The sequence below is a fragment of the Quercus lobata genome, chromosome 11 (assembly GCF_001633185.2).
Source record: "Quercus lobata isolate SW786 chromosome 11, ValleyOak3.0 Primary Assembly, whole genome shotgun sequence".
NCBI lineage: Eukaryota > Viridiplantae > Streptophyta > Magnoliopsida > Fagales > Fagaceae > Quercus > Quercus lobata.
The window spans coordinates 23,021,326-23,165,504 of record NC_044914.1 but is presented as its reverse complement, the minus strand read 5'-3'; the positions used below and the strand labels follow the sequence as shown (position 1 = coordinate 23,165,504).

The following is a 144,179-nucleotide window of genomic DNA, read 5'->3' as shown; positions in this document are numbered from 1 at the left end:
ATGTCTTTTGTTTATTGGATTTTGATACGAATGACATGGTATCGTTTGATATAAAATACATTTTCCTAATATAGAGAAAGATAAGGAAATATGAGAGAGCTGGGAAAGGACAAATAAAAAGACTAGGGTTCTAGGCCCATTTACAAAAATTAGTCCAACTCTATATATATTCTTATTGTCTAACAACCCACCAATTTTTTTTTTTTTAGGAAACAGCCCACTAAATTAATTCATGATTCTCAACCAAAAAAAAAAAAAAAAATCAAAAAAGGATTTATTTTTTTTTTTGAAAAAAATAGGAATTATTTATTCTATATATATATTTTTTTTGCATAATTTCAAAATTACTCTTGAAAAAATAAATAGTTTTAGATAATAATTAATTAATTATTGAACCATCTTTATAGGGGAGGTTGAAGTGTATCCTAAGGGTAGGGCATTTAATCAACCATCTCCAAGGGGGTTGAAGTGTGTCCTAGGGGCTAGGGGTAGGGCATTTATTCAACTATTTTGAGGGAGGTTGAAGTGTGTCCTTCCTTTTTATTCAACTGTTTTCAAGAAGGTTGAAATATGTCTTAAGGATATGTTGAAGAGTATTTTGGAATTATTAACCAACTTTAGGAAATTCGAATGAAAATTTTGAAAATTTTAATTTCTAGAGGATAAAAAGTTTCCAAAATCAAATCTTGAGCACAAGCTTAAAAATCCTGATAAAATCTTTTTAACTTTCTTAGTTGAAAGAAGGGTAATTTGGAATTCTTATGTTTCCGAACATAATTTTAGAAAAATCTAGATTTTTTGATGAACGATTGACTCCTTTGAAAAGAAATTTTTTGTTAATTTTTTGAGACTTAATCCCAAATTGAAATCTACTTTCTTAAAAAATAATAATAATAATTAAGTGGTTTTTAAGTCCAAAGTTTTGTTTACAAATGTTGACGATTCTTTTTGATGGACATTTGGGATTTTGGATGACTTACGGGTTCTAGGGCCATGGGCCTTTTAAATTTTGAAAGTTCTTCCTTAAGCCAATATGTTTTATAAAAATCTTTATGGGTCAATGGGCCTTAAACTTTTAAGTCAAATTCTTGAAAAACTTTGTGGTCCTTTAGGATTTAAACCCTTAAGCTAGGGATTCTTTTGAAAAGTTTTGAGAGTTTTTCCGAGGCTCTGAACCCTTAAAACAAAAATATTGGATCCAAATAAATTGGGCCCATTTTAAAAAAATTTCTCATCTGCAAACCTGGAATTAGCACCATTCAACTTTGATGGCCTTGCCTTTTGTCACAACTCACAAGGCGCCTTATCACTGGCGGCTTCCAATGCAAGTCAGGGTGGTAAAAAAAAAAATAATATATATATATATATATATATATACTTACTTAAAATATATTACATACTAAATTAACTTATTGTGATCATCTTAATAAAAATTTGAACATTCAACATTTTCACAATAATTTCACAACAAATCTAATGTGATAAGTTGTTACTGGTTCTAATTTAGGCCCAATACTGATATTATTTTTTCATCCATCAATAATAACTTTTTGCATAAGATTTATTATAGAAATGTTATGAATGTAGTAATATTCCAAAATTAGTTATGTCTCTCAAACATAATCCTTAATCACTTTTATAAAATTAAAAAAAAAAAAAAAAACTTAAATAACAACCATAAATATTAGCCTAAATAATAACAAACATAAACCAAACAAAAACAAGATAAGATCAAATAACAAGAAGTGAACATATTATTCAACAAAAAGATAAAAATAGTTAACTATTCAAATTTGTAGCTCATATAACCTATTCAATAAAAATAATCCCTAATTTCATTTTTCTTTAAAAAATAGTACCAAGAAAAATATTGTGGTTATGAGTTCTTCTTGATGGTGAAGATAGTTATACTGTTTATTTTTGGCTTTACAATTATAATAATTTTACTTTCCTTGACAACTTAATTCAAAATTATATCAAATATTCAAATTATCTTTTTATTAAATTTTGTATAATTTAAATTTATAAATCAACACCTTAAAAAAGCAAATTCCTAAAATCGTCAGTGTGTATGGAGAACGGTCAAGCAAGTGAAATGACTTTTGACCACCTGCAAAAGACAACAAACAAAACTTCCTTTCCTTTCAATTTTCTATTGGGTAAATGCCCCTCTGATATAGGACAAGTGAAATGACTTTTGACAACCTGCAAAAGACAACAAACAAAACTTCCTTTCCTTTGAATTATCTATTGGGTAACTGCCCCTCTGATACACCTTTTGTGAACCTATGGGCCGATGCCCCTAGTTTAAGAATTTCATTATAACATATTCTCCGCATACAAAATTTTGCATGCATAAAAAATTGGCGAAAAAGTGCCTTTTTAGCCTATATATTTTCAGGTAATTTTTATTTTAGCCCTTACATTTTATTTTTACTGTTTTTAATCATTATCTTGAAAAATGCTTTTCGTTTTGGTCTTTGTCATTACATCAGAAACAAAAAAAAAACTGACGTGGCAAACGGCATGAATAAATAATACTAAATTGATGTCCACGTGGCTCAAATTAATAATAAAAAATGTTTTTTGGTATTAAAAAATGCCATGTTAGCATCTAAATTTAAAAAAAAAAAAATTACTAATTTTAACTAAATAAAAAAAAATTAAAAACTAAAAATCATATGAATTGAGATCTAAATATGTCTTGAACAAGAACAATAAGAACACAAACTCAGATCTAAGAACACAAACCCAGAAATTTAAAAAAAAAAAAAAAAAAAAAAAACAGCATTAACAAAATGTAAACTTCACATCTCAGACCCAACTTCTCTTTCTCACCGAAGCTATCCCTTTCCATTTCTCTACCTCTTAGTTCTCAAACCCAAAACCCAAGCCTTCACTCTGAAACCCCATGGCCGAAGCCACTCAAACTCTTCTCTTCGATCATCACCAAAAACTCTCTAAATTTATTTCTCACTCTTGGAACCAGCACCCGATCGGACCTCAATGGTCCTCACCACTCAATGCTAGCCATCACCATCCTGGTGATAGCCTCACCTTCTCTTCTCCATCCTCGATCTCAACCTCTCTTTCTCGGCCTAAACCCGAAAACCCAAGACCCGTCTCTGAAAATGAATCCCTCTCAAACCTCTAACTTCAATCTGGTTCCTAGGAGGTCCTAAGCGGCGTGTGAACAACGGATCGACGGTGTGGAGGCTAAGTAAATCACGGATCGACCATGAACTAAGTGAAAATGCAAACATCACAGAGATTGAAGATAGAAAAATGGAAGATAGGTTTAAAGTTTACCCAGTGGATGTCCTCTTTATTCTTATTTTTGTTCTTATCCTCCATGTTTGATGGTTGCTAGCTGTTGTTGTTGATTTGATGGCTCCCCTTTGATCTTGATTCACGGTCTTTCTACCTTGATTTGTTGGCACCAATTGTTCTTTCATATCTCAGACCCAACTAGATTTTTTTTTTTTTTAATAAAAATTTCTGGGTTTGTGTTCTTGTTCAAGACACACTTAGATCTCAATTCATATGATTTTTAGTTTTTAATTATGTTTTTAATTTTAATTTTTTAGTTTAGATGTTGACGTGTCATTTTTTATTATTAATTTAAGCCACGTAGACATTAATTTAGTATTATTTATTCCTGTTATTTGCCACATCAGCTTTTTCCATTTCTGATGTAATGGCAGAGACCAAAAGGGAAGCATTTTTCAGGATATGGACTAAAAGCGGTAAAAATAAAATGTAGGAACTAAAATGGGAATCGCTTGAAAATGTAGGGACTAAAAGGTGCTTTTCGCCTAAAAAATTTGCACATACAAAATTCTGTATGTTCAAAAAGAAAAAAATGTGCTCATTTAAATAAATTCCTATATGTTTGTATGCAATTTTTTTTTTTTTTGGCAAGACTAAATAAAATTTTGTATGTTGTAAATATTACAAGTTAGGAGTTCCCTTTTGACAAGAAAATTCATCATGATCAAGATTCTCATCTAACAAAAAACTACAAGAAAGCTTTAAAGTCTACAATTTTGCTCAAGGCACAATGGCCATCATTTAAGAAACTTAAATTTAAAAAAGTTTGAATTGCAAGAATTTTAGAAAGCTACCCTTTCACAGCTTGAAAAACATTTATAGCGGGTAGGATGTTAGAGCAAACCTTGATCAACCCAGGGGCGAAGCCACTTGGCTCCCTTGGGGGGGCCATGCCCCCCCCCCCCCCAACCCCCAAAATTTTGAAATTTCCATTAGAGTAGGTAAAAAATTGACATGGCCCCCCCAAACTATTTCAAACCCCCCCCCCCCAAAACTATTTCAACCATTCTTCTAGTTCTAGTCCAATACAACTTAAAATTAAAGAAAAAGCTTGGCCCACATCCATCCCCACCAGCTAGCCCCAAATCCCTAATAAAACAAATTTTTTCTCCTTTAAACTAAACATACTTCCAGCCCAGCCCAATCCCAAATCTAAAATGCCTGATCAAACAAAACAAAGGCATCTTAAAATTCAATCCTCACCGTTAGAAAAAGGAGAAAACAATCTGATTGTCACGCTGCCTTTTTTTTCCCTTCTGTTCTCAATTCACGCCTCCATGGTGTCACACTGTCACGACTCTCCTTAGAAACAATCTCCTCAGTCCTCGCCTGCTTGCCTTGTCGCCGTAAATTCCACTAGCCCGCTGACCTGTTCAGTTGTTTTGTTCTTCACCTCAACCTCAAGCCCTCATCTCAATCTCAATTCCTCAAGGTATCTCATTCTCATCTCACTTCTAACTTCTCTCTTTTTTTTTTCTCTACAACTGAAGTTACTGAACTAAATATAAAATATGTGTATGTGAGTATGTGAAATTGTGAATATGTGATACCCTTTGCCAGCAAAGCAATTTATGCTTATTTGACTTTGTCTTTTTGTGTTTATTGTTTTTGTATTCTATATTCTTGAGTCTTTACCCACTGGCTGCTCTATGACTTTTGGCTTTTGTGTTGTTTCTTGTTTGTCTCTTTAGTGGGGGTAGGGTGGGGGCCGTGGGGCTTGCATTGTATAGTTGGTTAGTAATTAGTAAAGTAAGTAAAATATATGGAAGGCAATTGGGATGAGGGCTGTGACCCACTGACCTGGGAGTTAGTGTATTTTGTTTATGTTCTTTGTTACTTTGTTTATACTTTTGAGTGATTTGTTTATTTAATTTTTTTATCCTAAAAGGTCCTTACTTTGAAATTAGGTACCAAATAATGAGCAAATTGAATTGCAGGGAATTACAAGGAATATGATAGTATGATAGTTTATATAGAGAAGGAAATTGCAGGGAATTTCATTGTAAATGATAATGGATGAATTTTATTCCATGAAAAATCGTCGTCAGACATGATTTGATGTGAATGTTCTTTTTTGTATGTCTACATTGAACTAGACAGCTTTTTTATGTTCATTAACGTACAAGAATATGATGATATATGAAAGTTGATAATTTTGTATTCAATAGACTTAGGAATTATATTTAGTATATCTCTATTACAACCCGGCCCCCCCAAGTAATTATTCCTGCCTACGCCCCTGCTTGATCCTTAATCATGTGGAGAGTAACATACCTTATGAAGTATTGTTTGCAAATGGAGTGAGAGGAATTCATGGGAAATTGATTCAAAGAAGAAGGAAAAAAAAGTGCAAGAAATTAAGAAGGAAAAACTCAAACTTTCAAAAGAACTAAAAGAGAAAAGAAGAAAAGATGCACAAAGAGGACTACATTATGTCCTCAAAATTTCGACCACCTTGAAATTCTAGAGGGAGAGTTCAACTTTAATTCTTCCCTTTTGACCGAAACATGCTAAGGAATATAAACTTTCATTGCCTTCCAAGATTCTTCAAAAGAAAATTGTTAAAAAAGATTCAAAGACAATTGAGCTCAAATCACACAGATAAGTTTGTTAGATTTTCTCTATCACTATGAAGAGACTTAATATTACCTACATAGAATTTATTTGAATCATTTAATTATTATAAATTTGGATTTATGTTATTTTATTGATAGAGAAAAGTTAATGAAAACCCTAAAGACATTGGTTTAAGAAATATTTTTAACTACCGCACACCCTTGGTGTAGTGATCACTCCACAAGTATAAATGCTTGTAGAGTGTGAGGGACAAGAGCCGGGGTTCAAGTCTCTAGGAGGGAGCTTCACACACATATACACTTAGATTAGGTTAGGGTAGAAATTCTATCTTGTATTAAAAAATATATATATATATATATTTTAGAAATTTTTTATGGGAAATTATATTTCTTATGAAAGTGGTATTAAAACTTTCCTAAAATGATCTATTAACAAATGCTTTAAGGGCAATCGTTAACTAAACTTATTGATAATAAGAGTGACATATAAAAACTCATCCTATTAGGATTTAGGAGTCTTTGTGAATAAACACTTATAATATTATTTTGTAAAGTGAACAAACCTTAAAATTAAGAGGGTCCCTAATCTAGCCTTTGTATAAAAAGAAAAAGAAAAAATAAAGACGTGTTTTCCATCAAATAGTTTTCTAGGAGAAGGCTATAGACTAGAATAATTCATTCAGTTTAGTTGTAGTAATTTCTTCTTTGTAATTTTTCATTTTACTGTATGTTTTCTCTACAAAACACTTAAAAACATATGGTAAGAATTAGATGGTCTTCCAGTGTTGTAGATTTTTTGGTAGGTATTTCATGCATGGGTTAGTCTCATAAGATCATCCTCTTACAACATGAGAAACTTACACATATAGAATCTACAAGTATCATGAGAGAGAAGCCTCATAAGATCATCTTATAAGATTATTATTAGTTTTAAATTTTAAATTTTGTTCTTGTCTTCTGCTTTCTCTCTCTAATCATGAACATGATTGTACTAACTAGAATGGTAGGGAGGGAGTTTTCAAATGTCCAAAATGATCTATAAGTTTGAATTTTGACTTTAAATTTATAATTTTTTTTTGGCAATGTGATCCTTACATCCATCATCTATACTACTTGTAGGGAGTGGGTTTGAGTGCTCCTTCTATTAGACGAAAGGTCTCAAGCCCAACTGAACCAATACAATGAATTTTTAGAGAATGAGCTTAAGAACTAGGTCTTAGTCTGAACCACAATCACTAGACACGGTTAGGTGTGGACTGACCAATAAGGAAATGGGTTCAAGCATGGAATGTTGTCCCTGGGCATTTCGTCCGAGGAACTTAGTATTCTTCTTCTTCTACTTTCAGTACTAGGTTACAATGGTTTTCAAGACCATGCATACTACTACAGTTTTCTCCTTTTTCTCTCTTCCTGCTCTTTTTCTGCGATCCCTCATTTTAGAAGGGTCTCTCACATTATATACTTTTTTTCAGTCGATCTTGACCCTCCACCTGTTGATTGGGCAGGTCATTACTCGAGTGCTCGTCCCATTAGCCACCTTCTCAAACCCTCTGTGAGTTGCGGCAACCAAGGCCACACTGTTCAGGGGTCATTTCCTCATTAATGCGGCAAGAACGTTAGTTGGGCGCATTTAATGTGGAGGTGACAACTTTTCCTTGAACTGCTCCTATACCGTACCCCCGTGTGTGTCCTACTACTGTACTCGTCATTTCTTCGGAGAGCGCTCTGGGAGGCTGCCTTTGATGGCGTGCCGTTCTTTCCTTCTGGACTCTGGAATGCCGAGGACAGAATCATCCTCGACAACATCTCTAGGCCATTTGGACTTTCATCGTACGTCCTCGGACATTTTCCTCCCCTTGGCGCGGGCCTTAGGCCCAATACAAAGTGGGCTGAGGTCACTAAATTCTTTGGCCCCACACTACTATTTAAGGGATTTCTCCTATTTGAGATCCTCAATTTTGATGCCCAAAATATCCTCAAATTTACCAGTTTATGAAGTATAAATAATAGGGTTATATATGTAAAATTGCTAATTTAAAAACTCTTAAATTTTAGCTTTTTTTAAAAAAAATTTTTTTTCCCCCACCTCCACATTTCTCTCTCATGTTAGTTATCAAGTGCTAATACAACTTCTTCTTTAAAAAAAAAATAAAAAAATAAAACTATTTTATTTTTTCCCCACAATCGTACCATTTTTTTATTATAACTAAACTTTTTTTTTCCACCTCCACATTTCTTTCTCACATTAGTAGTCAACTTTAAAATATAAGGACTAAACTAACATAGTATGATAGTAACACATATAAGTACAGTTTGACTATCTAACCTTGTCACTTAAATGATTGACTTCTCTTAATACTTTCTACTCAAAGACATCTAGAATTCAAATTCTCTCTCTTTCTATTGTAATTATTAAAAAAAAAAAAAAGAGAGTATAATTTGACCTCACATTAAAAATAAATAAATAAATAAAAGAGAGTATAATTTGACCATTTAATTCTTTTGTTTTGCATTCAGACAATTGTGGCCCAATACTTGTTATGATTATAGTTCTTCTGGGCCGGGCTATCTTCAAGCTAAATTCCATTTCCTTAACTTAAAAGCCCAAACTAGCCCACTTATCAATTAAATTGACTAGGCAAATCAGCTCAGCTGACAGATGAGTCGACTCAATTTTGAAGCCTACTAAGAATCACTTCACACTTGGCGGCTCCAAAATGATTAATTATTTAAAAAAAAAAAAAGAAAAAAGAAAAAAAAATCTGAAATTGTGAAATGATAATGAATGACTTTTTTTTTTTTTTAAAGAAAATAAATAGTAAGTAATTTTTTTAACATAATCCTTTTTCTTCCTTTTTAGGATGAAGTCTTAAAGCTTAACTCATAATCACAAGAGCGAAATGTATCTTGAGGATTGTTTTATAATTTGTGAAATAAGAGCTATTAAAAAAAAAAAAAACTAAAATTGAAATATTTTGCTATGAGGTCAAGTAACCAAATTGCCAAGGTCTTCTTATGTGGCAATTGGCATTTAAAACACTTTTTTACAATTGATGAATTTTCTGTATGTAATTTGGCTAGCTACTTGACCATACCCACTTACATATAAAACAAGCATTTAAAATATTTAGTCTAACAAAGTAACCGTCCATGAGCTTACCATTAATTAAAAAAGAATTAATCATACAAACACATAGGAAATAAAATATTAGGTGATTTGCTTCTATATAGTATAGGATAGGAAAAGGCATGGCATACTCTAGCAGAGAAAGAAAGTATCCAGAAACTTACCATTAAATCAAGAAAATTGTCAATCAAACAAAAAAGATTATAAAAAATAAGAAGGTTTTATGTGGTGTTGGTTTGGTCCTTCAAAATGATCTTTACGTGATTTGCAACTATAGTGTAGGAAGACACTGCAATATCCGGGCTAAAGGGGACCATCTCTCTATTATCTATATATATTATTTATTAAAATTTAAATTTTAGGAGTTTGACTCCCTTAAAAATAAATAAAATATTACAATGATATTATATAAATTTTATAAAAACCTCACTCAAATTTATCATTTTTATGAAACTTAATAATACATGACAACTCTTTGGTGGTCCTTATGCAATTATATATAAGGCATGCGACTAAAAAAAATTCATTGTCAAATTCAAAATAAATTACATATTTGGTATGAGTAATAAAATGTAGTTTAAACTGTAAAGAGTTTTTGGTTTAGTTGTAAGCGTTTGATATGCTTGTTTTTTGTAATTATTTTTGAGCACTCAAATACTTCTTTTCTTCAATTTATACTTTTTGTCTTCTTTTTTCTACTATTTGGATTACACTTTTTCATTTGTTCTTACACGTGCTCCTATTGTCAAAAAACCCCTTTAATAGAAACTATTATTTTTTGAGAAGCTAATAGAAACTATTAAGTAGTGCAATATGGATAAAAGTTACATAATATATAACTTTGTCCCAAACAATTTGGATTTTGTTTATATGAAAGAACTTTTAATTATTTACAGAAATATGTTCATGCATTAAATCCATCATTACTCTTATTGTAACTATCAAATTATTAAAAAAATAATAGTAATAAAAGACCATATTCAGAAAAATGATTTAGAAGAAATGATTTTCATAGCTATTTTTAGGTGTTTGCAAAAAACTGTAATATTACAATATCTAATAAAAACTTATGTAAGCAGTAAAAAGGTCCTAAAAATAATGTTTTTCATTTGATATATTTTTAGACCAATCCTGACATGTTTAATGTTCAATTATTGGCTATCGCTGTATTACAACTGGAAATGAAGAATAATTAATCAAACTATGTAGTTTTTCAAATATTTATTCACACCACTTTTTTTTTTTTTTTGAAATAGTTTTATTCTATTGCGTCCGCTCGTTGGCAAGGGTTAAATCTTAGATCTCTTATTCAACCATCAGAGACTTTACCAGTTGAGCTAACTAGAACCCACTTGGTTGAGAATCGCATTAGTATATGTGTATAAGTGTATTACTATATGTGTATAAGCGTATAGTTTTGTTTGAATTTTTCCAAAGAAATATTCAACTGTTAGCAATTCACCTTCTTTACTCCATGTTTCATAAAATAATAAGTGAGTGAAAATTGAAAGCTACAATAATACCATACATGTTTAATTAATGACGCTTATCGTTGTATTACAACCGGAAATGAAGAATAATTAATCAAACTACGTAGTTTTTCAAATATTTATTCACCACTCGGTTGAGAATTACATTACTGTATGTGTATAAGCTTATTGTTTTGTTTGAATTTTTTCCAAAAAAATATTCAATTATTAGCAAGTCACCTTCATTACTCTATGTCTCACAAAAACCATGAGGTGCAAGTTGAGCTATAAACTAATGGCGATTGGGGGTATAATAAACTTATATTTTCTTGTAAAAAAAAACTTTAGGGTTAATTATATATTGGTTCTCAACCTTTATCTCATATTTCAAAATGATCCTCAGGGCTTGTTTGATAGATTATAATAGATATTGTAATGTAATAACTATTCATATAATTTTGGCTATTTTGTAGTTTGATTACGTTTTTATTACAAAAAATAATAATTTATTATTATTATTTTTTGAAAGCAATCATTTATTATTAAAATGAGGAAGAACTATTCATATTTAAAATAGTTGTAATAATTATTCCTTAGTAGGTGTAATAATTTTTAATATTAATAATATTTCTAAATAAACAAACTTTCCATATGCAACATAACAATTATGAAAAAAAAAATAATAAAAAAGTAACTTATCTCTCTCTCAAATTAAAAAAAAAAAAATTCTAGAAAATATAATTGTATGAGTAATATATTTTCTAAAATAGATCTTAAGTTTATATATATATATTAAAAAAGATATTAAATTTTATTATAATGTTTTAACTCAAGACCAAACTTATAAATAAGTTTTTTTTTTTTTTTTTTTTGGAGAAGAATAAATAAGTTTAGTTATTCCATTATAATATGTTTTATTGCAAGTAATAAATATTACCATCTCTGTCATAAACCACATTCACCGTATCAAACATATCCTTATTCTGTCAAAATGTTTAATTTTAATCTTAATACTTTAAAGTTTGTGTCAAAAAAGTCTTTACTGTTAACAGTTGCTTTTATTTATTTTATTTATTTTTTCTATCTCAAATCAAACATAATAGAAGCAAACAAAACATTTAAATAATCTTCTCTTGTTTGTTGCTATCAAAATCTTTGAGATTTCTTTGAACAATCTTATCTTAAAACCAAAGCAAGAATTAATGGTAGGGTTTAAAGTAAAAGAAAAGTGTTATGTCCACAACTTTTTCACAATATCTGCACAACAAAGCATAAGTGATAGATTATTGTTGGTTGTTATGAATGGGCAAAATAGTAAATTAAGTTATATATTAAAATAAGAACCAACAACAACTTATCACCTATACTTTTATTATGAAACATTTGAAAGGATATTAATCATTTCAAAACAATGGACAAAAGTTTTTTCTTTTTTGGTTTCCCACAGTGTTCATGGGCAACTTTACATTAAGGCCAGGGGGTTCAAATGAACCCCCTAACCTAGCTCAAACAAAATTTTTATATATAAAATTTTTAAAATTTTTTCATTTGACCTCTTAAAATAAAAATTTGAACACCCTTATCCTAAATTTTGTTTGAACCCAATTGAAATAAGCTTGAAGCTTGAATATGATCATCTTAATTTTAATTTCACAATATTTTTACAATAATATGAGGCAAGTTGTAACTGCTTTTTATCTGGACCCACAATTAACAATTTTTTTTTATCTACCTTTAACAATTGGCCACCTAGATTTTGTTGTGGAATTTTTTTGAAATTATTGTGTCAATCCCAAAAATTTTGCTCATTAATTAAAAAAATATGAATATTCTTTCCAGGATTCTAACTTACTTTGCAATTGACAACAAAATGGAGTTGTTTTTCCTTATACTTTTCTTCTTCATTAACAAAAAAATACATCACTGCTACAATCAACACAGTTGTACAAATTTGTATCTATATATGTAATTTTTTCCTCATTCTCTCTTTCTCACTTTCTCCCTTCTATTTTTTTCTTAGTTTTTCTTTTTATCTCCAATTCTAAGAGAGTGACTATGTCTATGTGTATGATTAAGAAGTCATCCACTTCAAACATAAAAAGAACTTATATCAGTTACTATTTTATTTTCTTAGTTTCACATTTACTCCTAGTTCTACTCCTAAGTGTGTTACTAGTCTTCTCCTTCTTTATCATATATTTTTATATAATTGATATTACATATAAATATTGTAAGGACGCGATTCGTGGCGGACCGTAACAGTATCGGGTTCGCACGTAAAAAGGCCCCTAACAATATCATTTGTAGAGCGTGGGTTTGGAAGGTTAGGCCTTGATTGACAGGCGGCGGGTTTTCGCGTTGTTCGTACGAGTTTAAGTTTTCCTTCACCCCTGGAAACTTTCTCCTGGAGGTGGGCTGGGAGGCTCTGGTTTTTGGCCATTTTTCCCACCCCCCTCTATAGATTACTTACTTTTCCTTTTATACTAGCTCGCGTCCACTGTCCTTCGTCCACGCGTAGGGTTAAACTTTCCAAGATTGATACTTGTCCCATCAGTCCATACTCAAAGTCGTTAGGGATGGTTGTAAAAGCCAAAGAATGCGGCTCTGTCAGGTTCAGAGCATTAAATGGCAGTAACAGCAGCTTTCCCTGGATATTTTAGATCTTTCTTCCAAGTTTCAGTCCTATACCGTCTTTACCTCTCTTTCAGGGGGGGAACTTTGGGTCTGCCGAGGACTGAGCTGTCCTCGGCGGTATCCATAGGCTATTTTGTCGAGCTTGGGCCATAACCCTCCTCGGCTTGGGCCTTCGGATTCTCCCCGGGTAGATAGGCCTGGCCCATAAATCATTTGGGCCCCACAATAGCCCCTCAAAACCCGGCTGTCCAACCTCTTGGTTGGAAAGGGGGGTTTTGGTGATGCCGAACCTCTTCCTACGGCCCAATCAATTTGGCCCATTAATAATGCTGGCGGCTCTTCATCTGTCCAAGAAATGCGCCGGTCTATGAGACAGTTTTTGACTTCGCGCTTGATGCGCTCTTATCGTTTGGGTTTCCCAAAACGTGCTTTTAATGACCACTATTTACGAGACCACTTTAATTCAGCGGTTTGTTTTGGTGGGGTGGAGAAACGGAACCGGCATGTTGGTGTTGGCAGATTCCTTTGGAGATCTGAACCTATTAAATGTCTCCCGTTCCACCCTCTGTATAAGAAGGAAAGGAGGAGGTTATTGTTTTCGTAAAGAATTCCTTCTCATCCTTCTGAGATTTGAAATACTTGGCCTCCCCTAGGGTTCATTTTACCCACTGGTTCACAAACTAAATCGTGGTATTCTTTATCATAACAACGAGTGATGCGGAAGCCAGACCCCTCCCATAAACGCCATGTTCCAGTAAAGCTCATTATGGCTCGATCGGGACAGGGATGGCGAAGACTCAAAATCAACCTCATCCTTCTTTCAATCAAAATCCGAAGCAGGGACTCGTCACGTCAAACTTTTGGCGTGACCGAGTCAAGGACACCCATCATCAGTACCAACCGCTCTCCTATGAGCATACCTAGTATGGCTCCAGTGTGTTGGGAGTCAGGATCGAGGCAGGGACTAAGTGTCTCTACTTCTTCCTCTCTTCCTTCACTGGTGCTATCCTCTGTCTCCCTTTCTTAGTCTTCCCAGCACCAGATCCATCCTGGTGCTTTCACTTCTCCCTCTTTTGCTCCTTTTTCTTTCTTTTCATCTCTTCTCTCTTCTTCTCCTCCTTCTTTACTCATGTCCTCCATCTTCTTCATTCATCTCCTCCATCTTCTTCATTGATTTCTTCCTTACTATTTCCTTCTCCGCCATTTTTTCTTCTTCTTCTTCTTTTTTAAAGCATGTTCTTATCGTAATATGAGCAGTATTGAGACAGAGATTGGAGGGATTTTGAAGACGAGTTTAAAAGACGCCTGACAGTTTACTTATATGTACTACGGATGTAATTGTTGCTTAGGCAGTTCTCATTTTGTATAGGCTCGTTTGAGCCCCTCTTTGTACGTTGTAATAATTTTTCGTATTAATAAAAATTGTTGTTATTTTATCTCGCATGTTTTGTCTCTATGCCTTTTCTTTTTTTTTTAAATTTACAAACGCTGCTCGGCACAATAATATAGCATCTAAATCAATGACGACTAAGACCAAAATACTTGATAATAAAAAGATATCGCCATAACTTTAATAGAAATGCTTGGCACAATAAGGCCGACCAGTGAAAAGTAATACTTACCCCATGCTAGCCGAGGAGTAAAACGAATGTTTGATGCCGTGTGAGGAATAACCCTTTGAAGATATATCACCCACCAAATGAACAGCCTTCTTATACGACTAAATGCTGGGGCGTTCCACCACCTTCCTTACAACTTTGTTAGTCTTAACCTTTTATGGTGTTTAAGCCGTGGATGAAATGACCTGACATTTTTATCAAGTAACTCATCTTACGAAATTCAAACCCTTTCTTATCCAAGTATTTGGTTTCCCCATTGGCTTGGGTCCGAGGACCATACAAGGCCTTGGTTCTGTCTAAAACTTGTAATAATTATAATTTTTGTACTTGGTTTCCCCATAGGCTTGAGTCCGAGGACCATGCAAGGCCTTGGTTCTGTCCAAAACTTGTGATTTTTTCTTTTTTGTACTTGGTTTCCCCATAGGCTTGAGTCCGAGGACCATGCAAGGCCTTGGTTCTGTCCAAAACTTGTAATTTTTTCTTTTTTGTACTTGGTTTCCCCATAGGCTTGAGTCCGAGGACCATGCAAGGCCTTGGTTCTGTCCCTGGGCCCATATGCTGAACGGGCCTGGGCTGCGAATTTACTGGGCCCACGAATTGAGAGGTATTTCCATAGTCTTAGATCACGCGGTACTTTTTGGCGTCCCAGTGTTCGAGGTGCGCCTTCTCGAGACTCTTTTAACCTCAGGGTTGCAGACGACGTGGGAAATCGAGTCAGAGACGTTTTGTCTGTAGCGTTCCTTGGGACGCTGCGTGAATTAAATGCCACCGGTTTACTTCTGGGTATAAATGGGATAGAGGATCACTTCCCTTGCACATGACCTCTCCTGTTCCCTTCAGAACCATATTTCTTCCATATCCGCGATCTCTCTTTCTAGTGCCACTGCCTCAAAGCAAGATGTTTGAGGCGCGGATGAGGATGAAAGGTCTCCGCACGCTCCAAAGGCACCGAATCCTCAAGGTGATATGGTACGGACAAGGATGGCACAGATTCAAGCCAGTCCTCCGTCTTGACAGGAGGAAGATGGTATTCCTCTTTCTTTTAGTCAAAATCCGAAGTAGGTTTTGGTCACGCCAGATTTTTGGTAGGTCAGAAAAAGGAATTTCCGCGATCAGCGCCGTCTGCCCTGTGGCAGGCAAATTTTTGTGGGGGCTCCCCAACTTTCGGCTCCCTGCACCCTTTCTGTAGATGGTGTTAGCCTGAGGTCAGGTTCCCTGCACCTTTTCTCCACCGGTGCAGGCCCCGAGTTGGGTTCTTTTGCTGCCTGAGTTATGGGCGTGCAAAGGCATTGAGGAGGAATAAGGTCTCGAGGCAGTAGCCAACTTCTCCTCTGTGCTACCTCCTCGGCTTTATCTTCACTCTCTTGTATTTTTCGTTACATACGTAGTTAGCTTTAGTGTAGACTTTGTTTCAGCTTTTCATTGTACACTGTACTGTTCCTTTGTCTTAATAAAATATGTGTCTATTTCTCTATACATATCTTTCTTCTTCGTAACAACTACTTTATGCATGAATATTAAATATAAGCTTGCCCTTAATGATACTCCGAGCAGAAAAATGCTTTAACACAGATTCCTATTGGTTTAAACTCACAAGTATTATCAAGTATAACAATGGTAATCCTCAGTAAATTAAACTCTTAGAACTAACCGGGATAACTGCTGAGTGCTGCGCGATGCACGCTAGACCAATGTCTAAAACTTAGCTTTCCTCCTCCAAGTAGTTGGTTTCCCCATAGGCTTGAGTCCGTGGACCATACAATGCCCTGGTTCTGTCCAAAACCTAGTTTTCCATCATCCAGGTAGTTGGTTTCCCCATAGGCTTGAGTCCGAGGACTTTACAATGCCCTGGTTCTGTCCTAAACCTAGTTTTCCATCATCCAGGTAGTTGGTTTCCCCATAGGCTTGAGTCTGAGGACTTTACAATGCCCTGGTTCTGTCCAAAACCTAGTTTTCCATCATCCAGGTAGTTGGTTTCCCCATAGGCTTGAGTCCGTGGACCATACAATGCCCTGGTTCTGTCCAAAACCTAGTTTTCCATCATCCAGGTAATTGGTTTCCCCATAGGCTTGAGTCCGTGGACCATACAATGCCCTGGTTCTGTCCAAAACCTAGTTTTCTCATCGTGTGGGATCTTGGCTTTAGGGGAGTTAGCTCCTCAACCAAGCCCCTAGAGTTTATCCATACGATTAACGCTATCAAGTGCCTAGTTTGCTTTTTACGGGAGACCTTGGCTTTAAGGGAGTTAGCTCCTCAGCCAAGCCCCTAGTAAAGAAACGTAGCCCCTAGCAGAACTTTATACTAGAACTCTATAACCAACGGTTAGAAATAACGAAGAAACTCTATCGACCCACATCCTATACCAACACACAAGCCTTCCCCACAGACGGCGCCAATTGTAAGGACGCGATTCGTGGCAGACCGTAACAGTGTCGGGTTCGCATGTAAAAAGGCCCCTAACAATATCATTTGTAGAGCGTGGGTTTGGAAGGCTAGGCCTTGATTGACAGGCGGCGGGTTTTCGCGTTGTTCGTACGAGTTTAAGTTTTCCTTCAACCCTGGAGACTTTCTCCTGGAGGTGGGCTGGGAGGCTCTGGTTTTTGGCCATTTTTCCCACCCCCCTCTATAGATTACTTACTTTTCCTTTTATACTAGCTCGCGTCCACTGTCCTTCGTCCACGCGTAGGGTTAAACTTTCCAAGATTGATACTTGTCCCATCAGTCCATACTCAAAGTCGTTAGGGATGGTTGTAAAAGCCAAAGAATGCGGCTCTGTCAGGTTCAGAGCATTAAATGGCAGTAACAGCAGCTTTCCCTGGATATTTTAGATCTTTCTTCCAAGTTTCAGTCCTATACCGTCTTTACCTCTCTTTCAGGGGGGGAACTTTGGGTCTGCCGAGGACTGAGCTGTCCTCGGCGGTATCCATAGGCTATTTTGTCGAGCTTGGGCCATAACCCTCCTCGGCTTGGGCCTTCGGATTCTCCCCGGGTAGATAGGCCTGGCCCATAAATCATTTGGGCCCCACAAATATAATAAGTTATTATTAATTTGACAAAAATGTATGATTAGTAATTTAATTATATTAGTTTATGCATTTAATAGTTGTTGTTTGTATAATATAGTTGTATTGTATACTAAATTGTATTTAGAATATTATTTTAGATTATTGTATATAATATGGAAGTTTATCTATAGAAAAAAAAGATTAATTATTTAATTTTTTACTCGCCCCTCATGACAAATGACAAATTCCTAGTTTTGCCATTGTTGACCCCCTAGAAAAAAATTCTGGAGTCGCCACTGACAGTGTTTCCTCAAAACTTTCAATCAAAGACTAATTATTATTCGCGACGAGTGGGCCTATAGAGGGGTAAATCGCTGGCTCAGAGAGTTTTTTTCAAAGCACTGGTGCCCAGACTTACACTAGAGAGCACTTAGTCAAATTTGAGATAGCCACTTTGAGACTAAATGCCCAACCACTCAGCCAACCAGATTACAATGGACAAAAGTTGAGGACAAAAATTTATCTAGGTTACAATGGATAAATATAATAAGTTATTATTGATTTGACAAAAATGTATGATTAGTAATTTAATTATATGAGTTTATGCATTTAATAGTTGTTGTCTTATCTATTTTAGACTATTGTATAATATAGTTGTATATTATATACTAAATTGTATTTATAATATTATTTTAGATTATTGTATATAATATGGAAGTTTACCTATAGAAAAAAAAGAGTAATCATTTAATTTTTTATTCGCCCCTCGTGACAAATGACAATTCCTAATTTTGCCATTGCTGACCCCTAAAAAAAATCTTGGAACCGTCACTGACAGTCTTTTCTCAAAAATTTCAATTAGAGACTAATCATTATTCACGACGGGTTGGCTTATAGCAAGGCAAATCGTTGGCTTAGAGAGGTTTTTTCAAAGTTATAGTGCCCAGACTTGAATTGGAGAACACTTAATCAAATTTGAGATAGCCACTTTCAGACTAAATGCGCAACCCCTCGTCCAACACTTTAAAACTAAATGCGCAATCACTCGTCCAAACCCCACTAGGTTACAATGGACAAAAGGTGAGGAGTAATATACTAACGTGTAATCATCCAAAATTCTATTCTTTCTTTTTACTCTACTCGCAAAACTCTTCTACTATAGTACAATGTGTCCAATACACATGAGCCGTTTAAGAGCTTGGGAGAAACAAAAGAGAAAAAGACAAAAAAGCTTTTGGTTAAGAAGCAAACAGACGTCAACTTCAAGAAGTACTACTATTTTCCACAAATTTCCCCCTCACAAACCAAACTCCCAAAACCTTTTTTTTTTTTTTTTTTTTCTTTTTACCTTTTGGAACTTTGGAAGGTCCGTTCTCACTTCACACACTTTGGTATCAACAACAAAAACAGAACAAACTCAAAGAACCCAATCTCTGTACTCTCCATCTCCAAACTCTTTCTTCACTTCCAAAACTCTCAACAAAAAATGGAGAGTTTTGCTCTTTCTTCTCTCTCCACTTCCTTCTCTCTCCCCACTCGCTCTTCTTTCCTTCATCATCGTTTCCACCACCACCACCACCCCATCTCCACTCCTCACTCCATCCCCACCCTCCGATCCTCTTCTCTCTTCTATCCAATCAAGCCCACCCCAAACTCCTCCCTCTTCAAACCCCGTTTCCTCCCTCCAATCCACTCCTCCTCCTCCTCCACAAATTCCCCAAACCGCCCTCCCCCTTCTCCACAAATTACACAATCAGCCAAACCAATACCACTAATACTCTCAGTCTCAATTGGCTTAATCGTCCGATTCCTCATTCCCAAGCCCCCCGAAGTGACCCCACAAGCCTGGCAGCTCCTCTCCATCTTCGTCTCCACCATCGCCGGCCTCGTCCTCAGCCCATTACCCGTCGGCGCGTGGGCTTTCTTGGGCCTCACAGTCACCGTCCTCACCAAAACTCTCTCCTTCGCCACCGCCTTCTCCGCCTTCACCAACGAAGTCATCTGGCTCATAGTCATATCATTCTTCTTCGCCCGCGGCTTCGTCAAGACCGGGTTAGGCAACAGGATCGCCACTTATTTCGTCAAGTGGTTGGGCCGCAGCACCTTAGGACTGTCCTACGGATTGACCATAAGCGAAGCCCTCATCGCACCGGCTATGCCCAGCACCACCGCGAGGGCCGGCGGCGTGTTTTTGCCCATAATTCAGTCGCTGTCGCTCTCTGCCGGGAGCAAACCCGGCGACCCATCTGCCAAAAAGCTCGGTTCTTATCTTGTTCAGTCTCAATTTCAGGTCTGGTTATGTTGCACATTAGATTTCATTTGGTTTTGAGTTTTAATTATGATAATTTCGAAACATTGATATTCGCTTTTGTGTGTTTCTCATTATTAAATGAGATCGTGTATGTATGATATGAGGGTCGTTGAAGTTATAACTTTTTTTTTTATTATCTAGTTGATGCTCGGCTTTTTTTTTTTTTTTTAAATTTTTTTATTGTTTATATTTTAAAATTTTGATTAAGTTTAGTGATGCTATTGGGATTTTTATATAGTTGATGTAGACCCTTTTTTTAATATTAAATCTGCCTTATCTATGTGTATCAAAAAAAAAAAAATCTGGTTATCTATGGTGTTAGTCCAATTGCACATTTGAGAATGTTTACCAGCTATTATTTTATTTAATTTGTCAATGAAAACTTACTAGATATAGGAGAACTTTTGGATATCCATTGGGTTATGTCGTGCAATGGCTTGTTAGATTCCGTTGTATATAGTTATTTATTTATTGATAAAGAATACCGTCATTTTTTTTACCTCTTTTCCGATTTGCGTTGCGGTTGCGTGACTGCCTTTTGAGTTTCTGTTCAATGCAGTTTTTCCATTGGCCATTTTGTAGTCTAAATTGGTCAACTCTATAACAAAAGCTATGGTCTTCCGGCTTCCTCATCTCTTTCTTTAGTGTACTAGGAACATGTCTAATGGTTGATGTGTTGGACACATATCCCTCATCAATACCTGGATCATCTTTTATGATTTTGTTACTTAAAACATTTTGAAATGTCCCCTTCACATGGGTATGAAGAAATCATCTGCTCCACATGTTTTGTTTTGGTTCAATTGATCAAGAAGAGTGGGAGTAATTAGGATAAAAAATGGTCATTTTCTGATGATCTTTTAAGACAGTCAGAGTATTAAAATATATGGGTTTAAAGAGGAAAATGCAGTAGTAATTGAATTGCTTGTTTTTAAGTTATTTTACAGAGCCTAGTAGAAATGATTCTAGGTAATAGTGCTTGGACAATAAAAGGAAGGTGTGTTCATTTTCATGAAAGAAAACTGCAGATAGAGTTTGCTTCTTGGGTTGATTTTAGTTCAGGGGATTGATAATGAGTTTTTTTAGTTATTTTTTGATTTATCTCATGTTGATAACTACCCCCAAGTTTTGGTACTAATGCTTTGTTGTTGCTGTACCTCAGGTTGATAAGTAGATATACTTTTCCATTTTTTTCCCAGGACAAATAGATGTGTTAGCTACATTAGATGGTATCTACAATTCCTTTTTCAGCATCTATGCATATCGTACTCTGTCCTTGTTAAATTTATGACTCTATGTTATTCCATGATTGATGTTGTTAATTTTGTCATCATGTGATACCTAGGCAACTGATGCATTGCTCATTTGTGATGTGCTGACAGTCTTCTAGTAACTCTAGTGCTCTTTTCCTAACTGCGGCAGCTCAAAACCTGCTCTGCCTCAAATTGGCTGAGGAGCTTGGGGTGATAGTTTCAAGCCCTTGGGTTAGTTGGTTCAAAGCTGCTAGTTTACCAGCAATTGCCTGTCTTTTAGCTACTCCTCTAGTCTTATACAAGTTATATCCTCCTGAAACCAAAGACACACCAGATGCCCCTGCCATGGCTGCAAAGAAATTGGAGCATATGGGTCCTGTTACAAGAAATGAGTGGGTGATGGTCGGTACAATGCTCCTTGCAGTCTCTTTGTGGGTCTTTGGGTATGTAGTATGCCTTACTTTGTGATAGTTGTTATTAAATTGCCATCTCATATATATATAAACACACATATATCACCAAATTGTTCCTTTTTTTTCCCTGCTGATAATTAGTAGCACAAAAGTCAATTGTTTAAAAAAAAAAAAAAAAAAAAAACTACTGGGAGAGTTGAATTCTCCATTTATTTTTTTGTATCCCTTGATTTGTTAACACTTTTTTGGCAATCGAACAAGACTCAAAACATAAAATAATACTCTTGGGTGTCTAGAACAACTCACTACAGCATATTCCAGGAATTAAAAAATTACCAAACTACCCCTATTTTTTGCAAAACTTTATTAAAACTGAACCAACAACTTTCTAAAGTAAAGAAACTAAATACTTAGATTCAATAATAACTAAAGTAGCCTTTAAAAGGTGCCAAAAAGCCCCCCACATCAAAATTAGTCCATAATTCTAGGATCATTTAGTATTTAATCTTGTTTCTCCTTGAACACTTTACTTTTTGCATCATTAAGCCTAATGTATAAGTTATCATTTTAGGACCTTATAAAACCCCAAAAAGAGTAAACAAAATTGGTGAAATAATTTCAAAAATTGTAAATGGATGTTTAAAAAGTCTTCCCATGGTAAAGATTGAGCCCTATATCTTTCAAAAGCTACATGAAAATTTTTGTCCTTCCCCATAAAAGTCGGACCCACTGCATAAAGCCCTCACCTTTTGTCCTTACCCCCAATTTTTATTTGGAAAGCTTGATTCCCGGACTCAAAACTGCAATCTGCACTACCTCTATAAGCATCAATCAAATTGCCAAGATTTACCCAACAATTTCTATGCCTACTACATTGCAACCCATCACATCTCTATATGTTCTTCTAATAGAAATAGGCACATCACAGATTTCACTTACCTCTAATTCTAGATCTTCACCTTCCTGGCTCAACCATTTTTATATGGTGTAGAATGCTCCTCATACTTCTTCGTAACAAAATTCTCACTACTACCACCATCCATAATTATGTCACAAACCTTCTTTCTGATAGTGCCCTGTGATTAAAACCTATTATGGTGTTGCATTGGCTCTTGCAAGCTGCACCATAAAATTTATGTGCTCAAGACCATGTTCAACAAATGCTTGGCCCTCAAAAAGCCTGATTTTCTCCAACCCTAGGTTTTGATGACTAGGGTTTTGGTTTGTCAGTGACAAACCAAAACCAATTGTCAGTAGCATTTAAAAAGCGGTTAGGATTTCTTGCACCATTCATTGGTTATCTTCCTTGAACAGATCAAATTTGACCTTTGGAATAGGCTTTTTACCATGGTCCTCTGGTGTAGGATTGTCTGTATTTCTTCTGCCAGTTGCCATTATGCCAGAGTATTCCCTCTTCTGAGACCAACCAATTAATGCAGCAGAAGTGATAAAGTCCTGAGTCCACAGGGTTTTGAAATCCACCAAAAATAAACTCTATAGATTTTATTGATTGAAAACTGAATTAATTATCTTGGTTTACTACTTGTAGGCCAATTTATAGGCTCTACAATTCTTTTTCTCTAAATAATAATCTTATTAAACTAATCCTAACCTATATGGTATGTAATTGAAGACTCTATTTTGACTAATATAACCCCTAAAATAAAGAGCTAAAAATCAAAATTAAACAAATAGAGATTGATACCTATATCTTGTTCTAGTTTACCAGTGTTGCATGAAAATATGTCCTAGATTTTATCCGTGTGTGTTTATATTTTTTCCTGGAATAGAGCTTTCGTTTGAATGTAAATATATTTCTAAAAGCAATCGTTATATTCTTTTAGTAATGCCTGCAGCTCAATATATTTGATGTTCTCATCATTGTTAGCTGAAAGTTGCAAACTCATCATATCTTCAGTATGTGGTTTCTATTCCAATGTGTTTTTGTCCTATTAGGTTTTTGAATAACTAATATTTCTTTGTCCACTTGCAGTGATGCTCTTGGTATAGCAAGTGTTGTAGCTGCAATGACAGGCTTATCCATTCTCCTTTTGTTGGGAGTCCTTGATTGGGATGACTGCTTAAGTGAAAAATCTGCATGGGATACCTTGGCTTGGTTTGCCGTTCTAGTGGGTATGGCAGGCCAATTGACGAACCTTGGTATTGTGACCTGGATGTCTGATTGTGTCGCCAAATCGCTTCAATCTTTCTCTTTGAGTTGGCCAGCTGCATTTGGTGTTCTTCAGGCTTCTTACTTCCTCATCCACTACCTCTTTGCAAGTCAAACAGGTCATGTTGGAGCTTTGTACTCTGCATTCCTTGCTATGCAGTTGGCTGCTGGGGTTCCTGGCGTGTTAGCAGCTCTGGCTTTAGCATACAATACAAATCTTTTTGGTGCCATAACACATTATAGCAGTGGTCAGGCTGCTGTATACTTTGGAGGTGTGACTCTTACACATATCATGCATAACTTTCTGTTGATTCATGTTTTTGTCCTTGTTTTTAGATGACAAGTGATTTAGCTCTAGTTATTCTTCTGATCTATTGTTTCTGTTTCTTATGACTTCTATTTTTTGGACGGTTTTAATTTTCAGCAGTTCATTGATATTGATGTAAAAGAAAATATTTTGTCTTGAATTTTAACATGGGCATTTACCATAGAAGAAATTCAAGATGTCTATTTCCGTCCGTTCTTCTTGATTTTAAGGACTAACAATGAAGTATCTCTTTATGGAAAGCCTTCAGAAGTTAATATTATGATTTTACCCCTTTTAAGATCTGTTGCTGGATGGTGTCTAATTTTGTTGTTGTTGTTGTTGTTGTTGTTCTTACTCAACAGCTGGTTATGTAGACCTTCCCGATGTATTCAAAATGGGATTCATAATGGCTGTTATCAATACTAGCATCTGGGGAGTAGTTGGAGCTTTTTGGTGGAAATTTTTGGGCCTCTATTGATTTTCAATTTCAATGTAAGTAAATGGCCTTCCCTGTTCTACCTTTTCCTCTTTGAGGACATTGTTGAGCTCATAATTTTATCTCAGCAAATTTTCATTTTTAGCTGTTATCTTTAATAGCTTTAGCTCTGTTTTACCATTGCATTAGTGAAACAAATCTCATTGAAATATGATTCTTTTTAGGGTGGAAATCAAAATTAACGATTTGTGTCAATCCTGTTCTCTTCCTTGTTCAATTTTGCATGGAACCTTAGGTCATGCAGTTTTTTTGGTTATTGATTTTCTGTTTTGTACTCTACCATGAAGAAAAGAATTTTTTTCATTTTTGCTGCGCCAAGCATGCTTCACTTAGGATTCGTTTGGTTAGAGGGGTGAAAAAGTGGGAGGATATAAAATAGTAGGAGGAAGGAAAAGTGGGAAGATAGAAAATATTTTAATTTCTCTCTTTTTTGTTTAGTTGGGAGTGGAAAAGAGGAGAGATAGAAACAGTTAGTTTGTAAAAATTTACTAATATACCCTTTGTTAAAAAATGATTCCCAATTAAAACAAAAAAAAAAGTGCCAAACAACCAAAAAAAAAAAAAAAAAGCAATCACCCAAATTTTTTTTTTTAAATCACGTCTAGTTAAACAAAATAAAAAATAAAAAGAAGAAAGACAAAACAACTATCACACCCAAGCCCTAGGAAAAAATAAAATAAAAGAAGAAGAGGAAGCAATGTCCAGAAAAGGCAAAAGAAAAAAAGAAAAGAAGAAAAAAAAAGGATGAAGCCCATGTGCAAGTACACATGGGCATTTTTGTCAATCAAGAAAAAATGCATCTCCATCCAGTTTTCTCCTTATTTTGGAGAGAAAACATTTAGGTGGAGCCAGGAGAAAACACCTAGGCTTCACCAAAAATGTTTTACTGAACAACTTTGTGCTTAATGTTTTTCAGTGAACAACTTTGGGATTATAATGTCTTTGTAGTGAACTATGATTATTTTTTTTTTTTGTTGGGTGTGGAATTTTTTAGAACCCTACTTTAATATGATAATTGAAATGAAGAATAAATATAATTGAGAAGCCTGGGAAAAAGAAAAGAAAAACCTTCTGCTCATGTATTTGCAACATTTCAAGTGAATACCATTAGATGGCATGAATGTATAATTGGTAAATGATGTTTTGGTTAGTAGGTTCCTAAGAGCAACCGCATTCGTCCTTTGCAAGAAAAAAATATACTTTTTATTTTATTTTATACATCTATTTTTACAAAACACTTGCATCAATTTATTTTTTCTATCATCTATATTATGTAAATAATAATATATTTTTTTAATTTTTTATTATATCAAACAAACCACTATCCACATGGCCTCACTTACCTTTTTCTTTCTTTGTTGTGAGAAGAAGACAGATGAGAGAGCTACATGACGGGGAGAGAGAAAAAAGAATAAAAAAATCATTTGCATATGAACAGATGTATGTTACTTTAGCAGTTTTGTATATTTGCACATTTTTACAAGTACTAACGTAAGTATTTTTTAGATTAAAATGTGCAAAATTGAATACCTTCTATATTTTACAAAATTTTGCAACCACATCAATCATAATGTCAAATATGTAAAGCACTGATTGTCTTATCACTCTTACGCCACAGGTGTATGCAACAAACGCTTCACATGTACTTGGGATCTGCACATGTGGACCTCACATGTATATGAGAGATGTTGCATGCATCCGTTGACATAACATATCACATCGTGCTGGGCAACTATCCTAGGTAATGGATTCTGTTTGGATTTTTATTTTATTTTATTTTATCGGTAAATAAAAACTTCATTGAAAATAAGAAAGACAAAAAAAGAAGAAGAAAATTTTACCTGGAATTCTATCCACTATTTCTTAATGCATTCACATGAAGAGCTAAATACTTCTAAATAGATCATTGGAGTTCAAAATTTGTATAGATTTGCATATTGGAATTCCTATTGGAGCAGCGTTGACAAATTATTAGCAGTTTGAAATAAACTTTGATGTACGTAATTTCTGTGTCGAGCTAGATCAAATCAATACACCTTGACCCTTCCCTAAAGTCATGAATGGTAGGCAGGTATGGAACTTCGTAAATTGGCTGAGCTCTTCAAGAATCAGCCTTACTTGATTGGCGTCAAAAGTATATGCTGTTGAAACGAGGGAACTATAAAACAATTAACCGAAGCAAAATTAAGTTACCCATCTAGATTAAAAATTCTAATATTGCCAAAACATAGTCAAATGGTTCACAACACAGTAAGTAAATACAGTTCTTAGGGATAACAACTTGCTTCCTCGGCTTGTAATGGTAAAATTAATGGTACAAGCAAAAGCCGAAAGCGACTATTCTGGATGGAGGACATCCTAATTTTTCTATTCCCACTTTGTTGCAATTTTTTTTTTTTTTTTTCAATTACATATAAGGAAGTGGTGTCTTTTGGTTAGATTATTCCACTCCTTATTCATGAGATACCCCGAAAATCTCATGGACTGATAGTATGCTGGATGGAACTTGAGCCTTTGGGTTTCCGGCACGTCCTTCAAACCTATTGAGTCTAGTAGTCCACTACTTGATTGTTTCAAAAGGGACTGTTACGCTTCTTTTCTCCTCATGTAGTGATTTTTGGTAAATGTTGATACTAGCAAATTCTTGGTATACTAATCCGTCAGTTCATGGACTAATTCAATTGCACAGAAGAATGGTTTTTTCTATGCACTATAATCCCTTCAAACTCGTTAGACTTGCATGAGTGGAAGGATTGTGTTCCGTGGAAAAAAAAAATGTATATTCTTATTAAAACAAAAGACTACAAAATATATTACGCTTCCTCAGTTTGAGAAATTCTTGGAGGAAATAGACACAATAAACGCCCACAACACGCGCATTTAGCCCCCTATTTATCCACACAAAGGAGCTGGAGATGAGATCTTTACCTAGCAATAGTAATCTGTAATCCTACAGTTTCATTTGCTCCTCCCATGGGAATATTTGGTTATAGCATACTATTGCATCTTCCAGTTTAATTTTATGGAAAATTCTTTTTCCCCATAACCTTTCATCCGAATTACAATGTTCCTCCTACAATTTCTGATTGGTCAATTAACCCCCTAATTTGAATGAATTGCCACAATGTCCATCTTGCCATCTATATTGGAGTTATCTTGGACGAAAAAGTTAATCATATACAAAACACATGACAACTAAAATACTTGTCATTTGGTTTTAAAAAGAATGGATGTTATGTGTGTGTATATGTGATAAAAGGAAGCAAACATATCCTAAGATGACATGTGAGTATGTAGATATGTGCAAAATGCATTTTTATGTCATTTTTTTCTAGAAAGCAAGATAAAAAAGACATGGCCAAGCACTTGCTCACATGGCATTGACAAGGAAGGTAAATTGCAAAAGGAATAAGTAAAGCTCACTTCACTCCACAGCATAGCCTAAGTGCCTAACAAATGCAATCTTGCAATTCTTTTTGGCAAAGTATTTTATCTCATGCAAACGGACATATAGAAATAACAAGAACACAAATGTTAAATTCCTATAAAGTTGATAACAAAATCTTTTAATAATTTTACTATTTCCAAATGAAAAATAATTTTATTTTGGCACAAAAAGAGATTGAAAAGGGATATTTCATTTTTGTGACCTCAAGGGCATTTGTGCAATTTTTGAAATTTAGGGGTCATTTAATGATTTCATGAAAATTTTGGGGTAAAAAAATGTTATTTAAAAAGTTTGGGGGTCAAACATGAAAATTTATTAAAATTTGAGGGATCAAAGTTTAATTTTTTGAAAAAATTAGGGGTCGAAATGTAAACTGTGAACAGATTTAATGTTGAAAATGTAATTTTGTGAAAGTTTGAAGTTGAAAATATAATTTTGAAAAGTTCAATGGCATTTTTGTGGTTTCAGCTAGGCTGATGGTTGATGGGTTTTGTTTTTAAACTGGGAAGCGGCCTGATTGGTTTTATTTGTTGGGTTTGGGTTGATTTTGAAGTGGGCCGAAGGTTTAGTTTAAGAGGATTGGAGGATTTGAGAGTTGGGTTTGAATTATGGATTGGGTTTGGTTTGGGTTTTGAATTACAATAAATCCCTCTTCTCTGCTCTGTTCTCTCAATTCTACTAGCCGTTGGTTAGTTTTAGTGTTTGGGTTTTGAATTATAGATCTTTCGCTCTCAGACTCAAAGACTCACTCTCTGTTTTGTTCTCTCCGAACTCTCAATCAAGGGACTGAATTAAATCCAACGCAATCCCAGAGATAGAAACACAATGATGGAGAAGAGAATGAGTGAGTCTTTGTGTTTCTATCTCTGAAACTCACAGAGAAGAGAATCATTTGATTTTGCAATGATGGAGACTTGTTCCGACTCTCATTCATCTCCTAAGAGATTACTTTTTGATGTTGGGTCATTCGATTTGGATATGTACTGCTTAATGATTTCATGCCAGAGAGGGGAAAAGATGCAATGGACTTGCCCAGTCAAAGGGTTTTGATGAAACTCATTCTATTTCAGTGCCTCGTCAACACATCAGATCAAACACCTTTGCCACTGCCACTGCCACTGGTCACAGAGAACGATGACACTCCTTTGGAAGAGAAGAAGCTCCAATATCGTTTCAGACTCACCTGGGGCGCCCACCACAAAAGATCGAATCTTGGTTCTTCGAAACCTCATTCCAATTCCCAATTTCCAGAATTGAACATCAAAAGGAAGAGGTTTTCTCCATCCACTGCCACTGCAGGTCCGGAATTGAAAGCTTCTCTACTACAAGAAGAACCAGAACCAGAACCAGAGGCTTCTGCTGCACTCAAGATAGTCCCGCGGCTGAAAATCATTCCACTAAAGAAACCCCATCATTTGGGAAGCTCTTCTGCTACACCCATTGCCATTCCTAACTACTCTGCAACAGTGCTATCTAAAAAAAAGTCTCCCATACCCAAACCTAAGAGGCAGAGGATCAACCCCACACCCACATCTAGAGTCATTCAGCAAGCGGGTCCTGACTCACCACACGTCTTGTCCATCCAAGTCAAACACAAAATCAATAAACTCAAAGGTCAGGATTTGAAGCTTGTTATACAGAAGCAGTTGTCCCTAGCCGGCATGGATTCTTCCTCTGCTCGGCTTTCCATTCCAAAGGGTCAGATGAGGGCTGACTTTCTCACACAGGAGGACCAAGAGCAAAGAGAACCAAATAGCACCAGTTGCAAAGGAATGCAAGTCCCCTTGATCGAGCCCAGCCTTGCAGATTCAACCTTCATATTGAAGAAGTGGAAGTTGGATAGCGGCATCTCCTACATCTTTGGCTCTGGGTGGCAAACAGTGGCGAAGAAGAATTGACTCAAGGCAGACGATATCATACAGCCTTGGTCCTTCAGAGTCAACCAAAGACCCTGCTTGGCCCTTGTTAAGCTTTAGATTTTTTAGTTACAATTTTTTTTCATCTCATTTTTCCACTTATCATGTACTTGACTTGGTACAGTTTTTTATTTATTTTGGTATTCTGCCTTCAAACTTTTTGTATCACCTTCTCTAAACGCCCAACCACGCAACTAACCCCACTAGGTTACAATGGACAAAAGTTGAGGACTAATAAACAACGTGCAAAACTCTTCCACTATAGTTAAGAGCTTGGGAGAAAGTAGAGAGAAAAAGACAAAAAAGCTTTTGGTTAACAAGCAAACAGACGTCAACATAAAGAAGTACTATTTTCCACAATTTTCCCTCCTCACAAACCAAACTCCCAAAACCATTTTTTTTTGTCTTTTCACCTTTTGGAACTTTGGAAGGTCCGTTCTCACTTCACACACTTTGGTATCAACAACAAAAACAGAACAAACTCAAAGAACCCAATCTCTGTACTCTCCATCTCCAAACTCTTTCTTCACTTCCAAAACTCTCAACAAAAAATGGAGAGTTTTGCTCTTTCTTCTCTCTCCACTTCCTTCTCTTTCCCCACTCGCTCTTCTTTCCTTCATCATCGTTTCCACCACCACCACCACCCCATCTCCAAATCCTCACCGTCCATCTCCACTCCTCACTCCATCCCCACCCTGCGATCCTCCTCCTCCTCCTCTCTCTTCTTTCCAATCAAGCCCACCCCAAACTCCTCTCTCTTCAAACCCCGTTTCCTCCCTCCAATCCACTCCTCCTCCACAAAGTCCCCAAACCACCCTTCCCCATCTCCACAAATTACACAATCAGCCAAACCAATCCCACTAATACTCTCAGTCTCAATTGGCTTAATCGTCCGATTCCTCATTCCCAAGCCCCTCGAAGTGACCCCACAAGCCTGGCAGCTCCTCTCCATCTTCGTCTCCACTATCGCCGGCCTCGTCCTCAGCCCATTACCCGTCGGCGCGTGGGCTTTCTTAGGCCTCACAGTCACCGTCCTCACCAAAACTCTCTCCTTCGCCACCGCCTTCTCCGCCTTCACCAACGAAGTCATCTGGCTCATAGTCATATCATTCTTCTTCGCCCGCGGCTTCGTCAAGACCGGGCTAGGCAACAGGATCGCCACCTATTTCGTCAAGTGGCTGGGCCGCAGCACCTTAGGACTGTCCTACGGATTGACCATAAGCGAAGCCCTCATCGCCCCGGCTATGCCCAGCACCACCGCGAGGGCTGGCGGCGTGTTTTTGCCCATAATTCAGTCGCTGTCGCTCTCTGCCGGGAGCAAACCCGGCGACCCATCTGCCAAAAAGCTCGGTTCTTATCTTGTTCAGTCTCAATTTCAGGTTTGGTTATGTTGCCCATTAGATTTCATTTGGTTTTGAGTTTTAATTATGATAATTTCGAAACATTGATATTCGCTTTTGTGTGTTTCTCATTATTAAATGAGATCGTGTATGTATGATATGAGGGTCATTGAAGTTATAACTTTTTTTTTTTTATTATCTAGTTGATGCACGGCTTTTTTTTTAAAACTTTTTTTAACTTTTTTTTTCATTGTTTATATTTTAAAATTTTGATTAAGTTTAGTGATGCTATTGGGATTTTTATATAGTTGATGTAGACCCTTTATTTATTATTAAATCTGCTTATCTAATATCTATGGTGTTAGCCCAATTGCACATCTGTGAATGTTTACTGGCTATTATTTTATTTGATTTGTCAATGAAAACTTACTAGATATAGGAGAACTTTTGGATATCCATTGGGTTATGTCGTGCAATGGCTTGTTAAATTCCATTGTATATAGATATTTATTTATTGATAAAGAATACCGTCATTTTTTACTCCTTTTCTGATTTGCGTTGCGGTTGCGTGACTGCCTTTTGAGTTTCTGTTCAATGCAGTTTTTCCATTGGCCATTTCGTAGTCTAAATTGGTCGACTTTATAACAAAAGCTATGATCTTCTGGCTTCCTCATCTCTTTCTTTAGTGTACTAGGAACATGTCTAATGGTTGTTGTGCTGGACACATATCCCTCATCAATACCTGGACCATCTGTTATGATTTTGTTACTTTACGCATTTTGAAGTGTTTCCTTCACATGGGTACGAAAGAAATCATCCGCCTGTTTGGATCGATGCTCCACATATTTGTTTTGGTTCAATTGAGCTAGAAAAGTGTGAGTAATTAGGCTAAAAAATGGTCATTTTCTAATGATCTTTTAAGACATTCAGGGTATTATAATATATGGGTTTAAAAAGGAAAATGCAGTGCTAATTGAATTGCTTGTTTTGAATTTATTTTACAGAGCCTAGTAGAAATGATTCTAGGTAATAGCGCTTGGACAATAAAAGGAAGGTGTGTTCATTTTCTTGAAAGAAAACTGCAGATAGGGTTGATTTTAGTTCAGGGTATTGATAATGAGTTTTGTTTCTTTATTAGAGACTCTTAATTTTTTTGATTTATCTCATGTTGATAACTAGATATACTTTTCCATTTTTTCCCAGGACAAATAGATGTGTTAGCTACATTAGATGGTATCTACAATTCCTTTTTCAGCATCTATGCATATTGTACTCTGTCCTTGTTTATGACTCTATGTTATTCCATGATCGATGTTGTTAATTTTGTCATCATGTGATACCTAGGCAACTGATGCATTGCTCATTTGTAATGTTTTGACAGTCTGCTGCTAGCTCTAGTGCTCTTTTCCTGACTGCTGCAGCTCAAAACCTGCTCTGCCTCAAATTGGCTGAGGAACTTGGGGTGATAGTTTCAAGCCCTTGGGTTACTTGGTTCAAAGCTGCTAGTTTACCAGCAATTGCCTGTCTTTTAGCTACTCCTCTAGTCTTATACAAGTTATATCCTCCTGAAACCAAAGACACACCAGATGCACCTGCCATGGCTGCAAAGAAATTGGAGCATATGGGTCCTGTTACAAGAAATGAGTGGGTGATGGTCGGTACAATGCTCCTTGCAGTCTCTTTGTGGGTCTTTGGGTATGTAGTATGCCTTACTTTGTGATAGTTATTATTAAATTACCATTTCATATATATCTACACACACACACATATATCACCAAACTGTTCCTTTTTTTTTTCCCTGCTGATAATTAGTAGCAAAAGTCAATTTAAAAAAAAAAAAAAAAAACTACAGGGAGAGTTGAATTCTTTATTTTTATTTTTTTGCATCCCTTGATTTGTTAACAGCTTTTTGGCAATTGAACAAGACTCAAAACATAAAATAATAGTCTTGGGTGTCTAGAACAACTCACTCCAGCATATTCCAGAAAATATAAAAATTACCAAACTACCCCTATTTTTAGTAAAACTTTGTTAAAACTGAACCAACAACTTTCTAAAGTAAAGAAACTAAATACTTAGATTCAATAATAATTAAAGTAGCCTTTAAAAAGTGCCAAAAAGCCCCCCACATCAAAACTAGACCATAATTCTAGAATCATTTAGTATTTAATCTTGTTTCTCCTTGAACGCTTTACTTTTTGCATCATTAAGCCTAATGTATAAGTTATCATTTTAGGGCCTTATAAAACCCCAAAAAGAGGAAACAAAATTGGTAAAATAATTTCAAATAAAAAGTCTTCCCATGGTAAAGATTGAGCCCTATATCTTGTCCTATGTTAGTCCTCTCCACTTGAAAAAAAAAAATCACCAGGGATTTGTTGAATTCAAAATTGAAATTTCCTTGCCATGTAAAGGGATATTTTAAATATATCAAAATCTTGAATCTCTTAACATAGAAAATCCCAAATATGTATAACCCAAATTTCTTTTCGTCATTCTTTAATAGATTGACAATATAGACCAAATTACTATCTGAAATAATATAAAAAGTTTCCCACACTAATAAAATCAACTTGTTGGATTCATTAGAATTGTAATCAACTTACGAGCTTGATCTTTGAATTAATAAGATATCAACTTACGAGCTTGATCTTTGAATTCATAAGATTTGTGATAAGACTTAACGAAGTTCTACTGTTTTAATAAATTTGTGATCACTCTCCACATTAAACTCCGTGACTTCTTTATGATTTTTTTGCCAAAGTTTTTCTTCTACTTCTAATTGTTTAACTTGCAAGGATGTCTGATCTTGTTCTTCAACTTTCTTGTCTAACTTTGGCTTCTCCTCTTTCAAAAGCTACATGAAAATTTTTGTCCTTCCCCATAAAAGTCTGACCCACTGCATAAAGCCCTCACCTTTTGTCCTTACCCCCCCAATTTCTATTTGGAAAGCTTGATTCCCAGACTCAAAACTGCAATCTGCATTACCTCTATATGCATCAATCAAATTGCCAAGATTTACCCAACAATTTCTATGCCTACTACATTGCAAACCATCACATCTCTATATGTTCTTCTAATAGAAATAGGCACATCACAGATTTCACTTACCTCTAATTCTAGATCTTCACCTTTCCTGGCCCAACCATTTTTATATGGTGTAGAATGCTCCTCGAACTTCTTCTTAACAAAATTCTCACTACTACCACTATCCATAATTATGTTATAAACCTTCTTTCTGATAGTGCCCTGTGATTAAAACTTATTATGGCGTTGCATTGGCTCTTGCAAGCTGCACCATAAAATTTATGTGCTCAAGACCATGTTCAACAAATGCTTGGCCCTCAAAAAGCCCGATTTTCTCCAACCCTAGGTTTTGATGACTAGGGTTTTGGTTTGTCAGTGACAAACCAAAACCAATTGTCAGTAACCTTTAAAAAGCGGTTAGGATTTCTTGCACCATTCATTGGTTATCTTGAACAGATCAAATTTGACCTTTGGAATAGGCTTTTTACAATGGTCCTCTGGTATAGGATTGTCTGGATTTCTTCTGCCAGTTGCCATTGCCAGAGTATTCCCTCTTCTGAGACCAACCAATTAATGCAGCGGAAGTGATAAAGTCCCGAGTCCACAGGGTTTTGAAATCCACCAAAAAAAAAACTCTATAGATTTTATTGATTGAAAACTGAATTAATTATCTTGGTTTACAACTTGTAGGCCAATTTATAGACTCTACAATTCTTTTTCTCTAAATAATAATCTTATTAAACTAATCCTAACCTATATGGTATGTACTAGGACTCTATTTTGACTAATATAACCCCTAAAATAAAGAGCTAAAAATCAAAATTAAACAATGTCTAAATTTACAAAAAATAATTATAACTCTTCTGATAATAGAGATTGATCCCTATATCTTGTTCTAGTTCACCAGTGTTGCATGAAAATATGTCCTAGATTTTATCCTTGTGTGTTTATATTTTTTCTGGAATAGAGCTTTCATTTGAATGTAAATATATTTTTAAAAGCAATCGTTATGTTCTTTTAGTAATACCTGCAGCTCAATATATTTGATGTTCTCATCATTGTTAGCTGAAAGTTGCAAACTCATTATATCTTCAGTATGTGGTTTCTATTCCAATTTGTTTTTGACCTATTAGGTATTTGAATAACTAATATTTCTTTGTCCATTTGCAGTGATGCTCTTGGTATAGCAAGTGCTGTAACTGCAATGACAGGCTTATCCATTCTCCTTTTGTTGGGAGTCCTTGATTGGGATGACTGCTTAAGTGAAAAATCTGCATGGGATACCTTGGCTTGGTTTGCTGTTCTAGTGGGTATGGCAGGCCAATTGACGAACCTTGGTATTGTGACCTGGATGTCTGATTGTGTCGCCAAATCGCTTCAATCTTTCTCTTTGAGTTGGCCAGCTGCATTTGGTGTTCTTCAGGCTTCTTACTTCCTCATCCACTACCTCTTTGCAAGTCAAACAGGTCATGTTGGAGCTTTGTACTCTGCATTCCTTGCTATGCAGTTGGCTGCTGGGGTTCCTGGCGTGTTAGCAGCTCTGGCTTTAGCATACAATACAAATCTTTTCGGTGCCATAACACATTATAGCAGTGGTCAGGCTGCTGTATACTTTGGAGGTGTGACTCTTACACATATCATGCATAACTTTCTGTTGATTCATGTTTTTGTCCTTGTTTTTAGATGACAAGGGATTTAGCTCATCTATTGTTTCTGTTTCTTATGACTTCCATTTTTTGGACGGTTTTAATTTTCGGCAGTTCATTGATGGTGATGAAAAGAAAATATTTTGTTTTGAATTTTAACATGGGCATATATCATAGAAGAAATTCAAGATGTCTATATCCGTCCGTTCTTCTTGATTTTAAGGACTAACAATGTAATATCTCTTTATGGAAAGCCTTCAGAAGTTAGTGTTATGATTTTACCCCTTTTAAGATCTGTTGCTGCATGGTGTCTAATTTTATTTTATTTATTGTTCTTACTCAACAGCTGGTTATGTAGACCTTCCCGATGTATTCAAAGTGGGATTCATAATGGCTGTTATCAATACTATCATCTGGGGAGTAATTGGAGCTTTTTGGTGGAAATTTTTGGGCCTCTATTGATTTTTAATTTCAATGTAAGTAAATGGCCTTCCCTGTTGTACGTTTTCCTCCTAGAGGACATTGTTGAGCTCATAATTTTATCTCAGAGAAAATTTTCATTTTTAGCTGTTATCTTTAATAGCTTTAGCTCTGTTTTACCATTGCATTAGTGAAACAAAGCTCATTGAAATATGATTCTTTTTAGAGTGGAAATCAAAATTAACGATTTGTATCAATCCTGTTCTCGTTCAATTTTGCATGGAACCTTAGGTCATGCAGTTTTTGGTTATTCATTTTCTGTTTTGTACTCCATGTACAAAAGAATTCTTTTTATTTTTGCTGCTCCAAGCATGCTTCAATTAGGGTGTGTTTGGTTGGAGGGGTGGAAAAGTGAGAGGATAAAAAATGGTAGGAGAATGGAAAAATGGGAGGATAGAAAAAATTTTAATTTTTCTCATTTTTGTTTGGTTGGGAATGAAAAAGTAGAGAGATGGAAAAAGTGAGTTTGTATAAATTTACTCATATACCCTTTGTTAAAAAATGATGCCCAATTAAAACAAAAAAAGTGAAAAAAGAAAAAGAAAAAACCAATCACCCAAATTTATTATAAAAAAAAAAAAATCACGTCTAGTTAAATAAAAATAAAAATAAAGAAAAGAAAAACAAAACAACTATCATGCCTAGCCCCTAGGGGAAAAAAAGAAGAAGAAGAAGAAGTGGAGGCAACTTCCAGGAATGCCAAAAAAAAAGGAGGACGAAGCTCATGTGCAAGTGTACACTGCATATGGGCATTTTTGTCAATCTAGGAAAAATGCAAGTTTTCTCCCAATTTTGGAAAGAACATTTTGGTGGACCTGGAGAGAAAATATTTGGGCTCTATCAATTTTTTTCCTTCACCTCTCTCCAACTAAACACTCACCAAAAATGTTTTACTGAATAACTTTGTGCTTAATGTTTTTTAGTGAACAACTTTGGGAGTATAATGTCTGTGTAGTGAACTATGATTTTTTTTTTTGTTGGGTGTGGAATTTTTTAGAACATTACTTTAATATGATAATTGAAATGAAGAATAAATATAATTGAGAAGCCTGGGAAAAAAAAAAAAAAAAAAAAAATCTTCTGCCCATGTATTTGCAAGTTGCAACATTTCCAGTGAATACATTAGATGGCATGAATGTTTAATTGGTAAATGATGTTTTTGATATTTAAACATTTTGACCTAGTAGGTTCCCAACCTGATCAATCATAATGTAAAATATGTAAAGAGCTGATTATCTTATGCCACAGGTGTATGCAACAAACGCTTCACATGTACTTGGGATCTGCACATGTGGACCTCACATGTATATGAGAGATGTTGCATGCACCCATTGACGTAAGATATCCCCTCATGCTGGGCACCTATCCTAGGTAATGAATTCTGATTGGAATTTTTATTTTTTATTTTTATTGATCGATAAATAAAAACTTGATTGAAAATAAGATAATAAAAAAAACAAGAAAATTCTGCTTGGAATTTTATCCACTATTTCTTAATGCATTCACATAAAGAGCTAAATTCTTCTAAATAGATCATTGGCGTTCAAAATTTGTATAAATTTGCATATTGTGGAATTCCTATTGGAGCAGCGTTGACAAATTATTAGCAATTTGAAATAAACTTTGATGTATATAATTTCTGTGTCGAGCTAGATCAAATCAATACACCTTGACCCTTCCCTAAAGTTTTGAATGGTAGGCAGGTATGGAACTTTGTAAATTGGCTGAGCTCTTCAAGAATCAGCCTTACTTGATTGGCATCAAAAGTATATGCTGTTGAGACGAGGGAACTATAAAACATTTAACTGAAGCAAAATTAAGTTACCCATCTAGATTAAAAATTCTAATATTGCCAAAACATAGTCAAATGGTTCACATCACAGTTAGTAAATACAGTTCTTAGGGATAACAACTTGCTTCCTTTGCTCACGACGGTAAAATTAATGGTACAAGCAAAAGCCAAAAGCTACTATCCCGGATGGAGGATATCCTAATTTTTCTATACCCACTTTGTTGCAGTTATTTTTTTTCCCAATTACATATAAGGAAGTGGTGTCTTTTGGTTTGATTATTCCATCCCCTATTCATGATACACCTTGAAAACTTCATGGACCAATAGTGTGCTGGATGAAACTAAAGCCTCTGGGTTTACGGCATGTCTTTCAAATCTATTGAGTCCAGTAGTCCACCACCCGATTGTTTCAAAAGGGACTGTTACACTTCTTTTCTCCTCATGTTGTGATTTTGGGTAAATGTTGCTGCTAGCAAATTGTTGGTATACTAATCTGTCAGTTCATGGACTAATTCAATTGTATGGGCAAAGTATTCTTGGAAGAGTTGCACAGAAGAATGGTTTTTTCTATGCACTATAATCCCTTCAAACTCGTCAGACTTGCATGAGTGGAAGGGCTGTGTTCCGTGGAAAAAAAAAGTATATTCTTATTAAAACAAAAGACTACAAAATATATTACCCTTCCTCAGTTTGAGAAATTCTTGGAGAAAATAGACACAATAAACGCCCACAACACGCGCATTTAGCCCCCTATTTATCCACACGAAGCTGGTGGAGATGAGATCTTTACTTAGCAACAGTAATCTGAAAGCCTCCAGTTTAATTTTCTCCTCCCATGAGAATATTTAGTTATAGCATACTATTGCATCTTCCAGATTAATTTTATGGTAAATTCTTTTTCCCCATAACCTTTCATCCGAATTACAATGTTCCTCCTAGAATTTTTGATTGGTCAATTAATCCCCTAATTTGAATGAATTGCTGCAATGTCCATCCTGCTGGAAAAATCTCTTATGCATCAGGCGCGTGAGATACTAGCTCCATCCTGTCATATATATTGGAGTTCTCTTGACCGAAAAAGTTAGTCATATACAAAACATGTGACCCATGGGCCAACAAAACTAGTTGAAGTCCATAAAAAAAATGCAAATTTCGTAAGTTGCAATTGGTTGCAATAAATTGACTAAACACAAACAAAAAAATTGATACAAATTCATAGTTCATCATGATTAGGGTTGTCCATGTCAGACTTAGACATGACAAACTACCTAATCCAAAGTCATTCAAACCTAGAACCGCTTGATCTAACTGATGTGGTAGTCAACGAAGGGTGTAGATTGTCCAAACCGATCAAGATTGGTTTGAGTGGTGGTTCTGCCCTCCTAGATTTTTTACTTTGACCAACCTGACATATACTACTTTAGTTCGTTCTTCTCCAACATGTTGTTACACTCCACCATAATTAAAGTGCCAAATCTAGTGAAGATTTGACAAGATTCCAACCAAATATAGTTTTGATGATCTGATGCGATTGCTATTGGATCTAGTGAGATATCCACCAGATTTCAGATTTGACAAAGTTCTCAAAATCTCCACAATGACCTACCATCAACAACGAGGATGACAAATTCAACCAATTTAACAATTGAAAATTAGATGGCTTTTTGATTGGCAATTTGTGTTCTAATGATTGGCAGTGGGTCTTAGTTTTTAAAACCTAATAAATTTGGGTTCAGTGCAGGTTGCTGAGCAATCCGATTGAACCCAACTTGTGGAAACCTTAATCACGATAACATCTTTTTTTCCCTATACTTCTTCATGAATGAAATAGTTTGTTTGACACCCCATAACATCTATCCAAAGTGATAGTAACTTGTTTTGAATTTAATCTTAAATCTCAACATTGAAATGACAACTAAAATACTTGTCGTTCGGTTTTAAAAAGAATGGATGTTATGCATGTGTATGTGCAAAAAAAGGAAGCAAACCTATCCTAAGATGACATGTGATCTATCCTGGATGACATGTGATTTATCCTAGATAACATGTGAGCATGTAGATATATGCAAAATGCATAGATATGTAACTTTTTCCAAAAGGCAAGATAAAAAAGACATGGCTAAGCATGTGCTCACATGGCATTGATTAGGAAGGTAAACTGCAGATGAATAAGTAAAACTTACTTCACTCAACAGCATAGCCTAAGTGCTAACAAATGCAATCTTGCAATTCTTTTTCCCAAAGTATTTTATCTCATGCAAAAGGACACAAAAAAATAACAAGAATACAAATGTTAAATTCCTATAAAGTCTAATAACAAAATCATTTAGCAATTTTATTATTTCCAAATGAAAAATTTTATTTTGTCACAAAAAGAGATTGAAAAGGGATTTTTCATTTTTGTGACTTTAAGGGCATTTGTGCAATTTTTGAAATTTTAGGGGTCATTTTATGATTTCATGAAAGTTTTGGGGTAAAAAAATGCTATTTACAAAGTTTGGGGGTCAAAGATGTAAATTTCTTAAAAGTCAAGGGATCAAAGTTTAATTTTTTGAAAAATTAGGGGTCGAAATGTAAACGGTGAAGAGATTTGGGGTTAAAAATGTAATTTTGTGAAAGTTGAAGTTGAAAATATAATTTTGAAAAGTGCAATGATTGATGGGTTTTGTTTTTAAAATGGGAAGAGGCCTGATTGGTTTTATTTGTTGGGTTTGGGTTGATTTTGAAGTGGGCTGAAGGTTTGGTTAGGGGATTGGAGGGTTTGAGAGTTGGGCTTGAATTATGGATTGGGTTTGGTTTGGGTTTTGAATTATAATAAATCCCTCTGTTCTGCTCTGTTCTATCAATTCTACTAGCCGTTAGTATAATTATAGATCCTTCACTCTCAGACTCTCAGACTCACTCTCTGTTTTGTTCTCTCCGAACTCTCAATCGAGAGGCTGACTCAAATGCAAAGCAATCCCAACTCTCAACTAGTCGTTAGTTATTTTTAGGATTTGGGTTTTTTGAATTATAAAACCTTCATTCTCAGACTCAGAGAAAGACTTACTATTACAATTTCTTGAATTACTTACCATTCTCCTCTCCAACAGGAAACCCTTCTCTCTCTCTCTCTCTCTGTTTTTTGTTTTGCTTTCTTTATTGTGTTTCTATCTCTGAAACTCACAGAGAAGAGAATCATTTGATCTTACAATGATGGAGACTTGTTCCGACTCTCATTCATCTCCTAAGAGATTACTTTTTGATGTTGGGTCATTCGATTTGGATGTACTGCTTAAAGATTTCATGCAAGAGAGGGGAAAAGATGCAATGGACTTGCCCAGTCAAAGGGTTTTGATGAAACTCATTCTATTTCACTGCCTCGCCAACACATCAGATCAAACTCCTTTGCCACTGCCACTGTCACTGGTCACAGAAAACGATGACACTCCTTTGGAAGAGAAGAAGCTCCAATATCGTTTCGGACTCACCTGGGGTGCCCACCACAAAAGATCGAATCCTGGTTCTTCTAAACCTCATTCCAATTCCCAATTTCCAAATTTGAACATCAAAAGGAAGAGGTTTTCTCAATCCACTGCCACTGCAGGTCCGGAATTGAAAGCTTCTCTACTACAAGAAGAACCAGAACCAGACACCCAAGATAGTCCCACGGCTCAAAATCATTCCACCAAAGAAACCCCATCATTTGGGAAGCTCTTCTGCCACACCCGTTGCCATTCCTAACTACTTTGCAACAGTGCTATCTAAAGAAAAGTCTCCCATACCCAAACCCAAGAGGCAGAGGATCAACCCCACACCCACATCCAGAGTCATTCAGCAAGCGGGTCCTGACTCACCACCTGTCTTGTCCATCCAATTCAAACACAAAATCGATGAACTCAAAGGTCAGGATTTGAAGCTTGTTATCCAGAAGCAGTTGTCCCTAACTGACATGGACTCTTCCTCTGCTCGGCTTTCCATTCCAAAGGGTCAGATGAGGGCTGACTTTCTCGCGCAGGAGGACCAAGAGCAAAGAGAACCAAATAGCACCAGTTGCAAAGGAATGCAAGTCCCCTTGATCGAGCCCAGCCTTGCAGATTCAACCATCATATTGAAGAAGTGGAAGTTGGATAGCGGCATCTCCTACATCTTTGGCTCTGGGTGGCAAACAGTGGCGAAGAAGAATTGACTCAAGGCAGCCGACATCATACAGCCAGGGGCAGAGCCAGAAATTTTGGTTTGGGGGGGCCAAGTTATAATGCTAATATATTAGTTAAGACAAACCTCTACACACATGTATATAAATTAATTTACTAAGAGAATTTATCATTTTCTAAATTTTAATGAGTATATAAAAGTCATGTATTTCTTCTATTAAACATGTATAAAAATTTATCATTTTCTACATAGTTTAATTTGTTAAACCTCTTAAATTATATGATTTTAATATAATTTCTTTTTCTTTTAAGAGCACCATTGAAATAACTCAAAATTTGGGAGGGCCAACTTCAATTTTTACATGCTACATTTTTTAAAATGTAAATAATATACATACTATAAATTAATTTTTTAAAATTTTGGGGGACCTTGGCCCCCCACCTTTGTGTGTGGCTCCGCCACTATTACAGCCTTGGTCCTTCAGAGTCAACCAAAGACCCTGCTTGGCCCTTGTTAAGCTTTAGATTTCTTAGTTACAATTTTTTTTCATCTCATTTTTCCACTTATCATGTACTTGACTTGGTACAGTTTATTTTTTGGTATTCTGCCTTCAAACTTTTTGTTTGAATATGGCATTTCAATCCTCAAGTTACAAAATTTGAGGTATGATATTTACCAAGTACTTTTGTAGTTCCCTTTTAGATATAGTGTTATGCTAATATAAGAGTCAAGTATGTTCTTCTTCTGTTCATTAGTTGTGCTTATTGACTTGGAAGATGGGATGTGATCAGATTGTATCAATAGTAATTCAAGCTTTTTCTTGTATTCCCCAATCCCATTTCCACTGGCAAGCATCTGCAAGTTACACAATATAATTTTGGCCACTTCAAGTGGATACAATTTGATGCAAGCGTGAACCATTAACAATTTGTTTATTTATCAGGTCCAAACAATATATATACAAAACCATCACTTGCATTATACTAGGATGTTTTGAAATGTTAGTGGAAGCTCTCGTGTAAACTAAGTTAAGAAAGGAAGAGAAAATAGGTAATACTTTTTGCAGACTTTGCCTTTTCTACTATATGGAAGGTGTTTTTGCCTTTAATCCAAACAAAGTTAGAAGCCTGGAAACTATTGTACCACAAAATGTCTTTATGGGTTATGGTTACAAGATTTTAGACAACTTCCAACAGATAACTGATATTTCTTTGTCTAAGGTTGAATTTTATCAACCATCTTGTTGGTTTTATTCCGTGCCAAATTTGCTTGTATTTTAGCAATTAGTAACCCTGCATTTAGGTGGGAATCATGTAAGGGTAGTGTGTGAGAGAGTGTGAAAAGAAGCAGGGACTCGCGACTGGATCTCGCGGGTGGCTCGCGGCTTGCAAGCCGCCAGAAGTTACACACGTGCCAAGCATGCCAGAAGCTGAAGAGTCACGCCAGCTATTGCACTAGAGGACAAAAGTCCCAGGCTGGCCAAACCATTAGCTCGCGGCTTGAACTCGCGACTCAACCCAGTCGCGAGGTCAGGTTGCCAAAACACCCTGTTTGGGAAAAATTGACTTTTCACATTCCTTCTCACCCTATTATATATATACCCTTATACCCACGATATTCAGAGAATTTTGAGAGAGAAACCCTAGAGAAAAACAAGATTGATTCATCCACAATCTTCACATAGAGACTCTTCAACTTCCTCTACTCTCTTCCTCTCCATTGTCAAATCCTTGAGAGGTACATTACCAAAATCTTTTCTCATCATACCCATATCTGTGAGGAGGCCATTTGGTGTTTGGGAAGCAATTAAGAAGAGACCAATTTCATATTGGTAGATGCTATGGTCAAGTAGCGGAATCCGGCAAGTTAAAGAAGAAATAGGTTCGACGTAACCTCGTTGGAATAGGAGCTTGGAGGGCTTAGGTACATTGGGTAGATTAGGCTTGGAGGGTCTTCTACTGTTCATGTATCCCAACTACATTATTTAGTGGATTGTTTACCGCTTGGAGGGCGGCGGAGAGGTTTTACGCCGAGGGTTTCGGTTTCCTCTTCGATAACACATCGAATGTTGTCCTTGTGTTTGCATCTCTCTTCCCTTAATATTTTCCATTTAATTTCTGTTGTGGATGTGATTTTATTTGGTTTAGATTGTTTATCAATTATGTATTAAGCTTATGTTCATTTTTCACACATTAATTGTTTGATATTAAGCTTGAATTGGTAATTTGTAAATTGAGGGTCTAAACGTTCAAGGTGTTTTATACACTTATTGAACTTTCACTTTGGTTGCCTAGCAATGAGACTCTAGTTTACATCTACTTTAATTCAATTCGTTCTCTAGTTAGCTGGTACAGTTGCATCAGTCAAATGATGCGCCTATTGACAAGAGAAAGATGCCTAGACAAACTGCACCATAGTTCCGATTACCAACCTAGTTAGCACTTTTCTAATACCAGATTTTCTCAAGACAACTATTTCTCTTGGTAAATTATACCTTATAACTATTTTTAACTACTTTTGCGTTTAATAATGTCAATTAATTAAATCATAGTTGATGTCATTTTTTCATCTTATGCAGGTGAAAGTACTAAGCTATAATTTACCAAGATAAATAGTAGCATCAACACCACTATTACTATTAGAGGCCAAAGAAATACTACTTTGTTTCAAATCAACCCCGGGTTTCATTTGTTTCAAAGGAATCATCATTCAGTTTTAAGAAGTCAAACCAAGTAGTAGTTGATGCTACTGCTCTTTCCAACAAGATGACTCCTATCAATAAGTCCAGGACAATTGTTCTTAATACCATTACAATCATTGAAAAAAAAAGTTTTCGTTGAGAATGTTTGCAATTGAAAACATTTTTTGACAAAAATCATTTTATGCCGAAACAAACGGACAATAAATAGTTCTATATCAAAGACTTTATGATTTTATTTACTTGTCCTTTTTTAATTTTTTTTTAATATAGATGCAATAAGATTTGTATTTTTGGCATTTGCTCCGTGATGATTGCCTTTTATTATAAGATCAAGACATCAATTAGTTTTTAGTTTAGGTGGAATTTATATCCAAGTCCCCTTATTTGACACCAAGAGTTTTTACTTTTTATTTTAATTTATTTTTATAAGAACGAGATATTTTACTTGTTAAACTAACTGGTATTTACTCATTTCTAAATTTTTTATAGAGGTAATGCTAAGTAAATTTTAGGTGAATTTTTGAGATTTAGGAAAAGGAGACACGAGGAATCCTATTCCAGTCATATAAAGAGATTATTCTACTAAAACTCATGGAGATATTTGTAATTTGCAATTCAAACTACAAAATTCTATGATTAAAATTTTAAATTCAAGATTAATTTGCTGATTTTGATCAGCCATGAAATCATATTAAAAATGGATTAAGTTGTAGAAAATAAAATTTTCACAGACATCTTCTCTTTTCATACATTAAACATAAAAATAAAAGGGTTAATTATAATTATTCACCTAAACAATGAGATATTTGTAATGTTTACTTTGAAGAACAAATCGATACAAATTCTTCCTCACTTATTGTTCTTATTTGACATTATTTTAAAGGAAAAGATTATATTTTTCATTCCAAATATCAAATGTTACAGGTGGTTCTATCATTCCTCATTGATTCCACTATGAAACATTGAAACTAGGCTCATCTTCCATTGATCCAAACTATCTCTTGGCTTAAAGACTTAGGTAGTGTTTGGTGATCTGTGAGGATGGAAAAGAGAGGAGAAAATAGGGGGATTTTGGGACTAGGGTGTTTTCTCCTTGGCTTGTCAAAATTCAGCTTTCCAAATTGGAGAGAAAATGGGGAGGAGAGGGGGTTTGTTAGAAATTACCCATCTATCCCACCCCCCTCCCCCCTCCCCCCTAAAACTATGTGTGTTGATTCTTTTTTACTTTTCTTTTTCTCTTTTTTATTCTAACAATAATTTTTTTCCTTAATTTATAAAATATATTTTTTAAATAAAATAAGAGAGCATGAGAGTAATTTATACCAACTCTATTTTCTACCCCCCTCAAAAAAAAAAAAAAAACTCTATTTTCTATCTTCACTCTCCTTTTTTTTTTTTTTTTTTTTTTCAAGCAAACAAAAAAGTTTTTTTTTATCTCTCTACTTTTCCACTCCCAACAAAACATGAATGAGGAAAATCTTTTTTATCGCTCCACAATTTTCTATATCCCTACTTTTCCATCCCCCAACTAAATGAAGCCCTAGGCATATTTGCTATTTGATGAGCAATGACATTCCCCTCCGGCTTGATATGCACATGCTCATTAGTGTTTTTGCATCTAATAATAGGTTTCAAAAGTGGCATCATCTTATGTCTCTACTTGTAATCTAGGGATGGAACTAGGTGGGAGCCCAACCCCCTAGTCTTAAGAGAGAGAAAAAAAATTATACACACACACACACACACACACACACACATATATATATATATATATATAGAGAGAGAGAGAGAGAGAGAGAGAGAGAGAGAGAGAGAGAGTGGTATATTTTTTACAATTTTATATTTGGGCCCCCTCTTTTAAAAATTTTGGGCCCCTTCCCTTACAATTTTACATTGATTTTATTGTCATAGCATTTACATCAATTATGAAATAACATAAAACCCCAAATTTGTCCAATCAACTCCAAAATACACACACATTAGTCTATGTATATCATTGTGCAAAAATACATTTGTGCTACAGTGACTGTGTAAATTTACACAATTACTGTAGCATAAATGTATTTTTTTTTACAGATTTACACAATTACTATAGCATACAGATTTTTGTACAATGATATATACACTGATATGAGCGTATTTTGGGTCGATTGGGAAAATTTACACAATTACCTGTTGTTATGCAAATGAATGTTTTAGAAATTATTTAGTGAATAGTATTCTAATGAAATGTGGTGCAAAATAAATAATTTGATGTGAGGTATTTTGAAAAGCGAGTATATAAAAAAAAAGCAGGTTATTATGCTAAAATAAACAGAGTTTTTTGCAGATGCTCTAATGTAGTAAGAAACAATGGTGTATTGTGTCTTTGTCTTTGTTAGTAGATGATTACATTATAATATATTATGAAATAATGATTTTTTGTATTTATCTTTATTAATAGTTTGTTAATACTAAATAGATGCTTATTTGAAATTTCATGATTTTTTTTACTTATACTCTGGCCCCCTCCTAACTAGAAATCCTGAGTCCATCCTTGCACAATGTATCTCCCCCTAGGTCAATCTCTGTGAAGCCTAGCTCTAAAGTGATGGCATTAAAAATCTCAAATGTTCAGCTTATTCTCAACCCAGAATTGCATGAACCCCACCTGCAGTCTCTCTCCAATCGAGCTTGTGCCTTCATTTTGATGTTTTTCGACATTCAATCAATTGGTAAGCACTTCAGCTTCTCACCAAAAATGTCACATGTGTATGTGGTCAGTGTTGTTGTTGTTACTATTATTTTTCTTCGATATTTTCCTCTTGTTGTAGTTGTTATTATTATTATTTCTCAATCTATCTTCCACTTTCAATTTGCCTTTCCCTTCAGTGCAGATTTCGGGTTACATTCTTGACTTTTTTATTTTATTTTATTTTTTATATATTTTTTTGGATAATCAAGAATTTCATTGAAAAAAAGCTGAAAACCAGCTGTGCATTAGAGCATTAGTATTGGTGGTGCTAAAAAGCTAAATTGCTATTTTTAGCACCACCAACTACAAAAATGGGAGCACATTGATGGAGCTAAATGTATATATTTTAGCTTCTTAGCTAGAGTTCACAACCACTGTAGTAAAAAAAAAAAAAAAAAAAATTATGCGTTCACACTAATGAAGAATATTTAAATAATTTCTTTTCCTTTTTCTATTTTATTACCGTTGCAGCTCTCAATCTCTCTCCTCTCTCTGGTTTCTCTCTTCTCTTCCTCAAATTCTTCTTTCTTTTCCTTTCCTCCAAATTCTAACCTACCAATTAGATTGCAAAATTCTAAATCAAATGTGCAATTTTCAATTCCAACATAAACTCATAAACCCACTGTTGCTACAGGCTTCTTCTTCTTCTACCATAAGCTTCTTCCTTTATTGATGTGGCTTCTTCTTCTCTCATTTTGTGTGTAATATATCTCTTTCTTCTTGTCAACTATCTTTTAGTTTTAGGTGAAGAAGAAGAGCTGAAGAAGAGACAAGATGGTGAGTGGAGGAAAAGAAAATATATTTGATGGGAATGGGAAAGAAATGTGGGTGCCTGAGAAAAAAGTGAAGAAAAAAAATAAAATAAAAACAAAAGGAAGTTAGTGGGATACATGTCCATCATGTAAAGAAAATTACTAATTTAAAATTACAATTGTGTTAAATCACAACAAATTATTACAAAATTTTGGGTTAAAAAAATATTATTGTCACTACAAAAAAACCGTACTATTATGGCGGGCCAAAACTGCCGCTGAAGGTCCATTTGACCTTTAGTGGCGGGTGCTATTGTGGTGGTTCTACCCGCCACTGTTGCGGTGTTGCTATAGATCTATTGCGGCGGTAACAAAAAGCGCTGCAATAGATCGGCCATTTAGCGTCGCTTTTGGTCTATTGCGGTGGGTTGAAAACCATCGCCATATGAGGTTACCATTCAGGTCAAGTGACCTTTTAGCAGCGGGCAATAAGTGCTGCTATAAGGCTTATTAAATAGCAGACTCTATGCATCTTTTAGCAGTGGTTATGCTCGCTGCTATATGTGTGAGGCTTTAGTGGCAGGCTATAAACACTGCTATAGGTCTTCAATTATTTCATAATTTTAATCTTTCAGCGGCGGTTTTTGCCTGTTGCTATAGGTTAATTTTTTTTTTTCCTCTTGGGTTTTAAAACCACATTTTTATTACAAATAACCTGTAATAATTTTAGCTCCACTAAGACAATACCACAAATGTAACTAGATAACACCACAAATGTCTCCAAACTAACATTATATTAACAAAGAAATATATTGTCAAATATATAACATTATCTATAACTATCATCAAAGTTCCAAGCTAATACCACAATCAATAGTTTCAAAGTATTTAAACAAATCCTTCAACATTTCCAAAAAATGCGGTTGTTCAAATGTAGTTCTTTGTACACAAAAAGCCATAAAAAAATTATAGCAACTTTTCAGTGTTGTAGAACCATCTTTTGTAATTGTCACATCTCCAACGAGCATCTGAAACCATCAACCAGAAAGAAAATCAAAATTATACCCTTTGGCAGAACTACATAGTCCAAATAAAAGCTTAGTAATTAAAAGGGAAAAGAAACATAAAGCTTGAACATGTTGGCTCAACAGCAAAAAAAAAAAAATTATAACAGCAATGACAAGCTATATGCCTAATAGATGTTTCTATATACATAATACTAAAAAAACCGAATTTCAATTCTAAGAAATAAGCATCAATGACAAGCTATATGCCTAATAGATGTTTCTATATACATATGCACAACTAAATCTTGCAACTAAATCTTGCAAACAAACTTAAGTTTCTATAACTTAAGCTAGATTATAGCATACTGACACCCATATAAGAGCTACTACACATTTCAATTATACAAAAAAAGAAAAAAAAAGAAAAGGCAAATAGAGGAGAAAAAGTTATGGTCCTCACTTGGATTCTGACAAATGCAAGACATCTCTACAGCACATGCATGACTTTATTATAAAATGATAACATTTCCCACATACTAGATGCCCACTCCAACCTGAAGTTTTGATAATAAGTTAGTAATTGCAATCTTTTTGGAAGCTAAATCTTAGCAATTCTTTAAGAAAAAACACACAAACATTGACATATAATTTTAAGGAGAAGAAACTAACCAGAGAGAGGTTTTGAAACTCTAATCATTAAGGAAAAATATAATGAGTGATAACAAAAGTATTAACTACACTCATCATCACTAGACTCATCATCATTGGAGTCATCATCATTAGACTCATAAACATCATCATTAAGCTCTTCATCATCGATAAAGTCTTGTTCAAGCAATTCATTCTCAATGATCAACGGTGTATCATAAATGGTTCCTTCTTCATTAACTTGAGCCCAAGCATGACTGTCATTTGCATCATCACATGTATCATTAATAGTTATATTATAAGGGACATTCTCAAGATAGGTACCCACTTCATCATCATCATCATCATTATCATGTGAAGCATTAAGACCAACATCAAACACCTCCTTAGGTTTTGTTTTGACCACCACCGCCCAATCTTTATGTCTCACATCTTCCATATAAAACACTTGTAAAGCTTGAGATGCTAATACATAAAGCTCGTCAATTAATCGATCACCTATGTGTATCAATCGTGAAACATTGACAAGGGGAAATCCAAACTCATCTTTTTTGCATCCTTTCCCACTAATAACGTTAACCCATTGACATTTGAATAGTACATATCGATACTCGTTAGAGTAGTTCAACTCAATAATATCGATTAGTACACCATAATAAGTAGCACCACCTTCAATAACAACACAAACTCCATTGTTTTGAGTTTTCCTAGTTGCCTCAAAATCTTAGGTGTAAAACTTCAAACCATTTATAACATAATGCTTGAACTGTTTTGCTTCATTATCTGGATATCGAGCAAGCTATATGACTTTATCAGAGAGTTTCTTTTTCTCAAATGCATCCATTGACATCACTTATTATAGACAATGATGTTTTTTATAAGTATGCTATCTAAAATGTTACAACCAAGTTTTATATATAGATAATAAAGTTTTAAATATATGCTTTACTTATATAGTTCCTTAACTAGCTGCAGAATTTCTCCATGTGCTGCTTTTGAAAAACATTATCGGTTACATGAAAAGGTAAATCAACCTTGATCTCCGCTATGTGTACCCTATGTAGACAAACGTGTTAGTGTTAAGTTAGAATATTGTATTTGAATGTCATGAAAGGATACGCAATGACATATTACTTACTCGTGAAATGGGGTGATTTCTTCACAATTGAATAGCACATAACAATGTGCTTGGATCCATGAATTTGAATCTAATGTAATACTCACTACCGCACCCATGGATTCCTCGACATTCCTTACAGGCCGATTGAATGCAGTTTCAACAGATTTTAAATAGCGTGAGTAGAATGCTAAGCATTCCTCTGCTATATACCCTTTTGCAATTGAGCCTTCTAGATAAGTTTTATTATGCACGTAAGACTTAAGTCTTGACAAGTACCTGTTAGAAAACCCAAGATCAACAATGGGAAATTGATAAGTTAAACAAAACCAAATAGACCAAGTTACCATATGTGTTACCTCTCTATAGGATACATCCAACGATAATGAATTGGGCCACCAATTTTGGCTTCGCTAGCTAAATGCACGACTAGATGTACCATCACTGTAAAGAAAGAGGAAGGGAATATCCTTTCCAATTTACACAATGTCAATGCAATTCTCTTCTCAAGAGCCCCAAGTTCCTCCATATTCAGTACTTTGGAACATATCTCCCTAAAGAAATAAGATAAGTCAATTAAATGCCTACTCATTTTAGGGGGCAAAGATCCGTGTATTGCTATCGGAAAAAGTTGTTGCATTAAGATGTGATTATCATGGCTCCTCATCCCACTAATCTTACGTTCTTTGAGTTTAACGCAACGTGAGATGTTTGAAAAATATCCATATAGCACTCTTACATCCTTCAAAACTTGCAGAAAACCATTCTTTTCACTAGCATTCATATGGTAGCAGGCATGTGGCATACATGTTTGATCATTCCCAACCTTTTCCAAGTGAGGTTCACTTTTTATACCCATATCCTTTAAGTCTTGACGTTTCTTCAAGTTATCCTTTGTCTTGCCATCTAAGTTTAACAATGTGCCGATTATATTATCGACTACATTCTTTTCAATATGCATCACATCAAGATTGTGACACAACACATGGTGCTCCCAATAAGGTAAGGTGAAAAATATACTTCTCTTCTTCCACACAGTTAAGGCTTCCTCCCCTCTTTTTCTTTTATTGGGCAAATTAACTGTTTTCTTCCTGTTAGGACATATGTGGATCATGTTAAGAATATATGTCATTTAGAATTGGCTAATCCTTTGACAAAACGCACTTTACTTGTAATTGGGTAGATCTAAAATGTGTTTAATACTTTAAGGAATAAGAGTTCAAGTCCAAGTATTGAAGTCATGCAAATCTGTTCAAGAATCAAGTGAAGAAGTGCTGTGTTTTAAAGCTCGATAGATAGCTCGACAGATGTATCTATGGAGATTTAAAATGTGAAGCTCTACAAATAAGCTTGATAGCTATATCTATCGAGAATTACGAAAATCAATTTTTCAGAATTGTTTTTCACGCATATCCAAGCTGTGTTTAGGTTTTCTTCTCTCACAACTCTAGACATATAGAAGGATTATTTTAAGGGCCGTCATAAGGTGGTTGCACTTGTTGTTGCAAGCATATTGTGACTGGAGACAATTTGCCCTAGTTCATCTTTCTCTTGAAGAAGCTGATGCATTTGTATGCTGGAGGATTTTGTAACCAAGGAGTTTCTTGATCTTTATCGTATGGATGAACTAAAGAACTTTGCAACCAAAATCCTTCTCAAGTTGGTGTGTTAGTCACGTACTTGGATTCGTGCATTGATTGGTTAATCACGTACTGGGAGCCGTGCATTGAAAAGGAGAGGTTGTCACTAGATTACCAATCCAATTGTGTATTGAGGTAAGGGTTCAACTGTAGGTTGGTATAAGGTACTAAAATTCTTTTACTTGTAACCACTTGTTTTAATAATAGAGAATTTTCGGACTTGTAACCACTTGTTTTAATAATAGAGAATTTTCGGGAGTGGTGATCTTAAATTCACCCGGTGGGGTTTTGTCTCTGTGGTTTTCCCTATTTGTAAATAAATCACTCGTGTCAAATTTAATTTCCGTTATATTTAGTTTATTTGGTGATTTTTTTTTTTGTGCAACCACGCTTATTGCATGTAATTTAATCTAATTAATTAACTTAGCTAATTAATTGATTAATTTACCAAATGGGTCAATACATTCTTGGCCTATCACTTTCCAAACACATGATCGGCTACAGCATCTGTTTGTAACATGAATTCCCCTCCGGATACTGTAATAGGAGCTGATCTCGTATAAACATGCCCATTAAATGAATTTTTCTGCTTATAGAATTTATGATCACTATCCAAGAATCACCTATGTCCAATGTAACTGAATTTCCTTCCATATTTTAACCAACGAGACTGACTATCATAGTTACAAGGGGGACATGCAAGAGCACATTTGATACTCTAACCCGAGATATCACTATATGCAGGAAAATCGTTTATGGTCCATAATAATGCAGCATGCATTTGGAATGATTTTTTGGAAGACACATCAAATGTTTCTATTCCAACATCCCATAACTCATTTAGTTCTTCTACTAGGGGTTGTAAGTACACGTCTATATTGTTCCCGGGCGAGGTTGGATCGGAAATCAATAATGATAGCATGAAAGAAGACTTTTTCATGCACATCCATGGAGGGAGATTGTATGGGATAAAAATGACAGGCCATGTACTATGAGTACTACTCATATTTCCATACGGGTTGAATCCATCGGCTGCTAATCCAAGTCTCACATTACGAGGCTCGGATGAGAACTCTATATACTTAAAGTCAAATGATTTCTAAGCTTTAGAATCAGCAAGATGCCTCAGTAACTTGTCATTCACATGACCATCGGTATGCCACTTCATATGATTGGCTGTTTCAGGAGACATAAATAGTCGTTGCAATCTTGGCTTTAAGGGGAGCCACCGTAAGATCTTTGTAGCTTTCTTCTTTCTTTTCTTGGAGGAAACATTAGTACTTTGTTGACCTTTAGACTCATTACTTTCCCATCTTGAACGGTTACAGTTTGGACAAGCTTTAAGTTTGTCATTCTCCTTCCAATATAAAATACAATCTTTAGGATAAGTATGAATCTTCTCATAGCTCAAGCCCAAATCCTTAATAATCTTCTTAGCCTCATAACAATCTTTTGGCAACTTAGCATTTGAAGGAAGAAAATCAAGCAAAAATTGCAGCAACATAGTAAATGATTTATTGGTTTAACCATTAAGACACTTCATGTGGTACAAATGCACAATGGTTGACAATTTGCTAAAATGCTTACAACCTTCATAACAAAGTTGATTAGCATCTTCAAGTAATTTCATAAACCGAAGTGCATCTTCATTAGGACCTTTTATGGGTTGTTGCACAATAGAGACTTCTTTCATTAGCCCAGATGCCATATCTTGTATGGGGAACATGTCATGCAACATGTCATGAAGATCAGTATACTCTATCAAGTTTTCTTGGACATGATTATTAGGAATTTTAGAAGAAGTCTTTGCAGATGATGATTCCCCATTAAAAACCTAAGGGAGCATGTACGACATCTATAGGCCACGAATTTGTATGCACACATTTTCTACACTGACATGAAATCGTTCCATCCTGTTGTGCATGGTTAGATGCAAAATTCAGAAACTGTTGGACTCCATCTAGATATTCTCGTGACCTTCTATTCGTAATTTTCATCCAACTCCTATCCATTGCTATAAAGTGGTTTACAAGAAATACATATAATGTGATTTCATGAAAGCACAAAGCAAGAGTTAACACACATTTCATTTACACAATTTCACTTTAATTTAAGAAACAAATCATCTTTAATCATTCACTTTTAGCTATGTTCCTAAGAAAATAATGAATTTAAACGCATAGAGAAGTTATCAATACATTTAGTAACTATAACATCATTACTAGCAATAGCCTAAAATGAATTAATCAAATAAAAACAACTCAACAAGAATCATCCAATATTATACAAAACAGTCAACACTCCCAATATTAGCTAAAACCACCTTATTACTCCATGCAAGCCATCTGCTTGCCCCAATTCAACAACCTATCACAACCACAGAGAGAGAGAGGGAGAGAGAGAGAGAGAGTACCTTAATTCTTTCACCAACTTCACTTACTTTGCCAGCAATTAGTTGTATCTATATTTTATACTCTGCACATATATAGTCATTATCAACAGAACTCTATCATGAACTCCATACTGATTAATAAGTAGTTTTGATGATCATAGTGAAGAAGGAACACAACTTTTTAAATAGAATACAAGATTATGTTCCTACTTTAACTCACCTCAATATATATATATATTTCAATACACATTCCACATTCCAACTTTCAAAAATTCAACACAGGTTGTAAAAACCTTACTCAAGTCCATGATATTCCTATAAAAAGTGAACTACCCATAAATTAAGGATTTTCCTTTGCACTGTTGGATCCCAGCTTGACCATTTGGTTCTCTTGAAGTTGCTTTTTTGTTCCAAATACGAACTCTTCCACGATGTTTTCTGCTGATAGTATCGGCTTCTTAATCTGCCATTGCAAATTTGTGTCATCACAAACTCCAGAAGAATACCAATCTTTATCATAGTATGAGTTTGAGTTAACCATGCTACAATTAAATAGATAAATTAATTTCTTGTCAACAATAAAAGAGAAAAAAGAGAAGGAGGGGGGGGGGGGGCAATTCTGCTTTTCTTTTTTTGGGTTTAAGTACTATGCTTCTTTTTGATATGTAAATAGTTTCTTTACAAAAAAATTTCATATGCAAACAAGAAGCGGGTGGAGCTCAGTAGGAATTCTCTTTCCCATATCCTAAGTAATTCTCTTTCCCATATCAAAATACACACTGATGAAGTATATTCACAGGAGTGACATTTTCTAAAAATGATCAATCAACTATCAAACAAAAATTGATCCAATTAACAATCAAATTTGAAATTTTGAATAACATAAGAATAGAGAGATTAAAACCTTGAACCCAAGCCTGCTCAGTAGATGATAAAGAGCTTCCAAAATTGAATCCTTCAATTCGATCACTGATTTCACATCCACATTTAATCTGAAACTTGTAAAAAAAAAATTAAAAAAAAAAAAAAATAACAATTCTCAATCATCCAAGTAACAATTAAATTTGAAAAAGAAAGGAATATTGATAATAAATCTAGAACCCAAACCAGATTGGAATATTGAAAATGGGGATAGACTGTGGTCTCTTGAAGATATATTTTTCAAAATAAATGATATATTAGTTTCTTGAATGATCTAGTAAGTCCGGTCCCTTTGGGCTTGGTGCTTTAGCACCTGATTCATTTGGTGTTACAAAATGGGCAGCAAGGTCAGGCAAGTGGTGGTATAGAACTAGAACTAAGACAGGATGATGACTTATGAGAAAAATATTGTACTATGATGTAAATGAGAGAAAAAAGGGTTGATACAAATATAATCTAAGCTACTGAAATCTTAGAAGAGTCAGATACAACATTAAAGTTCTAAGAATCCCTTGATTCTTTTCTTTTCTAATGATTTTGTAAGTATTATATTTGTGTCTATGTGAGATATGTCCTAGCCTTTCCATGTAATTTAATGCAACTATAATTGCCATTGACATCTAGCTCAATTAGCACCTCATTTTCTTGCAAGTATTAGGTGGAAGGTGAGGCTGTAGGTTCAAGACTCACTATGTGCGTGTAACTTACCAATAAAGAAATAAATTAAATGCAATTATAATTTTCTAGAGAAGCTTATAATAACAAGGTCAATGCAGGTAAAAAGATTTCAGATCTTTCAGGGTTGATATATGAAGCTAAATCAATGAAAGATAATGCATGGTGAGAACATATCTTGTAATCAAGACATGCAAGATATGCTTATTAGGTATTGGAAATATGTACCATGCGTTATACATAGCGCATAAATTCTACAGCATCTATATGTCAACATAAATAGGATTTGTTATAGGCCCTTTTGGATATACACCATTATAAGTTTCTTTAAAAAAACTTTCTCCCCTCTCCCCGTGTGTGTGTGTTAAAAATACTTAGTATTTTCCCAAAAAAAAAAAAATTATGATTTGTTATTATTATATTCATTTTATTATACAAGAACTAATTTAGCACATAAATGAATGACATTAACTCATTGCTTTAGTGTGCCTTATGCTTTGGAATAGGCTTTACTTTGGAGCACTTATGTGTTCCTTTAAATTTTTGTATCTTATTCATTTATCAGAATATAGCCCAAATTAGTAATATTTAAAAATGTTGAAAAAGTTTACCTGCTTGGTTTAAAATTTTCAATTTCCTTGATTTCTTTTCCCAATAATTTGCACAACTTGAAATTATTAAATTTAGGCGGGTTGGTCATTGTATTTCTGTGGGGATTTTGTCAACTAAAAATTGAGGGCATTGAAGACTACTTGCTATTTATAAGCCACTCATTGCTTTAGTTTGCCTTATGCTTTGAAATTTGTGGTCTGTGAGTAGTTATACTTGATATTTAATGCCTATAATCATTCTTATGGAGTCATACTAAAACAGTGACCCTTGCTGTTCCAACTTTGCCTCTTACAGACACCTTGAAAGTGCACATATCTATGTATAGTTGGTACGTAAAGATGGAATGATAACCAGAATAGACTATTGTATTTGTACATTTTTAGACCCCTTAAAACACAAGGTGTTTAACCTAGTTATTTAGCCAAGTGATTACTTAGGTAAATTATTCAAATCTAGGTTAACACAAGTAAATTATATCAAGTAAACAATATGGAAAATAAAGAACACAACGATATGATAATCCAGGAAAACCAAACGGGTAAAAAACCTAGGGAGAATTTAACCTAACTATCCTCAAGGTAAAACAGATCTACTATGAAAGAATTGAAGTTTTACAATAGTGACTTAGACCACTATCATCCTATTGCTACCTCGAGTAGAAAACTTACTACCACGACCATGTGACAACTCTGAGTCCACGGACTACTTCTTTCTTGGATTCACAGCAACCATAAGTACTCCCACTTGTGTTTTTCTTTAAGCTCTTTATGCAGTAACTGAAGCGATCACCAATCTCTCGACATCAATCTTGATCTTGATAACCCTAAGTATGTATGAAGGCAAACACCTCTAGATCTCACAAGAGATTCACACATAATATATCAACAACCTCTAAAATGTGGCTAGGGTTTTTGCTTTTATACTTAAGGCAAAACATAAAACCCTATACGTTATATGGGCTTAGGCTGAGTTGGAAAATTCTACAGAAAAAACATTCTGCATGAGCTTCGATCGATCGAGTCTAATTTTGATCGATCGAGCCTTGCAGAAATTGAACAATAATTTTCTGCAATCACTTGATTCCAACTTTACACATACATCACTTTGAGCAGCCTAAATCTAGACTCTAAGTTTTGATCATGGTTTGCCATCATTATATATTGAAGTTCTAATACATTTAGATCCTAAATCTTTAGAACCTAACAAACTCCCCCTTTGGCAATCGGTGACAAAACACATAAAAACAAAAAATGCTCAAAGTTACAAAACAGCCCATTACAATAAAATACCCAAAAACAATTCAACCTAACTACTATCTATCAATTGCCAGTGCTGACAGCAACATGACAATCAACCTGTATATTCCTGTAACACTGAACAAACACATAAACACATGTGTGGAAAATACAAGTAAAAACAAAATAAATTCTTGATTTCACAAAACAGAAAATAAAAGACATATATCATGAATAACCCGATAATATAAATCAATAGCCAATGTAGTACATGTGAAACAAGAAATAGAAATAAAAACATAATGTCTCCCCCTAACATATACATCCATAAAAATAAATACATCAAGGTAAACACATCATAAGCCAAAATAAATAAATACAAGATGAAGCACCTAGATACAATCTAAAGCTCCAAAGCTCCCAAAAACCAAAAACTTGCCCTACCCCTATCCATATGTACTCCCCCTTTTTGTGACGAATTGCCAAAGGGCAATCAAGACTCATCATCAAAAGGAGGTGGTGGAGGTGACCACCGAATGCTCGCCAAATCTACACGCAAGGCCTAAAGCTCCGTGAGTACATCCACCAAAAGTTGACTATGAGCCGCCTGAATGGTCATGACAGTATTCAACATACTCCGAATGCTAGAATCACCTGAAGCAGAAGGTGGAGGATCAATTGCAGCAGTGGGATCGACATACTTAGCTGTGGGATCACCTAAAGAAGGAGGAGGAGGAGGTGTAGCACCAGAGGAAGACTCTACTCTAGGGCATTTAGAGGTAGATTTCATCTGAGCTACTCTTTGCTTAAGGAAGGTGGCACCTATGGGAGCTATAATATGTACAGGCTCAGAAGTGGGAAACTCTTCTAATCCTAGATGTAACAAAATCTGATGTATAAAAACAGGGAAGAAAAGACCATGTGCTGTAGAACTACTCCTATGAACCTCAACCAAGGATCAAATAAAAAGAGTAGGAAAACTCATAAAAGCATCAGTCACAAGGGCATACAAAAATGCACATCTCTCAATAGGAATGGTGTGTAGGTGAGAGATGGGCCAGATGGAGTGACAAGAAATCCGAAAAAAATAATAATGAATCTCGGTAAGCTCATGGGAGGTAATCCGAGGATCAGTACCCCACTGAATGGAAGAACGGGTGAGATATGACATAATGTCATCAAGAGAAGGGGTTTCATCATAAGGGTGGACTGGCTGTCATACCAAAGGAACCCCAAAAGCAGAGGCCACTACTGGAGGAGTAATGGTATACTCTTCACCCCTTATCCAACTCATCACATAGTGATTGTTGGAGTCATCAGAGTGGACAGAGAGTTTCGAATAGAACTCTCTAATCAAGGCAGTCGGAGGAGGATGAGAAATATCTAACAAAGGAAGCCCACCCCTATGCTCAAAGTTCCTCCTAATCTCCGGATCTAACTCATCTAACATAACTTTCCTCTCAGCCCACACAGACTTAAATATGTTCAACTTCTCATAGGCCTCTTGGTTTTTCTTAAACCAAAACCGCTCACTATCAAAGGTAGGGGCAGAGGTGGAGGTGGTTTTCTTATTGGCTCTAGTCTTCCTAACCATAATGCTAAGGGAAGGAAAGAAAGACCAAAACAAAAACCAAAAGACAGAAAACAAAGAAAACCAAGGGCAGACTGCATCAGAAAGAGTTAGAGCACAAAAATATAGAAAAGAACAATCTATATGATGCATGAACAGAATGAACAAATGATGCATGCTCTAATGCATTGAGAACAATTCAATTATACTTCATAAACCAAGAATTTGACTTGAACATAGAGTTTAAAACAAAAACCCCAAATTTTGAAAAACTTACTTTCAAAAATTTAACCGAATTGAGTAATTAAGCATTACACTAGATAGAAATCATCATATAATGACATAATCAAACAATTTCACAAGTCAATTTTACCAAATTAAGCCCAATTGAACAAAATCCCCAAATTCATGTAGTTACAAGCCCTAGAATTTCAAATTGTTCTCAAATCACCAAATTAATCAAATTAAAGCATGAGACACATGTTTACAACATCTTAGAACAAAAACCCAATGATCAATTTGGAAAGAAACCAACTCAAAAATAAAAAAACCCCAAATTCCTATAGGTCCAAAAATTTCTCTTAAAATGCATGAAAAATGCATGAAATATGTGAATAAAATGAAAAAGAAAGGGTAGAAAGGTCTTACCGGCACAAGAAGACAAAAACCTTGAGAAAAATTTGGAAGAAAACGACAAAAATTCACTTGAACTGGATCGGTTGAAGAGAGAGAGCAAAAAGCTTTTTGAAAAGTTTATAAAAGTGAAGAACACGTGAGAAAAGCTTGTTTTCAAAATTTCTCTGAACGATTTTTGATCTGTTGAAAATTAGATTTGATCGATTGAAAAACACATTCGATCGATCCAGCATCAATCAAGCTGTGATCGAGCCAGGCAGATTGTAACTAAGGTTTCTATCGCATTTTCGATCTATCGAGAGACAGATTAGATCGATTGAAAATCTGGGAAAAACAATTTTTTGAAAAACAGGGCATTTTAATGTAGAAACTCCTCAAAGCACAATGATTTATGAATAGAATGCATGAGTATGAAATGAAAAGTTTTTCAAAAACCCTTAAATTCAACCCAAATCTTCCAAAAACAAGATTTTCAATCAATTTGTCTTCAAAGCTCAAACATTAAACACATTTTGCGTTAAAATCAAGGAACTTTTAATCTTGGATGGCCATAACAAGATCACACACAATATAATGTACTAAGTTTAGCAAAGCATAATTTGTGTAGTGTGTGCAACTAGAATAGCTTGAGATACATGTGAGGTGATAAGTAAATACTGATCAATCACAATTTCTACAAAATTCATCACATAAGTTTGAAAGTGACTATCACCTAAAGAGTTACATCATATAACTCTCACATCTCTTAGAAAACAAGCTTGCAATTATGTAAGTTTCTTGTTTTGCCTCATAATGTACACACCAATTTCATTTCAATTTGAATTTATTATATCCTAATAATGTACACACCAATTTTATTATTATAAGCCGAGGCTTTACCTTATATTCTTTTTGTGCATGTGCTACACTTTCTCGAGCATAAAATCATAAGATATGCACTAAGGTGTTTATGATTGGCTAGTAAACAGTGGTGAGATACTTATTTATGCCTTTCTTTTAGGATTTTTTAGTCCTTACAATCAAAAGCATGTGATTTCAAGATCAAGATCATGTGATAAAAAACTATAAACAACTCCCACACAACATGCACTACAAAGCTAAAACTAGCAAGGTGCACTAAAATAAGCTCATCCAAACTAAACAAGATACATAAAGATGTTATGTAAAAATAAAATGGCCAACCTTGATTTCAAATCCAAGAAAAATAATGCAAAACACATTTTCCTTCCTTTTTTTTGTTTTTTGTTTTTTTGAAAAGAAATAACAAAAACAATCTAGTATGAAATGCATGAATGTTATGCAATGCAAATCCTAAAAAACAAAGAAAACAAAAACAACAAAGAAGAATGGTTACAAAGAATAAAAAAAAATGAAGCACAAGGACCATGTCAGAAAGACTCAATTAGATCGAACCTTTTGCATCCAAAACTTTTTAGATGCAACTCTTGCATTGGAGTTATTATTCATATTAGAATGCTGAGCAACTCCAAGATTTGAATAAAGGTTTAAAACATTTACCAACTCACCAATAAGTACCATGAGATCTTGTGCTTGAGACACAAGTACTTTTGGTTTATTTGCTTGCTTAGCAACTTGCAACTTGAAACAGTTTGGACGAATGTGTTCAGTCTTTCTACAAAAATGACAAACCCATAAAGGTCTATCATGCTTCTTATCCTTAGGAATGGTAGGATTCTTAGGCTCAGACTTTTTTAGATCAACCCTAGTTTTCCTAGGAGGTGTAACTTCTACTGATTTGACAATCTCACTCATGGAAGACTCAAAAGAAGAAACAAAGTTTGTGGAATGAGTCTTAGGCACAAAGATGCTATCTTCAAAACCTAGACTAGTTTTTTCTAAGGGAGACTTCTGAATACTCAACACGTGTTCAAGTTTGGAACTAGCAGATCTATTTGTTTGTTCTCTAGCAACAAATAATTGAAGTTCCAAATTCTTTACTTTATCAAGCAACAACATGTTCTCAGTCTTCACCTTATCAAGCAATTCATTAGCATTAAACAATTTCAAGAGCAAATTTTTCTTATCAAGTTCAAAAGAAGCAATTTTCTGTAAACCTAAATCAACATTTATAGCATCCTTTGCAGCAACCTTGCAAAGCTTATTATAGGCTTTTTGCAAATCAGCATTCTCAGAGAGTTCCCCATCAGAAGGGTTCTTATCAACCACAACACTTTCATCAACTACAGTAGTAGTTGTGAAAGCAATGGAGTTTCCATCCTCATCACTACCAGACTCATGATCAGAAACTTCATCATCACTAAGGGTTACATTCTTAGAGAGTTCCCCATCAGCATTCTCAGAGAGTTCCCTATCAGAAGGGTTCTCATCAACCACAACACTTTCATCAACTACAGCAGTAGCTGTGAAAGTAATGAAGTTTCCATCCTCATCACTACCAGACTCATGGTCAGAAATTTCATCATCACTACGGGTTATAGCCATAGTTTTACCCTTTGATATTAAGAATGTAGGACATTCTGATTTCACATAACCATACCCTTGACAACCAAAACATTGTTGACTCATAAAATTATTAAAGGTTTAACCTACTTTCTCTTTAAGTTTTTCAGTATTGTTCACTTTAGTGGGATCATTCCTCCTAAAATTTCTAGATTCAATATTGTTTTTACCTCTTGTCCTTATGTTGTTGTTCCTAAGAAAATTTGTAAAGTTCTTAGCAAGATATGCGATCTCTGTAGCAGAGAGTTCATCATCAAATCCATTCCTATCAACATCATCAACTGACTTAAGAGCCATTGATTTGGATTTGTTTGTCTTGGATAGGTCTAACTCATAGGACTGGAGAGATCCTATAAGTTCATCAATAGGGATGGAGTCCACATCCTTACTTTCAGTAATGATAGTCACTTTGGGTCTAAAATCTTTAGTCAATGATCTAAGTATCTTCCTAACAATCTTAGGTTGATCATAGATTTCACCCAAATTATAAACAGAGTTAACAATATCATTCAGTTTAGCATAGAATTCATCAAAATATTCATCATCAGACATTTTAATACTTTCAAATCTAGTAGTTAACTACTGCAGTTTATTAATCTTAACTGCCTTTGTGCCTTATGCACAGTTTGGAGAATATTCCATGCAGTATGAGCAACCTCAACATTAGAGATTCTCTTGAATTCCTCCATAGAAACAACATTATAAATAGCATTCATGGTTTTGCTATTAAAAGTGGCTGCTTCTTTCTCAGAAGTTTGCCACTCACTAACAGGATTAGTGGGCTTTTCCCATCCATATTCAATGGAATTCCAGACTCTCTCATCTATAGATTTCAGGAATTCTTTCATCCTTACTTTCCAATAGGCATAGTTGTTCCTATCAAAATGAGGTGGGATCACAAGAGAGTGACCGTATTCCATGACAACAAGGGTCAAGGATCAACTCTTAGATCAAAGGATCTAAATACTAGAGCTAACTCGCTCTGATACCACTTGTACGTTTTTAGACTCCTTAAAACACAAGTTGTTTAAACTAGTTATTTAGCCAAGTGATTACTTAGGTAAATTATACAAATCTAGGATAACACGAGTAAATCATATCAAGTAAACAATGCGGAAAATAAAGAACACAATGATATGATAACCCATGAAAACTAAACTGGTAAAAAACCTGGAAAGGATTTAACCTAGCTATCCTCAAGGTAAAACAAATCCACTATGAAAGAATTGAAGTTTTACAATAGTGACTTAGACCACTAACATTCTATTGCTACCTTAAGTAGAAAATTTACTACCATGACCACGTGACAGCTCCAAGTCCACGAACTACTTTTTTCTTGGATTCATAGCAACCACAAGTACTCCCACTTGTGTTTTTCTTTAAACTCTTTATGCAGCAACTGAAGCAATTACCAAGCTCTCGACATCAATCTTGATCTTGATAACCCTAAGTATGTATGAAGGCAAATACCTCTAGATCTCACAAGAGATTCACACACACAGTATATCAGCAACCTCTAAAACGTGGCTAGAGTTTTTCCTTTTATACTTAAGGCAAAACATAAAACCTTGCACGTCATATGGGCTTGGCCTGAGTTGGAAATTCTGTAGAAAAAACATTTTGTAGGAGCTTCGATTGATCGAGTCTAATTTTTGATCGATCGAGCCTTGTAGAAATTGAACAGTAATTTTTTACAATTACTCGATTCCAACTTTACACATACATCACTTTGAGCAGCCTAAATCTAGACTCTAAGTTGATCATGGTTTGCCAACATTACACATTGAAGTTCTAATACATTTAGATCCTAAATATTTAGAACCTAACAGTATTATCCAGACTAGATTTTTGGGGGGGGGGGGAAGGGGGTTGTAAGTTCTTTAAGCCACAGGGACAATAAAGTTTATGCAAGAGCTCATAGCCACAACCACAACTTTACAATTTTGATTCAGTTACCAATGATCATGACACACGATTATACAACAAGAAAGATGAAAAGACAGAAAAGATTACAACTAAGAATTTTTTTAATCAAAGGTTTAATAGCAACAGAGCAATTAAAGATCTACAAGTTTCTCTTTCTTTTCTTGTTTTCTCGAAAACCAAACAGGGAGTAGTAACTAATATATATATTCACATGCATAATCATAAATCAAAGGCAACAAAAATGGTTGAATTAGAGAGAGAGGGAGAGTACCTTTGGATTGGGAGATTAGAAGATGGAGGTGGAACCCTAGGGAAGGTACTGGAATGGAAAGGGAATGAGACGGGTCGGGTTGGGTTGGGAATGGTCCAAGAAGAACATTCCTTGCACAATGAGTGGGTTAGTCTCCGACGATCAATCAACAAAAATAAAATAAAGAAAAATAAAAATAAATAAAACTTACAAATCGGAATGAAACTTACCGCGTGCGAGTGAGTTAGTCTCCGGTGAGTGGGTTAGCTCGGATTAAAACCTTTGGCAAGAGAGAGAATGCAATAGGGACAATAAAGTTTATGCAAGAGCTTACAGCCACAACCACAACCACAACTTTATGATTTCGATTTAGTTACCAATGATCATGACACACGAATATACAACAAGAAAGATGAAAAGATAGAAAAGATAGAAAAGATTACAACTAAGAATTTTTTTAATCAAAGGTTTAATAGCATCAAAGCAATTAAAGATCTACAAGTTTCTCTTTCTTTTCTTGTTTTCTCAGAAACCAAACAGGGAGTAGTAACTAATATATATATTCACATGCATAATCATAAATCAAAGGCAACAAAAATGGTTGAATCAGAGAGAGAGGGAGAGTACCTTTGGATTGGGAGATGAGGAGATGGAGATAGAACCCTAGGGAAGGTACTGGAATGGAAAGGGAATGAGGCAGGTCGGGTTGGGTTGGGAATGGACCAAGAAGAACATTCCTTGCACAATGAGTGGGTTAGTCTCCGATGATCAATCAACAAAAATAAAATAAATAAAACTTACAAATCGGAATGAAACTTACTGCGTGCGAGTGGTTTAGTCTCCAGCGAGTGGGTTAGCTCGGATTAAAACCTTTAGCAAGAGAGAGAATGCGACGGCGAGGACGCGAGGCGGCGGCGGCGGAGATGGAGTTGACGGCGGAAGCTTGGCTGAAGTGAGAGTTTGGAGAGGAAAATTACCAACCGAAAAATGATAAATGGGAAAAGTGAAAAGTGAAAACCTAATAAGTGGGAAGCCGAAAAAAACAGAGGGAAATTTTGGAATTGGGAAATTTAGAGGTCTATTGCAGCGGTTCAACCCGCCACTATAACTAAGAAAAAGCGTTGCAAAAAGGAGTACCTATTGCGGTGGTCTTCCCAATGTCGCTATAACTTACATATTGTGGTGGTTTTCTATACTGCTGCTATAGTATCTGTGCAAAATTGTATATTTATTGCGGTGGAATTTTGGAGAGCCATTATATCTAAGTTAACGCCGCTAAAACATATATATTGCAGCAGTTTTATGTCCTGACGCTGCAAAAGACTAGAGCTGCTATGGCAGTCCCAAAAAACGCCGCAATATGCGACATATAGCAGTAGTTTTTGCACCCGTCGCAATAGTACAAATTTCTTGTAGTGTGTTACACTAGATGATTATTTGCTATCTTGACAATTGAGAAATTGTTTTAGTAAAAAAAAAAATTGTATATATATAATTTGGGGTTAAAAAAATATTATTGTTACACTAGACTATTTTTTGCTATCATATAGCGGTGGCGGTGGTTGTGATTGTTGTTTATTGTAATGAATATATTATTTTATTATGTTGAAAGCTAAAATAAAACCATTGATGTTGGGTGGTTTGTAAAATAGATAAAGTAGCTTTTGGTAGAGCCAAATAACTAAAATTATGGCTCCACCAATGTGGATGCTCTTACAAGAAGCTGAGAAGTCAATCACAACTATTACAATACAACTAGTTTCGGACCTTGTGCGTTATGCGTGATAATTTTTTTAGAGTGGTCTCATACTCTCATTAAATTTATTTATAATTTCATTTTGGACTAATTTAATAAATAGTAATGTAATTTATAATCATAATTTAAGTTATTATAGGGACAATCACAAATGTAATATATATTATTTTTGTCGTACCAAATCAAAACAATACAAATTTTCTTAAGAATTCAAAAGGTAAATTAGTGAAAATATTAATTTTTTAATAAAACTTAATTATAATATTTTGTGTATCATTAAAAATTATATAAAATCTGAAAATTTTTCTTTTAGTTTTAAAAAAAAAAATTTCTCAAATTAGAAATTTTCTACCATACAATTAAAAACACCAAGAAACTTATCTAAAAAATTAATAAAATCCAACAAAACTACAATTCAAAAAAAAAAAAAAATTGCAATTCTTTTTCCTTAAAAAAAAAAAAAAACCAAGAGTACAATTCCAAAGGGGAAAAAGTAGAGAAGTTTTTTTTTTTTTTGGGAAAAAAGAAGTATTGTGTTAATGTTGTCATAATCTAATCAACATATAATCCAACATATGAAAAATGAATAGATAAATAAATAATTTTAAAAACAAAATAGAATTTGTTTTCTTAAAAATCTCAAAGAACATACTAATGAAATAAAGATGATGAAAAACAATATAAAATATTTGTAAACGCTTAAAAAAATTACTTAAGCATCTAAGAACATCATATAATAAAGACATAACAATTTTTCACTAATATATTAAACATAATATTTACAAACAGTGAAAAGAAACTAGAGAAAGACCATTGTCTTCAACTACACTAACTGTTCTTCATCAGCTTGTCTAGATTATTCTGTTATTTTCCAAATAAATTAAAATCTAATAACAACACAATATATGATATATTATAATATTTTTTCCCCAATTCAGATCAACATAAAATACCATTCATTAAAAATATTTAGTTTTGTAAATAAAATGATAAAAAAATACTTTCATTAAGGAACACATATTAATTAGTTAATAATAAGACAATAAGGGAATGAACCTCTAGTAGGAGATCCTCATATGGGCAATGAATATATTTTTTATAGAAATTTTTTAGAAAGTAGAATTCTAAAAAACAAATATTCATCAATCTAAGGTAGAGATACAGGGAAAATAAAATATAAAAAAATCCAACAAAAAATGAAAAAAAAAATTTGAGAGAGAGAGAGAAATAACATTTTTTGTATGGAAAAAATATGCATAAAATAGGAGAGAGTGGCAAATTTATAGTAAGATGATGGGAATAAGAAGAGCCAAAATAAATGAAGATGAAGGGGCAAAATAATATGTAAAGTTAAAACCGCCCAAGTTGAATATATATAGATAATACTTTTATTTGATTTTCCATTGATTTATTATATATAATTATAAGATCAAAATTAAAGTAGATGAATATGTAAAATTAAAACCACCTAAGATGAATTTGTAAAGCCAATATATTTATATATTTAGTATTGTAAAAAAACTAAAAGGTCAAAAATAAATATGAATAAGACTAATTATGTGGCCAATGACGTGGCGATCAATCCAAATCTTCTGTCTCACTTTTCCTGCTCCACCCTATACTCCATCAATAAAAACTTGCCGCATGTTCACCTAATTAATTAATTATTACCATTAATTAATAATGGTAGTATTAATAAGTCAATAATGGTAGTATTTAATTAGTTAGGTGAACATGTGGCAAGTTTTTATTAGTGGAGCATAGGGTGGAGTAGGAAAAGTGGAACAGAAGATTTGGACTCCATGACGATGGGGTGACTCAAAAAGAGCATGATAACAATAAATATTACGCTTCAACTTCTAGATATATATAGATTGCAAGATACCAGCCACAACTAATACAACACATTATTTACTGCGTTTCTACTGCATGTGTAGAGAGTGAAATTTTCTACCAATTACAAATTGTCATGTCAAACCACTAAATTCATGTAGTACATTTAAAATGGCTAATCACAAGAAGCCACGTGTTACTTAGTGGGATAAGCAGTCTAATTAAAAGCTGTTATGTGTTATTTTAAATTAAATCACTATGGCTAATAAAAAATGTCATGTATCCCTTGGAGAACAAGACATAAAGTCCCTCAATTTAAATGATAACACATGTTATTAATGATAGCCAATCATGTGTCATCACGTCTTCCCAAGACTCCTATAAATAGAGATCCTCCTCAATTTTTTGGGGGATTCACACACATTCAAAAGTCTCGAAACTCTGTCGGAATTAAGCTCCAAAGCCTCCAAGAACTTCAACCTTCGAATCTTAACCACATTCAAAGAGAAATCATTCAAGTGATCTTCCTAGATCTCAAATTGCAAGTTAGTATAAAGATCTACGGATTCAAGTCTCCAAAGCCTCGAAGAACTTCTACTACAATCTTCAAAGACGAAGAACACACAAAGAACATTCAAAGAATACACGAAGAACGAGAAGAATGAAGGATTCCTAACAAACACATAGTTAGAGATTCATTGATATTCTACTTCAAAGATCTTTTGATCATTTTCTCAATCAAATCGAGAAGCATTGGTGTTCAAATCAAGATTATACTTGAATTAGAGATTTTTCAAGGAGGTCGAATCAGAGGAGTATTATTTTGTAATAGGATTCAATTTTAGAGAATTGTACATACTCATACATTAATACAAATATACATTTGTGAAACTATTTTGATAGTTTGATTTCTAAACTTGAAATTTAGTGTTTACAACATGCTTTATAATTAAGAACAGAAACACCATACAGAAGATTTCATTAACATTACTTCACCAATCCGATTCCCAAATGAACTCAAGGAAATCTGGCACACTATCAAATAAGAGGTAATAAATATTATTTTTGTTCTTTGAAATACACCTACTTTAATCTCCAATTATAATTTCTATGTTCTGCCTTCTTATTTGGCTATGGGAGTGACTATCGGGACAAGAAGCAGTAGTTGACAGTTAGAACAAAACCTGTAGCAGCTCCAATTTCAAATGGTAGACCAATAATTGTCGTTTTTTTCTTCCTGATAAAAGTCTGTTCAGACTGACAAGTACAGTACTCTGCACGACAGAGACCATTGTTTCCCTCGAAGCTTGTACTGGGAAAAGTATCGAACTGACCTCCTTTAGGGATTTCCCCACACAAATGATTATAGGATACGTCCAAAGTTGACACAAAGCTAAGATTTACCATTGAACGGGGTATCTCTCCTGATAGTTTATTGTGAGACAAATCAAGTTTCTCCAAGTCTCTCATCCCTGATAAATTATTTGGAATAGGGCCGGATAGGTTATTTCCTTTCAGGTTCAAAACATGGAGCCGTTTCAAATTCCAAAAATCTGGCCAGATTGGGCCTTGGAGATTGTTGTAACTCAGGTCTAAAGTTGGTCGAAAGCTTGAAATCTGTCTATAAGTTAAGGTTGGTCTACCTTGTTGAACAAGTTGAAATGGAAAGCTTGAGACAGGCTCTTCTATTGTGATATTCCCACTTATGAGGCTTTGTAGTTCAGTCAAGCTCTTTGGTATCTCACCTTTGAGAGAGTTATTAGACAAATCCAAGTAAAAGAGAGAATCAAACTTTCCGAACCATGATGGTATGTTTCCCCCCAAATGATTCCTAGACAAATCCAACAACTGCAACTTGTGGCAACGACTCAACCACTGTGGGATTGGACCTCTGAGTTGACAATTGGCAAGAATTAGACTGTTGAGGTTTTTGAATTCCAGACTCGCATCATTTGGAATTTGTTTATCAAGAAAGTTCCTTGAAAGTACCAACATACTTAAATTCCTACAATGTTGTAGAATCCTAAGAGCTGATAATATATTACTAAGGCTAGTGTTTGACAGTGAGAGCTGTGTTAGAGACTTCAAATTCTTGAAGTTATTAGGGAGTTCACCGCCGAGGTTGTTGCGGGCAAGATTGAGTGCTTTCAATCCTCTGCAGGAGGAAAGACCATCAGGAATTGGACCAAGGAATAGGTTACCAGCAAGGCCTAGGGAGACAAGATTTTTCATTGCAGAACAATTGAGATTGATTGGACCACTTAGAGAGTTGTTGCTCAAATTCAACATTTGAAGTGATGGGGAGTTTACCAGCGAATTAGGCAAATGACCAGTGAATGAATTTGACATGGCTGAGAAGTGCTCAAGCCTTGCAAGGCTCCCAAAAATGTCTGGAAGAACTCCAGAAATCAAATTAGAGGAGATATCCATTTTGACAAGGTTAGAGAGGTTACCAATTCCATTACTCAATGGTCCAGATATCCTATTACCCTGAAGATTCAGTTCACTTAGATTTTTTAGCTGGAAGAGAGTTCCGGGCAAACTCCCTGTTAAACTATTCCCATCAAAAGAGAGATGATTTAGAAAAGTACAATTTGCTAAATCTTTTGGAACTTGTCCAGAAAAATGGTTATTAGAGAAATTAAGCACTTGAATTCTTGTAGATATTGTACACATACCTTTGTTGTTGATGGACCCAACAAAATCATTGTTACTTAAGTCTATGATCTCTATGTTTTGCAGACTAAACAACTCAGCAGGAAGGGAACCCCAGAGGAAATTATGAGAGAGGTTTAGAACTCTCAACTGATTCAATCCTGCCAAAGATTCACAGATCTTCCCAGTAAGTCTTTTGCTACCAAGTTACAAGCCAACCACCCTTCTTCCCGAAACAGTGGAATTATCACAAGTGATTCCAGACCAAGAGCAGCAATCAGGAAATACAGTGCTGTTCCACCCAGCAATTGCTGACTCTAAACAATTGGAGAAACCAGCCATGGCTCTCAAGTCATTTGGATTGCATGTCAGTTCCTCAGATTTGAGGTTCTGTGGCTCCAAACTGAGAGCCAATAAAGCCAAGTATAAACAGAAAACTCGAAAGCCCATCCTAGTATGAATCAGAATCCAAAGAGATACAAGAGAAAAAGAAAGTAAAAAAGCAATGTGTATGCTATTCTGGCACAGAAATGCTAAGCATATAACACCCACTCTCACAATATTTGTCATGCTGACGTCACAAATTTTGATTGGAACATACATCACTCTAACGTACCAATCAAATTCTATCACTGCAGCTGATGGTAAATTTATTGTTTCTAGCAAGAGGGTCCAATACTCCAATGTTCATCATTTCTACATATTTTCCCTCCTTTTCTTATCTATATTTGTGCTTTTGGTTTGACTTGATTATTGAGTTTATTTAACTTATTTGTTTGCTTATGTATTGCTTTTTAAAATTCTTATTTTTCTTACCTTTTTCAAGTATAAATATTCTCTTGCCCAGTTTCAATAAAATAAATAAATCAAAACCAACACCTAATGTACTATGCCCCACAAGTCTCCCACCCTCCCCCCCCTCCCCCCTCCCTTTTTTCCCTCTCCGTTGTCTTATTTCTCCTTCTTCCTGCAATGTTTGCAAGCAATGACCATTGACCATAATGACATTCTTGCAGTGATTGGTGACAATTTTCAACTCCAAGACCATGTCACTGTGCTACTTTTGTTCAATTGACAACTTCAACCGATGATTTGGCTCGGTAGTGATTTGTTCGGTTGGGTTCCATTGGATAAGGTATCTAGGGGATGGGATTGATGGCTTTGTTGCTGCTAAAAAAAAATTTCCTCCAAATTTAGGAATATCCTTTAACCCACTACTTGCCAATTGATACATGCACACATAATTAATGAGTTATCTAATTTGTTTAAATATTGTAGACAATAACGTAGTTTTTTAATTTCTTTTTTTGGGTGTTTAAAGATTGAAATTTAGAAATCAATACATTGGGTCTGTTTGGATTGAGCTTATTTTTGTTGAAACTGAAAACTGAAACTGAAAACACTATAGCAAAATATTTTTTAAATGTGTGAATAGTGCCGTGTGACCCATTTTTAATGAAAAAGTTACTGAAAAGTGGAATTTGTGGGTCCATGAACAGTGCACAGATGCACTGTTCACCGTGAAAAAGTCAACATTTGCGGCTACTGTTCATGAACAGTAGCCGCATTACTCCTGAAACGCGTGAAAAAAAAAAAAAAAGGAGGACGCGTTTACTGTAGCGTGGGTCCATGCCCAAAACACAAACGCTGAAACGCAGTAAAATGTCCAAACCAAACGGGTACATTGTATTTGTTTGAAAATTGCTTATTTTTTGTAGCTTATTTAATGTGAGACAAAAAAACTAAAAACTAGTTTATTTCTAAAAAGTTTAAATTTAAATTATTTGAAATAAAGCTAATATAAAAAATATTGTGGGACCTACAAATAATATATAAAATAAACAAAAAGTCAGCTTAGAATCAAATGTTATATGCACACTTGAGTTTTTTTTTTTTTTTTGGGTGTTTGAGAGTAGAAATTTGTTTGTGCATATACATGGAAGTTGTGTAAATTTGGTAGAGGAATTGTAGAAATTGGTTAAATTTTTTTGAAGAAATTTGGGAAATTGTGATTGCTTATATTATAAATTGCCCATTAGTCAATCAATTACCTACTTAGATCCCACTTAAAAACTTAACCAGACTTGCTTATCACCTACTTCCACACTTCTGTCAAAACTGTTGAACAATTCTACACTCTAGCGCGTCTACATAGCCATCCATCTTAATCTTATCAACATGGCTTTGTCCATACTTACGTTGACTTACTGGCATGAAAATCAAAGTCTTTAGACTTTTGATAAATTAAAAGATAACGAGTGCCGAGGTCCGAACCCACTTGTTTGAATTGCATATATAATAGTGTAGTACTTTGCATTCTCTACTTTCATCTCTTTGGCAATTGGTATCCACCTAAAATGTTCTTCTGACTTATCTGTTTGTTCTTTGTTTTGATGGCTCTAAGTCTAAGTCTCCAACTACCAAACCTGAATTCTGAGACACTGACATGCAATCCAGATGACTTGAGAGCCTTGAATGGTTTTTCCAATTGTTTAGTACCAACAATTCCAGGGTGGAACTGGGAACAACACTGACTCTCTTGGTTGCTGCACCTGGACTGGTGTCACCTGTGATAATTCCACTCAGGCTCAACATAATTTGGGGTTTAAGACGAAAAATTTTATGCGGATTTTTAATATGTAAATATCAATTAAACAAAATTATTTAATATTAATCAAATCAAGGTTAATTTGATACATTAATGGCACGTTTGGTAGACTGTAATAGGCACTGTAATGTAATAGTTATTCCTATGGTTTAGTTATTCAATAGTTTGATTATGTTTTTATTACAGGGAATAGTCATTCCTTATGAATGACTATTCTTTAAAATGAGGAATAACCATTCCTCTCTAAAAGGGTTGTAATAGCTATTCCTTAATAGATGTAATAATTTTTAACATTAATATATTTCCAAATAAATAAACTTTCCATATCCACCTAACAATTATGGAAATAAAAAATCATAAAAAAATAACTCATCTCTCTAAAATTTAAAATATATTATTTTTTGGGAAATATAATTGCATGAATGAGATTTTTCCTAAAATAGATCATAAGTTTTATTCTAGTATTACAATTTACAACCAAACTAATGAATATGTTTAGTTATTCCATTACAACACATTTTATTTCTGGTAATAAAGATTTTCATTCTTGTTGTAATCCACATTCAGTGTACCAAACGTACCCTAAATATATAATTTAATGAATAATGCCAACAAAACTAATGTTATAATTTACTATCCAAATGAGTTAACAAATGAGTTTGAAAATGTCTCTCTGTCGGAAAGAAATAGAGGTTTTTCCCTCTTTTTCTTCGGCAGTAGAAGTGTTCTGTTCCTTCTTTAGAAGGAGAGTGTGTTCTCTTAAGGTAACAAGTTTACCTTTCGAGCTAGTGGTCATGTTTGTTTTTCAGGGGTCTAGGGAAATACTTCTTATGCTCTTGTTTCTACTTTTCACTCTATCCTGTACTATGGAGGATTTAGCCAGTCAGTGGAACAAACTTTCATTATCAGAGAAGGAAACGAATGGCTTTGTCCTCTCTAAGGAACAACGCTCCGGTGAATTTCTATCAGCCCTTTTCATGATGCTTGGGAAGGAAGTTATTTATGTGCCAGGTTTCTATGAACACAAGCAAACTTTCACGAGGAAAGCTTCTTATTTGGATAGAATGGAGTCGGAAGGAATTGAGACAGAAGCCGGTGAGGGCAGATTGGAGAATGATTAGGCGAGTAGGGAAACTGAAGGGGAATCAATCATTAATGAGGGTGTAAGTCATGTTAATGATGAAACGGTTATGAGGGAAACGTTACACTTGGGTTTAGCTATCCCAGCAAATCAAGACTCTACTTCGAGCCAGCTGTCTCCAGCTGAAATTCAGGAATCAATGGATACATGCTATAATGAGGGAGTTACGAGATTGGCTAATGATTTAATTCCTTTGGGGGTTACGTTTGATACTTTATTTGAAATTCAAATAAAGAATATTGTTGCAGATATTGCACGATTTAATGGGGATTCAGGTAGGGTGGGACTCTGAGCTGCTTATGTTCTCTCCATTCCACCTAAACCCCTTCTCCCACTCTCTCGAGGTTCAGAACAGGTCATCTGGAAACCTCCACCCGGGTTGAGACTCAAAGTGAACTTTGACGTGGAAGTTCTCACAGCAATAAAAGCCATCCCGCTGAATTTACAAGCTATCCCGCTTCATCAAGTGGTAGAACAGGCCAAGGAGATGTTGGCACAATTCCATGCAAATCAGTAGGTTCCTGAGGTACAGATAATGAACAGTGGCAACGGAGGATCGAAATGGAGGTGTCTGCAAACGGGTTTGGTAAAAATAAATTTTGATGGGGTTTTATTTAGTGAATCTCATATGTCTGGTATGGGAGTAGTAATCTGGGTTGATAAGGGAGCTATTTTGGCATCATGCTCAGAAAAAATCCATCAAGCATACAAGGTTGATGTGATTGAAGCGTTGGCAACCATGAAGGCTATGTCTTTTGTGTTTGAGCTGGGTTCCCGAAGAGCCAATCCTGAAGGTGATTCTCTTGGACTGATTCAAGCATTGAAGGCAGAGGAGCATAGCTTATCACCAACGGGTTTGCTGATAGAAGATGTGAAGATGTTTGCTAATAATTATGTAAGATTGTTGTATTCTCACATTAAGAGAAACGGCAATAGGTTAGCTCATAGTCTGGCGAAAAATGCGTTACGCATACCAGATTTTCAAATATGTATGGAAGATGTCCCATCGCATTTTGTTTCGATTTTACGAGTGGATGTAGTTGATTTACATTTATAAATCAATCAATTTCTTTCTCAAAAAAAAAAAAAAAAAACTAATGTTAATTTCATATAGAGAATTGAATATCATAGTTGAACCATAAATATTAATAAAAAGAAATAAAAATATATTACAATTATAAAAGATACTTTATTTTGGATATACAACGATGCATAGTGAAGTAAAGTTATCATCTAATTTTTAATTTTATATTTTGTTTTTAAGAGAGATAGATATTATTTGGTGTATGGCTTTGTAGGATATGAGTTTACAAAAATTAAAGTCTCAAATTGTTAGAGGATATTAATCTATAATTGATGATTTAACACATTTGCAACATTTTTTTTTTTTGAAACATTTTAGGGTTTCAATTGGATTAGGGTTCTATTGGTCTTGTACATTGAGAAAGCACTATAAAATGTTCACAATATGATGTGACATTGACTTTCATTGATGAAATTCATCAATTTAACTAATGAATGTTTAAATCACTTTTTTGTGATTAGTAACATGGCAATTTGTAGGCTAATAGTAAAATTTATAGTATTCTTAACATCACCAAAAAAAAAAAAAAATGCACAATTTAAAAAAAAAAATATATATATATACATATATATAATTTTATAAAAATTTGGGCCTTTAACCATGGGATGTGGGGCCTTTTTCTCTAAGGTGATTGTTTTTTTTGGGTGGGGCCTTAGGCCTTGGCCCTGATTTCACTGGTTTTGACAGAAGGGTAGTTGGGTTGGAACTTGGCAGCAAAAGACTTGTTGGGAAGATTTGTGGATCCTTGGCAGGCTTGAATCAATTGAGAGTTCTAAACTTCTCTCATAATTTCCTTCAGGGTTCACTTCCTGATGAATTGTTTAGTTTGCCAAACATAGAGATCATAGACATAAGCAACAATGCTTTTGTTGGGTCCAATCAACAACAAAGGTATGTGTACAATATCTACAAAAATTCGAGTGCTTAATTTCTCTGATAACTATTTTTCTGGAGAAGTTCCAAAAGATTTGGCTAATTGTACTTCCCTTCAACATCTCTCTTTTGATGAAAATAGTTTATCAGGGAGTTTGCCCGAGAGTCTTTTCCAGCTACAAAATCTTAGTGAACTGAATCTTTAGGGTAATTGCTTATCTGGGTTGCTAAGTAATGGAATTGGTAACCTCTCTAACATTGTTAAATTGGATATCTCCTCTAATTTGTTCTCGGGAGTTCTTCCAGACATTTTTATGAGACTAGCAAGGCTTGAGCAATTCTCAGCCAGGTCAAATTTATTCACCGGTCATTTGCCTACTTCTTTAGTAAACTCTCCATCACTTCAAATGTTAAATTTGAACAACTTTCTAAGTGGTCCAATCAACCTCAACTGTTCTGCAATGAAAAATCTTGTCTCCTTAGGCCTTGGTTCGAATCTGTTCCACGGCCTCCATAGCCCTCGCCGCCAACCTTCAGATCTCTTAATCGGGTCGTGGGTGTAAGATTTGGGATGGGTTTCGATGTATGGGTTTTGGGTCATTGATTGATCGGTTGGGTTGGGATTTTGGGTTGGTGGTGGTGTCATGGTTGTGGCGGCGGTTGGTTGAGTTTTGGGCCGGCAATGTTTGTGGCTGTAGTGGGCAACGGTATTTGTGGCTATAGTGGGTTTTGATGTGTGGGTTTTGGGTCATTGATTGATCGGTTGGGTTGGGATTTTGGGCCGGTGGTGGTGTCATGGTTGTAGCGGTGGTTGGTTGAGTTTTGGGCCGGCAATGTTTGTGGCTGTAGTGGGCGGCGGTGTTTGTGGCCATAGTGGGCTGGCAGTGTTTGTTGAAGATTTTGAGTTTCTTTTTCTTTTTCTTTTCTCTTTTGTTAAGGTTTTTGGATTTGGAATTTGTTGGAGATCCAGTGATTGTGATTGTAGTTTGTGGAGGTTGATTTGCCATTGGTGGTGATTTGCCGTTGCCGTTGCCGTTGGTGGTTTGTGGAGGTTGATTGTGATTGTAGTTTAATGTGTTGGAATTTGTTTAATATTATTTAATGTGTTGGATATATTATTTTAATGTATAGAATTGAAAAATAGAAGATGTGATAAATGGTGAATTGTAAAATGGTGTGCTAAAGTGATAAAGTAGGTTTTTGGTATATTAAAATGACATTTTTTATGAGAGAGCTGATGAGAATGCTCTAATCAGCTATGTGGGGAAATTCCTTTAGGAAGTCAGCTCGATACTTTTCTGAATACAAGCTTTAAGGAAACAATGGTCTTTGTCACGTACAGTGTACTTGTCAGTTTGAACAAATTCCTATTCTTTCTATAAGGAGAGAAAAAGGACAATCATTGGTCTACTATTTAAAACTGGAGCTGCAGCAGGCTTTGTTCTTACTGCCATATGTTGCTTCATGTCCGGATTGGCATTGCCAAAGCCGCACAAAAGAAAGTACATAAGATTTGTTACCTCTTAAGTGATAGTGAGACCAGATTTCCTTGTGTTCATATGGAAATCGGATGGGTACAGTAATATTTCTTTTTTTTTTTTTTTTTTTTTTTTTTTTTTGAAACGGAAACATATCATTTAATTAATTAGAAAAAACAACATCCTGATACAAAGCTTCCCTAACTATTGGAGGAACATCTTCCATCCAATACAGATCTTGACTAATGTTTCTAGCAAATTGAGCTAACTCATGAGCCACTCTATTCCCTCCACGCCTAGTACATTCAATCCTAACCCATTGCAAGTTCCGAACCAAATGATGAATATCCCCAACAACATTTCCAATCAAAGAAAAATCATCCTGCAAAGCCGAAACAGCTTTCATGACAGAAGAATTATCCCCTTCAATGACAAGTTCAGAGAAGCCAGCATCAATGGCAAATTCAATAGCTTTCCGACATGCGAGAAACTCAGCCTCCTCACTAGAAGATACCTCAGGACCCTTTGCTGCCATGGCTGCCATAACCTCACCTTTTTCGTTCCGAATAACTGCACCAAAACCTGAACTTTTAAGAGCCGAAAACAGAGCTGCATCAAAGTTAAGCTTGAAGATCAAAGGAGGAGGGGGCTGCCAAGTGTCCCGAGAAGCTAGCCCTCCATGTGATGGTCCCATTAATGCAGAAGCAGTCCGAAACTCCTCAAGAACCTCTGTTGCCCGATTATTCAACCAGCCTGGGTCATGAAACTTACCCCCATGCACAACCCGATTTCTTTGATTCCAAATCAGCCATGCTTGAACTAGCACAACCTCCAGATCATGAGACTCTACCCGCTCCATTAAGTATTCCATTAAATGAAGCATATCCACCATACCTGACCCACCTTTCTGCAGAATTTTTAAGCTACCTGCCCACACATCTCTAGCCGCATCACAATCCCAAAGTGCGTGGACAACTGACTCCGGAAACCTCAAGCAAATTGGGCACATCGCATCTGCAATAATCTTTCTCTTAGACAGATTCAATTTTGTTGGTAAAATTTCATTACAAGCTCTCCACCCAAACACCTTTATTTTGTTGGGAATTCTAAGCTTCCAAATTGCAGGCCAAACTTCCTTTCCAGCACAACCCCGAGAACATTCAGCTACCCTTCCTTCACTCAACACTTTCCTAGCCACCTTGTAAGCGGATTTAACAGTAAAAATCCCCTTCCTTTGGTGCATCCAGATCATACAGTCCTCCACATGTCTTCGGCTGAGCTGAATTCTACAAATAGCTTCTGCATCTTCTTTTTCAAACATATCCATGATAAAATCAGCCCTCCATGCATGCAAGTCTTGGTCAATTAGTTCAGCAACAGTCGCCTCACGAACTTCATCTTCCACTAGATTTAGAGGAGCATTTGTTGGATAATTTGGTATCCATTTATCCCCTAGAATCTGAATAGAGTGGCCATTCCCAACTCTCCAGCAACATCCAGCCTTCAAAGTAGGAAAAGCAGCCACAATACTCTTCCAAACAAAAGAGCAATTTGGTGACTTCTTAGCAGCAAAAAGAGAGGTTCTTGGAAAATATCTAGCTTTGAGGCATTGGAACACCAAAGAATTATCATCATGCAGCAACCTCCACCCTTGTTTAGCTAACATTGCTAAATTAAAGGCCCTTAGATCCCTAAACCCCAATCCTCCCTCCCTTTTTGATAGCGTCAATTTTTCCCACCTCTGCCAATGAATTTTCCTTTCATTCCCCACCTGTCCCCACCAAAACTTAGCACACATTGCATCCAACTCATCACAAAGTTTCAAAGGGAGTTGGAAAACACTCATAGTGTAAGTAGGAATGGACTGAGCAACTGCTTTAATCAGAATTTCCTTACCAGCCTTAGACAACATCTTCCCCTTCCACCCCTGTAGCTTTTTCCATATCCTATCCTTCAAGTATGAGAACGTATGATACTTTTTACTCCCTACTAATGTAGGCAGCCCTAAATAGGACTCAAATCGGTTCACTTCCTGCACTCCCAAAATCCTTAAAATGCCCTGCTTCTGGCCGGCTGAAGTATTGCTACTAAAAAAGACCGAGGACTTTTCCAAGTTTATGCACTGGCCTGACGCATTAGCATAAGTCTGAAGCACCTCAGAAACAACCTCCACTTCATTTTGAGTTGCCTTGCAAAATAAGAGGGAATCATCTGCAAACAATAAGTTAGAAATTTTCGGTGCCCCTCTGCAAATGGAAGCGCCATGAATTTTGCCATCAGATTCTGCTTTTGCCAACAAAGATGTAAATCCCTCTGCACATAACAGAAATAAATACGGTGAAAGAGGGTCTCCTTGGCGGATTCCCCTAGTCGGAGTCACATTCCCATAAGGCTTTCCATTAAGAAGAATAGAGAATGATGTGGTGGTAACACAGGTCATCACTCTCTCAATCCATTTATTTGGAAAACCCAGCTTTTGCATAATGCCCTGTAAGAATAGCCATTCCACTCGATCATATGCTTTGCTGACATCCAGCTTCAAAGCCAAAGCACCTGTTTTACCCTTCTTCCTAACATGCATGGAATGCAAGACCTCATATGCCACAATAACATTATCTGTAATAAGTCTACCTGGAACAAAAGCACTCTGAGTGGGAGAAATAATATCAGGAAGCACTTGTTTCAGTCTATTGGCAAGGACTTTAGAGATAACCTTATAAATGACATTACAGAGGCTAATAGGTCTAAATTCAGACATTTTCTCAGGATTTTTCACTTTAGGGATAAGCACAATGTTGGTATGATTTAAATCTGGTAACATAACTCCATTATTCAAAAAATCTAACACAGCATGCACTACATCATCACCTACAATATGCCAGAATTTTTGATAAAATAAGGCATTCATACCATCTGGGCCAGGTGCCTTTGTTGGTCCCATCTGAAAAACAGCTTCCTTGATTTCATCAACAGTAAAATCCCCAGAAAGCATCTCCTGCATGTCTGTAGTCACTTTGGCCGAAACTGTACTTAAACACTCCTCCATTTGATGACATGATCCTGCAGAAAAAAGATTATCAAAATAATCAACTGCAATCCTGGCTATATCCTCCACCTCCTCCACCCACTGCTCCTGTGAGTTCATGATGCCCTTTATATGATTCCGTCGTCGCCGTTGTGAGGCTTTTGAATGGAAAAATTTAGTATTTCGATCCCCATGTTTCAACCATGCAACCCTAGATCTCTGTGCCCAATAAATCTCCTGTTTCAACAAGAGATCATCCAACTGTTTACTAACTGCCAAAAACTCCACCTTACTTTCATCAGTAGTGACAGCTCTATTAATTCTATCAAGCCGATTCTGAAGGGATTTAATTTCTTCCTCCTCAGGTCTAGTCCTTGTGTCTCCCCATGCCTTTAATTCATCACCACATGCCCTAATTTTTGCATGCACATCTGCCAAACCCGAAGCCCCACTTCCTGCCAAACTCCATGCTTGCTGAACCCGAGGCTCACAGTCATCCCACAACAACCAACATTCTTCAAACTTAATCATACAGATTAATCACACAGATATATGTAGCTTCAATTGTGGCTAGAGAGTTAATTGTATTTCTCCTAATGTTAACCATGTAGCTTATTAGTTAGTTTCATATTCTCTATGATATGAAAATGAATGTGTTTACACTTTTATTAATAACTAGCTGCGAACCCGCGCGTTGCGCATGATAATTATTTTTATGGTGGTTTTATTAATTTTTTTTTTTTTTACAATTTAAACTAATCTAATAATGAGTAATGTATTTCGTAATTATATTTTTATTTAGTATAAGAACAATCATAAATATAATATAGAAACAATCCAAAACACCAAAAAAACGTAAACTAAAAAAAATTAATAAAACTAAACATTGATTAATTCAACCAATATTAGGATAAAATTTTGTTTTTGATAATCTATTAAGGTTATTTTCTTTGTAGAAATTATAATTTTGGCCACCCAAAACATATTATCAAATAAACAATTATTAGCAAAATCTAAGAATTAAATTTCTATACATGCATTGTTATAAGATAATAATAAAAAAATTAAATTGCAAAAGTTAAAATTTGTCACCTATCCGATTATTTCGTTTGGCTAACCTTTGCTTTTCTTTAAATGAATGGCATTATAGAGTACTTCTAATACAACTATTAAGAGTACTTTGTCCACCACAAAGGATTAGAAAATAAACAAAAATTAGTAAAGTCTCATATTTTAACATCTAAATTGAGCACTATAAAAAATCATGGTATGTAACAGAATAAATACCAAATTATCCAAATCATGCTATGTAATAGAATAATATTATATCTTTATATGCTATATTTAATTCTTTAGAACACAATAGGATAACATTTAACAATCAAAGAGAATTAAAAAAAAAAAAAACAACAAAAATTTAAAAAACAAAACTAAATCGCATTAACCTAAAATAGAGTTTTAAAGAATATAAAAAATTATCAACCTAAAGTAGAGATGCAAGAAAAATAAAAAAATCCACCAAAAAATTTAGAGAGAGAGAGAGAGAGAGAGAGAGAGAGAGAGAGAGAACCTTTTTTTTGTGAGGGAAAACTATGCATAGAATAGAAAAGATAGTGACAAATTTATATTAAGAGGGTGTGAATAAGAAGAGACAAAAATAAAGGAAGATGAAGGAAAAGAGGAAGAATGATATTAATGTAGAGGGTAGTGGGAAGATGAAAAGGTAAGGGAGGGAGAAAGATTGAAGAAGTAGTGGGGAGATGAAATGGTAAGGGAGAGAGAAAGGTTGGAGAAGTGTAAATATTTTAAAAAATAAATGTTAAAAACAATTATTAAAAAAAAAAAAAAAACCCTAAAGCTTGTAAGGTTTCAACGTATTTTGTTTTTTTTTTTCTTCCTTTAAGCTGAAAAGGCTCACACAAAACCCTAAAGCTGAACTGAAAAGACTTTGGGTTGGGCTTGATAGTGGAACTAAATAAATAAGAGGCGGACTGGATTAATTATATAGATTTATTATAGGGTGATAATGGAAGTAAATAAATAAGTAGTGAGTTGGATTTATTAAAGGGTGATAGTGGAAGTAAATAAATAAGTAGTGGGTTGCATTTACTGGGCTGAAAATTGTAAAAAATATTTTAAAATTGTAGGACAAAATATATTTTAAAAAAGAAAAGAAAAAAAAGAATGACGTGGCAGCTGATGTGGCGCAACGTGAGAGCAGCAGCATTAAACACTACGCTTCAGCTTTTAGTAATATATAGACTAGTTGTAGACCTACGCAATGCATGAGAATATAAATATTATGAAATGAGGTGTAATATAAGTATTATGACAAGTACTGTTTATTTTTTTATTTTTTAAAATCTACTAGTATTTTTTTTAATCATTTTATCTCTACAAATATATCATTTTATTATTAATAATATTATTTTATGTTTGATTAATATTTTTTTAAGGTGAACCATATTCTTCTAACTTCTATTGTAGTGTATTATATTTGTTTAATATTCAACTAAACTTTATAAGTTTCAAATTTATTATTCAAATTTCTCATCTCTTAAGGAATAAGGAAATTTTCATAATAATCAAAACTCATTACAAAATTACAATACTATCTTAACCAAAATTAAAATGAAACTAAAGGAATAAATAATAGGCTTTATAATAATTTATTACTCAAACAATTGGTAGGCATATTCAAATTCATGTTTCCAAAAAAACTATGTATTAACTCAAACTAAAATTCAACCAAAGCTATAAAAGGGAAAAATAAGAATTTCTGATGGGATATTAAAAAAAAAAAACATAAAACCAAAACACATATTAAAAAAAAAAACCATCAACCTTAATTAGAGTTATAAGAAAAAATAAAAATTCACCAAAGAAAGGAGAGAGAGAGAGTGAGAGAGAGCTCACAATTTTGTGTGGGACAAATATGGATTGAATGGGAAAATGATAACAAATTTATACAAAATAAAATGGGTAGATGAAGAGTTGTTGATGCCAATTTTAGCAAATCCCTAACCAAAAGTCCATGCAGAGGAAAGCCCAATGAAAAGCAAGGCCCAAAGACCCACCAAGAAGATCGAAAAGCAAGAAAGGTCCAAAGAAAGAAATGCAAGGGAAAGCAATCTGCAGCAAAATGCAGATCTGCAACAGAATACAAATCTGCAGCAAAATACAAATCAGCCACAAAATATAGTTCTTCAACAGAATTGCTTCGACAGATCAAGGCAAATTGGGCCGAAGACCCTTTTGATTTAGTCAACATTATTTGGCCCACAAAGGCCCAAACCCTTTTGTATAAAAGGATAGGTGTGAAAAATAATATGAAGAAGCACGATAAAAAGAAACAAGGAGCAGCAAGAAGTGTCAACAGCAGGAATTGCGTGAAGGAAAGAAAAGCCAAATCAAAGGAAATGATAAACACAATAGGAAATGCATGAAGAAATAAGACAGAGACACGCAGCAGAATGAAACAAAACTAATTTGCTACAGTAGAAACAGCGTGGAAATGAAAGAGGACAAAAACAAAAGATAGTGGAGCAAGCACACAAAGGGCGGAGCACTACCAAACTATACCTAGCCAATACAAAGGAGGTAGGCCCACAGTCAAGGGGATTCAAAGGGTGTGGTTTGGTGGTAGGGGGAAAAGGTGTTTATATTTGGTTTCCAACCGTGACTTCTTTTGGGAATATACCTTGATGGGATGGTATCTTACCCAAAAGAGGTAGTAGATGGTTGGGATCATTTGATGCATGCCATAGAGGTAGGTGGTGAGGTAACCCAATCCTTATCCATTTGAACCTAGAGGTAGAGGTATATAGCAAGAACAAACAAAATGAGTAGTGGTGCAACAAATGTATTTAGAGCAAGGCAACCAATGGGTTGGTGGGTAGTCCTAAAGGAATGTCTACAACAAGTCAAAAACATTTGGTGAAGCCTTAGGGGTAAAAGGGAGAAATCCCATTAAATCAGTCCACTATATAAAGGAGAGGTTGCTATAGATGAGGGAAAAAAACCCATGGTAAGAGAGAGGAGTAAACACCTGAGAGGCACTTAGAGGGGGAGGCACTCAAAAAGAGGGACCCAAGAAAAGGAAAGACTCAAGAGGGAACAACCCATGGCAAGAGAGTAGTAAGAAACTAAAAGTAAAAAAAGAACGGAGAGAAAGAAAGAAAGAAAGTGGTAAAAAGAAGAGAGAAAACATGGCAGGAATAGGGGCATACATCAATAGACCATATTTTCCCTCCCTCTTAGCAAACCCAGTCTTTGAAGTCCCATAAAAGTAATAGCAAGTAGCCATTTAGGCCTATTCTCCAAAATGTACAACTTTGATGGCAAAAGCCTATGACAAGGTTGCTCAAATTGGGGTTTGGATTCCTTTTTGGTTTACTTATCCTATGGGAAGATTCAATACTTGATTTCAATTGCAAATATGTTTGATTTCACTCATTAGAACTTATATCTGCTATATTTAGTCGTTCTGCTGTAGATAATTTTTTTTATCATGTTCCTGCATCAGTTGTCTTGATGTGGTATCTTTATTTGCTTACTAGTTATTCTGCTATAGCGCCTTTTTATTATATTTACCGTGCTAGCTATTATACTAGCTAAACCTTTTCTGCTGAAACCTTCTTATTTCTTTGTTATTACGTATTTTATTTTTGACACGAACTAATCATTATCTAGCCATAAGTATATATACATATACATTGTATCTCATGTTTTGCAAAATATATTTTATATGTATATATGTGAATATGTATAAGTACATATAGAATATATGTATGTATATATTTGATAATATGCTAACCCATGTAAACTAACATTTTCTTGATGAGTATTTTCTTTGGATTTTAGATTTGTTTATGTGCAATAAGTAGAAAAGTATTTATGCAATAAAAAACGAAGAGTAGTCATTCACGTTGCAGAAAAGTGCAGAAAGTTTTACTGCATAGTAGAAGGTTTTACTGCATAGTTGAAAGTTTTACAGTGCAGCAAAAGGTTGTACTGCGTGGCAGGAAGCTTTACTACATAGTAGAAATTTTTACTGTGTAGCAGAAAGTTTTACTACATAGTAAAAATTCGGTCCTGTGGCAGAAACTGGAGAAAAGTTCCTTTTGCGACAGTAGCAGAGGATAAGCCCACTTTGCAGTGTCTTCCTTTGGACTTCGACTCAACGTTTGCGCACAAACTGGTAGTGGTAGAATGGTACTTTGGAGCCCATTCTGCAGAGCGCCAGACACAACTTCTTAGAAAAAGCCGAGACTAAGCATTGTCCAATAACATCAAGGTACAAAAAACATAAAAAGAAACCTCAACAAGAGTCAAAATATAAAAAGATGAAGGAAGTATAATGGTAAAATAGTAGGGAGATGAAAGGGAAATGTTGGAAGAAGTGTAATAGTAGGTGTGTGAATTAATAGAGAGAAGAAGTGTTTTTTTTTTTTTTGAAAATAGGGGGAAGAAAAGTTTAAATAGAGAAAAGAAAATATGTAAAATAAATTAATGACATGGCTGCTAAAGTGGCACAACAGGAGCATAGCAACAATAAATACTATACTTCAACTTTTAGTAATACTAGTCGCTAACTCCTGCGATACACGGGAATAGCTACTGGATGAGTTTCAAGAAAGCAAAAAAAAAAAAAAAGGTTATTTTAATTATTAGTTTTTTGTTGGAAGGAATAAGAGACATAATGTTTTTAGTTTATCTCTAGTTTAGTTTGTGTTGTATATATAGGTATATACAAGTTATGTTGTAATATATATATATATACCAAAAGGTGCCTCTTGAAAGGTCATAACTATTAAAATTGGTGCAAATTGGATATACCAAAAGGTGCCATTTGAACAAAAATATGCCTATTAACCAAAAAGATGTTTGTTAAACGAAAAGATGCCTATTGAACAAAAATGTGCCTATTGAACAAAAATGTGTCTATTGACCAAAAAGATGCTTGTCGAATGAAAATGTATTTATTGACCACTTCAAAAAAAAAAAAAAAAATGCGTTTATTGACTGAAAGGGTACCTATTGAATGAAAATGTATCTATTGATAAAAAATATGCATATTGAATAAAAAGGTGTTTGTTGAAGGGTCATAATCTTTTGGATATGAATAGTGGTTTATATTCATTTGGGAACTTCTTCTCTTTCATCTTCTCCAAATCTGCTATTTGCAGAACCTAATAAACTTAATAATATCTTGGGAACAAATTTGTAGTAACCCTTTAGCAACTCTTGTGTGGGAAAAAATATTGTTTAAGGATAACATTCAATTAAGCCTCCAAGTCAATCATTTTTGTTCGTTTTTATATTATTAAGATTTTAGGGACAAAATGGGCTTTTGTCCTTTTCGGACAAATTAATTAGTTTTATACCCCCTTTCCCAAACTAAGTAGGGAAATGTCCCTCTTTTAAAACTCGATTTATGATAAATCGAGTTAGGCCCTATAGTGGCGTTTTAAGGAGCCTACAGTGACGTTTTTTAAGACCTATAGTGACGTTTTTTAACTCGTCCTCAATGAAATCGAGTTATAGGTAAAAAAATTGCCTATAACTCGATTTCATTGAAGTTGAGTTAAAAAATGTTACTATAGGTCTTAAAAACGTCACTATAGGCTCATTAAAACGCCACTATAGGGCTTCAGAATTTTTTTTTTTTTTTTTTTTTAACTTGATTTATCATAAATCGAGTTTTAAAAGAGGGGCATTTCCCTATTTAGTTTGGGAAAGGGGGTATAAAGCTAATTAATTTGCCCAAAAAGGGCAAAAGCCCATTTTGTCCAAGATTTTAGTCTATGTGATTTTGCTTTTAAACACTCCACTGCCTTAAGTATCTTTTAATTTAATTTTTTAGTTTATATTCAGGAAGACAGGGTAGAGACTAGAGACTAAACCCCTTTGAAATTGATGGTCATGATCATAGTGAGAATTGTACCATCAAAAAACGTAAAAGTATTATAGGATTTTCGATATATGTGTGTGCATGTGAAAGCAAGGATGAAATTTATGGAATTGTGAAAATGAGTTTATAAAGTTTTTTTCTTCATGATAATTACTTAGAATTCTGGATGTGAATTGTAGAACATATAAAATATTTAGTTTAGAATAGTTTGAATTGTATATTACTTTTTCTTGCTATCTTTTTGGGTTGTTATAATAGAAAAAAGAATATAAATTGAAAACTATTATAGTTTTTTTTTTTTTTTTAATCAGCCTGAAGCCTATTCAATTCAATATAACTTTGAATATTGAGTTGCAAATTTTTAGATAAATAAAAATACCTCTGACTTGTACTTTTACCGCTTTGCGCTTGAATAGTTTGAATTGTGTCTTGAGTGGTTAATTGATAAGGGCTGGAAAAACTAATAACTACCTAACGGAATGGTGCAACCATACACCAAAAGTTAGGAAAAATAGGATTGATACGGTTTGTGAAAAGTTATATCTTTTTGTTTTTAATTGTAGACGTGGCAACAATTTATATAGCCAAGTGGCACCATGAAGAGTGGTCAACAAAAAGTCAAACTTTTCGGTTATTTGTTATTATATAGATATAGATATAGAATAGACTAATCGCATACCTGCGCGTTGAACGTGATAATTTTTAAAGATGATCTCATTAAATATTTTATTAATACTATAATTTTAGTTATTAACCATTGTTTTTTTATTAGTTTTTAAGTTAGTAAAAACCTTAAATATACATTTTTTTAAACCTTTACACACACACACACACACACACACACATATATATATATATAAAAGCTTCAATAAAATGTCAAAAAATGAATTTAAAATTTTATAACTTTATATCTTATGTAATTTCTACTATTACCAAAGAACATCACTTTTTACGTTATGATTAGAAATATGGTTTCCATAGTTAGAGTTTGATTAGTTTTAAGTTTAAATTTAGTACTATGATTGTATTTAATTGTTGATTATTGATTTAATTTCTTAAGTGGATTTAACGGTTTATTTTACTACATTATAAAGTTTTTAATGTTCTACGTATGGTCATCTCTATTTTATTTTTTACTTCTCCTTACAATCTCTTTGTTTTCCAATTAGTGATTACTAATTGACGTTTGAATTTTTTTATTTTTTTTATCTACTCTTTATTACTTTGTATTGTTTTTTCCATTACCAACTCTCTCTCTCTCTCTCTCTCTCTCTCTCTCTCTCTCTCTCTCTCTACTCTCTCTCTCTCTCTCTCTCTCTCTCTCTCTCTCTCTCTCTCTCTCTCTCTCTCTCTCTCTATTGGTAACCTATCGTTTTCCAAAACATGATGATGATTCTATAACATTAAATTTGCATTATTAGTTTTTTTTTTTTTTTTTTTTTAATTTAGTGTTTCTAAATTGATATTTGTTTTGTATTCCATTTTTCCTTTGATGCATTGGGTTCGAGAATGAGGGTTTCCCTAGCTTCGCTTTATGAGGACAATTTTATTTATTGAATTTAAGAAAAATATTATAGGTTTAATTTTTTTAAATAAAAAGGAGAGAAAATATAAATAATAATGATATATATGGGGGGTGTTGCTGAATTCAAATGTTGAATAAAATAATATGAGAAGAAAAAAAAATTAAAAATAATATATATATATATATATATATATATAACAATAGGCACTAACTTATCCAAATCATTCTATGTAATATAATAATATTATATTCTTATATACTATCTTTAATTTTTTATAATGTAATAGGATAACATTTAACAAGCAAAGTGAACAAAAAATTACTTAAAACATAAAACTAAATCACATAAACCCAAAATAAAGTTCTAAAGAACACAAAACTTGATCAAGCTAAAGTAGAGATGCAAGAAAAATAAAAAAGATCCACCAAAATACTGAGGGAGAAAGAGAAGGAAATATCCCTTTTTCGTGAGGTAAAATTATGCAAAGAATGGAAGAATGAATGAAAAATTTATACTAAGAGGAAAATATAAAAAAGAAAGAAAATAAAGGAAGATAAAGGGAAAGAGGAAGAGTGATATTAAGGTAGAAGGTTTGGGGAGATGAAAAGGTAAAAGGAAGGAGAAAGGTTGGAGAAAGTATAAATGTTAAAAAAAATGAGTACAATTTGACGAGGACAATTTTTTTTATTTGAATTAAGTATAATATTACATTTTTTTTTATTTTTTATTTTTAAAAAGGTGAGAAAATATAAATAATTTAATGATAAGGAGGATGTGGTTGAATTTCAAAATTGAATAAAATAAGATGAGAAGAAAAAAAAAGTGAAATTAAAAGATATAATAATAGACACTAAATTATCCAAATCTTACTATATAATAGAATAATATTATATTTAATTCTTTATAATGTAATCGGAAAATATTCAACAATTAAAGAGAACAAAAAATAATAATAATAACTTAAAACACAAAACTAAATTGTATCAACCTAAATTAGAGTTTCAAAAAATACAAAAAATATAAATCTAAAGCAAAGATGCAAGAAATTTGAGAGAGAGAGAGAGAGATAACCTTTTTGTGAGGGAAAACTATGCAAAGAATAGAAGAGAGAATGACAAATTTAAAGTTAAAAAAAAGTGAATAAGAAGAGATAAATAAAGGAAGATGAAGGGAAAAATAAATAGTGATATTAAAGTAGAGGATAGTGGATGTTAAAAAAAAATTGTAGCAAAATTGGAAAGGAAAATGATAATGACGTGAATGCTGATGTAGCTTAATTGAAGCGTAGCAACAATAAATGCTACACTTCAGCTTTTAGATATATATAGATATAGATATAAACTAGTCGTGGACCCTGCACGTTACATGTGATAATTTTTTTAGGGTGGGCTCATTAAATTTATTTATAATTTCATTTTTGACTAATTTAATAAATAGTAACATAATTTATATTCATTTTTTAATTTATTATAAGGACAATCACAAATGTTAATATATATATATATATATGTTATTTTTGTGGTACCAAATCAAAACAATACAATTTTTCTTAAGAATTCAAAAAGTAAGTTAGCGAAAACATTAATTTTTTTAATTAACGTTATTTATAATTGTTGGGACCGGACCAAAATAACAGGTTGGGCCTTGGACCCGTCCTAGGACCCCGGCCCATCCGAGGAGTCAATGTGACTCAAGCCATCCATATTCAAACGTCATTGGGAACAAAGACGACATGTCCGAGGAGATATTTCTCCTCGGATACTGAAAAACAAGAGCAAATGTACATCCCAGCCATTGAAACCCCTCTCCTAGATACGTGAACAGGAAAGAAACACGAAATATCTAAGTAAAAGCTGCCACCGCCACATTGAATGCGCTACAGCTACTCTCTTAGCCGCATTAATGTGGAGAAGACCCTTGAACAGTACTACTTTGGCTACCGCAACTCACAAAGAACTGAGAGGAGTGTCTGATGGGACAAGTGCTCAAGTAAGGGTTTAGATGATCGACAAGTGTAAGGCCCAGATGATAAGAAAGGGCCTATATAATGTGTATAAGTCCCCGTAAGAGAGGGCATGAAAAGAGAGAGAAAAAAAAAGAAAAAAAGAAAAAGAAAAAGAAAAGACTATTGCATGTAAAGAGTTCCTGCTGCATTACTTTGTATCGAGAAATTAGGTTTTATCCTTATCATTCAGGGAGATTTTGAAACGTAATGACTTTGTTTCTTGTTCATATATTCCCTCAACCCATGCAGTAATCCGTTTAACTTACTTAAACCTAGTTCTTAAACCCGTACTCTACAAGAATTCATTATGTTGGACTTTTTGGACCAAGACTTGAACAACAAGGATTGGGCCACCAAATTGTTCCCCTACAATAATATTTGTGTATCATGTAAAAATTATATAAAATCTGAAAAATTTTCTTTCCATTTTTAACATATTTTCTCAAACCAGAAATTTTCTACCATACAATCAAAAACACCGAGAATCTTATCTAAAAAATTAATTAAAAATAAAATAAAATTCAATAAATAAAATAAAATAAAAGATGCAATTCTTTTTCCTTAAAAAAAAAAAAAAAAAAAAAAAAAACAAGAGCACAATTCCATAGAGGAAAAAGTAGAGAAGTTTGTTTAAAAAAAGAAGTATTGTGTTAATGTTGTCATAATCTAATCTAACATCTAATCCAACATATGAAAAATGAATAGATGAATAAATAATTTTAAACACAAAATAGAATTTGTTTTCTTAAAAATCTCAAAAAACACAATAATGAAATAAAGAAGATGAAAAAACAATATAAAATATTCGTAAATGCTTAAAACAATTAGTTAAGCAGCTAAGGAACATCATATAATAAAGACTTAATATTTTGCTACTAATATATTTAACACAATATTTACAAACAGCGAAAAGAAATTGCACAAAAACCATTGTCTTCAACTACACTAACTGTTTTTCATTAGCTTGTCCAGATTATCTTATTACTTTTCAAAGAAACTAAAATCTGACAATAACACAAAACATGACATATTATAATATGATTTTCCTCAATTCAGATCAACATCAAACACCATTCATTAAAAGTGTTTAGTGTTGTAAATAAATGACCCAAAAAAAAAAAAAATACTTGCATCAATGAACACATATGAACTAGTTAATAATAGGACAATAAGGGAACAAATCTCTAGTAGGAGAACCTCCTATGGGCAGTGAATATTTTTTTATAGAAAATTTTAAAAAGTTGAATTTTAAAAAACAAATATTCATCAATCTGAGGTAGAGATACAGGGGAAAAAATACAAGAAAAAATGAAAAAGAATTTGAGAGAGAGAGAGAGAGAGAGAGAGAGATAATATTTTTTGTATGGGAAAAATATGCATGGAATGGGAGAGAGTGACAAATTTATAGTAAGATAATGGGAATAAGAAGAGTTCGAATAAAAGAAGATAAAGGGGCAAAATAATATGTAAAGTTAAAACTGTCAAGATGAATATATATAGACAATACTTTTATTTGATTTTCCATAGATTTATTATATAGATTATAACATCAAACTTGACTGTCATTAAAGTAGTTGGAATTGTCCAACTTGACTGTCATCATGTTTGACATGTTTGACAGCAGCAACAGAGGTTGATTGGCCAAGTTGATTGAAGAAGAAGTTGAAGTTGTAGCTGCCATTGTTGAATCAGAGTTGGTAGGGATCGTATTTAGCTCTGATACCACGAAGAGAATTGAACTAAGGTCAAGATTGAAGCAAACAAAGAATTCAGAATCACAGGAAAAATAGAGAATGAAAGAAAAGTGAGAAACAGAGAGAAAAGAAGAGAGAGAGCTCCAGAATTTTCTGTAAATGCTTGTGATGATGTTGAAAATTATCACCAATAGGTCACACCGTACTCGTGACTCAAAGCGAACCTGCACAACAAGAACGATCGAAAGAAAACCTTTAGAGAGCACCGGTGTGGTGCCGGCCTAACACTCTCCGAAGGTCAAGTCAGAATTCGTCTCTTCACTTCTAGAGCGCTAGAGAGGGTCAATTAATCTTACCTCGATTTGCGAGAATGTTAGTCCTTTTATAGTGGTGGAGAGTTGGCTTTTCTTCTTGACCTCCAGATCTTTCCAATGTGGGACTCTAATACAAATTCTCCAAAGTGTGGTGAGCAAGGATTTCCCTTTTTGGATCTTAGGGCTTTTCTAGGCTATAGAGATTTCGGATCATGGGCCCTTACCATGTCTGCCAACGATGGGCCTTCAAAGCGCGTGGGACCATCTTTACACAGGCCCAATAGTTCCAATCCGTCAGGCCCATTAAGGTAGGCCCATCAGGCTCTATATTTTATCATCTTCAGTTGCCCCCTTCACCCCAATGGTTCGTCCGCTTTTAGGTTAAAGGATCAATGGGGTGACGATCCTAACGTAGGGGTATGACGGGTATTTTTATGACGGAATGGGATCCGTGAGACAAAAAGAAGGTTTAAACTGATTGGCGGATTCGTGCAAGATAGGATGACGGTTCCAGATGAATCAACCCGTCAAAAGAAGAATCATCAAGTTGACGGTTACACGAAGGGTACAATCTGTTGATGCGTACTGACAGGTTGTCAACATTTATTGTGAATGCCACGTGTCAATCTCTGAATGGCCGTTGTATAGGATCGAAGCGTCGCTTCGTCTTCCGTGCATCTCCTATATATATATAAGGCGCCTCACTCTCCCATTTTCACAATTTTCAATCAGAAATCATCTGTCAGAGCGAAGCCGTCAACCTTGTCAGAGCACTCCGTCGAGGACGAGTATCTACCGATTACAACAACCGTCACCCATCCTCCGCCAAGTGTGGTAAGTATTTACTTTAATACCATAATCAAGTTACATTTCTGTCCTTGCATTGTTGTTAGGCTTACTATACCCGTCAATGCTTTCAAACCCGTCAGTCTTAGGTTTCATCGTCAATTGTAGGAAATGTCTAGTGCGTCAAGTAACCAGTCGGTGGTTCGTGACGGGACGGAATATGAAGATGTATACCCGTCCGGTCATAAAGACCAAGAGAGCCCCGGCGAAGATAGGAGTCCGTCTGCCTCCTTTTCGTCCTCAACAAATGAGGATGTGGAGATAGTTGAAATAGAGGGTTCTGATGACGACGGGAATCAAGCACTGGAGTCCGTTGTGGGTGCTGATGGACTAAGGAAGTTCATCATGTTGCCAGAGTGGACAGTGCATAGGTTCACATCCGTCATCAGGGAGAGACATTTCAGCACTTTTAGAACCAACTTCCAAATCCCAGACTACATTTCCATCCGTCTACCCTATGTGTCGGAGAAGTGTTACTATGAAGGGGTAGAAGGTGTCGGAGTATACGAGTAGGCGTTGAAGGCAGGACTTCGGTTCCCGCTCTCTACACTTCATAGGGAACTTTTGCACTATCTAGGGTTGTCCGTCACACAGATATCTCCTAACGCCTGGAGGGTCTTCATAGCCATGGAGATTCTTTATGATGCATGGTCGAATGGAGAAAGGAGACTGACGGTTCGTGAATTTCTTCACTGTTACCGTCCAGACGAGATTTCTGGGTCAAGGGGGATGTATAGTTTTGCCAGTCGGAGCCCCTTATTGAAGGTGATCTTTGAGACCCCAGACTCAAATAGAGACTGGAAGAGTCGTTACTTCTTCCTGGAGGGTGACAGAGGGATGAACCGTCCAGGGGAGACAGAGTACCTGCCCGTTGACACAACCTGGGCAGTGATAAATCAATTGCGTATGCACCCGTCTTAATTTTGTAATGCTTTTCATATCCGTCCATTTTTATGTGTATATTTTGATTGTCTTTCTCTGTAGGTAGACGGCGCCCGCAAGTTAGCCTTGAGGAATTCAGTTTCCTTGAAGAGATTTGCAGAAAAACTAAGCCGGAAGAAAGGACCTGGGCCAAGTTAGTGAACCCGAAAACAATACACTGGTACTGTGACGGTCCAGAACCTACCCACGAGGCCATTGCATACGACGAAAGAATACACAAACGTGAGTCCATCAACTTTTACTCTTGAAATTAGCCTTCAATTTGAGAAAACATCTTCATCCGTCCTGTATTGCAGAAATGGACGACGCAAAGAGAAGGGCAATGATAAAATCGCTAGCCGTCGAGCAAAAGAAGACGGGTGAAGTTGTGGTTCCCAAGATGCTGGGGTCGTCGGCTAAGAGGAAGCAGCCGCCAAAGTCTGACCGTCCATACAAGTAGCTGAAGGTTTCATTGGAACCCGTTGTGGGCTTGATGGCTGAGGGTGTTAAGACCGTCACCCCAGCCAAACATGGATCCGGTAAGGGCTTAATGCAAGCCCCACCCGTCAGCAAGGAGAAGCCCCCTCCCCTTCTCCGTGACGACTCGAAGTTTGCTTTGGAGAAGCTTTCGTCGATAATTTCCGCAGAGGATTATGAGGATCTGGGGAATCATTCGACGGAGGCAATGGGGGAGACGGGGTTATTCGCCGTTGCACAGGTAACCTTTTTTATCCGTCATTGTATGTCCGTCCACTCTTAGTTTTCTATTTAACACCTTTTTAATTTTGTCTATTTCAGTCCTTGGTTATGATGAAGGGCTTGATGGACCGCTGCCTCAACCGTGAAGCGGCTCTGGAACGTGTACAGTCAAAAGCTGGGCAGACGGAGGAGGAGCTTAGCCAACTACATAAGTGGAAGTCCACAATGGAGCAGAAGTTCGAACTGTCTGAGAAGACCAGGAAAGAGTTTGAATAGAGGACGGAGGAAGCTGGGAAGGCCTTGAAGGGTAAAGAAGATGAGGTAAAGGATTTAAAGAAGAAACTCCGTCAGGCCAGGGAGGATGCCGTCATTGAGTATCGCGACTCTGAGGCTTTGTTGAAGGAGCTGGGGGGATCGTTCCTTCAAGGCTTTGACGATGCACTCTGTTAGATAAAAAAGGCCTACCTAGATCTGGACGTGTCCATGATAACCGTTAGTGATCAAGATCAGACATCTGCTCTGCCCGTCGCTTCAGAAAATACGGAGGACCTTTTTGGTGAAGATGCCGTTCAGGGCGACGGGGAGTCTGTTCCGTCGAAGGATGTCCAAGTTGCTGAGCCGAAGAAAGTAGATTAATCTCTTGTAAATGTTGAGGAGGATTCGTCCCCTTTTTTATATGTTTTAAGTACTTTGAAGACGGTTTGTTTTAAGTTAGCTTTTGTACCGAACAATGTTTTTCTTTCATTATATGTTTATGCATATTTTTGTTGCTAGTTAAGTACTCCCTCCGTCCCACTTTGTTTGTCCTCTATTCCATTTTAGGATATCCCAAAATATTGTCTTGTTTCTAAAAATAAAAGTCATTAATTTACTAATGTTCCTATTATACCCCTATTTTATTAATAATTCAAATTTTTGATAAATTTATTTAAGGGTAGTTTTGGAAACTTATACATTTGTAAAAGGTAGACAAGATAATAAATGATGTTCCCTTAAAAAGTTTGACTTTTCAAATAGGACAAACAAAGTGGGACGGAGGGAGTATTTGTATCCGTTAAGGATTTTTCTCTCCGTCTTCTTGTATGTTAAGTGTTAATCTGGACAAACTGGTCAGTTGATCCGTCCACTTTAAAAAAATTTTCTCACCTCTAATCGAACCCGTCTATTACGGATAGGATATACTATCCGTCCACTTTGTGGTGGCTGACCTTTATCGTCTTGTTGTTCGTCCACTTCGTGGGCGTTTTAGAACCGTCCGTTTTGAGAGCGTAATTATTTCAGCCGTTTTTACGGTCCGTCCACTTTTATGGGCAGCTTTTTATCGAGTCGATGATCCGTTCACCTTGTGGCGGTTACACGTCCACCTTATGGACTTGTAAAATTATTCATCATTTTGGGTGATCCGTCCACTTTGTGGCGGCTATACCGTCCACTTTATGGACTTGTAAAATTATTCACCGTTATGGGTGATCCGTCCACTTTGTGGCGGCTACACCGTCCACTTTATGGACTTGTAAAATTATTCACCGTTATGGGTGATCCGTCCACTTTGTGGCGGCTACACCGTCCACTTTATGGACTTGTAAAATTATTCACCGTTATGGGTGATCCGTCCACCTTGTGGACTATGTAGTTATCCTTCTGGGACGATCCGTCGGACGTCCATCTTGTTGATTTCAAGTAATCATCTCTGTAGGATGATATCATCCCTGTGGGATGCTCCGTCCATCTTGTGGACTTTATTTTGAATCCGTCCATCTTGTGGACTTTAAGTTGTCATCCCCGTAGGATGTTGTCATCCCTGGGGGATGCTCCGTCCATCTTGTGGACTTTATTTTGTGTCCGTCCATCTTGTGGACTTTAAGTTGTCATCCCCGTAGGATGTTATTATCCCTGTGGGATGCTCCGTCCATCTTGTGGACTTTATTTTGTGTCCGTCCATCTTGTGGACTATAAGTTGTCATCCCCGTAGGATGTTATCATCCCTGTGGGATGCTCCGTCCATCTTGTGGATTTTATTTTGTGTCCGTCCATCTTGTGGACTATAAGTTGTCATCCCCGTAGGATGTTATCATCCCTGTGGGATGCTTCATCCATCTTGTGGACTTTATTTTGTGTCCGTCTCGTGGACTTTTAACTAGCTTTCGTTAACTTTGTGGACAATGGTAATGACATCCAAGTAGAAGATCATAATTGTATCTAATTATAGAGATGCGTAAAGGAAAAGTGCCTGCCCCCTTGGGCTTAAAAAATGCACGACAAGATTGTAGCAAAAGAAAAACAGTTAAATGAAAAACTTATAAAAAACTTAAAAAGCCAAAAAGAAACATGGTTGCCGTTTGCCGTATTACTATCATTGGTAGTATTTTCTCAAATGCTCGGCATTCCATGGATGCGGTAGCTTCTCTCCATCTGTTGTCTCCAGGTGGTATGTTCCTTTCCTTTTCCATGCCGTGACTCTATAAGGTCCTTCCCAGTTGGGGTCGAGTTTTCCCTGTGTAGGGTCTCTAGTTGCACCTATGACCCTCCTGAGTACAAGGTCTCCTACTTGGAAGTTTCTGTGTCAGACCCGGAAGTTGTAATGTCTGGCCATGCGATCCTGGTATCTAGCGATCCTTTGCTCCGCCGCCGACCTTACCTCATCTATCAGGTCCAGCTGTAGCCTCATAGATTCGTCGTTCCTGCTTTCGTCATGGTTGTGAACCCTGTAACTTGTGAGCCCAACTTCTGCTGGGATGACCGCCTCACTCCCGTATGTCAGTCGAAATGGCGTCTCCCCTGTTGGAGTCCTCGCCGTTGTCCTGTATGCCCACAGTATGCTCGGCAATTCTTCGGGCCATATGCTATTTGCCCCCTCGAGCCGAGTCTTGATAATCTTTAGCAGGGATCGGTTCGTGACTTCAACCTGGCCATTAGCCTGAGGATGGGCGGGTGATGAGTAGTGGTTTTTTATTCCTAGCTGTGTGCAGAAATCCCGGAAGTAGCCGTTGTCGAACTGCCTCCCGTTATCTGAGACAAGGACTCTAGGAATACCAAACCTGCATACGATGCACTGCCAGACAAAACTTCTAATGTTCTTTTCTGTAGTGGTGGCCAAGGCTTCCGCTTCTACCCATTTTGTGAAGTAGTCAATACCCACTACCAAGAACTTTAGCTGCCTTACCGCCGTTGGGAAAGGTCCCATGATATCTAGTCCCCACTGAGCGAACGGCCATGGAGCCGTTATAGGGGTCAGCTCCTCAGCTGGCTGTCCGATAAAATTGCTGAACCTCTGGCATTTGTCGCAGCTTTTAACGTAAGACTCGGCATCCTTCTGCATGGTTGGCCAGTAATACCCAGCTCGTACCAGTTTGTGCACCAACGACCGCGATCCAGAATGGTTCCCGCATATCCTTTCGTAAACTTCCCTCATTACGTAGTCTGCCTCTTCAACCCCGAGGCATCTTAGATAAGGGCGGGAGAAACCTCTCTTGTAAAGAATGTCTTTTATCAAGACGAACCTCACCGCTTGGACTTTTAGCTTTCTCGCTGCCTCCTTCTCTTGTGGCAGTAACCCGTCCTTCAAGTATGAAGTTATCTGTGTAGTCTAGTTTCTTTCGGAGCGTATCTCCTGCATGTTGTCGGGGTCTATTAGTGGAAAGAGTTTAACAAAGGAAAGTACATTACCCAGTGTCATCATATGTTCTGCTGAAGCGGCTTTGGCTAGCCGATCGGCGAGCTCATTTTCTCCCCTGGGGATTTGGACGACCGTCGCTTTTAGCCCGTTGACTCTCGCCCTTACTTGATCAAGATATCTCTTCAACCTTTCCCCCTTGCATTCATAATCTCCGTTTACTTGATTGGTCACGACTTGAGAGTCGCAATAAACGACCACACTTTCAGCTCCGGCGGCTTTGGCTAGGTCGAGTCCTGCCGCCACCGCTTCGTATTCTACTTCATTGTTGGTAATGGGGAAGTCGAGACGGACCATACATTCGATCTTGTCTCCTTCAGGTGACAGCAATACTATGCCGGCCCCTCCAATTCGCTGATTGGATGATCCGTCGGTGTAGATGCTCCACTGGGGGGGTTCTTCTGCCCCCTTGTCCTCGTCACGCGTAAACTCTGCTATGAAGTCGACTACAGCTTGTCCTTTAATGGCCACCCGTGGACGGTACTTGATATCATACTCACTTAATTCTATTGCCCACAGCGTCAGTCGACCTGCGGCTTCAGGATTACTCAGTGCCCTTCGCAAGGGCTTGTCGGTCATTACGTTCACGGTATGGGCTTGAAAGTAGGGTTTGAGCTTGCGAGCCGCCGTGACCAATGCAAAAGCGAGTTTCTCCGTAGGTTGGTATCTTTCTTCGGCACCGCGGAGCGCCCGGCTGGCGTAGTATACAGGCTTCTGTGTATTATCCTCTTCTCTAATTAAGGCCGCGCTGATGGCGACAGAGGAGACAGCCAAGTAGAGGAAAAGTTCTTCACCAGGTTGCGAGGGACTCAATAGGGGTGGTGAAGATAGGTATGCCTTTAATTCCTCGAATGCTCGCCGACACTCGTCCGTCCACACGAAGGATTTCTTTAATGTGCGAAAGAAGGGCAAGCACTTGTCCGTGGCCCTCGACACGAATCTATTTAATGCCGCTATCTTGCCGTTAAGGCTTTGTATCTCCTTCACATTTCGTGGGGGGGCCATCTCTACTATTGCTCGGATTTTGTCCGGGTTAGCCTCAATCCCCCTCTAGGATACCATGAACCCTAGGAATTTGCCTGCCGTTACGCCGAATGCGCACTTTCCCGGATTGAGTTTCATGTTGTAGGATCGAAGCGTACCGAATGTTTCCTTAAGATCTTCCAGGTGGTCTTCCTCCTTCCGGCTCTTCACCAGCATGTCGTCGACATAGACTTGGACATTCCTCCCGATTTGCTGCGCGAACATCTTGTTCATTAGCCTTTGGTATGTTGCCCCCGCATTCTTCAGGCCGAATGGCATTACTTTGTAACAGAATAGTCCTTGGCTGGTTACGAACGAAGTCTTCTCCTGATCGGCCTCGTGCATGCGGATCTGGTTATAACTCGAGAAAGCGTCCATGAAGCTTAGTAATTGGTGTTGAGCCGTCGAGTCTACTAGGACGTCGACCCTTGGAAGGGGATAGCTATTTTTAGGGCACGCTTTGTTAAGATCGGTGAAATCCACGCACATCCGCCACTTGCCGCTCGCTTTCTTTACCATTACCACATTCGCCAGCCAATCGGGATAGTAGACTTCCCTGATGAAGCTTGCCTCTTGGAGTTTGCGGACCTCTTCCGCTATTGCTTGGTCTCGTTCCGGTGCGAACACTCTCTTCTTTTGTCGGACGGGTGGAAATGAGGGCAATACATTCAATTTGTGTACCATGACCGAAGGATCGATTCCCAGCATATCGTCATGGCTCCAGGCGAACATATCCTTATTGCTCCTCAAGAAAGCTACGAGCTTTTGACAGATTGCAGGTTTGGCAAGCGTTCCGATCTTGGTTGTTCTGTTCGGATTAGAACTGTCGAGAGTTATCTCCTCCAGCTTCTCTGTGGGTTCTGCCATCGTTCGGTGCTCTTCTATGCTCAAGGCCTGGATTTGGTCTTGCATCTCCATCATAGCTACGTAGCATTCTCGTGCGGCAATTTGACTTCCGCGTAGCTCTCCTACCCCATACTTCGTTGGGAACTTGATCATTAGGTGGTAAGTTGATGTTACCGCCTTCCACGAGTTGAGCGTAGGTCGTCCAAGAATAGCATTGTAGGCGGACGAGCAATCGACCACCAAGAATGTCACGTTCCTGGTGATTTGTTGGGGGTAATCTCCTACCGTCACCGGTAACGTTACCGAGCCCGAAGGGAATACCCTACTCCCTCCGAAACCAACGAGCGGGGCGTTTGTCGGTATTAGCTGCTCCCTGTCAATCCTCATTTGCTGGAATGCCGGATAGTACAAGATATCGACCGAGCTGCCATTGTCGATCAACACTCGGTGCATGTTGTAGTCTCCTATTCGCATGCTGACGACGAGGGCATCGTTGTGTGGATGGTGTAGGCGCCGTGCATCCTCTTCTGAGAACCCAACAACAGGGCTTTCTCTTTTTGCTATCTTTGGCACTGTGCCCGCCAACTGGACATTCTGTACCATCTGAAGGTATGTTTTGCGAGCCTTTTTTGACGATCCGGCCGCAGCAGTTCCTCCGATTATCATTCTTATGTCCCCTAATGGGGGTCTTGGTCGCCCGTCTTCTCGGCGGGGGTGTTGTTCTTGTGGGGGTTGATCTGTTCTCCCCTTGTTGACGAACTTCTGCAGCTTCCCTTGTCGGATAAGGGCTTCGATTTGTTGCTTCAAGTCGTAGCAATCGGCCGTGTCGTGGCCGTGGTCACGATGGAAGCGGCAATATTTGTCTCTGGACCTTTTGCTGGGATCACTCTTCAGCTTTCCTGGGAACGTCAGGGACCCTTCGTCCTTAATCTGCATTAGGACTTGGTCTATCGGCGCGGTTAACGGGGTGAAACTTGTGAACCTTCCCCCCGTGGGTTTTGGACGTCTGTCCTCCCTTCAGTCTCCCATCCTTCCCTTCTTCCGCCCCTGGTCCTGTCAGGGATCCTCTTGTCTGTCTCTTTTCTTGGGTCTATCTTCTCGGGCCAATAGCGCGTCTTCAGCGTTCATATATTTGGTGGCCCTATAAAGCACCTCCGACATGGTCTTGGGGTCGTTTTTGTATAGGGAGAACAAAAACTTACCCCCCTTCAGCCCATTCGTGAATGCTGCTACCAATATCTTGTCGTCGGCTTCGTCGATCGAGAGCGCTTCCTTATTGAAGCGTGATATGTAGGCCCGCAACGTCTCCTCCTCTCGCTGCTTGATATTCATTAAGCAAGCCATGGATTTTCTGTGCCGATGTCCTCCGATGAAGTGCGTAGTAAATTGAGCACTTAGTTCCTTGAAGGTACTGATGGAGTTGGGCGCTAGCCGGTTGAACCAAATCCTTGCTGCGCCCTTTAGGGTTGTAGGAAAGGCCCTGCACATAATCGCGTCTGCCACTCCCTGAAGGTGCATCAGGGTCTTGAAGGTCTCTAGGTGATCTAGAGGGTCCTTGACTTCGTCATAACTATCCATATTTGGCATGCGGAACTTATTCGGCAGGGGGAAGGAGTTGACGGTTGTCGTGAATGGCGAGTCAGTCCGGTTGACAAGGTTGTCAAGATCACTTGACACTCGCCCCTTGAGAGCGTTCATCATTACATCCATCTGTTCCTTAATCGCCTGCATCTCCGCGATGACGGATTGTGGAGCCGTATCCGTCAGGGAAGGGATGCTAATGTCCCGTCGCACTGGTCTGCTCTGGGCGTTACTCTCCTGTGGTCCGTCCTGATTTCTCCTTTCAGCGCTGGTCCCTTCTTGATCCGCTCCTTGGTTATTGGTCGCCGCATTCTTTTGGTTCAGCTGCTCTTCTAGGTCGTGGTTTTGTTTGGTGAGGCGCTCCACGGCTGCGGCGAGCGTCCTGACCTGTTTCTCAAGGGCAGTCGTAGGGGCTTCTTCTTCTTGGACGTCATTCGTGGTTGCCATTGAGCGAGTGAGTACCATGTAACTCTTTTGTCTAGGAAGCGATGAAGTGCTACACGTTTCCCACAGACGGCGCCAACTGATGACGTTGAAAATTATCACCAATAGGTCACACCGTACTCGCGACTCAAAGCGAACCTGCACAACAAGAACGATCGAAAGAAAACCTTTAGAGAGCACCGGTGTGGTGCCGGCCTAACACTCTCCGAAGGTCAAGTCGGAATTCGTCTCTTCACTTCTAGAGCGCTAGAGAGGGTCAATTAATCTTACCTCGATTTGCGAGAATGTTAGTCCTTTTATAGTGGTGGAGAGTTGGCTTTTCTTCTTGACCTCCAGATCTTTCCAATGTGGAACTCTAATACAAATTCTCCAAAGTGTGGTGAGCAAGGATTTCCCTTTTTGGATCTTAGGGATTTTCTAGGCCATAGAGATTTCGGATCATGGGCCCTTACCATGTCTGCCAGCGATGGGCCTTCAAAGCGCGTGGGACCATCTTTACACAGGCCCAACAGTTCCAATCCGTCAGGCCCATTAAGGTAGGCCCATCAGGCTCTATATTTTATCATCTTCAGCTTGCTTTTCTCATTTGCATTACAACTATCTCTATTTATACATAGAACTCACTGTAACTACTTAATTAACCAACCCTGAAATCACGAAATGGATCCGGGAAAGATGGAGCTACTTCTAACAACCTTTCCCGCCTAATCTCAACTGACAACAGACTTACTAAGGTGCTTAATAGAACGGCACCATTTTATACACCAACATAACTAATCAATAAATACAACGACATCGTTCTAGCAGACTAGCCGTTGCTGTGACTTTGTTCTTGAGATTTAAAAACTAGCCGTTGGGACTGAGGCTTCTCAATTGCTGACTTAGCTTTAGATATCTCAACACGCATGACAAAGACCATAGTTTCCCTCAAAGCTTGCACTTGGAAAAGTATCGAACTGACCTTCTTCAGGGATTTTCCCACACAAATGATTATAGAAAGTCGACACAAAGCTAAGATTTACCAACGAACGAGGAATTTCACCTGATAGTTTATTGTGAGACAAATCAAGTTTCTCCAAGCCTGTCATCCCTGATAAATTATTTGGAATAGGGCCTGATAGGTTATTCTCTATCAGGTTCAAAACATGGAGCCTTTTCAAATTCCAAAAATCTGGCCAGATTGGGCCTTGGAGATTGTTGTAACTCAGGTCTAAAGTTGGTCGAAAGCTTGAAATCTGCCTATAACCTAAGATTGGTCCACCTTGTCGAGCAGTGCGAAGTTGAAAACTTGAGACAGGCTCATCTATTGTGATATTCCCACTTATGAGGCTTTGTAGTTCAGTCAAGCTCTTTGGTATCTCACCTTTGAGAGAGTTATTAGACAAATTCAAGTAAAAGAGAGATTCAAACTTTCCAAACCATGATGGTACGCTTCCACCCAAATGATTCCATGATAAATCCAAAAGCTGCAACTTGTGGCAACTACTCAACCATTGCGGGATTGAACCTCTGAGTTTACAATTGGCAAGAATTAGACTATTGAGGTTTTGGAAATGCAGATTCTCATCATTCGGCATTTGTTCATCATGAAAATTCATTGTAAGGACCAACATACTTAAGTTCCTGCAATCTCGTAGAATCCTGAGAGCTGATAATATATTATTGAGGCTAGTGTTTGACAGTGAGAGATGTGTTAGACTTCAAATTCCTGTAGTTGTTGGGAAATTTTCCACTGAGGTTGTTGCGGGCAAGATTTAGTGTTTTCAATCTTCTTTAGGAAGAAAGACTATTGGGAATTGGACCGTGAAATAGGTTAGAACCAAGGTCTAGGGAGAGAAGATTTTTCATTGCATAACAGTTGAGATTGATTGGGCCGCTTAGAGAGTAGTTGTTCAAATTTAACATTTGAAGTGATGGGGAGTTTACCAGTGAATTAGGCAAATGACCAGTGAATAAATTTGACATGGCTAAGAAGTGCTCAAGCCTTGCAAGTCTCCCAAAAATGTCTGGAAGAACTCCAGAAAACAAATTAGAGGAGATATCCAGTTTGACAAGGTTAGAGAGGTTACTAATTTCATTACTCAGTGACCCAGATATACTATTACCCTGAAGATTCAGTTCACTAAGATTTTTTAACTGGAAGAGAATTTCAGGCAAATTCCCTGATAAACTATTTTCATCAAAAGAGAGATGTTGTAGGGAAGTACATTTTTCCAAACCTTTTGGAACTTCTCCAGAAAATTGGTTATTAGAGAAATTAAGCACTTGAATTCTTGTAGATATTGTACACATGCCTTTGTGTTGATGGACCCAGCAAAAGCATTGTTGCTTGAGTCTATGATCTCTATGTTTGGCAGACTAAACAACTCATCAGGAAGTGACCCCTGAAGGAAATTATGAGAGAGGTTTAGAACTCTCAATTGACTCAAGCCTGCCAGGGATCCACAAATCTTCCCTGCAAGTTTTTTGCTGCCAAGTTCCAAGTCAACCACTCTTCTGCAAGAAACAATGTAATTATCACAAGTGATGCCAGTCCAGGTGCAGCAACCAGGAGTGGAAGTGTTGTTCCAACCAGCAATTGTTGACTCTAAACAACTGGAGAAGCCATTCAAGGCTCTGAAGTCATCCAGATTGCATGTTAGTGTCTCAGAATTCAGGTTCTGTAGCTCGAAACTTAAAGCCAGTAAAACAAAGGACAAATAGAAACCTCGGAATCCCATTGTAGTTGGTTGCCAAAGACATGCAAGTATAGAAAATAAAGTAATATGAAATATATTATGCTTTCTAGAGAGTTGCCATTCGTTATCTTGTTTCTCTATCCTTGTCAGTTAATATTTCCTAGGAGTTTGTAGTTTTAAATGAAGTTTCAATCTTTAAATAGGACTTTCATTTTCTTCCCAATAAGTCTATGGAGTATGGACAGAACCATGTTAATAAGATTAAGATGGATGGCTCTGAGTGCAGCATTGCTCAACAGTTAAGACATACTTGTGGAAGTGGGTGATTAGTAGGTCTGGTTAAGTCTTTAACACGGGTTTAAGTAGGCAATTGATTGACTAATAGCAATCTGGGAGTAATCTATACGTGAGAAGCACCCCACAGAAACCGTTTCACTGATTTTTTTGAACAATTTGTAAAAGAGTAGTGTTTATTATTTAAGCCCTACTCTCTACTCTATGCATTGTTTATTTTTTATTTTTGAAAGGCCTGGTTAAGTCTCTCAAGTAGGTAATAGATTGACTAATGGGCAGTCTGGGAGTAATCTGTACGCATGAAGTGATCCTAAGGAAACTATTTCACTGGTTTTTTGAACAATTTTTAAAAAAGTTGACCAAAATAAGCCCTAACCTCTTCTCTATGTTCTTTGGGGATCATTAAAGAATGTATTTAATTGTCTCACATTTCCTTTATGCATTCTCAGTACACATCAAGTGTCACTATGTATTAAATGTGTACATTCTTGAAAAAGTTGGATACTTGGTGTGAAAGTGTATATTTTTCTTAAGAAGTGTATATCACATAGCATGAAACGATAATTTTCCTTTGAAGGATTAAACCTGATGATGCACTGAATTGTCAATGAGCCAATTGTCCAAACTCGCAATGCTAGGGTACCTAAAGAGTGAAATTCCTACAGAATGCGCCAATGTGGTGTCAGCCAAAAACCTTCTAAAACGCAAAAAACATAAACAAAATAAGAGAAAAGAATTTTAAGCAATAAACTATATAACATATACTATACTAATGCCAACGTGCTAACTGGATAAGTGAAACTAAAAAGTGATCTATTTAGAGCAGCAAATTCATGCACAATCTCAAGTTTGGAGAATTGAAATAGTGAAAAGTGGTGGGTAAAGTAGTGTGAATCGCCAGAGAAGTGAGAGAACAGTGCATTTAAAAAAAAAAAAATCTTTAGGTTTTCTCTAATTTAAATTATCATATTGTCACACACTAAATAATAAAGAAGTCAATGGGGGGTGGACCTATTAATATAATTTTATACAATTAACAAACCAAGCTAGGTTATTAAAATCCAGCCGGGCCACATAGTTTGCTTAAAACTAGCCAAGTTTTATTGGTTTTGACCAGGTCTTATACACATCCGATCTAATTGATAACTCGGACCAGTCTATGTACCGGGTCATCGGGTTACCAGGTAGGGCCAGGTTGAATAACACTTATATATATTATAAAAGTTGGATCCTTACAACTTATGAATACACAAAATGGTAACACGTGTCTCTTTGACAATACATAAAACAATGACACATATCATTTTTGGTAACTTCCTCTATTTATTAAGTATGATATATGGAAAATAACACCACCACGTGGAAAACAACTACTGATGAAAGATTGGAAGAATATTGTAAATCCGATGAAAGATTATGGTGGAAAAGTGTAATTTGCCCTTAATTTAACTCAGAGCCGTTTTAGTTATAGCATCAATGAAGATCCCAAGTCACTTTCAATAATGGTTAGTCTCCAATCTTTAGCTTCTCAGGTTAAACATTAAATGACTGGTATGCTTTTGCAGATTATTGATAGCACATGGAAATCTAATAAGTACACTCTGATTGCTTGTCCATCAGAATCACAAAGAATACTGGCCGTGTAAGCCCATCTATCACCTACACTCTAGCATCACAGGTAATCTTAAGACTACAATTTAATGGTTTTAACTATGATTATTGAGTATTGAGAGAAACAGATCTGGATCAGGTGCAATAGTTAGGGCTTAACGAAGCACGAGTTACAGTTTAGGATACTAATCATGCATTTTGATAGTTCAGGATGACAAGTGTAATCGAGGTATAATTTAGGATGGTAAAATATAATTTTCCCTTGTTATTATTGTTATTTCTCAGTCTATCTTTCTCTCTCAATTTGCCTCTCCCTTCATCAGTGCACTTATCCTTAAAAAAAAATTAATAATTAAAAAAAAAAAAATCAAAATGTTGAATAGGTGAAGTAGATACAAATTCTTGGATATATTTATTTCACATTTCACTTGCAGTGAAGATGTCGGGTTACACTCTTTACTGTCTTTGTGCGTGTGTATAATCAAGAATTTCATTGAAAACTGAAAACAAGAGCTGAAAACCAGCAACATATTACAACAAGCTGTGAAGATAGCCGCAACAAATATAATACAATTTCAACATACCAGCCATAAATAATACAACACATTCTTTGCTGCGTTTCTACTGCATCCTAAACAGAAGCTTTAATTAACATAACTGCACCATTTCCATATGAAGTCAAGGAAATCTGGCACACTATCAAATAAGACAATAAGAGGTAATACACACATATTATTTTTGTTCTTTACAATACACCTAGTTTCCTATTATAATTTTTATGTTCTGCCTCTTGTCCGGCTATGGAAGTGACAATCCGGACATGAAGCAGCAGATTACAGTAAGAACAAAACCTGTTGCAGCTCCAATTCCAAACGGTAGACCAATAGTTGTCATTTTTTTCTCCCCCAGAGAATGAAGAGTCTGTTCAGACTGGCAAGTACAGTACTCTGCACTACAGAGACCATTGTTTCCCTCAAAGCTTGTATCTGGAAATGTATCAAACTGGCTTCCTTCAGGGATTTCCCCACACAACTGATTATAGGATATGTCGAAAGTCGACAGAAAGCTAAGATTTACCAAGGCACGAGGTATCTCTCCTGATAGTTTATTGTGAGACAAATCAACTTTCTCCAAGTATGTCATCCCTGATAAATTATTCGGAATAGGGCCTGACAGATTATTCTCTTTCAGGTTCAAAACATGGAGCCTTTTCAAATTCCCAAAACTAGGCCAGATTGGGCCTTGGAGAACGTTGTAACTCAGGTCTAAAGTTGGTCGAAGGCCTGAAATCTGCCTATAACTTAAGCTTGGTTCACCTTATCGAGCAGCGTAAAGTTGAAAGCTTGAGACAGGCTCTTCTATTGTGATATTCCCAATTATGAGGCTTTGTAGTTCAGTCAAGCTCTTTGGTATCTCACCTTTGAAAGAATTATTAGAAAAATCCAAGTAAAAGAGAGAATCAAACTTTCCGAACCATGATGGTATGTTTCCCCCCAAATGATTCCAAGACAAATCCAAAAACTGCAACTTGTGACAACGACTCAACCATTGTGGGATTGGACCTCTGAGTTGACAATTGGCAAGAATTAGACTGTTGAGGTTTTTGAATTCCAGACTCACATCATTTGGAATTTGTTCATCAAGAAAGTTCCTTGTAAGTACCAACATACTTAAATTCCTACAATGTTGTAGAATCCTAAGAGCTGATAATATATTACTAAGGCTAGTGTTTGACAGTGAGAGCTGTGTTAGAGACTTCAAATTCTTGAAGTTATTAGGGAGTTCACCGCCGAGGTTGTTGCGGGCAAGATTGAGTGCTTTCAATCCTCTGCAGGAGGAAAGACCATCAGGAATTGGACCAAGGAATAGGTTACTACCAAGGCCTAGGGAGACAAGATTTTTCATTGCAGAACAGTTGAGATTGATTGGACCACTTAGAGAGTTGTTGTTCAAATTCAACATTTGAAGTGATGGAGAGTTTACCAGCGAATTAGGCAAATGACCAGTGAATGAATTTGACATGGCTGAGAAGTGCTCAAGCCTTGCAAGGCTCCCAAAAATGTCTGGAAGAACTCCAGAAAACAAATTAGAGGAGATATCCAGTTTGACAAGGTTAGAGAGGTTACCAATTCCATTACTCAATGGTCCAGATATCCTATTACCCTGAAGATTCAGTTCACTAAGATTTTTTAGCTGGAAGAGAGTTCCGGGCAAACTCCCTGATAAACTATTCCCATCAAAAGAGAGATGATTTAGGAAAGTACAATTTGCTAAATCTTTTGGAAGTTGTCCAGAAAAATGGTTATTAGAGAAATTAAGCACTTGAATTCTTGTAGATATTGTACACATACCTTTGTTGTTGATGGACCCAGCAAAAGCATTGTTGCTTAAGTCTATGATCTCTATGTATGGCAGACTAAACAACTCATCAGGAAGTGACCCCTGAAGGAAATTATGAGAGAGGTTTAGAACTCTCAATTGACTCAAGCCTGCCAGGGATCCACAAATCTTCCCTTCAAGTTTTTTGCTGCCAAGTTCCAAGCCAACCACCCTTCTTCCCGAAACAGTGGAATTATCACAAGTGATTCCAGACCAAGTGCAGCAATCAGGAGATACAGTGCTGTTCCACCCAGCAATTGCCGACTCTAAACAATTGGAGAAACCAGCCAAGGCTCTCAAGTCATTTGGATTGCATGTCAGTTCCTCAGATTTCAGGTTCTGTGGCTCCAAACTGAGAGCCAATAAAACCAAGTATAAACAGAAACCTCGAAAGCCCATACTAGTATGAATCAGAATCCAAAGAGATACAAGAGAAAAAGAAAGTAAAAAAGCAATGTGTATGCTATTCTGGCACAGAAATGCTAAGCATATAATGATATGACACCCACTCTCACAATATTTGTCATGCTGACGTTACAAATTTTGATTGGAATATACATCACTCTAACAGTGACACAAGTCTAACGTACCAATTAAATTATAAGCTCGTCCCATAACGTTGTTTTAGTAACTTTATTTGTATTTTTTAAAAATATATGTGGATAAAAAAACGTACAAAAATATGTGTAATGTTAGTTAAATATTGAAAATTGTTGTTTAAAATACACTACCAAACAGCTCCTATATCACTGCAGCTTATGGTAAATTTATTGTTTCCAGCAAGAGGGTCCAATGTTCATCATTTCTGCGTGTTTTTCCTCCTTTTCTTATCTATATTTGTGCTTTTGGTTTGACTTGATTATTGAGTTCATTTAATTTATTTGTTTGCTTATGTATTACCTTTTTCAAGTGTAAATATTCTTCCCCCCCCTACTTACTCTCCATTGTCTTCTTTCTTCTTTTCCTACAATGTTTGCAAGCAATGGCCATTGACATTTGACCATAATGACATTCTTGCGGTGATTGGTGACAATGTTCAACTCCAAGACCATGTCACTGTGCTACTTTTGTTCAATTGACAACTTCAACCGATGATTGGGCTTGGTAGTGATATGTTCGCTTGGGCTTGATGGCTTTGTTGCTGTTAAAAAAAAGTTTTCTTCCAAATTTAGGAAAATCCTTTAACCCACTACTTGCCAATTTTTTTTTTTTGAGAAATAATTATAACATGCTGTTAATCCCGCAGCTCAAACTCTTTTTCCCCTAGACCCCCAAGCACTTTGTGTATGAGGACGTGTTAATTCAATTACAAAGCCTTTGGCCACTAGTCAATTGATGCAAGCACACATAATTTATTTAAATAATGTGGACAATAACATAGTTTTTTAATTTCTTTTTTTGGGTGTTTAAAGATTGAAATTTAGAAACCGGTACGTTGTATGCATTTGAAAATTGCTTATTTTTGGTAACTTAAATAATGTAAGACAAATAACAAAAAACTAGTTTATTTCTAAAAAAATTAAAATTAAAATTAAAATTATTTAAAATAAAACTAATATAAAAAGTATTGTGAGACTCATAAACAATACATAAAATAAACAAAAATTCAGCTTAGAATCAAATGTTATATGCAAACTTTATTTATTTATTTTTTTGGATGTTTGACAGTAGAAATTTGTTTGTGCATACACGTGGAAATTGTGAAAATTTGGTAGAGGAATTGTGGAAATTGGTTAAATTTTTTTGAAGAAATTTGGGAAATTGTTATTGCTTATATTATAAATTGCCCATTAGTCAATCAATTACCTACTTAGAGCCCACTTAAAAACTTAACAAGAATTGCTTATCACCCACTTCCACATTTATGTCAAAACTGTTGAACAATTCTACACTCTAGCGCGTCTACATAGCCATCCATCTTAATCTTATCAACATGGCTTTGTCCATACTTATGTTGACTTACTAGCACGAAAATCAAAGTCTTTAGACTTTTGATCAATTAAAAGAAAAACGAATATCGAGATCCGAACCACTTGCTATAATTCAAAAAAAAAAAAACCCAACTTGCTAAAATTGCATATATAATTACATATCTTATTAGTATGGTACTTTTGCATTCTCTAATTTAATCTCTTTGGCAATTGGCATCCACCTAAAATGTTCTTCTGAGATATCTGTTTGTTTTTCGTTTTGATGGCTCTAAGGGTTCGTTTGGTTACAGGAGTGGAAAAGTAAGAGGATGGAAAATTAGTGAGAGGATGGAAAAGTGGAAGGATAGAAAAGATTTAGTTTTCTCTCATGTGTGTTTTATTGGACGGGTGGAAAAGTAGGAAAGTAGAAAACTCTTTTATTTGATTAGAGAGAAAAAGGGGGATAGAAAATGTAGTTTATATAAATTAACTATCATACCCTTATTACATAATAGGTAAGAAATAGATTTATTTGTACTCATTAAATAATATAAAATTTACCAACAATTATATTTTTCCAATGAGAAGTGTTACGTCTATAACATTTTTCGCAATATTTTCACAACAAAATTTATGTGGAAAGTTGTTACTAATTCTAATTTGAACCTACCACTAAAATTATTTTTTTACTCACTAAAATTATTTTTTTACTCACCAATATTAACTAATAACAATCTGTTACTTAAAATTTATTGTGAAAATATTGTAGTAACATTTTTCAAATATGATTTTTTATTCTCTATATTATTTCCCCTTTCTCTCTTTTCATTTCATCCATACCTTTTTTTCCCCTACACTATCTCCTCCACACATGTTGTCCTATCTCTATCCCCACCCCTTCTTTTTCTTTTTCTCCCTCATTCAAGTCTCAAGAATGTTCCAGCACTCTCATTCTCTCTCTTTTTTCTCCAGCTCGCTATCTTTTTTTTTTACTTGATTCCAGAACAGTCGTCCCCAACGCAGTCTAGATGGATCATCTTTGTCCCAAAGCAGTTGGCCCAGTCGAAGTCGTCGCTCATCTTCGTCCTCAATGTAGTCCAGATGGGTCAGATGACTTCTGTCTTTTGTCTTCTTCTTCTTCTTTTTTTTTTTTTTCTTTTTTGCTTTTATTGTTATGATTTGATTAATTTTAAAATTGTGTTTTTGAGTTTGTATTTTGATAATCTGATTATGCTTGATTATGTTTGAGTTAGAGATGTTTGAGAGAAAGATTGTTGCGTTTGTAGCCGTTGTGTTTGTAGCTGTGAGGGCATTTCTATAAAAGTGCTATGAGAGCACTTTTCTCTCCACAATTTTCCTCCCGATTTGGGAGGATGAAAATTGTGGGCCTAGGAGAGAAAATTTTCTCCCGGGTTTTCCGTCCTCAGCATTTTCCTTCTTTTGCCAAACAGTGGAAAACACTGTTTTCCACCCTATTTTCCTCCCTCTGTTTTCCATCCTCCCTATTTTCACCCTAACCAAATATAGTGTAAGTCTAAGTCTTGAACTACCAAACCTGAATTCTGAGACACTGACATGCAATAAAGATGACTTGAGAGCCTTGAATGCAGGGGGGCGTTATCTTCAAGCTAGGGGGTTCAAATGAACCCCCTGACTTGTCATTTATATATATAATAATTTTTTTAACTTTTATTTTGATCTCCTAAATTAAAAATTTGAACACCTTGATCCTTAATTTTATTTAAATTCAACTAAAATAAATTTGAATATGATCATCTTAATGCTACTTTCACAATATTTTCATAATAAATGTTATATGGCAAGTTGTAACTGGTTTTTATTTAGACCCATAATTAACATTACTTTTTACCTACCATTAACAACTTGCCACCTAGATTTTGTTATAAAATTTTTGTAAAAGCATTGTGTATTGAATATTATTAAGTAATTTTTATGTGTGTTCTAGTAAGTATTACTGTTTACTAAAAAAAAAATAAAGATGTTTATCCCACATTGGTTGTGTATGTCTAGTGTCCACTGTTTATAACCCCAATCTACAACTACAAACGTTAGGCCCTTTTGTAGTTGTACTCTGGTTATGTAATGTGTTATAAACCTAGTTTAAAACACTATTGTTATTTTTGTGTATATTCTAATAAGTATTACTGTTTACTCAAAAAAAATATTATTAAAAAAAAAGTTTCATTTTTGCTCCTTTGTTAAAAATATATATGTATATTCTTTGCAGGATTCTGGTTTACTTTACTGTTGACAGCAAAATGAAACTATTTTTTCATGCACTTTTTTTCTCCATAAGCAAAAAATTACACTACTATTACAACCAATATATCTCTATCTACATTTGTGATTCTTTCCCATTCTCTTTATCTCTCTTTCTCTCTTCTATATTTTCTTAGTTTTTCTCTTTATTTGATCAAATTGTTTGATAAATACTCTATAGATTTCCAAGTCCAAGAAGTTTTTTAGTGCTTGCTTAAATTCCAAGAGAGCAATCACATGTATGATTAAAAAGCCATGCATGATTCTAAAATAATAAATAAATAAAATAAAATAAAATAAACCATACACTTCAAAAGCAAAAACTTATATTAGTTACTATTTTTTTTCTTTGTTTCACATTACTCTTAGTTCTACTCTTAGGTGTTTTAGTATTCTTCTCATCATATATTTTTATTTAATTGATAATACATATAAATATAATAAGTTATTATAATTTGACAAAAATGTATGATTAATTATTTAATTATATTTATTGTCTTACTGATCTTTAAACTATTAATAACTTTTTTATATTATTGTACAATATAGTTTTATTATATACTGAATTGTATTTAGAATACCATTTTAGATTATTATATATAACTAGATAATGTCCCGCGCAATGCGCGAACTATTTTACAATTTCACTTGAAATCATTTTTATGTATATTAAGATCATCATATAATACTTATTTTGTTGTATAATATTTATGTTTGGCCACAATATTTTTGAATACTTTGAAAATTTATTTTCTTAATTCATATTTTATTTTAAAAAATTATATAACACTATAAGACTATAACATATTATACTATTTACCATTAAAAGTAGATTTATTTTTTAAATTGATTATATGATTTTGAAATCTATAAATAATAATTTTAAGCCTAAAATACTTTTATATTCTAAAATTGCACAAATTTAGAATTTACACAACCTCCCAAACACTTTTTCAACCACTCTATTCTTACTACTAAATATGGAGACTTCAATCGCAAGCACCCAACTCATTGTCTCAATGAAATTAAAGAAATTATTTGTAAGTATTAACATAAAAAGAACGTGATTAAAGAAAGAGAAATTGGCTAAAAACACATCCATTTATCAAAATTTAATAGTTTTTATTTGGGCTTCCATACCCTTTAAAAAAAACTGAAAATAATTTGAAATCATCATCAATTTTTATTTTTATCACTATAGCTTATATTGCATAAAATAGCAGTTAAAAAAACCTACAAAGAAACCTACAAATTATGAGTTCTAACACAAATTTTTTTTCTTTTTTTTTTTTTAAAAAATAGCTAACTTCATAAATAATCAATTAGAATGTTTCATTTTATTTAGTTCTAAAACTAAATACATTTATGACTTCCCAAACCAAAATCCCAAACACCCAAAGACTCAAAACAAATTACACCCTTTACAAAATCCAAAATGTCTGATTTCAACATCAAATCGTAAGCTATCGTCACTGAATAAAAAACGCAAGCTCCCTTCCTTTGTCATAGGCTACTCATACGGGTTAGAATTAAATGGTACCACAATGTCAGAGTTACATAAGTGTCATTGAAAGGTTGAAAGTAAATGACATCGTTTTTTGTTTGAGTGTATTTGAGATGGGATAGCATGAAGGGTTATAGGCATGTGTATATAAAGGAGTAAAAGTGGAAATGGTAAATGGAAACGCAAAGAGTTTTTTCTATGTGAGAGAGAAGAAAGGTTTTGAAATATTGAACCAAATGAAACAAATAGTAACATTGAATAAAAAATGTAACAAAAAATAGTCTTGAAACATTAAACCAAAGGAAATAAAGAGTCTCTATTTTTAAATTTGTTCTTATCTTTGATATGACTTAAAAGTATTTCAATTCTCTTCATAGAGTGTGCCACATGGCAGAATCTCATACTTTCCTGCATGAGGTCTCTATTTTATTATATATATTGATATTGATATGGAAGTTGTATGTACAGAAAAACGAAATATCATTTTATTTTTTATTTACTCCCATGACAAATTTCTTGCTCTATTATTGTTGAACCTCCAAAAAAATTCTGGAGTCACCACTGCTTGAATCGAATGGTTTCTCCAATTGTCTAGTATCAACAATTCCAGGGTGGAATAGCACTGACTCTCCTGGTTGCTGCACTTGCACTGGTGTCACCTGTGATAATTCCACTGGTTTTGACAAAAGGGTAGTTGGCTTGGAACTTGGTAGCAAAACACTTGTTGGGAAGATTTGTGGATCCTTGGCAGGCTTGAATCAATTAAGAGTTCTAAACTTCTCTCATAATTTCCTTCAGGGTTCACTTCCTGATGAGTTGTTTAGTCTGCCAAACATAGAGATCATAGACATAAGCAACAATGATTTGTTGGGTCCATCAACAACAAAGGTGTGTGTACAATATCTACAAGAATTCAAGTGCTTAATTTCTCTAATAACCAATTTTCTGGAGAAGTTCCAAAAGGTTTGGTTATTTGTGCTTCCCTACAACATCTATCTTTTGATGAAAATAGTTTATCAGGGAGTTTGCCTGAGAGTCTCTTCCAGCTACAAAATCTTAGTGAACTGAATCTTCAGGGAAATAGCTTATCTGGGTCGCTGAGTAATGGAATAGGTAACCTCTCTAACCTTGTTAAACTGGATATCTCCTCTAATTTGTTCTCTAGAGTTCTTCCAGACATTTTTATGAGACTAGCGAGGCTTGAGCAATTCTCAGCCAGGTCAAATTTATTCACCGGTCATTTGCCTACTTCTTTAGTAAACTCCCCATCACTTCAAATGTTAAATTTGAACAACAACTCTCTAAGTGGTTCAATCAACCTCAACTGTTCTGCAATGAAAAATCTTGTCTCCTTAGGCCTTGGTTCGAATCTGTTCCACGACCCAATTCCTAATAGTCTTTCCTCCTGCAGAGGATTGAAAGCACTCAATCTTGGGCGCAACAACCTTGGCGGTGAACTCCCTAATAACTTAAAGAATTTGAAGTCTCTAACACAGCTCTCACTGTCAAACACTAGCCTTAGTAATATATTATCAGCTCTTAGGATTCTACAACATTGTAGGAATTTAAGTATGTTGGGCCTTACAAGGAACTTTCATGATGAAGAAATTCCAAATGATGTGAGTCTGGAATTCAAAAACCTCAACAGTCTAATTCTTGCCAATTGTCAACTCAGAGGTCCAATCCCGCAATGGTTGAGTCGTTGCCACAACTTACAATTTTTGGATTTGTCTTGGAATCATCTTGGTGGAAACATACCATCATGGGTTGGAAAGTTTGACTCTCTTTTACTTGGATTTGTCAAATAACTCTCTCAAAGGCGAACTTCCAAAGAGTTTGACTGAACTTCAATGCCTAATAAGTGGGAAGATCACAATAGAAAAGCCTGTCTCAAGCTTTCAACTTTACACTGCTCAACAAGGTGGACCAGGCTTGAGTTATAGGCAAATTTCAAGTTTTCGACCAACTATAGACCTGAGTTACAACATTCTCCAAGGCCTAATCTGGCCAAGTTTTGGGAATTTGAAAAGGCTCCATGTTTTGAATCTGAAAGAGAATAAACTTTCAAGCCCTATTCCAAATAATTTATTAGTGTTAGGTTCTAAAGACTTAGGATTTTATGTATTTAGAATTCTAATGTGTATTGTTGGCAAACCATGATCAAAACAAGATGTTTAGTCATGTTTAGACTTGCTCAAAGTTGGTTCATTTATGTAAAGTTGGAACAAGCTGATGCAGAAATTAATATTGCTTCTTGGCTTGGTTCGATTGATCGAAGCTTAGGCTCGATCGATCGAAAATCGGGTCAAATGCGTTTTCTACAGAATTCCAACTCTGCCCTAGTTTGTTTTAAGACGTTTAGGGTTTTTTAATTTGCCCTAGGTATATAAGGCAAACCCTAGCCACGTTTTAGTGTTGCTCATATTGTTGTTTGTGTAAATCTCTTGTGAGATCCGTGAGGAGCTTTCCTTTACACAAGCTTAGGATTATCAAGAAGGAGATTTCTTCAAGATCTTGATGATCATTCAGTTGCTGCCATAAGAACTTAAAGAAACACAAGCGGGTGTGCTTGTACTTGCTGGAGAATCCAAGAAAGAAGGAGTCCATGGTTTCGGAGCTTGCACGTGGTCGTGTTAGTAAGTTTCTACTGGTGGGTAGTAATAGGATGTTAGTGGTCTAAGTCCTGTTGAACAACTTCGATTCTTTCATAGTGAATTCAGGTTTACCTTGAGGATAGTTAGGTTAAATCCTCCCCAGGTTTTTATCGGTTTGGTTTCCTAGGTGATCATATCATTGTGTTATTTATCTTTCTGCTACTTTGCATGATATGATTGTTTGATTGTGAAAACCTAGATTTGGAATTTGGACTAAGCAACAACTTGGCTAATTACCTAGGTTAATCCAATTGTGTTTTTAAGGGGTCTAAAAACTATCAATCAGGCATGACAGACTTGGAGAAACTTGGTTTGTCTCACAATAATATGTTAGGGGAGATACCCTATTCATTAATAAATCTTAGCTTTCTGTCAACTTTCGACATATCCTATAATCAGCTATGTGGGGAAATTCCTTTAGGAAGTCAATTCGATACTTTTCCGAATACAAGCTTTGAGGGAAACAATGGTTTGTCACGCATTGTGTACTTGTCAGTCTGAACAAATTCCTATTCTTTCTATAAGGGAGAGAAAAAGGACAATCATTGGTCTACCATTTAAAACTGGAGCTGCAACAGGTTTTGTTCTTACTGTCATATGTTGCTTCATGTCCGGATTGGCACTGCCAAAGCCGCACAAAAGAAAGTAAATAAGATTTGTTACCTCTTAAGTAACAGCGAGACCAAATTTCCTTGTGTTCATATGAAAATCGGATGGGTACAATAATAATCATACAGTTATATGTAGCTTCAATTGTGGCTGGAGCGTTAATTGTATTTCTCCTAATGTTAACCATGTAGCTTATTAGTTAGCTTCATATTCTCTATGATATGAAAATGAATGTGTTTACACTTTTATTAATAACTAGCCGTGAACCTGTGCGTTGCACGTAATAATTATTTTTATGGTGGTTTTATTAAATTTTTTTTTTTTTACAATTTAAACTAATCTAATAATGAGTAATGTATTTCGTAATCATATTTTTATTTATTATAGGAACAATCAAAAACACCAAAAAAACGTAAACTAAAAAAAATTAATAAAACTTAACAATGATTAATTGAACCAATATTAGGATAAAATTTTGTTTTTGATAATTTATTAAGGTTATTTTCTTTGTAGAAATTATAATTTCGGCCACCCAAAACATATTATTAAATAAACAATTATTAGCAAAATCTAAGAATTAAATTTCTATACATGCATTTTTATAAAATAATAATAATAATAAAAATAAAATTGCAAAAGTTAAAATTTGTCATCTATCCGATTATTTTCGTTTGGCTAACCTTTGTTTTTCTTTAAATAAATGGCATTATAGAGTACTTCTAATACAACTATTAAGAGTACTTTGTCCACCACAAAGGATTAGAAAATAAACAAAAATTAGTAAAGTCTCATAGTTTAACATCTAAATTGAGCACTATAAAAAATCATGCTATGTAACATAATAAATACCAAATTATGCTATGTAATAGAATAATATTATATTTTTATATGCTATATTTAATTCTTTAGAATGCAATAGGATAACATTTAACAATCAAAGAGAATAAATAAATAAATAAACAACAACAACAACAACAATTTAAAAAACAAAACTAAATCACAATTTAAAAAACAAAATTAAATCACATTAACCCAAAATAGAGTTTTAAAAATATAAAAAATTATCAACCTAAAGTAGAGATGCAAGAAAAATAAAAAATAAAAATCCACCAAAAAATTTAGAGAGAGAGAGAGAGGGAACCTTTTTTTATGGTGAGGGAAAACTATGCATAGAATAGAAGAGATAGTGACAAATTTATAGTAAGAGGGTGTGAATAAGAAGAGATAAAAATAAAGGAGGGTGAAGGGAAAGAGGAAGAATGATATTAATGTAGAGGGTAGTGGGGAGATGAAAAGGTAAGGGAGGGAGAAAGATTGAAGAAATAGTGGGGAGATGAAATGGTAAGGAAGAGAGAAAGGTTGGAGAAGTGTAAATATTAAAAAAAAATAAATGTTAAAAACAATTATAAGAAAATTGGAAAAAAAAAAACCCTAAAGCTTGAAACGCTTCAAAATTTTTTTTTCCCCTTTAAGCTAAAAAGGTTCACATAAAACCCTAAAACTGAACTGAAAAGGTTTTGGGTTAGGCTTGATAGTGGAACTAAATAAATAAGAGGTGGGTTGGATTAATTATACATATTTATTATAGGGTGATAGTGGAAGTAAATAACTAAGTAGTGGGCTGAATTTATAGGACTGAAAATTGTAAAAACCATTTTAAAATTGTAAGACAAATTATATTTTAAAAAAGAAAAAAAAAGAATGACATGGCAGCTGATGTGGCACAACATGAGAGCAGCAGCAGCATTAAACTAGTCGCAAACCTACGAAATGCATGGGAATATAAATATTATGAAATGAGGTGTAACATAAGCATTACTTCAAGTATCTTTTTTTTTTTTTTAAATTCTTCAAGTATTTTTTTTTTAATCTTTTTATCTCTACAAATATACCATTTTATTATTATTAATATTATTTTATGTTTGATTAATATTTTTTTAAGGTGAACCATATTCTTCTAACTTCTATTGTAGTGTATTATATTTTTTTAATATTCAACTAAACTTTATAAGTTTCAAATTTATTATTCAAATTTCTCATCTCTTAAGGAATAAGGAAATTTTCATAATAATCAAAACTCATTACAAAATTACAATACTATCTTAACCAAAATTAAAATGAAACTAAAGGAATAAATAATATGCTTTATAATAATTTATTACTTGAACAATTGGTAGGCATATTCAAATTCAAGTTTCCAAAAAAAACTATGTATTAACTCAAACTAAAATTCAACCAAAGCTATAAAAGGGAAAAAAAAGAATTTCTAATGGGATATTAAAAAAAAAAAAACATAAAACCAAAACACATATTAAAAAAAACTATCAACCTTAATTAGTGTTATAAGAAAGAATAAAAATTCACCAAAGAATGGAGAGAGAGAGAGAGAGAGAGAGAGAGAGAGTACTCATAATTTTCTGTGGGAAAAATATGGATTGAATGGGAAAACGATATCAAATTTATACAAAATAAAATGGGTAGATGAAGAGTTGTTGATGCCCATTTTAGCAAATCCCTACCCAAAAGTTCATGCGAAGGAAAGCCCAATGAAAAGCAAGGCCCAAAGACCTACCAAGAAGATTGAAAAGCAAGAAAGGACCAAAAAAAGAAATGCAAGGGAAAGCAATCTGCAACAAAATGCAAATCTGCAACAGAATACAAATCAGCCACAAAATACAGTTCTTCAACAGAATTACTTCGACAAATCAAGGCAAATTGGGTTTAAGACCCTTTTGATCCAGTCAACATTATTTGGCCCACAAAGGCCCAAACCCTTTTGTATAAAAGGATAGGTGTGAAAAATAATATGAAGAAGCACGAGGGACAGAAACAAGGAGAAGTAAGAAGTGTCAACAGCAGGAATTGCATGAAGGAAAGAAAAGCCAAACCAAAGGAAATGATAAACACAATAGGAAATGCATGAGGAAATAAGACAGAGACACACAACAGAATGAAAAAAAAAAAAAAAAAAAAAAAAAAAAAAAAAAAAAAAAAACCTAATCTACTACAGTAGAAATAGCATGGGAATGAAAGAAGACAAAAACAGAAAATAGTGGAGCAAGCACACAAAGGGCGGAGCACTACCAAACTGTACACAACCAATATAAAGGAGGTAGGCCCACAGTCAAGAGAATTCAAAGGGTGTGGTTTGGTGGTGGGAGGAAAAGGTGTTTATATTTGGTTTCCAACCGTAACTTCTTTTGAGAATATACCCTGATAGGATGGTATCTTACCCAAAAGAGGTAATAGATGGCTAGGATCATTTGATGCATGCTATAGAGGTAGGTGGTGAGGTAGCCCAATCCTTATCCATTTGAACCTAGAAGTAGAGGTATACAGCAAAAACAAACAAAATGAAATTTTGTCACGAAATGAGTAGTGGTGCAGCAAATGTATTTAGAGCAAGGCAACCAATGGGTTGGTGGGTAGTCCTAAAGGAATGCCTACAACAAGCCAAGAACAATTGGTGAAACCCTAGGGGTAAAAGGGAGAAATCCCATTAAATCAGTTCACTATATAAAGGAGAGGTAGCTATAGATGAGGGGAAGAAACCTATGGTAAGAGAGAGGAGTAAACACCTGAGAGGCACTTAGAGGGGGAGGCAACCAAAGAGAGGGACCCAAGAAAAGGAAAGACTCAAGAGGGAACAACCCATGGCAAGAGAGTAGTAAGAAACTAAAAGTAAAAAAAGAATGGAAAGAAAGAAAGAAAGAAAGAAAGTGGTAAAAAGAAGAGAGAAAACATGGCAGGAATAGGGGCATACATCAATAGACCATATTTTCCCTCCCTCTTAATAAACCCAATCTTTGAAGTCCTATAAAAGTAATAGCTAGTAGCTAGTAGCTATTTAGGCCTATTCTCCAAAATGCACAACTTTGATGGCAAAAGCCTATGACAAGGTTGTTCAAATTGGGGTTTGGATTCCTTTTTGGTTTACTTATCCTATGGGAAGATTCAATACTTGATTTAAATTGCAAATATGTTTCATTTCACTCATTAGAACTTATATCTGCTATATTTAGTCATTCTGCTGTAGGTCATTTTTTATCATGTTCCTGCATCAGTTGTCCTGATGTGGTATCTTTATTTGCTTACTAGTTATTCTGCTATAGCGCCTTTTTATTATATTTACCGTGTTAGCTATTATACTAGCTAAACCTTTTCTGCTGAAGCCTTCTTATTTCTTTGTTATTACATGTTTTACTTTTGACACGAACTAATCATTATCTAGCCATAAATACATATACATATACATTGTATCTCATGTTTTGCAAAATATATTTTATATGTATATATGTGAATATGTATAAGTATAAATAGAATATATGTATGTATATATTTGAGAATATGCTAACCCATGTAAACTAACATTTGCTTGATGGGTATTTTCTTTGGGTTTTAGATTTGTTTATGTGCAGTAAGTAGAAAAAGTATTTCTGAAATAAAAAATGAAGAGTAGTCATTCACGTTGCAGAAAAGTGCAGAAAGTTTTACTGCACAACAGAAGGTTTTACTGCACAGCAGAAAGCTTTACTACGTAGCAAAATTTTTTATAGTGCAGCAAATACGTAGCAAGAAGCTTTACTGCATAGTAGAAAGTTTTACTGTGTAGCAGAAAGTTTTACTATATAGTAAAAATTCGGTCTTGTGGCAAAAACTGGAGAAAAGTTCCTTCTGCAGAAAAAGCAGAGGATAAACCCACTTTGCAGTGTCTTCCCTTGGACTTCGACTCAACGTTTGCGTATAAACTGGCAGTGGTAGAATGGTACTTTGGAACCCATTCCGCAGAGCGCTAGACACAACTTCCTTCTTAGAAAAAGCTGAGACTAAGCGTTGTCCAACAACATCAAGACGTGTGTCTAAGGTACAAAAAACATAAAAAGAAACCTCGACAAGAGTCAAAATATAAAAAGATGAAGGAAGTATAATGGTAAAATTGTAGGGAGATAAAAAGGCAAAAATGAAAGGGAAATATTGGAAGAAGTGTAACAGTAGGTGTGTGAATTAATAGGGAGAAGAAGAGTTTTTTTTTTTTTTTTTTGAAAATAGGGGGAAGAAAAGTTTAAATAGAGAAAAGAAATTATATAAAATAAATTAATGACGTGGCTGCTAATGTGGCACAATAAGAGCATAGCAACAATAAATACTATGCTTCAGCTTTTAGTAATACTAGTCACTAACCCCTGCGATACACGGGAATAGCTACTGGATGAGTTTCAAGAAAGCAAAAAAAAAAAATGTTATTTTAATTATTAGTTTTTTGTTGGAAGGAATAAGAGACATAATGTTTTTAATTTATCTCTAGTTTAGTTTGTGTTGTATAAATAGGTATATACAAGGTATGTTTTAATATATATATATACCAAAAGGTGCCTCTTGAAAGGACATAACTATTCAAATTGGTGCAAATTGGATATACCAAAAGGTGCCTTTTGAACAAAAATATGCCTATTAACCAAAAAGATGTTTGTTAAACGAAAAGATGCCTATTGAACAAAAATGTGCCTATTGAACGAAGATGTGTCTATTGACCAAAAAGGTGCTTGTTGAATGGAAATGTATTTATTGACCACTTAAAAAAAAAAAAATGTGTTTATTGACTGAAAGGGTACCTATTGAATGAAAATGTACCTATTGATCAAAAATATGCATATTGAATAAAAAGGTATTTGTTGAAGGGTCATAATCTTTTGGATATAAATAGTGGTTTATATTCATTTTGTAACTTCTTCTCTTTCATCTTCTCCAAATCTGCTATTTGTAAAACCTAATAAACTTAATAATATCTTGGGAATAAATTTGTAGTAACCCTTTAGCAACTCTTGTATGGGAAAAATATTGTCTAAAGATAACATTCAATTAAGCCTCCAAGTCAATCATTTTTGTTCGCTTTTATATTATTAAGATTTTAGTCTATGTGATTTTGCTTTTAAACACTCCACTGCCTTATGTATCTTTTAATTTAATTTTTTAGTTTATATTCAGGAAGACAGGGTAGAGACTAAACTCCTTTGAAATTGATGGTCATGCTCATAGTGAGAATTGTACCATCAAAAAACGTAAAAGTATTATAGGATTTTCTATATATGTGTGTGCATGTGAAAGCAAGGATGAAATTTATGGAATTGTGAAAATGAGTTTATAAAGTTTTTTTCTTCATGATAATTACTTAGAATTCTGGATGTGAATTGTATAACATATAAAATATTTAGTTCAGAATAGTTTGAATTGTATATTACTTTTTCTTGCTATCTTTCTGGGTTGTTATAATAGAAAAAAGAATATAAATTGAAAACTATAATTGTTTTTTTTTTTTTTTTTTACATTGATAATCAGCCTGAAGCTTATTTAATTCAATATAACTTTGAATATTGAGTTGCAAATTTTTAGATAAATAAAAATACCTCTGACTTGTACTTTTACCACTTCACGCTTGAATAGTTTGAATTGTGTCTGGCGTGGTTAATTGATAAGGGCCGGAAAAACTAATAACTACCCAACGGAATGGTGCAACTATACACCAAAAGTATGAAAAATAGGATTGATACGGTTTGTGAAAAGTTATATCCTTTTGTTTTTAATTGTAGACGTGGCAACAATTTATATAGCCAAGTGGCGCCATGAACATGAAGAGTGATCAACAAAAAGTCAAACTTTTCGGCTATTAGTTATTATATAGATATAGATATAGATATAGATATAAAATAGACTAGTCGCATACCTGCACGTTGCGCGTGATAATTTTTTTAAGATGATCTCATTAAATATTTTATTAGTACAATAATTTTAGTTATTAACCATTGGTTTTTCATTAGTTTTTAAGTTAATAAAAACCTTAAATATACATTTTTTTTAACCTTTACATACATACATACATACATATATATATATATATAAAAGCTTAAATGAAATGTCAAAAAAGGAATTTAAAATTTTATAACTTTATATCTAATGTAATTTCTACTATTACCAAAGAACATCACTTTTTACATTATGATTAGAAATATGGTTTCCATAGTTAGAGTTCGATTAGTTTTAAGTTTAAATTTAGTACTATGATTGTATTTAATTGTTGATTATTGATTTAATTTTTTTAAGTGGATTTAACGGTTTATTTTACTATACTATAAAGTTTTTAATGTTCGTATGGTTATCTCTATTTTATTTTTTACTTCTCCTTACAATCTCTTTGTTTTCCAATTAGTGATTACTAATTGACGTTTGATTTTTTTTTTTTTTTTTTATCTACTCTTTATTACTTTGTATTGTTTTTCCATTACCATCTGTCTCTCTCTCTCTCTCTCTCTCTCCATTGGTAACCTATCATTTTCCAAAATATGATGATGATTCTATGACATTAAATTTGCATTATTAGTTTTTTTTTTTTTAATTTAGTGTTTCTAAATTGATATTTGTTTTGTATTCCATTTTTCCTTTGATGCATTGGGTTCGAGAATGAGGGTTTCCCTAGCTTCACTTTATGAGGACAATTTTGTTTATTAAATTTAAGAAAAATATTATAGGTTTAATTTTTTTAAAATAAAAAGGAGAGAAAATATAAATAATAATGATATATATGGGGGGTGTGGCTGAATTCAAATGTTGAATAAAATAATATGAGAAGAAAAAAATTTAAAAATAATATATATAACAATAAGCACTAACTTATCCAAATCATTCTATGTAATATAATAATATTATATTCTTATATACTATCTTTAATTCTTTATAATGTAATAGGATAACATTTAACAAGCAAAGTGAACAAAAAATTACTTAAAACATAAAACTAAATCACATAAACCCAAAATAAAGTTCTAGAGAACACAAAACTTGATCAAGCTAAAGTAGAGATGCAAGAAAAATAAAAAAGATCCACCAAAATACTAAGGGAGAAAGAGAAGGAAATATCCCTTTTTCATGAGGCAAAATTATGCAAAGATTGGAAGAGTGAATGAAAAATTTATACTAAAAGGAAGATAATAAAAAGAAAGAAAATAAAGGAAGATAAAGGGAAAGAGGAAGAGTGATATTAAGGTAGAAGTTTTGGAGAGATGAAAAGGTAAAAGGAAGGAGAAAGGTTGGAGAAAGTATAAATGTTAAAAAAAAATGAGTACAATTTGATGAGGACAATTTTTTTTTATTTGAATTAAGTATAATATTACCTTTTTTTTATTTTTTAAAACAAAAAAGGTGAGAAAATATAAATAATTTAATGATAAGGAGGATGTGGTTGAATTTCAATATTGAATAAAATAAGATGAGAAGAAAAAAAAAGTGAAATTAAAAGATATAATAATAAATACTAAATTATCGAAATCATACTATATAATAGAATAATATTATATTTAATTCTTTATAATGTAATCGGAAAATATGTAACAATTAAAGAGAACAAAAAAATAATAATAATAATAACTTAAAACACAAAACTAAATTATATCAACCTAAATTAATTAGAGTTCCAAAAAATACAAAAATGATAAATCTAAAGTAGAGATTCAAGAAATTTTAGAGAGAGAGAGAGAGATCAGCAATTAAACTAAGTATGCAGCGGAAAATAAATTGACACGGTGATTTGTTTACGAATGAGAAAAACCAACACGGCAAAAACCTCACCGGGTGATTTTAAGGTCACCACTCCCAAAATTCCACTATTATCACAACAAGCGGTTATAAGTAAAGGAATCCCAGTACCTTATACCAACTTATAGTTGAACCCTTACCCCAATATCTAATTGGACTTGTTCTGTAGTGACAATTTCTCATTTCGATGCACGGCTCTTAGTACGTGACTAACCAATTGCGTGAATCCCAGTACGCAACTTCAATCACCAACTAGAGAAGGTTGTTGGCTGTAAAGTTCTTTAGTTCATCCCAACGATGAAGATCAAGAAAATGTTTGGTTATATTACAAAACCCTACGGTACACAAACATAGCAACTTCTTCACAAGAATGATAAACTAGGGCAAAAATTGTGTCTCCGATTACAAATTGCTTGAACAAACTTTGCTCAACACTTGTGCAACTTGTGTCACCTTTGATGGCATTTAAAATAATCATTTTATATGTCTAGAGTTGTGAGAAAAGAAAGTTCAAACACATAATCATGGATTAAAGTCAAAACAGAACTGAAATTCTGTTTTTCATAAACCTCGACAGATACCCTATCTGTCGAGCTGCTGTCTAGCCACGAGCCTGGAACAGATTCTTAAGCTCAGTAGATGGCTAGCTGTGGAGATTTAATGACAAACACTTCTTCAGCTTGTTTCCTGGATAGATTTGCATGTCTTCAATACTTGATCTTAAAACACAGTTTCTTGAAGTATTAAACACATCCTAAATCTACCCAAATACAAGTAGAGTGCGTTTTGTCAAAAGATTAGCTAATTACATATAATAGTGACATATGTTCCTAACAAGTGAATCACATACATGTCTTAATAGTGGGGAGATGAAAAAGTAAGGGAATGTGAAAGTTTGGAGAAAGTGTAAATATTTAAAAAATAAGTGAATGTTAAAAAAAATTGTAGCAAAATTAGAAAGGAAAATGATAATGACGTGAATGCTGATGTAGCTTAATTGAAGCGTAGCAACACTAAATGTTATGTTTCAGCTTTTAAATACATATAGATATAGATATAGACTAGTCACAGATCCTGCACGTTGCATGTGATAATTTTTTTAGGGTGAGCTCATTAAATTTATCTATAATTTCATTTTGACTAATTTAATAAATAGTAATGTAATTTATAATCATATTTTAATTTATTTTAAGGACAATCACAAATGTAATATATATATATATATATGTGTGTGTGTGTGTGTGTGTGTGTGTGTGTTATTTTTGTATCAAAACAATACAATTTTTCTTAAGAATTCAAAAGGTAAGTTAGAAAAAAAATTAATTTTTTAATAAATGTTATTTATAATATTTGTGTATCATTAAAAATTATATAAAATCTGAAATTTTTCTTTCAATTTTAACATATTTTTTCAAACCATAAATTTTTTACCATAAAATCAAAAACACCTAAAACTTATCTAAAAAATTAATAAAAATCAACAAAACTACAATTCAATAAATAAAATAAAAGAAAAGATGCAATTCTTTTTCCTTAAAAAAAAAAAAAAAAAAAAAAAAAAAAAACAAACAAACAAACAAGAGCACAATTCCATAGAGGAAATAATAGAGAAGTTTGTTTGAAAAAAGAATTATTGTGTTAATGTTGTCATAATCTAATCTAACATCTAATCCAACATATGAAAAATGAATAGATGAATAAATAATTTTAAACACAAAATAGAATTTGTTTTCTTAAAAATCTCAAAGAACACAATAATGAAATAAAGAAGATGATAAAACAATATAAAATATTCGTAAACGCTTAAAACAATTAGTTAAACATCTAAGGAACATCATATAATAAAGACTTAATATTTTGCTGCTAATATATTTAACACAATATTTACAAACAGCGAAAAGAAATTGCACAAAAGCCATTATCTTCAACTACACTAACTATTCTTCATTAGCTTGTCCAGATTATCTTATTGCTTTCCAAAGAAACTAAAATCTAATAATAACACAAAATATGACATATTATAATATGATTTTCCCCAATTCAGATCAACATTAAACACCATTCATTAAAAGTGTTTAGTGCTGTAAATAAATGACAAAAAAAAAAAAAAAAAAAATACTTGCATCAATGAACACATATGAACTAGTTAATAATAGGACAATAAGGGAACAAATCTCTAGTAGGAGAACCTCCTATGGGCAGTGAATATTTTTTTATAGAAAATTTTAAAAAGTTGAATTCTAAAAAACTAATATTCATCAATCTAAGGTAGAGATACAGGGGAAAAAAATCCAACAAAAAATGAAAAAGAATTTGAGAGAGAGAGATAACATTTTTTGTATGGGAAAAATATGCATGGAATGGGAGAGAGTGACAAATTTATAGTAAGATAATGGGAATAAGAAGAGCCAAAATAAAAGAAGATAAAGGGGCAAAATAATATGTAAAGTTAAAACCGTCCAAAATGAATATATATAGACAATACTTTTATTTGATTTTCCATAGATTTATTATATAGATTATAACATCAAAATTAAAGTAAAGGAATATATAAAGTTAAAACTTCCTAAAATAAATTTGTAAAACCAATATATTTATATATTTAATATTGTAAAAAAATTAAAGGTAAAAAAAAAATAAAAAAGATTAATTATGTGGTTAATGACGTTGCGATCAGGTGGCTTCATAGGAGAGTAACAACAATTTATCTTCCTCTCTCAATTTGCCTCTCCCATAGGTACGGTCATGAACACGAATCAGTGGACTTATCCCTAAAAAAGAAATGTTGAATAGGTGAAGAAGATACCAATTCTTGAATATATTTCACATTTTCCCTGCAGTGCAGATGATAGTTACATTCTTCACTGTTTTTGTTTTTAGGATAACCAAGAATTTCATTGAAAACAAGCTGAAAAAACCGGCCACGCTTTACCAAAAGCTGAGATTCAGCCACAACTAATAAAAAGCAATTTCAACATACCAGCCACAACTAACACATCACATTCTTTACTGGGTTTCTACTACAAGTGTTATAATTAAGAACAGAAATACTAAACAGAATATTTAAGTTTAATTAACATAACTGCACCAATCGGATTCTCATATGAACTCATGGAAATTAATCTGGCACACTATCAAATGAGAGGTAATACATATTATTTTATTCTTTGAAATACACCTACTATCCAATTTCAATTTTTATGTTCTACCTGATTGTTCTGCTATGGGAATGACAATTCGGACATGAAGCAGTATATGACAGTAAGAACAAAACCTGTTGCAGCTCCAATTTCAAATGGTAGACCAATAATTATTTTCTTTTTCTCCCTAGGAGAATAAATAGGAGTCTGGTCAGACTGACAGGTACAGTACTCTGAATGACAAAGACCATTGTTTCCCTCAAAGCTTGCACTTGGAAAAGTATCGAACTGACCTTCTTCAGGAATTTTCCCACACAAATGATTATAGGATACGTCGAAAGTCGACACAAAGCTAAGATTTACCAATGAACGTGGAATTTCACCTGATAGTTTATTGTGAGACAAATCAAGTTTCTCCAAGCCTGTCATCCCTGATAAATTATTTGGAATAGGGCCTGATAGGTTATTCTCTTTCAGGTTCAAAACATGGAGCCTTTTCAAATTCCAAAAATCTGGCCAGATTGGGCCTTGGAGATTGTTGTAACTCAGGTCTAAAGTTGGTCGAATGCTTGAAATCTGCCTATAACTTAAGATTGGTCCACCTTGTCGAGCAGTGTGAAGTTGAAAGCTTGAGACAAGCTCTTCTCTTGTGATATTCCCACTTATGAGGCTCTGTAGTTCAGTCAAGCTCTTTGGTATCTCACCTTTGAGAGAGTTATTAGACAAATCCAAGTAAAAGAGAGATTCAAACTTTCCAAACCATGATGGTACGCTTCCACCCAAATGATTCCATGATAAATCCAAAAGCTACAACTTGTGGCAACTACTCAACCATTGCGGGATTGAACCTCTGAGTTTACAATTGGCAAGAATTAGACCATTGAGGTTTTTGAAATGCAGATTCTCATCATTCGGCATTTGTTCATCATGAAAATTCATTGTAAGGACCAACATAGTTAAGTTCCTGCAATATTGTAGAATCCTGAGAGCTGATAATATATTAGAGGCTAGTGTTTGACAGTGAGAGATGTGTTAGAGACTTCAAATTCCTGTAGTTGTTGGGAATTTTTCCACTGAGGTTGTTGCGGGCAAGACCTAGGGGTCCGTTTGGATTGAGCTTATTTTTGTTGAAATTGAAAACTGAAACTGAAAACACTGTAGCAAAATAATTTTTAAATATGTGAATAGTATCGTGGGACCTATTTTTAATGAAAAAGTTGCTGAAAAGTGGAATTTGTGGGTCCGTGAACAGTGCACGATGTACTGTTCACAGTTGATTTAGTCAAATTGTGCGGCTAAAGTAAAAAAAAAAAAAAAAAAAAAAAAAAAAAAAAAAAAAAAAAAAATTTCAGAAAACGCAGCTTGGATTCAGCAGAAAACGCTGAATCCAAACGGCCTCCTAGTGTTTTCAATCTTCTGCAGGAAGAAAGACTATTGGGAATTGGACCGTGGAATAGGTTAGAACCAAGGTCTAGGGAGAGAAGATTTTTCATTGCATAACAGTTGAGATTGATTGGACCGCTTAGAGAGTTGTTGTTCAAATTTAACATTTGAAGTGATGGGGAGTTTACCAGTGAATTAGGCAAATGACCAGTGAATAAATTTGACATGGCTGAGAAATGCTCAAGCCTTGCAAGTCTCCCAAAAATGTCTGGAAGAACTCCAGAAAACAAATTAGAGGAGATATCCAGTTTGACAAGGTTAGAGAGGTTACTAATCCCATTACTCAGTGACCCAGATATACTATTACCCTGAAGATTCAGTTCACTAAGATTTTTTAGCTGGAAGAGACTCTCAGGCAAACTCCCTGATAAACCATTTTCATCAAAAGAGAGATGTTGTAGGGAATTACAATTTTCCAAACCTTTTGGAACTTTTCCAGAAATTTGGTTATTAGAGAAATTAAGCACTTGAATTCTTGTAGATATTTTACACATACCTTTGTTCTTGATGGACCCAACAAAAGCATTGTTGCTTAAGTCTATGATCTCTATGTTTGGCAGACTAAACAACTCATCAGGAAGTGACCCCTGAAGGAAATTATGAGAGAGGTTTAGAACTCTCAATTGACTCAAGCCTGCCAGGGATCCACAAATCTTCCCTGCAAGTTTTTTGCTGCCAAGTTCCAAGCCAACCACTCTTCTGCAGGAAACAGTGGAATTATCACAAGTGATGCCAGTCCAGGTGCAGCAACCAGGAGAGGAAGTGTTGTTCCAACCAGCAATTGTTGACTCTAAACAACTGGAGAAGCCATTCAAGGCTCTGAAGTCATCCACATGGCATGTTAGCGTCTCAGAATTCAGGTTTTGTAGCTCGAAACTTAAAGCCAGTAAAACAAAGGACAAATAGAAACCTCGGAATCCCATTGTAGTTGGATGCCAAAGACATGCAAGTATAGAAAATAAAGTAATATGAAATATATTATGCTTTCTAGAGAGTTGCCATTCGTTATCTTGTTTCTCTCTCCTTGTCAGTTAATATTTCCTAGGAGTTTGAAGTTTTAAATGAAGTTTCAATCTTTAAATAGGACTTTCATTTTCTTCCCAATAAGTCTATGGAGTATGGACAGAACCACGTTAATAAGATTAAGATGGATGGCTCTGAGTGCAGCATTGCTCAACAGTTAAGACATACTTGTGGAAGTGGGTGATTAGTAGGTCTGGTTAAGTCTTTTTCTTTTTTCTTTAACACTGGTTTAAGTAGGTAATTGATTGACTAATAGCAATCTGGGAGTAATCTATACGTGAGAAGCACCCCTACAGAAACCGTTTCACCGATTTTTTTGAACAATTTGTAAAAGAGTAGTGTTTATTATTTAAGCCCTAATCTCTTCTCTATGTAATTTTTTTTTTTATTTTTTGAAAAGTCTGGTTAAGTCTTTCAAGTAGGTAATAGATTGACAAATGGGCAATCTGGGAGTAAAAGAGTAGCGTTTATTATTTAATCCCTAATCTCTTTTCTATGTATTTTTATTTTTATTTTTTGAAAAGCCTGGTTAAGTCTTTCAAGTAGGTAATAGATTGACTAATGGGCAATCTAGGAGTAAAAGAGTAGTGTTTATTATTTAAGCCCTAATCTCTTCTCTATGTATTTTTTATTTTTATTTTTTGAAAAGCCTGGTTAAGTCTTTCAAGTAGGTAATAGATTGACTAATGGGTAATCTGGGAGTAAAAGAGTAGTGTTTATTATTTAAGCCCTAATCTCTTCCATGTGTATTTTTTATTTTTATTTTTTGAAAAGCCTGGTTAAGTCTTTCAAGTAGGTAATAGATTGACTAATGGGCAATCTGGGAGTAATCTGTACGCATAAAGCGATCCTACGGAAACTATTTCACTGGTTTTTTGAACAATTTTTTAAAAAGTTAACCAAAATAAGCCCTAACCTCTTCTCTATGTTCTTTGGGGATCATTAAAGATTGTATTTAATTGTCTCGCATTTCCTTTATGCAATCTCAGTACACATCAAGTGTCACCATGTATTAAATGTGGACATTCCTGAAAAAGTGGATACTTTGGTGTGAAAGTGTAGATTTTTCTCCAGAAGTGTACTTCACATAGCATGAAACGGTAATTTTCCTTGAAGGATTAAATCTGATGATGCACTGAATTGTCAATGAGCTAATTGTCCAAACTTGCAACTCTAGGGTACCTGAAGAGTGAAATACTTATAGAATGCACTGGTGTGGTATCAACCAAAGACCCTCTAAAAACAAAAAAAATGTAAAAACAAAATAATAGAAAAGAATGTTTAAACAATAAACTATATAACAATACTACACTCATGCCAATGTGCTAACTGACTAAGTGAAACTAAAAAGTAATCTATTTAGAGCAGCAAATCGATGCACAATCTCAAGTTTGGAGAATTGAAATAGTGAAAAGTGATGAGTAGAGTAGTGTGAATAGAAGTGAGAGAACGGTGCATTTTAAAAAAAAAAAATCTTTAGGTTTTCTCTAATTTAAATTATCATATTATCACACACTAAATTATAAAGAAGTCAATGGGGTGAATCTATTAATATAATTTTATACAATTAACAAACCAAGCTAGGTTATTAAAATCCAATCAAGTCACACAGTTTGCTTAAAACTAGCCAAGTTTTATCGGTTTTGACCAAGTCTTATACACATTCGATCCAATTGATGACCCGAACAGGTCTATGTACCAAGTCATCGGGTTACCAAGTTAGGCCGGGTTGAATAACACAGACATATATTATAAAAGTTGAATCCCTATAACTTATGAATACACAAAATGGTAATACGTGTCTCTTTGACAATACATAAAACAATGACATATATCATCTTTGTTAACTTCCTTTATTTATTAAGTATGATATATGGAAAATAACGCCACCACATGGAAAACAACTACCGATACATGTCAATTTTTTTACTATGTATCACCCATTAAATATATATATATATATATATATATATCTTAATTGCCTACTATAAATTCTACTATTTTAATAAATCCTCATCTACCTTTCTTCAATTGCTTTTAGTTATTACCCATTATGCCTCTTTAAAAAATGGCCAACATTTAGTAGTGTATTATCTAATTAAATATTCTAATATTTTCAATATTTTTCAGGATAGTTAGGTTGGTAAGCAGGGCTAGCCCTAGACATTTTGGGACCTAAGGCGAGAACTAAAATATGGCATTTTTATACTTATATATTAATTTGTTAGGACATATGTGATTCACTTGTTAGGAACATATGTCACTATTTTATGTAATTGACTTATCCTTTGACAAAACACATTTTACTTGTATTTAGGTAGATCTAGGATGTGTTTAATACTTCAAGAAACTGTGTTTCAAGATTAAGTGTTGAAAACATGCAAGTCTGTTCAAGATTCAAGCTGAAAAAGTTTTGTTCATTAAAACTCGACAGCTAGCTCGATAACTAGCTATCCATCGAGCTCAAGAAGCTGTTTCAGTCCCGTGGCTCGACAGTTGCTCGATAGCATCTCGACAAACAGGTATCTGTTGAGCTTTATGAAAAATAGAATTTCAGTTCTGTTTTGACTCTAATCCGTGATTATGTGTTTAGGTTTTCTTTTCTTCTAACCTTAAACATATAAAATGATTATTTTAAGGGCCATCAAAGGGTACACAAGTTGCACAAGTGTTGAGCAAAGTTTGTTCAAGCAATTTGTAACCGGAGACAAAGTTTTGCCCTAGTTCATCATTCTTGTGAAGAAGTTGTTGTGTATGTGCACCGTAAGGTTTTGTGACCAAGCATCTTCTTAATCTTCATCGTTGGGATGAACTGAAGAACTTTGTAGCCAACAACCTTCTCTAGTTGGTGATTGAAGTTACGTACTGGGATCCATACATTGGTTAGTCACGTACTTGGGAGCCGTGCATCAAAAGGGGAAATTGTCACTACAGAACAAGTCCAATTGGGTATTGGGGTAAGGGTTCAACTGTAGGTTGGTATAAGGTATTGGGATTCCTTTACTTATAACCGCTTGTTTTGATAATAGTGGAATTTTGGGAGTGGTGACCTAAAAATCACCCGGTGGGGTTTTTGCCGTTAGGTTTTCCTCATTCGTAAATAAATCACCGTGTTATTTATTTTCCGCTGCATAATTAGTTTATTGGTAATTTGTTTGTGCTATCACGCGTTTGCATGTTAATTAACTTAATTAATTCACTTGGCTAAATTAATTGGTTAATTTATCACAAGGGGTCAATTCGTTTTTGGCCTATCATAATTAAATTAATATTTATTTAATATTTTTATATTATAATATATTTCATTTAAAATCTATTTTTCTTGCCTTTTGAGATGCAAATTAACTAATTAAATTTTTGTATTCAAGTTCTTCTAACATCTCCTAGATCATAAATATTTGAAGGTATATAATTCAACATATCATTATTATTTTCATTTTCTTCTAGTTGAACATCATTATGGTGAACTTGTTCATTTGTGACATTTTCATCATTATTTTCATTTTTTTCTAAATTCTTTTGAAGTTTGTGGTGGGCCTTTTTTGCAATGTTGAGCTGGGCTGCCTCCTGTTGTATTGGGCCCGAGTGCTCTGAATAGGGGAGTTGAGACCGGTCCAACTGCAACTCACTTTGGTCCGACTTGTGCACAAACTATGCCTCATTTGCTAGGAACTTTGTTCATATGCCCATGGCAGGCAAAACTATTTCAGATAAGTCATGGCAAGCATACATGATAATAATAATAAAATAAAGTACTTTTGCCTTTAGACAAAGTGAATAAATAATCCCCAATTAGATGAGACATGTGTTATCAAAAAAAAAAAAAAAAGAAGATCAATTTGCTATGCCAAACTATGTCACAAGACCAAGACCAAGGAGGGAATCGTTCTCCTTAATGTGAATAATCTCCCAGGAAAAATCATGCCATAGAAATTAATCACTTTGAGAGAAGCAAACCTGAATGGTTGTGTCCAAAAGAATCCTTTGTCTTTGGTAGAGAGCAGAGCTTGTAAAGGGAGAGAAGGGATCAACCTATTGGTGCATGCCTGCCATTCTATCTCTCTGTTTTCTTTCGTTGTTTCTAAAATTTCTTTTCTTTTTTTCCTTTTCTCTTCTTTTCTCAGTATTTGTTTTAGTGTTGTGATTTCTTTCTAAAGGTTACTATTACCCCAATCCCCCCTGCTGTGCATGGCAAAGGTCCCTTATATAATGCCTGTCGTGGCTGGCTTTTACTATTTTAGTCTTTAACTACCCTTGTCTGGTCTGGATATCTTTGTCGATCACCACCGATTTGTCAGCTGCTCAGCCAGCACCACTTGCCTATGCTGGCCGTGCCACTCCTCATCACCAGACAAAGAAGACTATTTTATTCTATTGTTTGTCGTGGCACTCTTACCTACTATGGTGTGAGTGCTCTCTCTCTCTCTCCATCTCTCATGAAATGCATCTAGTGGTTCCAACTCATCCTTGGAGATAGAAAAACAAAGCAGTGGTGGGAGTATCTTAATGGATGTTATATTTAATGTTATATAGGTTGAAATGGGTTGTGTTATATTCGTGTCAACCCAACACGGCCCGTTTATTAAGCGTATCAAGTGGGTTGGGTTAAGTCAACCTGCTTTATTAATAGGTTGGGTTAAAGTTGAAGGATCATGACACAATTATTAAATGGGTCGAGTTCGGGTTGAGCCATTTAGTCGAATATCCCTACCTCAACACGACACAAATCCGACACGCTAACCTGAATTGACATCCCTAATTTTACCAGATAAGATAATTGAAACTCACATTTGTGCTATTTTTTTTTTTTTTTTAAACTAGATTATCTGGGCTAAAACTTTGTAGTTATTGTGGTTGTTATTGTCATATCCCATTCTATTTGAGTATTGATCATCACCATCTGATAAGGCCTAAGATCAGAGGATCGGCGATGAACCAATCGGATAATCAGCCACTGAGAGAGGAAGGGAGGAAAATCAAGCGTGTGGCATTATAAAAATATGATAGATTTTTTTTTTTTTTTTTTTTTTTTTTTTTTTTTTTTTTTTCACTTCATACGTGTGGAGAATCAAGCGTGTGACATTAGAATAATATATATTTTTTTTAATAACTCCTTGCTATAACAGCCCACTATAGCAATTAACAATATAATTTTAGCTTTTTGTCTTTTTAACTTCTTTGCTGCTAATGCTCTAACATGATCACGGCATTGTATATAGTCATTGGTCTTTCTGCCTTGATACATGATAGGCTAAAAACGAATTGACCCATTGTGATGAATTAATTGATTAATTAGCCAAGTTTAACATGCAAATACGTGGTAGCAACAACAAATCACCAATTAAACTAAGTGCAGTGGAAAATAAATTGACACAGTGATTTGTTTATGAATGGGGAAAACCTGCACAGCAAAACCCCACCGGGTAATTTTAAGGTCACCACTCCCGAGAATCCACTATTATCAAAACAAGTGATTACAAGTAAACGAATCTCAGTACCTTATACCAACCTACAGTTGAACCCTTACCCCAATACCCAATTGGACTTATTCTGTAGTGACAATCTCTCCTTGTAATGCACGGCTCCCAGTACGTGACTAACCAATTGCGTGGATCCCAATACGCGACTTCAATCACCAACTAGAGAAGGTTGTCGGTTGCAAAGTTCTTCAGTTCATCCAGATGATGAAGATCGAGAAGATGCTTGGTCACAAAACCCTACGGTGCACAAACACAGCAACTTCTACACAATAACGATGAACTAGGGAAAATTCTGTCTCTGGTCATAATTTGCTTGAACAAATAAACTTTACTCAACACTTGTGCAACTTGTGTCCACTTTGACGTTCCTTAAAATTATCCTTTTATATGTCTAGGGTTGTGAAAAAAGAAATCTTAAACATACAATCACGGATTGGAGTCAAAACAGAATTGAAATTTTGTTTTTCATAAACCTCGACAAATGCCTATCTGTCGAGCTACTGTCGAACCACGGGCTTCAACAGCTCTTCAAGGCTTAATAGATGGCTAGCTGTTAAGCTTTAATAAACAAGCACTTTTCAGACTTGAATATTGGATAGACTTGCATGACTTTAACATTTGATCTTGAAACAGGGTTTCTTGAAGTATTAAACACATCTTAGATCTACCTAATTACAAGTAAAGTGCGTTTTGTCAAAGGCTTCAATAGCTCTTCAAGGCTCGATAGATGGCTAGCTGTTGAGCTTTAATAAACAAGCACTTTTCAGACTTGAATCTTAGATAGACTTGAATCTTAGATAGACTTGCATGGCTTTAACACTTGATCTTGAAACAAGATTTCTTGAAGTATTAAACACATCCTAGATCTACCTAATTATAAGTAAAGTGCGTTTTGTGAAAGGATTAGCTAATTACATAAAATAGTGACATATGTTCTTAACAAGTGAATCACATATGTCCTAACAATACAAGTTTTATATTGACAAATCCCTACATACATTGATGACTGAGCTGTTTACTACCATTCATGTTTTCCTTTTGCTGTCGATGCGTTTGATAATGGAGGAGGATTTTTGTTTCAGACACAAAATGAGAAAACAGCAAATCCATATTATAAAAACCAATTTGCTATGCTCCTGGCCCAATTGAACTTATGTGAGTGCTTTAAGTTAGTCCACTCTGTTAGGTAAGTTGTGCTTTTTCTTGATTAGGTGGCAAGCAACTTGTTTATTAACAACAAAATATGCAAGTGGCTATTGTTAATCGAAAGAGAAGAATATACCAATAAGTAGTGGACTCTACTACGTACGTACCTTTTCTATAGAATCCAGTTGATTTGTCTTTCCCATGAAAGGTCACAGGGGAACAAGTAAATTAATCAACAATAAGCTTAATTAATTTGATATGAGACAAAACTTATATATAGTATCTTATTGCTGTTTTTTAGGTTTCTCTTTTAAGTTTCAGTCATTCGCATGGCAGAATATTAAAAGGGAAATCTAAAGAATATCACCTAAATACTTTATCTAAGTCTTGCTCTTTGTTACCTAACCAAGACCCACCACCAAACCAAAAAACCATGTAATTGTTCTTTTCCTAAGCAACGTCACATGAGAAAGAAGAAGCTTACAAATTAAAAGATTAATCAAGATAAAAAGCACAATGTACCAAATATCTTTGGTGCGTGTTCTCTAATGTGGATGACAGGTTTGCTCTTATCCCTTTATAGTTATACAAAAGATTTGGGCCTCTAAGGGCCCATTTTTCACTATTGGGTTATAAATTTGGAAGGGTCTTAGGATATATTTGTTTCGGCTTGCCCAAGTTGTTATGTATCAAATTTGCCCAGGTTGTTCTGCAGCAGATGAATTTTGGGCTTTCACCCTTTTTCATGGTATTATGGGCTATTTCAGGCCCACAATTACTCTTCTTAGAGAAGTCCCTTCTAGTGCTAGAGGTTACCTTTCAGTTTCATTCCCCATTCAAGGTAGGATGGGTCATTCTCGAGCCCCCACTTTGTAATTTATCCTAGATTTTTCTTTTGGAGAGGTAGAAAAGTGAGAGGATAAAAAATGAGAAAGAAATGAAAAAGTGGAAAGATGTAAAACTTATTTGTTTGATGGAGTAGAAAGGTGAGATGATGGAAAATGTAATTTGCATAAATTTACTTTTATGCCCCATTTACTTTTTTTTTTTTTTGGAGAACCCATACTACTAGTCTGGGATATTTATTGAAGGAAAAAAAAAAATCCTCGATTACAGAGTATATAAGAAATTATTAAACATATTATAAAAGTGACACAATACAATTATTACTTTATTTTAATTATCCTCTCCAAAAAAAAATTATTTTAATTTATTTCTCTTCGTTTAATTTTATATATAAAAAAAGGTGATTAATTAAATTGGTTAAAATAAAAATATCATAAAATGAAGAAAAAAATTTTCGAATGAATTGTGGAACCTAGGATTTGGACGCAGGTATTGTTTCTCCACCAAAAAAAGAACAATGTTGGTTTTTGCTAAGATAAGTTTTGGATAAAGATGAAAAGAAAAAAAAAAAAATTAAGTTATATGATATGAGCAACGTTAAAATGAAGAGCAAATTTGCCCTTTGCATTTTTTTTTTTTTTTTTTTTTTTGTTAGAGTTTTAACTTATGACGTCCACTTCTGATGATAAATCTTTATCATTAAACCAATACACCAATCGGTTTTTGATATAGATAGAAATTGAACTCCACATCTCTTCAAATAACACAAAAGTTATTTTCTCCTCTATTTTCTCTCCCTTTTTTTTTCATCTTCCCTCAAATCACTCTAGTCAAACAGACTCTTGCCTTAAGCTTAAGCCGAAACAGTGAGAGGAAATAGTTCCAATTTCAAAACTGTTCAAATAATGAAGCTCAATTGATAGGGTTATTTTATAGAACAGATTTAGGATATAATGGGTAAAGAGGAAGGGAGCTTTGTTATTCTAACTGATCGAGCTTTGCAGCCAATGAGGCTTACCAAATATATCTTGCACCAGAATGTAAGACGTGGCTATATAAAGTGCATCCTTGCTCAACAATTTTCACCAATATAAAACTGTGCTTCTCCATTAGGTTCAAACTGCATTAGTTTTTACAAACAAGATCAATAATTCAAAACAAAGGATAGAAAATAGAAAAACATACTTATGTGCAAAGTTTGACATATTAATTAGATGAGGATACAAAGATGAAAATCTAGTTTTTGCAACAGTTGTACGGAAAGCAAGGAGCATTTGTTCTTTCAATGTGAATGCTCCTTCTGTAGAAGGATTTGGCAACAATTTGAATAATAATCGCTGGGCAGTGTGCTACCACTATTTATATTGTTCTACTTTAGATAATATGAAAAGGCTAACAGGAAACAATCTCAGTACATAAGTGCCCAAACCCAAAGTTTTATATGGTTCAATTTCAGGTACTTTACAAATAAGTGGCTGACTCTGCACAAGCAAAATCTCAGCGTACACTATGGGCAATGAATTTCAAAAGAAAGATTGAATAGATGTTCAAGTCAGGAAAAGGCAAACCTTCAAAGAATGCCTAATGATGAGGAGAAAACAGAGACATTAAGGCTTCAAATGATTAAACTAAAACCCAATTTTTGAAGTCATCGTCACTATAAAGCTCAACACCATAGTGCACAACACCATTTTCCATGCTTATAACTTTGTGTAACTAGCTTAATGATCCTCATTTGTGATCTGAGTCATTAATGACAACCATAAGAGAAGATTTAGTCATTGGCAATATTAATATGCCAAAAAGAAAGACTTACTTCATTGGCTGTTTAGGATCTTTGCTTATATCCCCAAGTTCTTGCCAAA

The 144,179-nt window shown here is 35.0% G+C and overlaps 3 protein-coding genes, 1 long non-coding RNA gene and 3 pseudogenes across 10 annotated transcripts in view; 3 read left to right on the top strand and 4 right to left on the bottom strand.

Moving 5' to 3' along the window:
• The first annotated feature begins 19,087 nt into the window (after positions 1 to 19,087).
• Positions 19,088 to 32,871, top strand: LOC115969507 (dicarboxylate transporter 2.1, chloroplastic-like). 6 transcript variants are annotated; one of them, XR_004086992.1, is made up of 6 exons: positions 19,088 to 20,050; positions 21,454 to 21,767; positions 23,731 to 24,179; positions 24,577 to 24,706; positions 26,329 to 26,451; positions 32,796 to 32,871. XR_004086992.1 is itself a non-coding variant. In XM_031089169.1 (5 exons), the coding sequence occupies exons 1-4, from the start codon at positions 19,247 to 19,249 to the stop codon at positions 24,690 to 24,692; spliced, it is 1,683 nt and encodes a 560-aa protein (XP_030945029.1). In that variant the 5' UTR covers positions 19,088 to 19,246; the 3' UTR covers positions 24,693 to 24,706; positions 26,329 to 26,733. The 6 variants fall into 6 exon arrangements, 3 of the variants coding, with proteins under 3 accessions (XP_030945029.1, XP_030945030.1, XP_030945031.1); XR_004086994.1 differs by lacking the exon at positions 32,796 to 32,871 and adding an exon at positions 26,086 to 26,150 and having other exon boundaries at positions 26,329 to 26,735; XR_004086993.1 differs by lacking the exon at positions 32,796 to 32,871 and adding an exon at positions 26,082 to 26,150 and having other exon boundaries at positions 26,329 to 26,735.
• Positions 30,423 to 36,764, top strand: LOC115969506 (dicarboxylate transporter 2.1, chloroplastic-like). Its single transcript, XM_031089168.1, has 4 exons — positions 30,423 to 31,453; positions 32,796 to 33,109; positions 35,612 to 36,060; positions 36,434 to 36,764. Exons 1-4 carry the CDS (start codon positions 30,626 to 30,628, stop codon positions 36,547 to 36,549), a joined length of 1,707 nt encoding a protein of 568 aa, XP_030945028.1. The 5' UTR covers positions 30,423 to 30,625; the 3' UTR covers positions 36,550 to 36,764.
• A 33,653-nt stretch (positions 36,765 to 70,417) lies between these two features.
• Positions 70,418 to 72,487, bottom strand: LOC115966595 (annotated as a pseudogene).
• Positions 72,488 to 75,835: 3,348 nt separating this feature from the next.
• On the top strand, positions 75,836 to 120,542 carry LOC115966594 (annotated as a pseudogene).
• Positions 109,868 to 112,149, bottom strand: LOC115967383 (phytosulfokine receptor 1-like). Its single transcript, XM_031086466.1, has one exon. The coding sequence runs from the start codon at positions 112,090 to 112,092 to the stop codon at positions 110,632 to 110,634; it is 1,461 nt and encodes a 486-aa protein (XP_030942326.1). The 5' UTR covers positions 112,093 to 112,149; the 3' UTR covers positions 109,868 to 110,631.
• Positions 120,543 to 132,457: 11,915 nt separating the features above from the next.
• On the bottom strand, positions 132,458 to 134,742 carry LOC115966593 (annotated as a pseudogene).
• Positions 134,743 to 143,269: 8,527 nt separating this feature from the next.
• LOC115969623 overlaps positions 143,270 to 144,179 on the bottom strand; it is a 2,061-nt gene continuing 1,151 nt past the window's right edge. For both annotated transcript variants that reach the window (XR_004087017.1, XR_004087018.1), the window contains exons 4-5: positions 144,131 to 144,179; positions 143,270 to 143,434 (exon numbers count right to left, since the gene is read on the bottom strand). The exon at positions 144,131 to 144,179 is cut by the window's right edge and continues 240 nt beyond it. This is a non-coding gene — a long non-coding RNA (uncharacterized LOC115969623). The remainder of the gene's footprint in view (positions 143,435 to 144,130) is intronic.

What these genes read in the sequence shown, in the direction of transcription:
- LOC115969507 (XM_031089169.1), top strand. Translation starts at nt 19,247, where the DNA reads ATGGAGAGTTTTGCTCTTTCTTCTCTCTCCACTTCCTTCTCTCTCCCC. An exon ending in TTGTTCAGTCTCAATTTCAG is followed by an intron (nt 20,051 to 21,453) that starts GTCTGGTTATGT and finishes ATGTGCTGACAG; the next exon opens with TCTTCTAGTAACTCTAGTGC. An exon ending in GGCTGCTGTATACTTTGGAG is followed by an intron (nt 24,180 to 24,576) that starts GTGTGACTCTTA and finishes CTTACTCAACAG; the next exon opens with CTGGTTATGTAGACCTTCCC.
- LOC115969506 (XM_031089168.1), top strand. Translation starts at nt 30,626, where the DNA reads ATGGAGAGTTTTGCTCTTTCTTCTCTCTCCACTTCCTTCTCTTTCCCC. An exon ending in TTGTTCAGTCTCAATTTCAG is followed by an intron (nt 31,454 to 32,795) that starts GTTTGGTTATGT and finishes ATGTTTTGACAG; the next exon opens with TCTGCTGCTAGCTCTAGTGC. An exon ending in GGCTGCTGTATACTTTGGAG is followed by an intron (nt 36,061 to 36,433) that starts GTGTGACTCTTA and finishes CTTACTCAACAG; the next exon opens with CTGGTTATGTAGACCTTCCC.
- LOC115967383 (XM_031086466.1), bottom strand. Translation starts at nt 112,092, where the DNA reads ATGGGCTTTCGAGGTTTCTGTTTATACTTGGTTTTATTGGCTCTCAGT.